Genomic DNA, 120436 nt, shown 5'->3' on the forward strand with positions numbered 1-120436 from the left:
GATTGTAAAACAGGCCCGTTTGTCACAGCGCAGGAACCCGATAACGAACCTGCACGGTTCGATACCGAATTGCGATGGTGTATGCAAATTGAACCGTTTCGTTCCTACAGCGACAACCGGGTGGCCTCTACCGGGAGACTGTGCAGCGATGATCCCGGGAAGTCTGGAGGGTCCTATTTCTCAGAACGGCTAACCCCCGGAACGGCAGGCGTGTGGCCAAAGTTGCTCCGCAAAAGATGAACAAACCTCACGTGACTTTATAACACTTTGCTCGAACACTTTGCACACTTCGGCTAGACCACAGTTTGCCAAACAACGTCGTGTTGCTTTTATGGGCCGTGTAAATTGTAGCTTCACCATAAACCATTTCTCCGCCACGTGGTTGGAAGAATGTCCTTAGCGGTAGCTATTTTTATGATACAGTGGCATAATCAAAGTATAAATCACACACCATCGTTCCACACCACAACCTTGAAATCACACAAACAAATCATAGTGGACCAAGGATTCCAAAAGTCCTACTTTCGAATTTTCTTTCCACCTAGTTTATTTGATCTTTCTTTCAACGTCTAAGCATCACAAAAACTGTCAACGGTTTTTCCTGAAATCTATATGCAACATTGTAGCGCAGAAGCGAACACTGGACAATGTAAGGCTGTGAAACATGACCCCGTCCCCATACAGATTCCGTTCGTTATCAGATTAGATTTGCATCTCCTACCCCGCTGCCGCTCACGGTCAATAAACAATGGCCGTACATAAATCAGAAGCAATTAGAATAAACTTGTTCGCTGCACCGGAGGTAAAAAGAATGTAAAAACCATCAAATTCCATCAAATCGCACGCAACCCCTCGGAATTGTGAGTCAGCTGTGTTATTGCGATTTTTATTTACGAGGAAACTGAATGAAATTTGATCGCCATGAAAAAGGAAAAACGAAGCCCAGGAAAGCTACGAATAAGCTAAGGTTGGACGACAGTTGACGAACATTTTTCGGAAGCATTCGGTCCATTAGTTTTCCCATCACGAATTCTTTATCACCGATCAGATCATGGACATTGTTTTCCCAAACCGTTCGCCCAATCGCGAGGCGAAATGGGTAAGAGAATGTTTTCACGGGTAAATTGTTAAGCTGTTATCGATATTGTAGAAAGAGTATCGAATGGTAGCAAAAATTTGTAGAAATACTGTGTGAATAATAAAAGGACCTACATTGGAGGAAAACGAAAGGGAATCAATAAAACAGTGAAACGCTGTAACAATCTGTTACGATTCGAAATGCCGGGTATTGATTCCAGTACCTCTCACATGCTAAAAAAGGCCACCATATTAGCTACACCTCCTATTGTTTAATGACACTAAACTAAACAATTAATGTTGGTTTTCGTCGATCCTAAAAAAATACTTGGAATAAATTCAACTTTGCTTAAAAATAATTCAACTGGAGTACACTTATTTAATTGAAAACGTATATTTCTTCACTGAGTGATCTTTACTGCTTGTTTATCATACATTGTTGCAAACTGATCCATGTTGGCATCGTGTAACAATCGCCCGGAAATGCAGTGGCAAGAAAATAGAAAACATCAACAAACAGCGACTAGTTCGATAGATAAGACTCTGGATAAATCCAGAAATCCGGTCCAGAAACAATCGAACCTCAAAGCATCCTTACCGTTGGTTCCCCGCTTATTTCCTTCCCTTGCGCAGTCCGTTCTACTTGTCGGACGTTTTTCTGCGCCCCTACCATCGCCCTTGGATTCCAAACTGGATAAACTAGCTCGATTGTAATCCGATATCGGTCCAATTGTTTGTTTGTCGTGCAGCGCGGCCATACCACGGCACCCCTCGATTTTGTCACCACCGAAAAAGGACCGCTTGCAGGACGAACCCGGACTAGAAAGGTGAATAGAAAGAGAGAGGGAAAATAAAACCTACTCGTAATCAGCTACTTTGAATCAAATTTATATTTATTATTGCAACATTCGGCCATGTAATCATCGCAACGGTAGTGTCAAAGGGACACACACATAAACCAGCTTCATGTTGAGCCCTAGAAGTTAGTCCCAGGACACGTTCCCCCAATGGAGGAAAAAGTTGGGAAGGAAAAATAAGAAACATGTAACCCGCGGCCCCGAACACGAACCACCTTTGGCCTGTCACTTTTCCTCGAGTGAAAATTACAAATTAATAACATTGTCACAGGACATGTGCGCATCCTTGCGTTCGGTGTCGTACTGTCACAGGCCACGGGCAAATCCGGAAGCGAATGTCGTCCGGAAGAGCTTCCTGTAGCGTAACAGTCTGTTTGAAGATGTCTCATGGCGCCGCCGTTCGGCGGTGTCGTCCTTTGCGGTCCTTTTGCGAAACGCTGGGTGAACGCTACCGACTCCGGAAAACATGAAAGCCTCTCGCCGACCAGGAACAAACCGACGACATCCGATCGCGATCAACGATGTAAAGTATCGCATTTCGTGGGGAAATTCGTTGCCGGCGGATCGGTAAGTGCAATCCGTTCCCAGTTGGAATCCGAATTTTAGAACTGATCCAGTGGAGGTTTTTCAAGAAAAAGTGTAAAAAAACCGTACGTGTTCTAGGACGAGAACTTCTTCTCAACAGATGGCAAGAATGAGCGGGTCCGGAAATAATAATTACAAGGCGGTGATACGTTAACCGATGTTTTCAATCAGAATATGCCAGATCTCTATTTATATTGCACAAGAGAAGAGGAAATATCAGAAAAAGACAGTCGACGAACTCATTCTTCGATTTACTATTTGTATTTCTTGATTCCATTGTTGTAGTGTGTTTTATACTCCCGAGTGCAATAAATTCCTTACATTCGTCAATGTTCCCCATTTCTTCGTACAAAGTTGAGCAAATTTGCCATGCAAGTGACAATCGTAAATGAAACATATAAAATCCACACAATGCTTCCGTTAAGGTATATTACAACCATGTTTATTTTCATCAGGCTTATCGTGAATGGCTGAAATTGATCTATTTATAGCACCCAATGGGCAGTAAAAGGTGAGAGTAGAGTGGAAAACAAATCTTTCTAGTTTCTATATTCTGCCATATTAACAACTGGGACTTGATGCGCCCAGGACACACTTCCCAGCACGACGTGAATCGAGGACGTGCTGTCGGGATCCTGCTGGCTTCCGGTCCCAATCCAAAATTGGACTCACAACAGGCCGTATACCAAGGATATTTTATGGTCGGGTCTCATATACATTGTCGAAATAAGCCATCATCCACCCAGCAACGGTTGGTTCGTACACCACGGAGTAAAGGAAAACAAAAATACGTCAACAATGGCAGAAAGCTTCAATCCATCCAAGAATTCCAACGTCAAGCTACAAGCACAAAAGAACCTGAGCCTTGTTGTTCTCCTCACCAGCCATATTGCACTTTATGATCGGTTTTGTCCAGCAGGAAGCCTACAGAAAGAAGTATTCTCATTATTCTCTACCGTGTGTTTCCAAATAACTCGACAGAAATGTCAAACCCGCAACTTGCTTTTGCTCAGTTGGCATGGTAATGGGATGTTGAAAAGAAGAAACAGTTAAACCACGGAGGAATGAGTGAAGCAAAAAGTGTGTCTAGACTCTATATTCTTGCCCGTTTTAACTCCGTGTAAAAAATACACTTTTCAACTTCTTTTCAATTTCACTGCATTTTTTCATGCTTTGAAACCGAGTCCACGTTCGTGCGATAATCCGTCACTTTAACAAACAAATAGACGTAAACAAAGTCGCCGAATGTCGCGAACCATTAATCCTCCTAATAATGGCGATTAGAGGCGAGTTGACGACGTGACCGTCTTGGCAACTAGCGACCCGGGTACGGTTCAACCCAACAAGATTCAGTCAGTTAAAGAAAGATTGAAGACGCTGGGTACCGTGCGTCCGACAAACATTCCATTGATCTACGTACGATTGACAAAGGGTTGAACTTTTGTAACGAAAAAAGAAGAGCCTCAATAGAATCTTAACAACACAAACATCGAGGTATGCGGCGAGTCGCGGGACAAACAGTCGAAGTCGATGGAAACTCGCGCCGAGCCACTGGCCGGAAGAAAAATGATGATTGAAACATCAAAACGCACCAATAATCGTCTCATCGTTATTTTCCAACACCCGACCGGTGGATCGAGAAATTGAAAATAAAAACGCCATATATTATGACATATCGCTATTGTTCATTTTAATATTTATGACGTGTAATTTATCTTCCCCCCCACCCCACCCGCAGCGGTTGCTCCACCAGTTTCAGATGTTGTTTCTGCTGCTTTCCTCCGGGCAGGGATTTTCTTTACCCATTCATTCCCATCTTCAGACGTGACTTTTATTGATAAGTGTACACACGTCGCCATCTTCACCGTTGTCGCTCCGGCCGTCATCGGTTTGTGGTCTTTGTTGGCCGGTGTGTGAACATTCGCCGAATGGTGTTGGTGGTGGGAAACAAACGATGTCTTCCATGGCCATGCCCCGCACCCTCCACTGCCAAGGACGAGTTGCGAAGTGTTCGTTGCCCTCAGAGTCTCCAGCACAAGCACAGCATGATTTCGTGAGATGAGAATGTGTCAGAATCAAACTCCCATCACAGCGGCAGGAAATCGCCCAATGCAACAGGTTGCCATGGAAGCGGAGTGAGAAATCGGTTCCATAAGCACACGCGCTCGGTTTGGATTTGGTTTGAACGCTGTCGAAAGCGGATTGAACTGATTTATGGCGATCGGTCGGTGGGATTGCCGTTTCCCGGGTTGAGGGAAGGATGCCGGGAGAAGACGAATGGAATTCCAGAAGCATACGATGAATAGACCGTGTCGTCGCTACCATTCGATCGTGCTATCAATATTCTTTACACCATGTAAGGGGATGTGACCCAGAAGGCACAAGAATTAGAAGGAGTATAACACGTGAGAAATTATAATTTCCACAACCAAGCTGTTAATCCTCCGATCAGAACAGTAACAATGAAATTGATATCTCGATTTCTAAAGGCTTTGCATTCATCACTCTTGATGTTCTTTTCAACGGTTTCGAATGCCTCACTTTATTTCCTTGCGTTGCAATCCTTCCACGAATTATACACATGTTCTCTGGTTTACGCATCTTCTGGTTCGCTTTTCAATCATCTTTGTCATCCGTGGCCAATGGAATATCAAACGTACCAGAAACAAACAACAAACATCAATGTACAATCCATCAACTTCCATTCCAGAAAGTGCACCAATTTGCAATGAAGCTGGCGAGCCATCCGGGGGCCATTTTGTGTTAGCATCAAATCACGACATCCCATCATCCCGTGCTCAATCATGTGTCCCAACAAATCGCGTTCCTTTCCATCCGTTTCGTCCGGCTACCTATCGAGCGATCGCGGTGCAAAAAGCACCGGTTCGGAAGCCATTTTTGCCCTTGTTCGAACCACCGTTCGGATGTAGTTTTGCATCTTTGCAAAACCCAGCGGCTCGGAAAACCGGCTCGATTATCGATTACCTTCCTCTCGTCATGGGGCTCGGTTTTCCTCGGTCGGTATTTCCCTATCTTCCCTCGGGGAGTTTGAGGCAGCACTCGCCCATCCATCTTTGCGCTGCCGGTTACAACGATGTATTAGCAAACGGAAAAGGCAAAACAAAACGATGACAACAAACTGCCCACCATCAGGGGAGGGGAATAATATTGTTATTATGATGCTAATGCAAGCCAGCACGACGGTTTCGGTGCGATGACGTATCGATCGATCTCGTTTACTCGATCTTCCATCCTCCCGTGCCTGTTGAGGTCCCCTTTGGTGACAGGAGACAACAGAATAGCAGCGAAACGTCAACGCGACCGCGTTGCATTTTGCAAAAGGATCCGTCAACTAGAACCGGACATTTTCTAGCCCCTCTAGTGAAAGAAGAAGTGCCCAAAGGGAAGAGGAAAGAAGCTACCTGCTCCATAAAGAAGCAGCTTGAAGACACTTTGCTGTCCTCTAGATGTTTTGCACGACGGAAACAATGCACGGTTGCAGCCTCCGCAGCCGTTTGACGTTAGAGCTCGAGTAAGCGATCGACGGCTGATCAGCGAACGCTAATTATCGCCCCCATTCACTTCCACCCGCACCGTGGTCTGCCACAGGACGGCTGTCAGAATGAAGATGTATCTCATATGTGCACTGGACGTCCCTTGTGTGAAGAACGCTGCTTCTCCTTGCTACATGCCACAACCGTCCGACCGTTCGGTCCGTTCCCTTCACCTCGAACTGATCTCGGTAGCAGTGAATTGTTTACCTGTCATGTCAATGCAAATTGCCAACGGTTCCGAGACGAGATGATTGAGTGCCTTCGGGTGCATTTGCGACGCAAAACGATCCCGTGACTTGCTGCTTGCAACGGTGCACGAGGCACGTCACCGGCTCTTAGCATTAACGTCTTGATTTGGCACGATCTTCCGCTTTTAGTTTTATTTTTATTTTTGTTTTGTTCGACAAATATGCACCACAACAGAAACAAATGTAAATTGAAAAATAAATCTGAAATCCGGAAAAAGAACTCCGCGTATCAAATAACAAAATTACGCAAATGAAGCGATGAAGGAAAACAGGAACAGAAATAAGTAAGCTCCACCCGGAATGAAAGATGAAGAAACAGATCGCCGCCAACAGGTATTATTTGTTGGGGCGAACCCGTTCCCACTTTCTTCCCGCTTTCTTCCTGCACCGCCCATCCCCCCCAGCACCATCAGTCGGCCTTTCATTCATGCAGACTCCACCTCGATCGATCTCGCGGGCTCCGGCTGCTTTGCCTTTGATCTTTGGCGGCACCGCTTCATTGATCGTACGCGATCGGCATTTATTTTTCGGCCACAATTGAATTACACCACACCACCAATCAGGCGCGGATGTGCGAGCGAGTTTTTCGGTGTGTTTCCATGTGCCGTGGACTCGTTTTTTGAACTTCTTAACCGTGCGTCAAAAGGTCGCCGAAATTTAAATTTGAAATATATTCTCCATTTCTTTCAATTTATTTTCCCGATAAACGGGGATCGAGGAGAGACTTTCAAATCGTCTTGTAGAAGCTTGCAAACGTAAACCACGATCAAAACGCCATCACGCCGTTCGGCAAAAACCGCGCCGCCATCGTCGGTAATTATCAATATTTTCACAACAACGTAAACCCATTCAAAAGTTCGCGTCGACTGGGGCTTTTCTTTTTCGACACGACACTTCCCCCCAAACGAACGTAGAGAGCAAACAATGGCACAAAAGGCTCCAAAAAGGTGGCGGGTGTTTTTTCTTCCGCCTCTCCGAACGCCCAAACTCGCGGGCAAACGCAAGAATGGCCCGAAAAGTGCGTTGTTCTGCCTCCTGTGTTTCGCCGGGCGAACCGCTCACTAATTTTGTGGGCCAAATGTTGGCCTCCCGAAGCCCGGCCGAAATGAACCCCTTGTGGCAGTGTACACCATCCCCATTTCACCCGAGCACCCACCCCCGCTTTCCCGGCCCGCTTCGTCGACGGGTTTTCATTCATGCCCAGCTACAATGGAGCGGCGCAATGGAGGCACACAATGCAAATGACGGTCGAGATCGCGGCAAACGGGCGCAAGAAGCGAACCGGAGCGCTGGCAGCCGATATAACAGCAAATTACAGACCGAAAGTGTTATACGCCATTTTCAAAACATTAATGCCATATAACAACAAAAAGATGCTGAAGCAAAACAACTGCAGCGAGACGGGCAACCCCCCTTGGAAGGAGGAGAAGCCGGTAGTGAACGGGTGCGCACCGTGCTGACAATCTGTAATCTGGCCCGAGCCGCCGCCAGGCCGCGATGATCTTCGCTTCGAAAGCGGTACGCCCCTTTCGGCGGGGGGAGCTGGAAGCTGGCTACCACCCGAATGCCAGGAGAAAAGGCTACCCGCCAGGGGAACAGCCCGCGCCGGAGATCTATGACCGGCAATGGCAGAGACCGTTGACCGACGGGACTCGGACGGGTCTCGGACTCCGGTTGACTATTAGACCTGCCCCGGCCCGGCGATCGAGATGGTTCATTAAGTAATGGATCTTATGATTAAGGAGCAAACCCGCATGCACGGTGCCGGTACATTGCCCGCCATCAGTTGCCAATAAGTTCACCAAACACCCACCCAACGCTTGGCCCCAGCTCCGACTCGGGACTCGAGAAGAAGTTTAAAGCGCTGTGTTGTGAAAGGAGTAGCGGCTTTGGACGATAGGACGGAGAGGAAAAACGAAAAACTCCCCCTCTAAAATCGCCATACCACGATCGGTTGCTCGATACCGTTTGATCGTAATCAACCTAACCTCACACTCGGCATGTGGCAAGCATTTGAAAGTTTGTAGTAAATGCACCCTCCCAATGTGTACTCGTACTCGAATGACCGTGTATGCGATTCGAATGTCTTTGCCCCCTTCAGGTGACTGTTTAACACGACTTTAAGTGATGCTTTTCCTCTTCGAACACTCCTCTATGCTTCCCACCCGGTTGGAGTTTGCTTTCCCCGACACCAGTGATGTACCGTTGTGCTTGCATTTTCCTAAAAATTTCATAAACATTTTCTATGGTCTAACCGATTTTTTTTCAAATCGTTTTAATGCTCTTGTTTTCATGTTTTTCCATTTTCTTCATAAATTTATAAATATGTTCTTTGTTCTAGTCGTCATTTTTGTCAAATCGTTTTAATGCTCTTGTTTTCATGTCTTTCTGTTTTCTTCATAAATTTATAAATATTTTAAACGTGCTAGTTGATGTAATTTAAAAAATCATCACCATTTTGTATTTCCTCGTGCAAAACAAAACATACACAAATGAGTTAATCACAATGAGTTATGGTTAGTATACATTGCTGATGTTGTAAGTTTTCTATTATACTTTTTGATAGCAAATGAAGTTTTTATCGAATAACATTATTGATTTGTAATCAATTTAAAATGGGCTTTATAGTTAAATCAATGCTTTGCACTATGATTAAAAGCAAGCATAATTGAAAATGCAATGTTTAAAAGAAACGCTTGTATACCTTCATAGAATGTATCATGAAGTAAACATTAACCTGATTTGATACATCACTGTCCGACACCGATACACGCATAGGTTGTCTCCAATGACCCAGGTCGAGATCTGCCTCGGGGTTTCCACCTTCGGCCGCATATCTCCATTTGGATAATTGTCGAAAGTCTGACTGCCTCAACATTGATTAGAGCAAATTCAACACCTGCCCGTGCGATGGCTAATGATAGTGAGTTACGAAACGTTTTGCTGCCAGGTGCCGGGGGAAAATGTTGTCCCCATGTTTCCAAGAAACCATCCCCTCCACATCTCACCCTTAGCGGGGTGAAGTGATTGCTCGCTCAGCTGCGATTCGTGCAATAATTATTGCCCGACAGACTTGCATAAACAGACTTCTCGCCTCAACCATTGTGCCGGCCATTAGTTTTACTCCCAGCGCGGACAATCGAATCGGTCATTTTAGATTTTCTAATTGGTTGTCCTGCCGGTTACGCTGGCGGTGGTGTTGGTGGTGGTGGGATGGTGGAAATTTATATTATTTACCGGCCATCTATTTCGACAGCCAGCTCGTCAGTGCTGACGGCGAACAAAATTGAGCACAGTTCGGTCTCGAGTCTCGTAATCGGGTCGGTTTGAACCGATTGATTGGACACCGAATGCAGAATAGTTGAGGTTAGGACATACCACCGGGCGTCCATTTGCGTCCAGCTGTCAATGGGCAATGAGCAATTACAGCAATAACGCCGTGGCCATTAACATTGTGGGACGAACAATACCTCCATCGCGAGAGAATAAATAATTTCCCAATATTGCACACAGTTTCCACCCTTTTGGGAGGGTTTTTCTACGGAACTACCAAGTCTTGATTTGACGTTGAAGTAATATCCATGTAATGCCGTATCGGGAACCACTTTCCCAATAATAATTACGATCCCAACCGAGATGCATCATGCAACGTCGGGTCCTTGACTTTTAAGTGCTCTTGCAATCGGTGAAAAATATTTCCCACGTCGATATTACCAAAAAGGGAGATCGGTTATTATCGCTTAAATGTCGTCCTCTATCGCCTAATTGTTAATCGCAAATGGTTCACTTTACAAAATATTTCTCTCACTTCATCGAAAGCAGGGTAGAAGAAAATACCACAGGATTCAAGCAGCAAACTCCCGGTACACGATTGATTTTCCCAGGAAAATACTCACCCGAGGCCACCCACCGCGCCCGTGTTGCTTCTATTAAAAACCACTTTAAATCCCAAACCGAAGGAAATGCAAACCGATCTCACCTGGCCGCGCCCTGAATTGCCTCGCGAAAGGAAAAACCCCTGCTTCCCAAAGCGTGTGTTTCCCGGCGGAAGACATTCCTATCCCCCGTGGAGTTTTTTTTTGCGCCCAAAGGCCGTAAGAACTTTCCACGGAGGGGCGCGAGCGCGAAATAGAAACGAATCTCACCGCTTTCAGGTGGCGCAGCAGGGAAACCTCTTCCTTTCCGAAGAGCGGGAGCCTTTTCGAGTGTTGACAAAACCAATTGACTTCTTTTCGTACGACATACTCCTCGAGTGGCGACGTCTAGCGCGGATCCTGCTTTAAGGCGTTCTTTAAGTTGCCTTTCCTTTGTTGTGCCTGCGAAACCAGAGCGAAAGACAGAGAGAGAGGGGCGAAGAATCGATCTTTCCAACTCCCATCAGCTTGAGACATTCTGGAGTACATCGAAGCCAATCCACTCGATCGATATGGCCGGAGAAAAAAAACCAAAGGACTGGAAGCTCAAGAATTGCATCCCTTCAAGCGAATCCTCTCGAGGCTGTCGAATCGATCAACATTTTCTGTTGTCACTTTCCGCTTTCTTCACCTTGAAGTACGCTTTACAACAAAGCGCTTTTTATATAAAATATTTTGAAAACTCCCCATTTTATTGCATCATGTCTTGCGGTATAAAATTACTTCCATTCCTTCATTATTCATTACATTGTCTCAAATTGACCCTTGCGCGACTACTTGCAATTAAACGATCAAAGTCGGAGAAAGGAGGAAACATAACTGAAACCCACCTCCAGTCGAGCAATCAGAATGAAACGGTATAATTTGCCAGTGGTAGAAAATTATTACGGACCGCGGTGCAAATCATTACATTTTTCTCGCTTCTTTCCTGTGTGTGTGTACGAGTTTTTTCCTTCACTGTCGGAGGAAAGGTGATCCTTTCTTTAAAGCAAATTCAATCTAAAGACTACCCAAAACATGTCACGTCACGTGTGTAGCTGGTAGTCGCCACTCCAGCAACACTCCCGCTCTGACTGACAGACGTTAGTGGTGGTTCTGAAGGAACTTCAGGTCAGTTCGTTGCTCCTGACCACCCCCTCGGGGTCCTCGGGGTGGCTTTCGAAAACCCGGAAGGCGGCCGCCGCTGTTCAGGAAACAATGGAAACAAACTACACACAGGCGGTTGTTTCGGAGTTTTTCCTCCGACTGAAGTTTTTCCTTTCGCGATACCACGGCACACAACAAAAGCCACTGCATCCGGCACTCGCGGTACGCTCCATCCCACCTCCTCTCCGTCGCCCACAGAAGAAGAAGCTACAAGCTGGCTTCCGAACACATTCTGGTGGCCAGAAAAAGGTGTTTATTTATGCAACCGACCGGATGACGGCGACGCCACGAACAATGGCCACGATCAGCAACATCAACAGCAGCATGACGAGAGCATACCGGGGACGCCCGGACGCAACCTCCAATGGCGTGAAGCCCCGTTCACGCGATCTCTGGGCGGAATCAATCATACGGAGGGTAATTTTTTATTTACCTTTTTTTGTGCAAAGCACTGGAAGAAAAATGTTTGGAGTCAGAAGCAGATAGAAACAAAAAGGCCAGACGTTGATCCAAGCTCCCGTGGGACTTCAAGCTCCGCTCCACCGTCCCGTCGCGATGGGCAGGGGGAGGGTCTTAGCGCCTTTTGAATCTTTTGACTTTGCGCCGTTGCTGGCCCAAGACGAGAAGAAACAAACGAAACGCGCGCCGTCATCTTGTTTAATTCGCACCTGTACTTATCTATGATTTTGCCTAAAGTTTTGTTTACCTAAACGTGTTATTAGGAAGATTTACGGTTTGTTTTTGTCAGCGGTTTTTTTTGGGGTAGTTCAAGCAACGCAGCGGTAAGCCCTTTATTTTTATGTATGCGGTTTTGCGTGGACATGAATATCCACCGATGGCCGGCCGAAGTGTTGGGGGAGGTTTCAATCATTCGGTAGCTATGGAAGAAAGAACGGAAGAGGGGAAGGGGTGGCAAAATGAATCGTAAAACAGGATCGTAATAAATATTACATCCTTTCTTTATTGATACACTAAGTTGCTGTGTACTAAGTACTTAAAGAAGAAGATGGTAAAATCCCCATTTGCCAATCATCCTAAAATACTTTATTAATGAATCCGAACTTCACACAAACATTTCATAAGTGAACTTCAACCAGGATGGATAAGAATGGTTTGGTTTAATTGAGTAAAGCAGAATATTCAAAGCTATTGACAGAAGAAAAAAGTTGACAGGATTCCCAAACTGCTGTGCTTAAATTTTAAGAACAACAATTACAGTTTGGTGGATATAATCTGAAATCTGAAGGTGAAATTACATAAAAAATATAAAACATCTATTCAGTTCCATTTCAACATACCAATCGAAACCACCCAACTCAACGTCCCATGACAATGAATTGCCAACAATATGCACCATAATCGAGGGATTACGTCAAAATAAGCTCGGATATTGACTTTATCGTGAAATTTTTATGGTCTAACTGATTTGTGCAATTGAAATGTTCAATGATGCTTGTTGGGGCATTTTCACCATCTTTTGGAGACCCTCGTTAGACGCTCGGTTTGATAGTTTTCTTCAATCTTTCGCATATCAGAAAATGTCCTCTTCCGTTGAACTGCATCACCCATACACATCTTCCTTCGTCCTGCATCGGCTCATGTTTGTCAAATGCACCGAGGGAAGAAAAACGTAAAACCAATGGTAGGCAATACCGGGAAGAGAAGCGTTACAAAATTAGAACATTATTGTGCGCCGGTCGCACATAAATCAAGTGCCATAATTCGATTAAAGTCGACCGGGCCGGGTTGTTTTCCCCCTTTGCTGGCGGTGGAAGGAAAATCGAAGCCGCCATCCGGCGTACCGATTGGTTTCGATGGCCGCATAGATGGATGGTTTTTCGAACCCTCGCCACCAGTCCGGCTTCCGGGTCGCTCCCAGTACCCGTGGCTCCGGACGTATAATTGACGGCTTCGGAAGCAACATTAGAATTAGGATGCAGCCCTGTTCACCCTTCGCGCACGACGTCGAATTCCGTCGACGTTGCGAATGGCGGACGGAAACGACACTCCTCTATTTTACACCATTTAGGGAAGGGCTACCACGCTTGCTCTACCCCGTTCCGAGGGTGACTTTGAATGCAACGCCAACCGGGGTGATTTGGCGCACCTCAGCAACCCTCGCTGCAAGGATATGCCACGGAGGGTGAGTGTGTTTTTCCGTTTTTGACAGCGACAACTTTCAATATTGATATTGAATACAATTTTTACCAGCGTCATCCAAGCGATGATCGTTCCCGCGGAATTAGATGCTGCATTGAAAATGGTGGTTCAACTAACGAACTAATTAGTTTGAATATATTTTTTAAATGTGACATTGAAAGCAACGCACTTGAAAGAATCTTTTGCTCGGCTTCGTCCTCGGTCTTGATTGACAGAGGCAAGCAACGACACATATCCGAAACTGACAGCACCGTTGCATAGGGTCGCTCGGATGACTTCCAAACGTAGAACAAACTGTCCATCATTTGTTTCATCGACAAAAATAACGAATTCCCGTTTAGTTGTTAGATCCATGCGTGTTTTACACGTGCATCATGGCGGAAGGTTTTATTTTGGTTACTGATTCGATACATTTTTTTCCTAAGCAATGGAAGGTTAGCATGATCCGATGGCGTGCTGTTGGCCAGACTTTACCAGGAGTAGGGATACAAACGACAAAAAAGGAAAGCCGAACCCAAAGGAAACTTGAAAGTGTTTCCAGTCGGAGCCTTTTTCTCACTCATCAAATCAAAAAGAATAGTGTACCCGTTCCCGGCTGTCAACCGGAACGAAAGGAGAGCACTTCAGTGCAAACAAATATTCATAAATTGTTATGAATTCAGAAAAAAGAAAAAAAAACCCTACCTGGTCCGTGTAGAACGCATCCCTTTCGGGGGAAGTTAAAAGACACGACTTTAATGCGACGCGTTTATGGGAACCTGGGGAGGGAAATAGAAATGAAGCTGCTTTCGACATTCATTACCAACGAAAACATCCACGGCACATCGTTCTCCTAGCGATTCCCTTTTTATCCTTTCGCTCCCAGGCCCATATGGGGTTTGGAGTCTACGGCTGCAAGACCCATCAACGTACGATACAAAAGAAAAACCGCATGATGTAGCGGCACACACTCGGGCTAATAAGTGTGAAAATATGTAACGCACGGTTTCACTTGCAAGGAGCTGAAAAGGTAGGAGTTTTAGGTCCGTGAGACATTTTATCCATTACCAGATTTCGTTCCTTTGGAAAGAAAAGCCATATTTGTGGTGTTGATTTTTGCATTGCAACTCCAATTGACGGTTGGAAATGTGGAAAAATTATCTTCCTTGTGCAGCGGCATTAAATGCATGACACTTCAATTTGCAGTCAAGCATGCCTTCGTGTAAACTGTGATTTCAGGTATAATGAACATCCTCGAAGGGAAAAAACGTGTCGAGTGGATTAAATTTGTGTCCATAAAGTGTGCTTGAACACTTAAATATGCTTACATTAATGATTTACACTTGAACAGCTGTTGAATAATTTACATTTCATTATCTCTTGATGGACTCTTTGAATTCGATTATTTTATTATAGAATTAAAATGGTTGTGATTTCGAAATGTTCAATCCCCATGTAACAAGAACTACTAACAGAAAATTAAACCATTGATTTGACCAGATGCAATTTTAGAATTCCTACTAAAAATAACAATAAACGATTTTAATTCTTCTATAAAACTTCTGGGAAAAAAACAATCTTGTTGAGTGTCACGTTCCTGCATTCCTTAGCAGTTTACCATAATATCGTCATCAAAACATCAACAACATAATCTTCTGTCGTTTTCTGACCATGATTTTGCACCTAAAAGTCCTGCTAGACCAAGCTCTTATATGTCTCGTTTTTTTGTTCCCAGACCCAAAAGTCATCTTCGGTGTTGTTGGCGGTTCCTTAGAAGGTGTCGCCCAAGTCGGGAAAGGAGCAAAGGAACCGGCGTGTAACAATATTAATGAAAAGTCAATAAATTATTTTCTCCTTCTGTCGGAACCCGTTTGATCTGATGCGCCCGGGAACGAAATCCTCTCCTTCGCCATGTTTTTTCCCCTTCCGAACCCAGTCGTTCGTGGTATTTCTCTTTTTACTATACCTCAATTCTAGTTAACAAATCGCATTATGGCGAGAGACATAAAAGAGCAGATCACATTGGTGTTCAAATTGATAGAAATAGAAGCAGACGAACGGAAAATGGATGAATATGTCCGATGAAAGAAAAAACCAGCCTCTGAATGTCAGGCGGTGAGAAACTTAAGGTTGACAAAAATAGTAAAAAAGAAGTCCTGTCGAGCTCACACTTCGAATATGTCTTCATAATTGCTGTACCGATTGCAGACCTGAAGTAAAGAGACATCCCGGCGACACTTCGATGTGAAGACTCGACAGCAAACAATGTGAAGAATAAAATGAGAGAAAACTATCTGGAAGAAACATCCTTTCTCACTCGGGTGAGCTGTGAGCAGTGAGAAGGATCCTCACCTGGTGAGTTCGAACATCCGGCGCTGCCGATCGATTCAGGCGGCAAAGTAAAATGCTTTCCTCAGAAGCCTTTCACTCGGATTGAGCTATCCTTTCCGTTTGATCCTGAAGCCGGTCCTCTTTAATTTCTTCTTTTTTCACGCACCGCCACTCGACCCCGAACCGAGAAAGCGGCCCACGAACGATGATTCGGACCTTTCGACACAATTCCGATTGTTCACCGGGAAATAATAGAAAACAGGGACATCACCTTCTCCTACTCCGGCTCATGATCGCTTCCATTGTTGCGCTGCTCTTCAATGCATCGATGGAAAAACCACGTAGTGAAAGATTTGCTCGGTGGAGAAAGTATGAACAAATTTCCCAAGAAGACAAAAACAAACCTGAACACTGCATTCAAGGCACGTTTAGATTTCCTTTGACGGCAACTGGCGGCAGCTTTGAGCAATGTTCAAATGTCACAAATCAGTACAATAACTCGAAGCCGAAGGCAGCAGGTCCTCCAGGCGGCTGAGAACAGAACGCAGTGCAGTGGCAGGTTTCTTGGCGGCGCACGTCAATGAAGATGTTTTTATTTGTTTAACATTAGCACATCAGGACGTGGGGTCTAAAGGGCTTACGGTGAGAAAGTGGGACAAACAAAAAAAAAAACACCGAAAGGGAAAGAGAAGAATTTTAAACTGAATGAATTAAATCAAGCATCCAGGGAAAACACAATTCACAGCCCGATCAGAGAGTCAAGGGAAAGAATCAATGACTCATCGTAAAGAACATTTCGATCAATGAAAAACTAAAAATCCGTCCACATCTTGCATGTGGTATATTTTCATGTTTATTGTTTGTCTGGAAAAATATATTTGGACCCTTTCCAAAAATCTATGAGACTGAAATTCTACAATTTATAATTCTCACGAGCTTTGTTACCAGAGGAAGGAAAAAATCAATGAATGTAATCCATTATTCAATGATCGTAAATTAAACTCATAGTAGTACAACCCACACCAAAAAGGGAAATATCCTCTATATTTGTGATAGATCCTATCTATTTGAATTCATTCATTCACTTTAGAAAGGTTCATGTTTTATGGCTTATCTTGCTAAATTTAGTGAATGTGTTTTAACAATTGGATAACACATCAGCGGTTTGATTAAACAGAATATTTAATGTTAAACCTTTTTGACCTAAATCTTAATCAGCTTTAAGAAACAATTAGTTAACTAACCAAAATGTCCTAGAAGAGATTGGTGAAAATCTCTTCAGATACGATCAATCAGAGTTGTTGCTAACAGTAATCGAACGAGGCAACCGCCTTCTTCGACACAAACGCTTCTCATTATATAAACATTAGCTCCAACTGTCATGGCCAAGCGCTTTACACGCCAACCCTCGCCAACGGTAATGAAATGGATTTTGAATGAATACTATGCAAAGTTTATCATCATCAGCACTAAGCAGAGGAGGCAAATATTGTTCCAACCTAATCCACCTCCTTTAGGGTCGTTTCTGAGGCGCTACACTTCATTTGTCATTCCCATTTTACTGTTTCTCTTTTTTAGTTTCCTCAACAGATGCATCTCATCTGCCAGGAAGGGGTTTTGGATTGGAAAATACTATCAACACACGAACAAAACTTATCACGCATCCACCGCTCATCAACAACACCCAACAACAACACAAACCAGTTGGCAAAGAAGGCCGCGACAATCCATCTCTTTCTTTTCCCCCATCCTTTGTAGCAATCTGTTGCCGAAGATGCACCAGGGCAACGATGGCTTACTTCACCGAATGCGGGATGGGAAGAGATTTGTATTTTTCGATACAACACACAGCCATTTAAATATGCAAATTTACCGTGCCGCCATTTATCGTAGTTGTCAAACAAGCGGCATAGTTTACGGCGCGAGAGGAAAACTAATGCTTGGGCTCGAGGGGCGTCCCTTTTTTCTCGCCCGATCGCGATGCCGGAGGATGCCCTGAGGAACTTGATTTCTTTATTCGGTCCTGGTGTCCTTCGAACGCTCTCGAGCGCGCCCAATCGCGCACATGTGTGCGTTTTGTGCGTGAACGTTGGGATTGGATCGGGGAAAATGAGTTGGAAAACAGCAGCGGGTACGACTTCGTAAGCACCATTCCCTCGCCCCGCTGGCCGCTGATTGATGACATCGCGCACGAATGTGTGCCAACAACGTAAAATTATGCCCAACTCGATGCATTGTTGCGTGCGAGAGAAGTGGATTATAAACGCGATCGATCCATCAAACGGCCTCGGCGCTTATTTTGGCTAATGAAATTCTAATAGATTCAATATCGATCAGAATGAGGAACAAATTAACTTAACGCGCGTAAAACTATCAGGTTACTGAACCTTACATAGTTTTGTTTGGTATGTTTGGATGATCCTCCGATAAAAATAAATAACATTAGGTAGAGTTTTCTTAAATTGTCCTGTGAAACGAAAATTTTCTCCCTTTAAATTCAATCAATGTTTCTTATCATTATAAAACAAAAGAGTTTTTGTAAAGACCATTTTCATCCCAACATTCTATAAAGTTCAAGTTATTCAAGCAGGACTATAATTATAAAATTAATAAAGTTTTATTTTACAACGAACGTAATTTTTTGAAATCATAGGATAGAATTTACTGCAAAGAATCATCTACTATTATTCCAAAAGTCACCCTACTACTAATCGATCCTGTATGCTTTCGCTCTGGCGATGATCTAGCAAATCTGTGCCATATAAACGAAAGTCTGGTAATATTTACGGATAAATTCGTTACACCCTGCCATTCGTTACATCTGCATTAGTGTCGCAAACACGAAACAAAAATATAAGGTTGCCTCATTCGTAGGCCGTGCGTTGCAGCAACTTCCTCCCTTTTCCGGATTTTCTTCATCTCACTCTCTTCCCTTTGCCTCAACTGGTTCGATATCTCGTGCGACAATTCTACTAAATCTGCAGCGCGAGACTAACCCTTCCCTCTTCGTTCCGGCGCTACCTTTGTGTCGAATTTATCGCGGCCATTAAACCAACGAAAACATCGACCCAAAACACATCCACAGGCGCACACGTAATGGAGGAAACGTTCCCTACTAGTGGCGTGCCGTTCGGTATGGGTGTGCATTTTTCCATACTTGCTTTTCCCTTCCGATCGCTCCGCAGTAAACCTTTTCATTTGCAACTAAATCTCTGTAAACTGTCAAACTTTACTCGACTTTCCGTCGTGAATCCCTCGTGAGCGCAAACCCTTTCCGAAAGGGGCGAGCTGCGAAAGATCCTGCGGATAGCGTGCCAGAAGGGTTTTCCCGGGCACCCAACTAATGAAGAGGTTCAGAGAGATTTTTTTTAATGTGTGACGCCCAGCACTGTTTTCCCCTTTAGAGTTTCTTTTTGAACAAACTAATGTAGTTCCTTGCGGAAAAACAGTGATGAACGAAAAATATTCTGCAGAACAATACTTGAAAAAATATATCGTTTTGTGTGAAATTTTGCACACATTATATTTGAAATTTCAAAACATACAAGCTAACTATCATTTAAACTTTTATGGAATTTAATTATATTTCATAAGGATATGTGTGCTGCAGTTTTGTCAACTACTGTGTCAATGTTTTACAGCAACAAACAGCGGTAGCAATGAAAACAACGCCAGTTGGTACACAATCTGTGCCGTACCGAGACGCCATGCTGCCGATAACATCATCGACGCGATAGTGCCATGCTGTCCTGCTTCGTTAGCGAGATAACGGCTGAAGGCGATGTAAACTGTGGCGAGCTGTTGAAACAGTGGACGAGGCCGAACAAAACAAAACATTGCGAGCCAAGGGAGAGCGCATGGAAAACGAAGAAAACCCCTTCTCCCTGGGCGCGCTTTTTAGAACACTGACGCACACCAAAGGGACCAATTGCACTCGTGGCCCGTGGTGCCAAACGAATGCAAACGATTACAGCGTAACTGATTCCGTTGAGAATAAACATAAATAAACAGACTGTGGCTGGGACATTTGTTTTGTTACGTTTCGTTACGATTCATTTTTTTTCACGAAATTTCCTTATTTAAAAAAAATAGTCGCTATTTGAGCTTTCCTAGCGTAAGTAATGGCCGACGAATTTAAAACCCCTGCTCGGGTGTCGACAAACATGGCGGTTGTGTGGACGATATTGAAAAGGATAGTTTATTCGACGGTTTAGATGATATGTCTAGAAAAGATAACTAAGATCTTGTTGTCAGAAAAAAAATTACAAGTACGTTAAACTATGGTTGATGCTAATTTATCATCCTGTTTATTATCCTTTTAGTCCGTGAATTTATTGTTAATAGCATGAATTAAATTATGACCACTTAGATGAAGATTGTCCAAATGTTTAATGTACAGAAATTGTATGAACTTTTTTTCTAACCTAAGAAGATAAATCTACATCTACAATGGAGTAATTTAACAAACAAATATTCTTCGTCCCTATTGATTTCTTCATCCGTTATCTAAATTGCCATAAGCCGACGTTTCCTGAATAAATACCAATTGTCCGTTGTGTCCTTGCTTTTAGCAACAAACTCGCTCAGCTGTTGCCTCCCAACCAGCAGCATCAAATGTGACCAAATAATGCCATCCCATCAGTGGACGAAAGATTAAGACTTTTGTCGAGCGACCGCTCGAGTAATTTACCTTATTTTGTTTCTTTCCTGAATAGAGTCCGGAAGTCAAACAATCGACGAAAACAATGTTCCAATTATTTGACGTCCAATTCTGGAGGCCTTCCCAGTGGCTTTGACTTCGGTTGGAGGGAGGAAAACACGCATACGGCAATGTTGGTCCGTAGGAACCCATACAGCTTCCAACCAAAATCGACTACCGATCACATTCCTCTTGACTTCCGACCCGTTTCGCCAAAAGTCCTTCGGTTTTCTGTACCACCAGGCAATGTTTTTTCCTCCTGTCGTGTTCCTTTCTTAACGAAAACAATTTCAAAGGCAAACTGCGGGCTGGTTTCCAGGGAAAGCCGCAAAAGTACGCAAATCCGATTATCGAACCGAACTATTTGTTCACCAGGCACCAGCACCAGCGTTTTGCGAAATTCTCGATCCTTCCCAGGTCTCCGGGCCTTCCATTGCCAAAACAACGCCGGAACTGCATGGTCGGGGGGAAGGCCAAAAAAAGCCGATGACAATTTTTCTCACCGGACACCGATGATCGTGACCGGCATGGATTAAGCGATCCAATACGGGGCTCAATTTCTCTCCCAACTATACACACGGACAAAGAGTGGGTTTTTCTCGTCCCGTATCATTTCCATGCATTCAAATCGTAAACGTAAACGCAGCGGTAGAAAGCGAGAAGATCAAAGACCACCGAAACCGAAACCGATCCGAAACGCTACGATTTGGACGTCACATGCGATCTGGAACGATAAATAGTACCACCTAGCCGTCATCCGCAAATAATCGAGCAATCGCGCATGCAATTTGGATGCCTCCGAGTCCGTTTGGCTGTTACTTTTGGGCGCCATTTTGTTCCCCAACTCCGCCGTCGTAGGGACGCCACAGACAAGGCGCGTAATAATGACAGTCCGGCTAGGGAAAAGTGGACGCGCGAACGTACGATCGTTAATGTGGCCCAAAGTCGACGCAACAATCGATCAACGATCGACCGGTCGGCCAATCAATGACGTTTTGTTCGATGCATTCGCACAAGGAAAAGAAAAGGAGTGCGAGAGCGAAAGAACGAAAGAAAGTGAGAAAAAAAGGTAAAGGGATCGTGATCTTAATCGCCTCTATCCGAAAAACCGATCGCTCGTAGGTTTTGCATATAAACAGCCTTAATTTCCTATCGGCTCCGATGCCGACAAACTAGCCGCCGCCATTTCTTGTTCTTCTCGACCGTTAAACACTTCATTATCCGTCGAATTGATAGCCTTTTCGAAAGACCCTAACCGGCAGCCCCCCCTCCCCTTCTCAGTTCATGCTGCCTTTAGCTCCCGGTGGAACCCTTGTCGCTGTGAAAGTAAATGTAAACCGAAGGAAGTCATCGCAAAAGAAAGCAGCTTCATTTTCGAAGCGAAAACAACAACAAAAACCTCGCGGATGATGTTTCTATAGATGTCTAATAACACGTAAATTTAAACTGCCAAATCGATGGATTATATTTAAACAAAAAAAACAGACAATAACACCCAAAGAAAGGGGAAAACACCATTGGAGTGTGCGGAATGGGGAAGAACGTTAAAATGAAATAAAGTATAATAAATGATCACCCCGGTCAGCGATCAACAGACGACGTGCGGCATGCCGATTTCCGATTGTTCTATCGTGCGGCCAGCTATCTGCATTTTTATGCGCCGCCGAATGTCGTCTAGAATGTCGTTTCGATTACCATAACACAAAAACTCGATCGACTCCGAATGGAGCGAAACCCTTCTGTCAGCCGACCCGTTTGATCTGCCCGGTCGATCGGTTGCGGCATCGTGTCGAAACAATTTGTTGCGACTTTAGGAAACGATTGTTACGATAATGAACCACCCTCCCCAAAAAAACCCCCCGCTTAACTATCGCGTTGTCTACCATTTCTTTCTTCCACCATTTTTCTCTTCCCTTTGGAGATTAGTTTGAATTTTTATTTTATTTTTGTTCGTCAATTTTGTGTTGTTATTTTTGTCGTCGCGTTGTCGGCTGGTTTGTTTGCACCAATCCGATCCGCCATTAGCTGGCGGATTATTTCGGCTCGAAACCCCCCCCCCCCCCCCCCCCCCTCGAGGCAGCTGCGTTCCGAAACTGTCGCACGCTGATGGGCATCTATTCAAAATATTTCTTCACCGTTCGCCGAAAACATAGAGAGAGTTGCGAAGAGGAAGGGAAGGGAGGGACGCCACATTGGCTGCGGTCATTGTGGAGCAAAATAGGATTAGACGACAGGGGATTAGCGATAATATTGCTTTCATGCGACTCATCAACCATGCTGTGATATCCGCATTAACGACACACGATTTGGGATTTTCTATAAGCTAGCGAGCAACGTCTTACGATCGGTGATTGCAGGAATTGAATATTTAGCCAATTGTGTTTAAATTGGCGAAATAATTTTTTTCTGTTTAAATTTCATATCCGAAGACGATTGCCAATACCGATTCGTTTTGGCTTCCTCAGAACACTCTTCGTAACTCACCAAGTAACGAACGACACAACCATTCATGTGCATCTCAATAGCTTCCAAAGAAGATAAAATATGAATTTATTATGGACAAACCATTACCGATTAATAGCTCTGTAAAATCGTTGAAGACTTTTTCGTCCAAACTTACTCCAATAAAAACACAACGACCAAACCCCGAACCCGACGGTATGTGAATCCAGCACCTGTGCGATATAAATCCTTCCTTTAGCGTTTTGCGCAAACGACTGCGCGGGACACGGTCGAAACACGCAACAAACCTCGATCATTGCGCTGGCCGTGTTAGCTCCGCCCTTTATTTTCACACCATAAGGGAAAATGAAATTAAAACCCGCAACACTATCAAACCGGTTGCGCAGCAACGCGTTCGCGTTCGATCTCACTAACACCGATGAAAGCTGTACCTGCCTAGCGTTCCCGGAGGGTTGGAATCAATATTTTTGAAAATTAATTCAGAAAACATGAATTTATCCAAAATATTTGCAAACATGTCTCAACATACCTCTTACGTCACATTTAAGCAATTTACTTCATCTTTCAAATTTGCTGACAACTTTAGTTGGCGCTCTATGTCATTTAACAATAGATATCTTCATTGGAGAATTAATTTCTTAAAATTATATTTACTTTTTCGTAATATCAATATATTTAAACAGAACCTACTTTCCTTCCGCAACCCCTTTGTGCCAGGACGGTTGCAATTCAAACTCGTTGTAACACCTGCATCATCAGTCGAAACAAACCAACACTAGAAGTGTGAGTTATTCCAACTTCCAACTCATTCCCTTGCTTCGCAGAACATAACTTCTTTCTTCTTCGCGCCAGCGTCATTGGTTTGTATGATTTTCATAACGGTTGATTAGCCAACTTCAGCAATATTCCGTATAACCTCAAGGCAAACATGAGCCTCTAGAGTGCGAAGAAAACGCGTGTTCTCGTATCATTTGCTTGCATTCGTTCGCTGCAACGAGTGCAAAGCGGTGCAACTGCACAAATACACGCGTGTAAATTATGGGCAACCTGTTTCCACATTCATTTACATTGGAATGACGCGAGCATAAACACGTACAAATTTAGTTTAAAAAAAAGTAGTATGGTGAAATATTCACCTTCAAACTGTTCAAAATGAGATTAAAGGAGAATACGAAGCAGCTACAATTCTTCTAGCTTCAGTAGGCCACTGAAAGCCAGTGGTATGAAACTGATACTCCAAGAAACAGATGTGTTGTTGCAACAGATGCAACCAGAAATGATACACGTTTTTCCTTTCGCTCGTGCCATGAACTAACGTGTTGATATTCCGCACGATTCTATATGAAAAAAAGAAACATATGAAAGTAAAAAAAAGCAACGGATTTCTTCAAAAGTCAACTGAAATGCTACCAGAAAACCAACAATCGCCTCACAACCCACATCAAACGCAATAAAAGAGCCGATCGTGGCGCATTTTGTGGTTCTGGTTGGCGCAAGATTCACGTCATGCGCATTGGCCGATCGATCTTTCCCCAGGTTAAGAAAGATGTGCCGTCTTTGAAGACACGAAAACTCCCCCAGAATAGTCGACCAAGAATGAGATTTTCGGGAAGAATGGATGAAAAAAAAGTGTCGGTAAAATCAGAATTAACGATCGACAGCTGGCCACGGAAAGTGTCGTAATCGGGGTCGCCCAACATCGATGAATAGGCCAGTGAAAAGTGCATCTCCTCCGTGCAGTGTCATCTTGGATTCGACGCAACCACCAAAGGAACTGCCACAAGCCACAAGAAGTGGGAGAAAGGTGACAGAAATCAGAGTTAACCCAAATGAAAAACCAAACGACCATAGTGACAAACCACACGAGAGGAAGCGTCTTCATCAAGGAAATTGACTTTTCTTACTGCACCCGAGCGATCGGCTAGAAAGGCAAGAAAGACATCAAAGTCACAAAGGCGAAAAGATGGTCCTTGTGGCCGGGAATGCCGCCAAAGCCAAACCACACCCCTCTGGGGATGGCTACTGGGTGCAACAATTGTCAACGACGGCACAATCTACCTTGTCGTAACTACAGATGGATTCTCCTGAAGATGCACACTTTGTTGGAGTTTCATTTTCCCTTGCCCTTCCTTCGACAATAATTCAAAGCGAATCGATAATGATTCGTGCGTTTTTCGGGAAAGAACACTGTTAGCACCTCATTGTTAGGCCTTCGTAGGCCATTGTGACGATGCGTCTGTGTTCTTCTGCCGATGGTCTACTTTCAATCTCGAAGGATGCACCCAACTGTGCACAACATTTGGCAAAGAAAAACCCAACGAGATAGCCAGACACTTCGTCACCTCGCACCAAATCGGAGCACGATCGCGAGGCTTTACCTGAATAACAGATTCATTAGATAGGACCATATTTTATTTGATTTCCACTTCTTCTACGTGAAATAAAAAAAGAAAACGCCACAACCAAACGCAACTAAATCCGGAGCAATCGGTGGAAGAAAACGTAGCCCCCTGAACGAGCGAAAACAAATCGATCGATTAATTATTATTTATGGCGATCGGGAGATTTATCAAACGTTCCCCACACAAGCGCTAGAGGAATAGAAATCGGGGCCGGTTGTGATAGATGCAATTCATAATTCAACACCTATCACGAAAGGTGATCAAATAAACTAGTGGTGTTTCCTCCGTTTAGCGCAGCATTGATTTTTATTTCAGTTTCTAACAGAAGATCAACGGTAATTTTCTACTTTGTTAAATCAGTTTTTATTGATCTCGTATGCTGTTTTTGGAACTGACAAATTTGATAGCTATTTTAAACAAAACTATGATGGTAGATTGTTCAGATGGAGTAAATTTTTCCCTTCGTATGGCAACCCTTTCGATCGCCCGGTAGTTCCCATCCTTTTTCTCCAAAAGCAGGTGGCAGCAGAAATATTTGAAAACAAACCGAAAATATTGTGATTTTGATTGTAATAACAGAGCGCTACCAACGGGACGGACAAGAGAGTGCGCCTCCTACAATCCTTTGACGAACCCTTTTCGATTTATTTAAAATCATTGCGTTGCGTGGAGAAAAGAAAAGATAACGAAAGCGACCGTGCGTTCGGGACGCTCAAAACAAGCAAAGAAGCGGCGCATTCGTTTCATCCTTGATCGGCATTGAATGGTGCTCCTCCTCGGAATACAGGAACCTACCGGAAAGCGGCGAATCATTGGAAAGCATGTACATCCCCGTTCCATTATTCAATTACGGCACAGGAAGTCGCATCCCTCGAGCCGGAGGGAAAGATTTGTGCGCACATTTTTCAAATTAACCTCCAAAATTGGAGAAATTGAACGATTCGCTGGCGAGTGTGCGTGCGGCGTGAAAGTGTCAAGTTTACCAAAGCAAAAAGCCGCCCCGAACCTTCCCATTACCCGCCATTTAACCCGTTGCGAGGTTGGGTAGCACTCCGTTTTCCTTCCATTTCCATTCTGAACCCCTTCGATTTCGTCTTTAGCGCTTAACCCTTGTCCGCGAAGATTCGAATCCCTTCCCCCGGGGGTCGATGATATTCGATAGTGTCGGAACTTTCGCTGAACGTAAACCGCCTTGAGGCAGGCACGGAAACTGGCCTCTCTATTCTTTCGCTAACCCAATTGGGCCAATACAGAACAACAAATGGATCTAAAATGTGCGTAAGTAAATCATGGTGTTAGACAACAAAAGAAGGGACCAACAAAAAGGAAATGATTTTATGTGTTCATGATATGATGATTTTTGTTTTAATCCATATAATTTTTTTGTTAAGTATAAGATGCTTTCACCTATACAGCCACAACTACTTTTAGTGATGATAATGATTTATTGGAATAAATAAATAAATATAACTGTATAGTAAATTTTCACTAGTTCACTTATAGTTAACAACTTATTTGACTAATTTTTACAAACAACGTCTCAAATGAGCTCAATGCTCATTCCTCAATGGTTACCAGTTTTGTTTTAAACTAAAGCTTAAAGTATGTAAAATCTCAAAGGAATTCGATTTGGAAATACATAGTTCCATATTCAATGAAGGAGAAAGAGAGTGCAACAACATGGTTTTAAGAGAAAAAGAGCTGACAAGAGTACGAGATCTTAATTTCCGATCCTTGCCCTTGAATTACCGTTTCGATTACCGAAATATTAGCTTTAAACAGGTGAACCGGTAACGCCGGAATGTATGCAAACCACTATTCAAACCAAGGTTTCTGTATGCATATACGAGCTACCATTTAATTACGTTGACATCCTTGTTAGCACAAGTTGGAAAAAGCAGGGAGAGTTAAATTTGTCGGTGGTTGCATAAGATACATCTGGGAACATAATGTTTATATGTTTCGTTTTTGGTTTTTGGAAGTGTAAAATAATATGCTCTGAGCACGATGCATTATTTGAAGACAACGCTCATGATGATTAATTTCGACAAAAATCAATCCCTTTTTGTCTGTTTTTGAAAATTTGTGAAACCATATATTGGTATTAACCTTTTTCACGTTGTACCTATTATTTTTACAAGAAACGACACAACAACTGTAGTTCAATGACATTATTAAAGAATAATTTATGTTAAAACATTAACTTATTGTTTAACATTTTTCAAAAATCTTTGTTTATCGTCAACAACCGTCGTTTTTACTGACAACCTTTAAAAATGGCCTGGCTGTCTCTGCAATCTGCAAGTTGACATGTTGAAAGTGTATAATAACCTTGGGTTTACCGTCTCGCCCAAGGTGGGTCCTATGAGAGGTGAGCTCACAGAATCGCTGTAGCAGTCATATTGAAATCGATTTTGACAATCGGTCTGAGTTTTTATATTAATAAAATTATCATAATACTACTGCTACTTTGAAACGGTTATTGTAAGAACATTCCACGTTACCATTACCGTCTAAAGAACAGCTGATAAACAAAAAACAGCAACCGGCATGCAATAAACCTGAAAAAAACTAAGACTAACTGTCATAAAATTTCGTTTATTTTTCTAAATGATTCAATGCGTTTTGTTCGACATGAGCTCACCTCTCTTCCTAAGGACCCACCGTGAATTCGTCGCGAAATCAATAAACGAGGAAAAGAAGTGTTTTGGTTTCCTGAGGAGAGCAATCAAATTCTCCAACAAACAGCGGCCCCGATTGCGGTCTGCACGCGTGCGGCAACTGCAAACAGCCAACGGTCGACGGGAATCGCGAAAGTGGACGAATTTACCATTCGGTAAGCTTTTGCTGCTGCTGGCGAGCTGTTGTGGCACGCGTTCTTTTCTGCACCGCGAGGGACGAGCGGAAGTTTACGCGGCCATCGTGGTTGCACAGATTCGCCCAACTCGGTTCCCTTAAATCGTGCGTGTTGGTAGCCGTTCTTATTCCGATGGATTATTAATTGTTTTGTCATGAAACTGTCCCGTTAGCGATTAGCTGTTTTCCTTCGTAGTGACTCCTTGGTTAATTTTCATTGCGCGTTTCATTTTACCCTGTGTGTTCGTGGACGCGCGTGTGTGTGGCTGTGTGACGCCGTCTCTAGCAGATCAGCAACAACAGAGCAGAAGATCGCGTCGGCAAGTGTGATAAAGCGTCTGTGCCGGTGAAGATAACAAAGTAACCCGTGTCTTAGCACTCGAATCCGATAAACCTCCATTGCAAGTGCGACCATCATCCGTCAGACAAGCGCCCGTGGAGAGGGGTACGCGATTGTCGGAAAAGTGATTTTGCTAAAAATCGCCCCGTGTGTGTTGCGTACCGTTTCGCAAAGGTAAGTAAAGCGCGAAGGTCGCACACCATTTTTATTGCCCTTTTCGTCCATTCCCTCCTTTTACCGTCTGTAGGTTTTGTTTTTTCATGGTTACTTCGCCGCGCCACCGCACATAACCTCTCCGCTGCGCTGCCGTTTGATTCTGGTCGTCCCTGCTGCGTATCGCGTATGTTGTTTGGTAGTAAAAGATTGTGTATTTTTTATGAATGAACCACCGTCCCGCTCTCATCGATGTAACGCGAGAGGCAAAAATAATCGTTTCTCTCACTTCGCGAACCGGTAATTACCGTTTAAGGCAGGTTCGTTTCACGCGCACAGAGGTTATTGAATCGGTAATAAGAGGTCAACTAGTCGCGCGCATTTTCGCGCCGTTTCTTACCGAGCACCACGTGAACTGTCAAACGCGAGCACGCGGTACAAAATTAAAAAAAAAAAAACGCGTGCTACAAAATAATGCGCCAATAAATAACTCAAACGGAGAACGGAAATTTAAAGACACAGAAACCAAGCCGGGAAAACTGTAATCCTCTTCTAACCTTCTAAACACTTTGCGGGACGTACTCTTGCCAGCGCCAAGAAACACAATTCTACGGGACCATTTTCATCTCCGCCTACACAGAAGAAGGCAAACATTTGGAATATGATCGACCGATGATCTAATCTCATTGGAATTAAATTGGTTTGGGCAGGAAGTGTCGGAAGCGGGCCATTTTTCTCCTTTGATTTTCCGACGATGTCCAACCGAAATCTTCATACTGTTTTTCCGTCGCCAACGGTGAATAGTCTAGTTTCAGGAAAGGAAAATAAAACAAACCATGAACCAACCGCTCACGATGGCCATCACGCGTAGGATGATGCCGGTTACGAGAAGAGGATTATGGAGACGTCTCTTCTTGTTTTCCTCCTCGTGCGTGCTTATGAATCATGTCTTCTCGGATGCAACAGCAGAGGCAATTATTAGCGTGGGACGTAGGGGAGATAGGGAAAGAATTTTCTTTGTGTCTTTCCGCCTCCAAAGTGTTACCCAAATGAGCGAAAAATAAAATCATCCTAAAATACGTTGCACTAAAATTACAACATGCGGGAAGATATGTGATTGCATGATTGTTAAACGGCTTGTTTTTCACCACCATAAAGCGGCTAAAAAAGTTAGTAACAGGGTGCTATTTTTATATTTGTTTGTTTATTTCTGCCTTTGTTAGTGCCTTCAAAGGGTCACTTTTCGGTTGGTTCACCGTTTGCTAACCTTGGCATCGGCGTGCGTGCGATCAGATGCACAGACAACCTAAATGCGTCGAAGGCGTAATTTACCAAGCATAGAAATCAAGTGCGATCGTTTATACCGAATCATATCCGAACTCATGAAAACCGCTCGTGCCACACGAATTGATCACTTTCCCGATGGTATACGATCTTCGAGATAGTCGAGTATATCACTTCCGATCGACATCTTTGAGATCCTTATTACTGAATGCGGATACCACGTCTCATAACATGCACCAACTACGCGGGAAGTGGTAGACTTAGCCAATGTTTTATGCAATCCTTTTTGCTATTTTAATCGCACCCCGGAATTGCCCTGTTCCTCGTCTCAGCCCCGAATTACATATCTTACTTTTTCAGGTCGTTCTTTCACCCCAAACAGACGACCCCGATTTGGGTTTTTATATTTGTTTGGTTTTTGCTCCCCTGGTGTCCTTATATATAATTCCCGGCCCTTACACTTGCTGGCCGGGTTCAACAATGTTTGTTTGAACACAAGCGAGCGCACCTTTCCTAGTGATGGTGATTTTGATAAGGGGGTGCATCGTGGAAAATCGACACCCGCTTCCTGTCGACACCAACTATATCCTGGGAGTGAAAGGGAGTGATTGGTCGCTATAGCTCCGCTTGCCGCCTTCGCTCCACCGATTGGTAGTATTTCCCGTACCAACGGCTTTCCACTCCGCAAGGAGAGTGGAAAACGTTCGCTAACACATTTTCACCCGCCGTTTTTTTTCCGTTTTCGTCTCTGCCGAATGCTCCCCCCTTTTCCTTCCCACCGCACGACCGTGTGTCTTCGGCGGTGAGTGTAGAGGGAAATGCTTTTCAAATTAGCACCGATCGCGACGTCGCCGTTAGCGCGCGCGAACGCAAACGCAACAAACGTGGCCTAGTCGGACGGGGCGGACTCTGAAGTCAGTCTCGCCGTGGTTGCCGTCGAAGTCGCAGGTCGTACCCGACGGAACAGTGTCGCTATTTTGCCCGTTTTGACAGGCAACGTCCGTCTACGAACTTCTCCATTGCAAGTTACCAGTTCCAAAGTGTAATCCTTTGAAACGGATAATTTAATTAGTGTTGAGAGTGAAAAGATCGAAAAACGTTGATAGTTCTTGTGAAGAGAAAATATCTGAAACAAATAGCAAAATATTTTCTGAAAAGCTGATTAATCAGTAATGCTCCCTAACTGAGTGTGTTTGGCTTTCCAGTGTTTTACTCAATGTATCAAGAGTACCGATGGGACATATTTTAATTACTTCACAACAATAATTCTTCCGAAAAGAATTTTAGATAAAGGTGCTAAACTGCCTAATGGTGTCCTTCTTAAAAACTGCTATCAAGTGCCCATTGAACTTGTGTTCCCATACAAAAGTGTCTCCAAAACTCGACCTTGCGTCTCATAATCGCGTTGTTTCTATTGCCGAATAAAAATTACCGTATCAGAACACCCGTAACGAAATCCCCGAAAAGCGTGAAACGATGGCTTGTCACGCAAATCTGTCCTGCGTCTGCACCTACGTGAGTATCGTTTCCTTCGCATAAAAAATCCTTTTTGTCCCGCCCTGGAACAGGTGTTTGCCCCAAGTGTGTTTTTATTGCGGATCCTTCGCGCTGGAGGAACCGTCTTTTCCGTGGGGCACGTCGAAAAAGTGTGTCCTAGAATTGCTGGCTGTTTATTTTTTGTTTTTGGTTTCGTTTAGCTTTCCATCGTCGTTGTTGTGTTGAGCCTTGCGAAAAAAAGGAAATTTCCGTCAAAACACTCAAGAGCGCATTCAAGGAAGCGGAAGGGGCGCCTTCCGAGCGTTCCACAAATTTGGGGTTATTTCTTACTTTGTGAAGTGTTTACTTCCGTGCCGAGTCGAGTCTGCTCGGGGTAAATAAGTCACCTTTTGACTGTTCCAAGACTCACCGTGGCTGTATAAGGTAATTTTATTTGCACACATTTCCAAACAAAAATCTGAAGTATTTCAATGATTTAAACAACCTAGCGCACTGCAGTGCACCAAAATCCAAACTGCTTGAGATGTCGTGACAAAGTTCGTTCGCTGATCGGTACCCCATAAATCCCACTTGATTAAATGTTCAATTCAATGTAATTGCATAGGCAACCGAACGCGATTGCAGTGTGTTACGGGGAACGTGTGTTCTTGGCGTATTTTTGGGGGAAAGGCGCAACGCCAATGTTTGCCACTGAAACATTACGCATAGAATCACCCTCATATCTCAACGACAGCCTGGAGAAGCGAACCGTGGCTCGAGTCCTTGGGTAGTCAACCATTAAACCCTGCATATGGGGGTGCAGTAAATGTGGCTATGGAATCACATGCAACCGGAACAGCAATCAGTCCTTAATGTGTGTGTATTCCCTTTTCGTTTGTTTGGACGACAATCACGATGGGCCACGGGGCCGGGGCCATGTAACAAATCGAAATTCAATGCCCGACGGAGGGGTTCCTCTTACGTTTATTTATGACTAACACTAATGATGATGCATTCAACGGGCAAAAGGTGTGTTTGTTATGCGCTCGTCCTTACCCTAGATTATGCTAAGGTTGTCAGCTTTCCACCGAACGTATTTATTTATGTAACAATGCGGACTAAATGTCTCAAACCATCTACAATCGAAGAATAAAAGATAGCAAGACATCAATGTTTATTTTCCCAATATTTTATTTGACCCAAAAATTTTCCTTTTCCATCATCATTCTCTCACTTCAAATGATCCTTCAGTTGCACTTGCCTTCATTGAATGCCATTTGCGAAGGTAAACGACCTCTGCCCGACTACCAGACTTACCATCATCGACGAACAACAAAAATCCGGCCCAGACAAAACATAGTTTAAATGTCTAACACTTCCGACAGCCCGGAAAAACGTCGCATTAATCGGTACGCCAATCATCATGAAATGTATTGAATGGGGCGGGGATTTTCCAGTTGAAAAATTGGAAAAGAGGGTTCATTAGACAAGTGGAAAAACGGCATTTAAATTCCTTTTTTTCGCCATTCATTCTAAACTCGCCCTGGTGGTGAAAGCTGAAATGAGGGGAAAATTCCTCCACATTCACCAAATAAAAGGCATCTCGTATATCCGCTGAGAGAGGGACTACACTGTAGTACTTTCGTCCCGAGGAAAGAGGTCATGCCGTGTTGTATGCCACCTGTCAATAGTGGCAGGAAAAAAAGCGAGCAAGGAAAGCTGGCATAAAGTCACACTATCGACGGTCCGTCCCGTACTCAACTGGTTTTATGTTGATGAAGGTTCCTGGTTTTTAGTGCGGGGATTTTCCGTGAAACAAAAGACGTTGATTATGTTTTTTCTGAAAGGCAATCGTGAGTTGAAATGGATACGGCAAGCAAGACAATCATAACAAGAGCGGATTTTTTTTATTCCAGCATACTGGATGGAAGCACGTGCGATAAAAAGAACATAAAGCAAGCAATACACTACCGAAAAGCCTCCTTGTTGGCAAAAGATTCGTCGTTAAAAGCGTAGTGAAAGCAATGCACTAGTTTTCTTTTGGTTCCTGCAAACTGTTCGAAAAGATCAGCAGTTTTCCCGGGCCAATAGTTTGATAGATGAAGGAAACTCCGGAACCGCAAAAAGTGTTACAACATTCACCACGTCACACGTGATTTGTTGATGTGCTCCACTCACGTTACATAAAATTTGTTTGCTCCACTTTGCTTCACGCAAAATAGGAAACCATCCTGGCTGTTTATCGACATTTTTAGTGGCTAAATTGGAGGCAAACCTGGTGCATGGAATTAGGTCGCCCACCAACAGCCCACATTTGGAAGGTGCGGAGTACGCAAGATGCTGAAGCTTCCGGCGCAACGAAGTGCGAGGAACGTCATATAATTGACAGGTGAGCCGAACTCAACCCCATGTATGGCCCTTTGGTAGTAGCCGCCTTTTGCCGTCGATGGAACGTGGACCGGAGAGAGGCTTAACGTTCGCCACTTCCGACAGCCTTCGGCCTGAAGCCATACATCGTGCACATACGAGCACGCACCCACATTACCTTTGGCTAGGTTCGCGAAGTTTGCTTCTTCACCGGAAATTTGTTCGTTTTATTTTATTTTTCATGCTGACCCTTTGAAACCTTTCCAAATGAATATAATAAGGCATGCTATTGGGTTCAGAGTTTCGATATAACCGAGCCCTACTTGCATCCATTTGAGGAATGGTAATTTGACAAGTTTCCAAAACTATAGACCGTTCGAATGGCACATAACTACCGAGAATCATTTAATCGATATTGATCGATACGAGGTATTTCACGGGTGTGGAAAGGATTATCCTGTTTCCTTAATCCATTTTCATCACTGACCCTACACGAGGATACTCAGCATTTTCCCCTCTCCCTCCTTATATGCTCCATTTTATTTAATATAATAATAAATAAAGGACTTAAGCAACCAAAAGTCATTTAGACCCAGTTCTGACGTAATGGATATTGACCTTTTTCGTGCGAGACTCGCAGTAAACTTTCTGCACTCAATTCGCGGCTGCAAACAATGCATCTTTGACACAATCAAATCAGAGCATTTTCTCTGCTTTTTTTTTTAATACACCAACACAATGTTGTATGTGGCAGCGTCGACCGCCGAGTGTAGTCTTTTTGCAGCCGAGGCCGGGCTTTTATTTGGTGCGAAAATGCATTACATGGCGCAGTGCTAAATTACTGCACATCTTCTGGGCCGGGGTGCTGCAAGACAGACGGCGGGTGTGGGGCATAGGGTAGGAAGGAGTGCACACGAGACTCGGTCGTCGTCGTTCGTGTTTGTGGCCGCGACCGCGTCACTTTCCCCCAGAACGCGCGCGCCATCAATTTGTGTTAAAAGCGTTCCGTTTTTCTCGTCCGCTGCGCTTTTCCGAGGAGGAAAGTGCTGCATTCATGGGATGCCGAGTGTTTTTCCCCACTTCTCAAACCCACACACACACACACACACGCCCATTTGATCGCTTGCCCAGTCACCCAGAGCCCTCGATTTCGTCGTAAGTGCAAAGGGAAAAGGAAGGAAATCAAACAACGTTCTTTCGGCGAACCGTTGGCACATGCGGTTTCATTCCATCAGAGGCTTCAATGCGAATGAACACTCCGGTGGAAAGGAGCGTTCATTTTCGAAGCTTTTGAGCGCCATCCATCGCGGCATGTCCTGCTGTAATCACCGAGAGGACCCCCGGCACACACAGTACACATCGCACCGTCCTGATGCCGGGAAGCACCCGATAGAAACCGGAGCGTAACGGAAGCTGCATTACGAGATACAATCGTCGGTTTCGTGGGTCGAACATCCGGTATTGTTATCGCTCAGCACTGACTCAGTAGGCAACGAAATTTAAACGATATGGACTACCATGGTGTCCTGTGCTTGTTTGTGTTTACGAGTGTGTGTGTGTGTGTTTATCACGAGGATTAATCGATTGATTTTTGGAGTACAAACATGTTCGATCGAAAGTCAACATTTTCGTCTCAGTAGTCGCTGAGCGTCCCGGTGTATCAATTGCGTACGGAAATTTGGAAAGTTGTTTATTCGCGTCTAATAAGTCCGTTTTTCTTATTTCCACTGTGTTTATTTAAAATTCTCTTCGTGATGGTGATGTCAATCGGTCGTAATTAAGGTAATAAATAAGACGTAATTAAGGTAACATCACCGATCAACAGTTTAGAAACAAATTCAACTCGTAAAAATTCTTGCAAAAAGAAACGATGGACAACACGCTAAAAAACCATTCAACCCACTCCGCACGGGGGAAATCCAATTACCCATAGTATAAACTTCACTAGCTCGACTTTATAACGAGCGGTAGTGCTTCATCTCGTCATCTTTAGCGTGCCACTTGTTTCGTCTTTGCAAAGCGAGGGTCGAAGAAACCTCGGAAAACGTGAGTGTATTTTCCGTTTGTTTTTCCATTTTTTGTTTTCGCTAAACTGCTGCATCGGTGTGGACAAACTTTCGCCGTGCGTCAATGCTCCGCTCGTCTGGGCGAGTAATTGCGAAAATGTTCTTCTCAGCCCGTAATTGATGCTAACGTGCAGGCATTTTCCATGGGAGAGCCTGCGCGAAAGCAGGTCAACAACAGTCAACGGTGGAGCATCTTCCGTTTGGTGGTTTAAGGGAAAAGGCTTCTGGGCATCGCCATCGATGCCGCTCCATTCTCCTGGTCATTCAACGCACGGTTGATTTGAGGCTTTCTTTTACGTTAGAAGATTCTAAAGTTGTAATCCCTTTCGCTCTTAACCCCAATGAGGTCAAAGTAGGCGCGCGTTTGTTTTCGTCAGGGATGGATTTATAGGTTCGTTCTTATGGTGAAATTGTTGGAAATAATACGTTTATTAAATTCTTTTTGTCAAAATATCACTTCAATCATTTTTTGTATAATTCTTCTTGGATTATAAATCTTTCGACACGTGCACGAGTGGCTTTTAAATTTGATTGCCTAGGAAGTTTCATCCCCACCCGAGTATAATAATAAAATTGGTCCCATGTTGAATTCGAGAATATTTTGTCTGTAAAAGAAACCTACGCACAAATTTCACGACCGTTCAAAGTGTGTGGAATGGTTTTCCAGTGAGACCCATGGTAGAAAATAAACACCTCCAACCGTCCGGCGGAAACCGTCGACTCAGGGGGACAACATTTCCCATCCACCAGGCGTCTCCATTAGGCGGGGGTCGAAATTATTCCTCTCCTTTCAGTAATCCACAACCCCTACCGCCCATTCCAACGCGAGCAATCGTAGATACGGACAACATTAACATTTTCTGCGCGTTAAACAAGAAACCATTTTTTCCCTCCCATCCTTTCGTGCGTGCGGAAAACTCGGGGATGAAATGATTTCCAATTAATCAACCTGCTCCTCCACAGCAGGCGATTATGGCCGTGCCATCGCAACGGAGTGCAACCGCTGCCGGGCCGTGTTTGCGTAGGTGAGACGGATTGTTTGGCTGGTTGATATAACCCTCCTTCGGGGATGGAACATTCTTGCGGCCGTCCGGCGGAAGGTGCGCCTTTAACGACATCATCCCTCACGCGCACGGCAAGGTAGTGGACGGGTGGGGTTTAATATTTTTTTTGTTTTCTCAGAAATCCGTACCAAAACAGAACCACCGAGCGTGTCACGGTTGACATAGGTGATTTTTCTTTTCCATTGGGGGTGCATATGTAGAATGTTATAGTTTCAGCCGAGCGAAATGTGTGATTGTCTTCAATTTATAATACAAAACATCATCATTTTTTTTCGGGATCAACGAGAAAAAACCAGGAACAATCCTGGTTAGTCGAGCTAAATGAGAAATATGGTTTGCGTCGCTACATTTAGCTTGATCGAATCAACATCCTACGGGTTTGGACATATTCATTTGTTTTGTAGCATTAAATCTAAGATTGGCTCTATTTACATTTCGTTAACACTAACGACTATCTTGATAGTTTGGTTGGACTGTGGCATTTACTATTCGACGATTTATGACATGTTTTCGGTATAGTTTTTGTAACTATTAACAACTTCATCAGAACCCTGATAATAGCCCTGATGGATCCTATGAACTGAGTGAAGATGATCTTTCATTTTTAATATGCTGTTCTTTTTACCATTTAACCCTAGTGTACATTTTATGTTTTTAACTTTTTAATTAAGTAACCTTTTTGTAGTAGAAAGCAGTTCAATGCTCACACATTTCACACGTCAAAAATCACCACGATGCGCTCCTGCTGCTTGCTGCTAATGATACCTAGCGGGTCATTAAAATTTAACATATTTTTTGGCCAATTCCCATCCAACGTTCAAAGTTTTTCCGTTCTTTCGTCAACTTTCACTCTCTTTTCTTCTTTAACACAAGCGCGCCGACTGGGGTTGGAATTCGAGTTCGACATTCCGCGCCCTCGCGATGTTTGGCTTTGGTTGTAACCTTGAAACGGGAACCCCACTACTTCCATGCTCCATCGAGAGAGGTACGAAGCAACGTGGATTGCAACGTCATCGCGTAGGGCAGGTGGTGTGGCATCGGGGTGTGGATCGTGTCAGCACCACAACACACCTCACCGGCCACCAACCCGGGACACCCCCCTCACGCGCAATCCGCGGACGTTCGATAGAGCATCGCGACGACAGCAAAGTGTCACCCAAACGGCGGGACAATGCGGTCAATGTCGATGGTGGCAAGTGTGAGCGTGTTGGTTTGTGCCTTTCCTGCCACACAACCTAAACGCAGACGCCGCACGTCCTCTGAATTCGATCTGCCTCACGCGGGTCTGATCTGTTCGCACGGCCGAACTCTCTGCACTCTGTGGCTTTTGACGGATCGAATGAACTCGTTTCTGTCGTACCGATCGTCCGTCGATGACACACTCTGGCCGACTTGACTGACTGGTGGCTGCTGGGGGTCGAGGGTTGATCATGAGCAAGCCAAATCTGCAAAATCCGGTCAAACGCACGGATCAACGGTGATATTCTTTGTTTGGTTTGGCCCCGAATACGGTGGATGGTGTCAATAAATTGGCTCAACTGCGTTCGGCGGGAAGAGGGAAGTAGGAAAAATGAATCATCCATTTAGGAGGAAAATATTTAATATAAATTGATTGAAAAGTGCCTATCTCAGAATCATATATTTCATAATATTTTTTGGAAGTGTTTTTTTTAATATATTCGGCATTGAGTTTTCCAGGTTTTGGAGCATGACCAAGAGTCTCTTTCACCATTCTTCTCTGATGGTCACTTTCAAACTGAATATCCAGAGTAACATAATCTGGCCTGGATTCTATATAGATTCTATATGAAAATTGGGTGAGAATTCCGTTCTGTCTAATCCGAAAAAGTTTTTTTTTGCCGTAAGAACTATTTTTCGGATACCTTAATTATTGTGGATCACGGCATCATCTTGTTGAACATCAAAATTTTCAGGCATTTCCTACCTATTTCATTTGTGCTATGTTTGATCTGAATATATTAGAAGTATATACACTTAAGAAAGCAAACAATTTGTTATAAAAATTATTCTAAAACAAGGATACAACATTGGATCGGAATTTAACGTTTTGTCTGCCCGTTCATTAAGCATATAACCACGCGGTTTGTACGTCCATGGGAAGAGGGGGTGATGCGTCACTTGGTCGGCGGGAGTCTGTGGCTGTCAATTAGAGCAGACACTAAACACGCGGTCCGCCAGAGATTCCATCGTTGCTCCCCGACCGCGACTCACGACGCGGAAAGGCTTAAAAACACGGTAGATTGCGCATCGGAGACCGCGATTGGAGATCACTTGGAGAGTGAGTGACCACGTTCGGGGCAAAACCGCGCGGTACGCCACGCACGCTCCAACTCCGAGTTCATCGGGATGGTGGCGTAAACAACCCGTTTAAGGAGTGTGTGTGTGTGTCAGTCCGCTGCTCCGCCACCATCCAGAACCGGTGTGGGGGATCGGAGATAAGCAACACACAAACCGCTAAAGCGGCTGACCGTATGGCCGCGTGTCGCGGTTTTTTTGACCGTGAGTATGTTGTTGTTATTATTCGACGAAGCCACAGGAGAGAACAGCAGGCAGAAGTAAGGCTTTTCGTGCCTCTCGCGTGCAGCCCCTTTTAAGGTGACGACGTAGTTCAAAGCATACCTATTCTCCACCGTATGCTGTACCGCTTTTACCTATGCTAACTGCGTTGTTAACCCGTCAAGACGTTACATTTCCGTGGTTCCTTCTTCCTCCATTACGCCATGCAAAGAGAAAAGTCTGTTCGGCTTGCGCGCTTGCGTTATTGTTGCTCTGCTCCCCTTTCCGACTCGATGTACTCGATCTCATCGAATCGGCCACAAAAACACTTTACGTGAGCATCCGGTCCTCTCAGGCATTGCTCTTCTAACGGCAACATTCTTAAAAATCGTAGTAAATACACGCACCATTTGACACATCCCCCCCTATTATCATGGTGAAGCATCCTCCTCCTCGTGGCCATCGGAAGCCGTTTGTAACCGGAACGTGACGTTTTCGAGAACCGCGACCGGCTAAACTCGTACCGCGTGTTGGTTGCTCCAATCCGTGCACATCATTTCTTACGTCGTCGTGTGTTGTTGTGTTGGTTGATGTGAAAGGTGCGAAATAATCTTACAATCGAGCCACCAGAACAGCCGGTATGGATCGCCACCAAAGCTCCATTGGAATAGGAATATAAATATTTTTAAAAAATTCCCAAGAGTTTGCAATCATCCTCCGCGGCGCCAAGTACGTCAGGCAGGAGAGCAACTGCGCGTCAAGTGGACCGGTCCTCTAGGAGAGCAGTAGTAATCGCGCAACAACGACTCGCGACCGCATGGTTTTACGTCGTACATCACATCCGTTCATACACCTGCGACACGAAGTGTCGATTACGAATCCGCGCGCGCGGAAGTGTGTGCATGCGAGGTCAAATTTCCACGGCGCACAGTGAGGGCAGATAGACCACCTCCACCATCACCACCACCACCACCAGCAGCATCGGTAGTGAGGCGGCTGCTGGGATTAGTCAGTCGCAGTGCACGTCTTGAACTGGCCGGCACGGAAACGGGCCGAAGTTTTGCACGGGAACAGTATGGGCGATAGCATTCTTAAAATACTCGTCACGCTGCTGTACTCGTGCTGCGGATGGTTGCTGCAAAGTGTAATATGAATGTTTTTTTTTGCTCTTCACGAAAAACTTGCACCATTAGATTTTACTGGTGAAAAATTTTTGGTAAAATTCGCAAAGTAAAAAACCTACCGAACATGTACGGTGTTTAGAGGCTTTTAGTTATTTGTATTTCTTATTCCGTTACGTTCATGCTCCGTTGATTGGCAAAACGAACGGATCGAGTTGACCCAGTGGGAGGCGAAAAATTAACGACCAACGTTATAGTTACCGCACCGCGGGCGCTTATCCTTTGTTTCATCGCTTTCCTCCGCTCTTCCCTTTCAGATAACGACCAAATTTGCCACCATAATGGACTTCAAACAAAACGGATCGCCAACCCCAACGTCGTCGTCGTCGTCACAGCAGCAAACTTCCGCCGTCGGTGGCGGCGGTTACGGTAGTGGGAATCCGGGCACGCGCCTGCAAGCCCTAAAGCAGCAGCAGTTTCCGGCCGGTGGAACGAACGGTGCGCCACCGTTACGCCGGAGGTGCCGCAGCGAAAGTCTTCCAATGGCTCCCCTCCTGTACGGTAGCGGTGTGGTGGAGCAGCAGGGAACCGGTAGTAGTAGTAGTAGTAGTAAAGCGAAAAAGATGCTTCCCCATCACTCGCAGCAGCAGCAGCAGCAGCACCATAAGCATAAGCTGTTCCCCGGTGTCGGCGGTGGCAGTACCGCCCTCCATGATCATCCTGCCTCGGCGACGGCCGCCGGTGGTTTATGCATCGAATCGTTTTCCTTGCAGCAGCAGCAGCAGCAACCTCGTAAAGTACCCACACTGCCACTAGCGAGCCATGAACTACTGCCAACGATCGGATCGAACGCTGCCTCCGGTGCCGGCCTGCTGGTGGCGAAGGAGAATGTCGCGCAGAACCACTTCAATCAGAATTATGGTGCTGCCAACCACGGGGGTGTGAACGCGAAGGACGTGTACATGAGCGAGCTGGATGGGTTCCGGAAGGACCGTCGGAATGGGGGGTACTATGTGCCAAACGAATGGCAGCTGGAGTCACGCTTTGCGCGCAACCTGGAGGCGAACTTTGCCACCCGGGCTACCATTCTCGAGCGCAGCGGAAGAAAGCTGCGCGCCCGCAGCGAATCGGAACCGCAGGAGTTTCTTTACCACAGTGCCCACACCAGCTACGTTAGTGCTGCTACTGCCAGCGGGAGCAGTAGTCTGCTGACCGGACAGCGAACAAGCATGGCGGGACAGCGCGATCGGTTTAATCGAGACGTGAGTATCGATAAAGACAGATTTATTTAAGAAATTATTGCTTATTGTTTCGTTCTTTTGGTTTTTTTTTTGTAGAATACACTTAAAAGAACTCGTGATACAATTTCACCCACACTGGAAGCTGATGAATCTCTCGCGATGATAACCGGCGGAGAGGATGGATTTAGCGATTACGGCAGTTCCTCCTCGCAGGCGACGCTTTCCTCAACCTCGCTATTAGCTGCCACTTGCCAAAAAGACTCACCACCATCGAAAATGGCCAACGCAGCGGAAGACATGGACGTTAGCCACGATCACCATCTGTCGGGCCGCACGACGACCACAACCGCCGCACGCAGCACCAAATCCTCAAAAGCCTTATCCGGTGCGGTCGGCGGCGGACAGCTCCGTTCGACCAAGTTGGCCGTGCGCGCTAACCGGCTCGCATCGAGTCGGTTAAAACCGAAACTAGCTAGTACACTGACCAGTACCGGCATCGTCGGTACACCGGTGCTATCGACCACCTCCGAAGCGCGGCGTAAATCGGCCTCTCCGCAACCGAGTCAAAAGGGAACGACGGCGGCAACCACGACGGCCATCATTGGCGCACTGCATCATCCCAATGGTAGTACCTCACCGACGCCGTCGGGCGTGTCGATCGGTACCAGTGGCGGTGAGTCGGTCCACACGCAAGACCTCGACGCGGAAACGATCGATCAGTCCGATGCCGGCGACGACGATGACGACGATCTGGACGATGAGTGTAATGGGGAGGATGACGATCTGGATGACGAGATCGCCAACTGCGGCGACGAGGTGCTGGACGATTCATTGACCGATTCCGAGGACAACTATCGCTCGTACCTGGCGGCCGCGTACCAGAAGGCAAAATCGCAATCCGGTTCACCGTCACCTTCGCTGGCGGGTGGAAAAGCGACCCCTGTTGCCACTTCCATCGGTGGCATCGTTGGTGGGTACGCCCCGGAGGGACCACTGGCTCCCAGTCTGTTTCCTTACGTTCCGCCTTATCTAACGTTTGCGGAGCACGACGAAAAAGGGCCACCGATGCCACCGTCCATTCATAAGGTGTTGAAGTGGAAGCTTACACTGATCACTCCGATCGTCGTGCGCAAGGTGCTTATCAACAGTGGGTTCCGTTTGCTAAAGAGTAAGTAGAAATTCAGTCATGCAATTTCGTACTATTTCGTTTGATGATTATTACACACAATCTCGACCTTTCCGACTTTCAGAAACAAACGATTGGGTCGGCATTTGGGGAAAGCACATGAAAAGCACCTGCTTCAAGACGCTACGGCCGTATCAAAAGTTCAACCACCTGCCAGGCAGCTTCCAAATCGGCCGGAAGGATCGCGTGTGGCGCAATCTGCAAACGCAGATGAACCGCCACGGCAAGAAAGAGTTCGGTTTCATGCCCCGTACCTACATCATCCCGCAGGACCTGAAGATGCTGCGCCAGCTGTGGCCCCGTTACAATCAGCGCAACTGCAAGTGGATCATCAAACCGCCGGCGTCAGCCCGTGGCACCGGCATCAAGGTGGTTAACCGGTGGTCTCAGATCCCCAAGCGGAAGCCACTGATCGTGCAGCGGTACATCGAGCGGCCGCTGCTGATCAATGGCAGCAAGTTCGACCTGCGCCTGTACGTACTCGTGACATCGATGAACCCGCTGCGGGTGTACATGCACACGGACGGGTTGGCCCGGTTCGCTTCGGTGAAGTACAGCGAAAAGTCGGAGACCCTCAACGATCGGTACATGCATTTAACGAACTACAGTATTAACAAGCTGTCAAACAACTACAGCCAGAACGAGGATGCGGACGCGTGCCAGGGCCACAAGTGGACCGTCAAGTCGCTCTGGTCGTACTTCACCGAGCAGGGCATCAACGTCGATCGGCTGTGGAGCGCTCTGCGCAATCTAGTCCTTCGCACGGTCCTGGCCGGCGAGGGTCCCATCCACGCTATGTCGAAGGTGAACGTCGGCAGCAAGTACAACTGCTACGAGCTGTTTGGCATTGACGTGCTGCTCGACTCGGAGCTCGTCCCGTGGTTACTTGAGGTAAACATTTCACCCTCCCTTCATTCGGCCTCGTCGCTGGATCTGCGTGTCAAGGGACCATTGGTCAAGGCGTTGCTAAATACGGTCATGTATCAGGTAAGCTCTTAATTTTGTTCTTGTTGTTGTGATAAATAGTATGACTTAAGCCATTGTCCTTTGCAGATTCCTCCCAGAATACCAATGGCGGAGCAGAAAGAAATACTAAGAGAGCAGGGTCTCGAGGGGCCGCTTTGCTTCGATAAGCGCATCTACACTACCGGCCTTTCGAAGGTGGAACGACTGAAACACACACAATTCATCCAAAAAGACATGGCACGGGAAGATGTAAGACTCGAATCTGCCAAAGAGTTTACGGAAGGGGTTAAAAAATTATGTTTTTCATCCCACCCTCACACCTTTCCAGTATCTCAGCACCATTCTGGAGGAACTGACGCCCGATGACGTGCGCTGTTTACTGCTAACCGAGGACGAACTTTCTCGTAGTGCCCCACTGGAAAGGATTTTGCCCGCTCCCAATAGCCACCGGTACATCGGCTATACCGAACATCCACGGTACTACAACCGGCTGCTGGATGCATGGGAGCACCGTTTCAGTCACAACCGCTCGGAAGGAATCGCACTGCTACGCTCCCTTTGTGAGCGTAAGGTGCACCTACAGGTCCCTCCCAGTACGCTGAAAAAGGTAAATATCGTGAGGATAAATTGTCCTAATGAAAGCTTCATGCTCCTCCCACCCCTCGCAAGAAAGTATCTGAATGGGAAAGTAGATGAAAATCATAATTAAAATTTCCGTTCCAAAATATCCAATCTGGCATCACATAATTCAGATACCATCTTGAGGTTGTACAAACATACAAATCTATAGTTATATCAGTACATACACACATCCAAACAATGTCCACAAAACGCACCACACCACATGATAGCTGCGGTTCGATTGCGCTCCAAGTATCCGTTTGAAGTTGTACGATCAAACTTGTGTAACACACAAATAAAAGCACAAACAACATTAACCAGCTCATTATCTGCAACTAGAAGCAGCACAAGCACTGAAAACTCCGGCACTTGTGACATTCACTAACACGCGCCACAGTTTCCCATGTATAGCGTTTTTTTTTCTTTTGGTCGCTAAGCAGTATCCTCTAATTGCTAGAAAGCGACCATTTAAACACTACAGTTCATAGCTGGGGTGAAATAAACTATCATACATTCGATTCGATTACTCCTGTTCATTTTGTACAGAAACAGATTTTTCAATATACAGTTCAGTTCCTCTTTTTCCCTTCTATCTCACTTTCTTGCTCTATTTATGATCTTTGTTCCTAGACTTTCGGATTTTCTTGCTATCTTTTATCTCCTATAATTACTTCACATTTAATATTACTGTTTCGATACTGTTTATCTTGTTACTCTTAAATCTTCACGGGCATCGTATGTACATACCGCAAACAACAGAAGACACACGACAAAACAACTACTTACCTGCTATTACAACGCCTACTCATTCCGCACTCTACTACCTTAAACAGACACCACACACAACCGTTTGGTTTGGAAATCTACAACAAAATTAATTACTCAACCGCTTTACTAAACTTTTCTCTTTCTCTAATCATAATTCTTTCGGTTTCTCGGGGTCTCTCTTCGCTTCATTCTCGTACACGCGGTGGTGTTCTTATGTGCGAGAATATACCCCATGCCGCATTAAAACACTCCTTGGGTGTGTGACGTGTACCACTCCTCCACCACCTACCGTTCCTAACCGTAAACTGGCCCGTTTCCGAACGGTCACCAAACCAAACGATTTGGAATTCAATACTTGACTAAACCCCCACAAACCTTTGCCGGGAAATAATGTTTACTGAACACGTTTGAATCCGCGATTCCGATCGACCGTCGAATCCTCCTCCCATGCAAAATTATGAACACACAGGACATTTGGTCAGCGTTCCGAGCTGCGTACTGGCGTTGTCGAACGATACAGGGTCGTAAGTGTGACACCAACTTTTTCTGCGTTAGTTTTGACTTTTTCGTTCGTTGGCATTTTGGGTTTTTTTAAGAAAGCGTTCGGTTGATTCGATTATGTACAAATTTTCCTCTTTTCTTTTTCATTTCTTTTGATATTTTATACGGTTTTTGTACAATTCAACGTACGATACGAAAAAGGTTCTCGGTTTAATAATCTGTTTGTTTAATGGCAGGAGATAATTTTTTAATTTTTTCTATCACTTTAATTTAATTTTTTTTTTTCATTTTAAGTTGATTGAATTTTAATTATGGTTTGGTTTATTTAAAAAAATGGATAAGTTTTTTCTACACCCATTCTTTTTTAAATCTCCCATCATACGAGGGAATATTAGTACAATGTTTAATCTATTTTTCGATTGAAATCGGACCTGCTTTAATTATACTTAGACACCCGACTTGTAACCGTAACCGACATGCTTTTATGTTTGGAGTTGCTCAGTTCATAGGGTTGGTAATGTTTTAAAGTGTTCTAAACCTTGCCGTATCGATAGAAATTCATAGGTACGAAATTAAATTTTGTACGGGATTTTTCTTAGAGAAGTATGTCGTTCAATTAGGTTTTACAAAATTATGCTAGAAGATTTTTAAAAGCAGCAGTAATTACACTTGCAACAGCAACATAGTAAATCTCGTTCGTTTGGTTCCTTAATGCTAGTTTAACGATTTTCAAGTTAAGTAGAACAATTTCTTGAACATGATAGGCATTTCTTACTACATTAAAATAGATTTAAGTATTCATTATCCTTGTTTTTCCCCATTTGTAAAGACAATTATCCAACCCAACACTGGACATTAGTCGTTCACGAACTTCACTTCCAAATGAGTCCCATGTGCGATCCGTTTGATAAGCTATATTTCTTCTTTTCTTTCACAACGCTTCTTTAAAATCCACCTTCTTAGGCAATTGAAGATATCATCGAAACGATCAATAATGGTGGTAATAATATTTGGGGTGTCGCCTATTACTAGCATTGTTGCCAACCACAGAACTCCCTGCTTCCTATTCTCTTTCCTTCACCAACCACCCTACCCAGCAGCCAGCAAGCGGTGAAAGCACCGTGCCTATAAGACCTACTCCTTGTGAAGTCATTGTGTCCAAAATACAAACGCTTCTCTCCTGTCCACAATTCCCTGAGAGTCCTTCAATCAATTTCTTCCTCGCCAAACAATCTCCCAAAAGGTAATCTTTGTCTTGTAGTTTCAAGTAAGCACAATTAATAATTTCTTCAAACAAATGGTGGATTAAATCCGTCCCGAATTGTGACCGTAGTGTTTATTTCATTTCTTAAATTGTTTTATGTTTGATGTTACATTTTCTTCGTTCTCTGGTTATCGTTCGAAAACGTTCAAAAATGTTAACGGTGTTCACAAATAGTGCATCAATCCTAGCGTAATAGACGAATAAACGAATCTACAAACCTCTTTTTCCGTAGCCAATAGCCATAGGTTGATAGCTATAGGCCCCCCCAATAGTATATCTCTGTTCCAAATCCGTAGTGGGTGTTGCGGTGATAAATAATCTTTCCTCCTTTCTATCTTATTCTTCTACTCGGAGTTACAAAACATGCTTTCTCAAATACAATCCCCAAATCGTAGTTGAAATGATGAAAAGTAACTTTCTACTAGCTCGTTCCGTAAATTCTCCTAGTAGCTGCTGAAGTGTCTATACATTGTTCTCGCTCATTGATTCTTCTATCTTTCTTCCAGCTTATTAGCATTCTTCAACAAATTATCACTTCATCCTTATCATCTTCATTCCAACAAGGCATCTATTGATCATCAACTTCATCCGTTTTAAAGTTGTGTCTCTATTCTGAGTGGTGGTGTTGCTAGTGGAAAACATTTAGTGCCTCACCCTCGCATTCTCTCTATTACCCACGCCTAAATCTAAATTATTAGAGAACTTGTAATCATCCATTAAATGATATACATGTATAAGTAAAGCCTTCTAATGCCAATTGTCTCGTCGTTGTGTGTAATTTTATGCCATTTAAAGCCGTTGCTAACTGTCAGCCCCCAACTAACCGCAACCCGTTCCGTTCCCTAGGAGGGACCACCCCATCCCTGGACGATCGTTAACGACTGGCTCACTAAACGTTGTTTATTGTTTTTACCTTTGTTTTTTGCCTCTTTACGCGCACAACCGCAGGACTGCAACAATAAGCCGGGGACGGAAAGTACAAACAGCGAAAACGGTTCGCAGGACAGCGGCATCCACACGGACCAGCAAACGAGCCTGTCCGAGATGCCGTCCCAGGAGTCGTCCTCCGTCTACCAGTCGCAGGAGTCGATCGATCAGCTACCGGAGGACACTCCCCGTCGCAAGGTGGCCAGCCACACAGACACAGCGACAAATGACGACAACGACATCCTCGTGGTCACCCCGCAGCCCATTGTTATTCGTGCCATTTATCCACCGGGCAGCGACAACCTACTCACGACGCAAACGATCGAGGTTCCGGTACCGGTGCTGCATGGCGCCGATACGGACGTGCCGCCGCTGCCCGCCGCCAGTGAACCAATGGTGACGGCCACAGTCGACGATGTCACGTCGCAAACGCCACGCTTGAGTTCGACGACGGACGATGGGGACAGCATTCGACTGGGGGACAAAATTAAACTTATCCTTGACGACGCGCTGCTGTTAAAGCAGCAAGAATGTGGGGGTGGTGATACGGAGAACACAATTATTGTGCAGGAGTAAAAGAAATACAAAGATGCTCTCAAGTACTTTAAAGTGTGTGGAGCAGCACGTTCGTAGAATCAGCGCGCGATATTTCCCTCGGCTGGGAAACTCTATTTGTTAATATTTTCTTCGCCTTCTTTTCTACTATGCTTTGTAAATGTATGGTTAGCTTCAATTGTCTCTTTACTGCCCCGGCTCCATATCACTTACACCGCGCAAATTTACGTACTGTTAATCGGTTTTTCTGCTACTTCTGATCAAAGCCACCATAGTTTATTCTTTTCTTTACTCGTATCTTATCATAGCAAACTCCATCGAGCACCTTCGTTGGGAGTTGCTAAAATTAAGTCCATAAACAGCCGTACTTTATCCTTCTCTCAATATCGAAACGAAACGTGTGCCGATTTGAGATCCCCGATTAGGATGAGATTTTTTTTCTGTGGGTTTGTTAGGTTAAGTAAATAAAAAACATTGTGAAAACCAGCGACACTGCAAAATGTGTCCAATCGAAGTAAGGATCCGCGATCGTATAGGTCTTGCGAAAGAGGGTGATCATTTCTATAGTTACTAAGAGTGGCATTCACGTACTGGCCAGATTCGTACACACACAAACACGCCCACACTTAACGGACGATAGTTTTGGTTTTTCTTCTACAACGACATTTTGTTTTCTATATAGCGATCATCGTGTGGTAGCATGGAGTTGGCAAATAATTGTTCGTTAACAAAAAAAAAAAAAGGAAAGTAGTGAAGAACTATGGAAAACAAACAAAACAATGCGAACATAAACTGTGGATTTATGTTACAAAAACAAAGCAACTGAAGAAAGCAAACACAAACATATTGAAAAAAATAGATTCTTTTTTTTATTAATCCGAAAAAGAACATCAAAAAAATTGTTTTTCGTTCAGCCGGAAAACGTCTTGAGAGTATGGCACAGGCATTTATGTTGGTAAGCATGGTAACGTTGTTGAAGAAGAATAAATTACAAAAATGAGGTAAGGTATCTTAAAATATACTAAACCTGCATTTGTTTGCCATGGTCTAGCTAGCGGATATTTTCTTTGTTGCCAGCTAGAACAGCAAGGACATTACCCGTTTGCTCCACTTTTGCAGCTGAAAGAAGCGCCGTTTCCATCATTTTCGACCGTCGATTCCGCATCCGGCACTCGTCGGCACACTTGGCCGTAATGACATTGCGGATCAGACACTCATCTACGTTGCACATCTTCGTCACGATCTCGATTACGTCCGCCACCATATTTGCCTCCAGCCGATCCTTGATTGGTTTTTCCGTATTACTGCGCAACGCAGGCGATGGTCGTCCGCTAAGCGAGTGCGTTGCCAACTTTTCCCGGCCGAACACTTCCATCAGCAGCTTCCGTGTGGCACTTTTGTAGTTCGACCAGTTGATCATCTGCAGCGCTTCCTGCTTGATGCGTGTACCTTGCGCACCGATCGACACCATTCCTTTTTGCCCCTTCGGAGAGTCGGAAGAGTCCGTAGTCGCCGGTGGTAATAGACTCTGGTCGTCGCCTGATGTATCATCCCATTCACTCTTTAGCTCATCAATCGTTTGGGAATTTTCGGTCGGTGGAAACTTTTGCGGGACTGCGGGTAACGATGACGCATCGTCGTTGTGGTTGTTAATTTTTCCGCTGTCCGACGATGATGTTTCCGTGGATACCAGTACGACGTAACCGTTGCGCTCATCGTTGCCCTCCGGTATGGTATTTCCATTCTTCTTGCGTACGTCCCCCGGGGGCATCCAGTTGTGGTCACCATTAGCATCCGTCAGGACCATCGAAGTGTCAATAAACCCATCACTATGTATATCCTGCGCCATGGGGCAACGGTCAATCAGCTCTACTTCTTCCACATATCCCGGCGTGTTATCCTCCCCAGTGTGCCGGTTTTCTTTCTCCGAGATCTTCTCTTCGATTCCCCTTAACAGAGTCTCCTGTCCGATCAGCTTCTCGTGTAGATCGAGCAGCAGCTTCCGGTCGTATTCACGCTCCATCCGTGAAGTTTTCTGCTCCGCCATCACACTTTCCAGGTACGATAGAATTTTATCCAGCTGCACCTCCGTGCCACTCCCCGCGATGCCCAAACCGACCGTTTGCGTTTGCTGATCGAACGTCATCGGAAGAACGTGATGCGAGGGCGCCATTCGATCGCTTCGTGGAGTGATCAGTCGTTCCGCGGGCGTTACCGACCTAGTGTCCGTTCCGACGGCAGTCCTCTCGATCGAACTCGGAGATATAGAAACGCGATCCGCCACGCTGGATGAAGAATCGGTGCGAAACCTCTTGATGGCTGGAAGCTAGCAAACAACAGTGGACAAATAAAATGTGTTAGGTCGGGACCGTAAAATATGCAACATTCATTTACTTACCGTTTCCTGCCTTTCCACGTGCGATTGCATCGCAACACTTTGTTTTCGTTCCGGAAACTGCGCTACCCGATCCATTTCGTTGGGTTGTTTCGTGCTATAATGCTGTTTTTGGGTCTGATCCTGATCAACGCCAAAGTTCGGTACTCTTACTGCTTGTTGCATTTTCGGGATTGCTTTTGTGGTATGCGCAGTCATATTTCGTAGCTGCCGCAGTTCTGTGTCGATGAATTTCTTGTCCTCTAAAATGAATAAAAGGATTAAAAAAAAAATATTTTAAAGAAAACTCGATACCTACACACAGACCGTTTACTCACCGGAAACCATAACGATCGTGGCGGGCAGCTCACGTTCCCCACATTGGACGTGGATGAATTTTCCCGTGTAATAATTTGAATCATTCGGCGTATCATGGCCACGGTTGCCATCATCCGGCACACGTTCGACAATCTGCGTCGACGGAATCACGGTGTAGATGTTCCGCTTTCCGTTAGGCCGCACCCACTCGATTAGCGCCCACAGCGTTGTGGCTGCCCGTGGCAATCTTGTCGTTGGAACGCCGGCGTTCGATTTTACCGGAACCTGTTGGCGCGTGTTGTAACGAGTCCGCTCCATTGCAGCTCCATCCGGCTGACTCGTGGATGTCATGCTGTCACAGCCATTATCACTACCGTTCATACTCTGCGAGGAGGTTCGATTCCTTTGCAGGGACACCCCGGCAGGGCAGGTTGACGCGGTGTTCGGTGGTGCGTTTGAATATGACACGGTTCGCATTCCGTTCCCGAAAGAAAGCGTATTGTTCGTTGCTGCACTAGCAGAACTTGCTTCCATCGTCTGTGTCAATTGCATTTCCTCCATTGCAGTCCAGTGGATGATCGACACTTCTGCTCTACCGAATAAGAATCACACCGTAATCTCACAACTCGAGCGATCGTCACAAACCCGGTTATCCCGGCACGTATCAAAATAAGACTGTTTTCCTTTCCCAATCCCTCAGTGCTTTTCTAATGTGTTTCCCGCAAACAATTAACGCACACTACTAGGCCGACCACCCGGCCGGCCGACCGTGTATGTGCGCTTGCATGCACGTGAAGGGGGAAAATCAAATGCGATCGTACCTTACGCTTACCTGCATTCTTCCCTATATTGTTTCCCCTACTGGACAAACGTTTCCTAGAAGTCCTTGCGCCTTAACGAATCCACCACAAACACACACAATCAGCGCATCTCTATGGTGGGATTTATTTTAACGGTGAGTTTCCTGTAAGAATTCATCCCTGCAAAATGCCTGCAGGGATCAGGGAAATAGAAGTAAAAAAATAAAAATAATTTCTCCAGGTATACCCGAGTATCGAGCGTGCGAAAAGTTACCCTAATTTTGGGGTAGGTAATGATTTATTACCTTATAGGACAGTAGGAAAAGGAAAAGGTGTTTTGGGCTAACGGTGTGGTCTATGTTTAACGGGAACGCCTGGAATCCAATGTGCAAATATCTTTAAAATGTATGTAATAAGGTATCTTATTGTACATAAATTCCAACGAATTTGAAACATAGACCATAGATGGGTAAGGTTTTTTAAACGTAATTGGCGCCATATAACTTACGTACGCAAAATGTATGTGTTGTTATGGCTTGTTTAGGAAATAAAATCATTTGTTGATAATTTAGGAGTTTTTATTTAGGTATGCGACAAATATTGCAGTAAATGCAGTACACGCGAAGTATGTAATCCTCGGACATATAAATTTTAAACTTATCATGATGGTGTGCTTGCATGTCCATCGAGAGGAAACACTTTGGGAGAATAAAAGAACTTTTTCAGTTTAAGCCAAATTCCTTTAGAACTTGCCAAAGGAAAGCAAAGATCGTTTTCTCTATTCCTTTTTTTGTACATTTAATATTGGTTAAACCATTGGTTAAAGTGTGGAATTGGTTACCCAGTGGGCAAGTGTAAAGTATACTCTCTTACTCTATTATTTACAGCTAGACCTTCAGCATCTAAAATGACTCCGATCGTCCCACTGGCACATCTAATATCATTTACTGTACTTGGTAACCACTTCTTTGAGTAGCTCCTGTTGGGAGGCACTCAAATCTGACCGTTGGCATAGTTCATCCCGAGTTGCTAACAACGATTCGATATCCTTTGCCTGGCAGGACACCACGAGGGATTGAAGTAGGAATACGAGATCAGGTGGAAGTGTCGCCTGCTGTCCGTAACCAGATTCTCCCACACTAGTCTGTGTTGCGCGCTGCTGGCCAACGTCGCCGATCGTTGAGTATCGTTCGATGAATTTATGATCGTATCGTACCGATGGTGGAAGCTGTAATAGACACAGCAACAACAACCGTGACACCTCGATCCGGTTCACCACATCCTGGTAGAGTGTTCCACACTTTCGCTCTGCGACATCATCATAAATTTCCGACAGCTTCTCGAACGCTCCGACGTAATCCTTCGCGGTCAAACTATCCTCGGCTGACTGTTCTAGATCCCAGATGCGATGGCAGGGAGAGCTGAAATCACTCGTAAGTTCCACGTTCGGGTAAATCTCCTTCAGCTCCCGAATGATTGCTGCCCCGATAACGGATTTATCCGGCAGTCGGGATAGGGCCTGTGTATAGCACCGGAAGGCACCTTCGTGGTACTCTGGGGAAATGGTTTGGGTTTCCATACGCGCTTGCTTATCGTGTGCCGTACGGAAGAGACGTGCCGCACGGAGCAGAGCATCGACCTCGCCGGAATCGTTGCCGATCAGCTTCTCGCATTTACTCTGTCCGATGTAGCAAAGGGCAGCATATTCCGGTTGAAACGCTTCGTTGAAGCTGTTGGCCAACGAAGCAAATTCCTCCGTTACCTCCGCTACGCTCGGTCCGAATCGTCTACAAAGAGTTTGGGTTGATTGGAAAAAAGATTTGTTTATGCTTCATCCACTATACTCACTTGATTAAAACGCGCTGTATCTTCTTTAGCTTATTGCATGTTGTCTTATACTGGTGAATTAGCTCAGAGCTGGACATTTTTCTGCTCCAAAAAATGTCGATTGACCTGGAAAAAGGCTCTTGACTCAGCCGGAGTGGGCCACTTTTGATTATTTGTGCACTTCTTCTTCTTCTTTCGATATGCGAGTCGGGGTATATCCTCCTACGCTAAGTCGAACAATTTGTTCCCTTACACGTAATCAGAGGCGTACCAACTCTGTCCGAACTCCTATGAAGGGGCTCGTCCTTTAGGACCGGCTATAATAGCCATATGTCCACCCGCCGTCCACGGGAGGGATAATTCCTTCCGTTGTCAGGACACAAGAACTCGTGGTCCGCTTGATTGTCTCAAACGGCACGAGATGTGCGGCAGCTAGGATTTGTCTGACCTGAGCTCCAGCTCGGCGTCACCACGCGGTCGTGCCGTAACCTTACTTTTCCGCTAACCCTTTCAGGAAACTTATGCACTGCTAACATCCGCTCTGATGCACTACCGAACTAGAACTGGATTATTTGTGCACCACTGGAATGATATGATGTAAACAAACGACTGTCAGCTGAAGAACATACAAAACAGCGAGACCAGAACGTGCTGGTTTCTACGAAAGTGTTTTGTTCTCGTGCGAAAATATTGAAATTAAACATGTAAGTATACAACATAGCGTGTATTTTGTGTGTTTCCAAGTGCATTTCCAAAGTGCACATTTCCGTGGCTAGTGTTTTGTTGTTGTACCTGGGGTACTTTCTACTTAATGTGCTCTTCTCATTTATGCAATCACTTGTCCGGCGCAGCCATCACCATTCGGCAGGCAGTGTTCAGCAGAATCCCAAAATGCGGCACGCAAAGTTTATCGCACGCACAGTCTTGGTGCAAAACAACAATGTTGAAGAGGCCTGCCGGGTGCTGAATCGTATTCTGGGAAAGGAGGAAATTTTCGACCAATTCCGACGCACTCGTTACTACGAAAAGCCGTTCCAGGTAAGGACAAGGATATCCCCATATGATGGCCGTGTATTGAATGCAGATCTGCTTTTCTTTTACAGACCCGACGACGCATCAACTTTGAGCGCTGTAAATCGATTTACAACGAAGATATGAACCGCAAAATTCAGTTTGTATTGAGGAAGAATCGCGTCGAACCGTTCCCTGGATGCAATTAATGTAGAAAAATAAATGTTCATGTAGTATACAAAAACTCTTCTGTACAAACAAAGGAAATAAGGAATTGTTGGGGTTTTCTGGTGGTGAAGAAATGGTGTAGCATAAAAATCGAATTACATTTATTGCACGTTTAGCTAATGTAACGTAAGCAACCAATCAAGCAGTATAGATCCATCAAACCATTCGTTACCTACTGTCAATCAAATGACACGAAGTTCGAAAAGAGGTGTGGTCAAGGCATCTATAACTTTAGCAGAGGTAGAATATTGAACATATTCGAAAATACTAAAATTGTCATTATACATACGGAAAATTAAGACGGGACTTTACCAACCAAAATTGTATACTTTGGAAGTTCAGATTGAACAAAATAGTACAGCACGTTTTTAAAATACGTTACATTCTCAGCAGAAAGTCTTACCATAGCAGGAAGTTAAAATTGAAGACAATGGTTTTGGTAGGGTGATATGAAAATCAATATTAAAATTGTTTCTAATGCTAAATTATTTCGTTGACCCGTGGACTTCCTTTATTGTGAATGATCCTTTTTGTTGTTAACGTTTGATCTGGGTTTTTCTCGTACAGTGAAATAATATTTAAGTTATCTTCGAAAAAATGACACCCTGTCAAACTTTACCTGTAGTATGTAACACCCTTGTGCCAAGAAGCACGAAATCCGAAGCAGTCGAAACGAAAACTGTGTCAGTCCCGGGTTCCGCAAGATAGTGTTTGCGTGCGCGATTTTTCCACCGTGGGGGCAAGAAAAGTAGAAAACGCTTTTCCGCAACGCACACCATCTTCGCTCCGGTGGTTCGCGTTGGTCGGTCGGTTGAATTTTTCGGTGGATTTGGTACAGCGGATCGTGAACGCGGCACGAACAAGAATCCCGTTCATTGGGGCAACGTTCTCCCTGGGAGTTTGTTTCCTGCGTGTTAATTAACGGATTGACTCGTACTCCGCATCTACCATTCACCGCCAACGCGTTGGTGACACACACGTTCTGGCCAGCTAAGCGATTCTCCTGCTTCAGCAAGTTGCCGGGTGGAAAGGAAAAACTGGGAGAAGAAATTTTTTTATCGCATCTGTAGCGCGTACTTGTGTATGTGCGGATGTGTGTGCTTTAAAAGTGCAGATACAACGGTGTGTTTCCTACTGTTCGGACAGTGGCCGCACAAAAAGTGTTTTTTCGGTTTAATTGATATCCCATAATATAAGGATCCTGGTGGTGCATCGAGCATCTGTAGCATTGGAATAAAACGGAAAGAAAACAACCTGCAGCAGTGTGAAGAGCAACCCTGGGCTGGTGACCCTGGGCAAATGTGAGATCGCAAAAGGAGTGGCGAAAACTACGACACGGACTTGCTGTTGAAGGAAACAATTCCAAAACGCAACTCAGAAACGGCGGACGTACACATTTCTACCACACGCATCCCCAATACGACTAAGCGCCGTTTGCTGGTCGAAGCAGTAAATAGTGCAAGGAGGAAAACGCCGGTCCCCTTGGATGAGCAAAAATGATTCTGCTGGAGATCAATAATCGGATCGTGGAGGAAACGCTAAGAGTCAAGTTTAAAAATGCACTCGCAGGGTGAGTAATCGCAAGCCTTCGCGTCCAAGACGAATCATTCGCTCACTCACGTCATCTTGTTGCGGTGATTCCACTGCCGTCGCCCTCGCCCCGTTTCTTTGGTTGCCTTCGCAACCACTAAACCATCCCCCCTAAGAAGCATAAACGTCAAAACGTTCCGTTTGGCACCCGGGGCCCATTTGGCCGTATGGAAATTGCATTTAAACAAATAAGTATAACCGTAGGTCGACCACCAAGAAACGGGTGGGGGGCATCGCTATCGGAACACGTTCACTCCAGCTCCCCAAAAAGGAAACCTACCCCCATGTTAGTGACATTATTGCATCGTCCTGAACATAATACAAGACAAATATGGAGCACGTCCATCAGTTTCCGCCGGGATGTCGTGTCGTTCCTGACGCTATATCTTGCAAATAATGTGACACATTTTTCTACCCCCTAACACACATGCTCTGGCCAACACCCTTCGAAGGAATTGGAAAAAAGCCTCCGAAACAGAGTTTGTTATCGGTGTTATCGGTGCGATTTTCGACCGCTTAACTTCATACACAAACACAACCCACTGAGGCCCTGTGGTACACTCGTCCCATGCGTATGTTTGGTGAACGTAGGACTGATATGGCTTATCTGGTAAATGTTTCCTTCTTTGGGTCCCCCGGATTTTTACAGCCGACCGTATGTGCACCGGAAGACGGAGTCTTGGGTGCAGTGAGGAGTATCACGATTACGGGTACAAAACTTACATCGGACAGCTTTTCTCAGATTCTCTAAATTTTCGCAGATACATGATCCCTATTTTGCAATTCTATCTGTTCCTGTTTACACGAATCAATGTTTAGATACAAACGGGAATCTGGTGTGCAAAGTTTACACCTTCTCTGCTTTCTCTTGCAACATCCCCCGTAAATCCAAATATAGAAATTACCTGAACGTAAATGGAAATGTATAAGAAAGTCTTGATTCTCCTTTGAATGCCTGGGACCTGTTTGTTCATATACCGAAGTGTGTCTTATCTGCAACAGATGATGGTGGAGCAACTTCGCAATATCCGTTATCGATGAAGTGGTCTCACCAAAATGCTTTCATTACTCTTTACTTGATATAAAAAAGCTCTCTTATCTGTACCTTCTATACGATAGGAATCGATTCACTTGATTCCACAGAAATCCCCTTTTAGATACCTTCTTCAAAAATTGTTGATGAGAATCAGGATAAAAAGTCATTTAAAAATATACTCATCAATTCTTTACTTCGTATAGGATTTTTACAATCTCAGTAAATGAGTCTTAACCCTGCCAAATCATGTATTTGCTCCAACCAATTTTTACTTGTGCTCAAAAAGGTGCTGATTTTTCGACTGACCATATTTTGCTGACCTAACGCTTAAAATAAAAATCAGAAGAAATAAAGGAAAGAATATGGAGTGGAACGTAAAAGCAAAACATCAATGCATATTTACAGCGCACCAATAGCCCGGATGCATTCTTCTTCAGGGTGGCAGAGCGTCGTCATCGGAACTCGGCCATGAAACGATGGCCGGATACTGCTGATATACAAGAAATATGCACCGCAACTGCAATGCTTTCCTCTCTGTCGGTTTGTTGGTCATGTTTATTCTTCGAACTTCGTGTCTCAAACTTTCCCATACGAAAGAGATGCCTCGTTGCATTTCGAAAACTCACTTTCTTTGTCCACAAATCAGGATGATTCATACTTACTGTTGTCTGCCTTCAGTTGTCCCACTGTTTGCAATTGAGCCGATTTTTTAAAAATATGCTTCATATTGATCGATTTCATGGCATACTATATTTTATCAGCGGCTACTTACATTGCGATACATTTATCTAGCGTTTTCTTTCCTTTTATTGCAGGATTAAGGCGGAATCAATCGATGTGACCGTGGCGGACTTCGATGGGGTGTTATTTCACATTTCCAACGTCAACGGTGACAAAACGAAAGTGCGGGTACGTACCTCGGATATTTTGGAAGAAAGCAACCAGAACAGAAGGGCGAAAATGGATCCAGAAATGGTCCATTTGTGCAATGATCGGAAAATGAGGCTCTGCGATACGCGATGCGATTATCCAATTGGTGCCACTGGAAGGACCAACTCATGTCGTTGGAAGAAAGAAGAAGCAAGCAGTACGAAGCTTATCGACAACGAAGACACCGGATGATCTAGGAACGATGCCAACCTCACACCCTTGATTCGTTATGTCCCATTTTCTTACCTCAGGGACAACGAGTCTAACCAGCAACATGCACACATTTCTTGTTTCATCCGTACACGACGCTGTACGTTGGTTGTTCCATGTTATAACTTTTTTTTCGTCGACGGTGTATGGTATCCTTTTCAGACAAGCATATCGCTGAAGTTCTACAAGCAATTGCAGGAGCATGGGGCCGATGAGCTTTTGAAGCGGGAGTACGGCGATCTGCTAACGTCGCCCGAGGATGGCTACAATGTGTCGGTGTTGATCGATCTGGAAAACATTCCGGAAAACTGGGAAGATACGGTACGAAAAATCGGCCTGCTGAAGCGTAACTGCTTCGCGTCGGTATTCGAGAAATACTTCGACTTTCAGACCCAGGGTGAAGGCGAAGGCGAAGGACAGAAGCGAGCAGTAATCAACTATCGGAACGATGAAACGATGTAAGTATTTTGCGTGGGTGGGAACAACTGTTTGTCAAACTAACGTTTCACCCTTGGTCCTTTCGTGCCAAGGGGGGGATTATGTTGCATGCTATAAAATTATAAGACCATTATAGTAAGGATCTTGCTTGTTTCCTTGTTTATGTTGTAATGGGGGAAATTAAAAGAATCTTTAATTAATATGAAATGAACGAAGTTATGAACGATGAAATAATTGATGAGTTTATAGTCGTAATAATGCAGCTGAAATATTAATGCACACCTCCCATTCGTCCTCCCGCAGGTACGTCGAAGCCAAACCGGACCGTGTGACGGTCGTGTTTAGTACGATATTTCGTGACGAGGACGACGTAGTGTTAGGCAAAGTGTTCATGCAGGAATTACGCGAGGGCCGAAGAGCGTCGCATACGGCACCACAAGTATTATTTTCCCACAGGGAACCACCGATGGAGCTGGCCAATACGGGCGCCCGCGTCGGCGAAAACATTGGTTACGTCACGTTCGGTGAGTGTGCCGCTCGCAGCTCGTGAAGAAGTCAAGCAACTACCGTTCTTAAGCTCATGTCCAATTTTCCTATCCGTTTGCAGTTCTCTTCCCAAGGCACACAGCGAAAGAAACGCGCGACAACACGATCAATTTAATTCACATGTTCCGTGATTATTTGCATTATCATATTAAGGTGAGTGTTGTGACCGGGGGCGATGGTCGGGATGGTAGAGGTTATTTGGTGACCCACAAAACAAGTAGTTTATTGTTTCCAAGCCAATTGAGACTGAGAATGTTTTTCTTCTTTCTTATGCTTTGCTTTCTTGTACAGTGTTCGAAAGCATACATTCACTCCCGGATGCGAGCAAAGACTTCGGAGTTCTTAAAGGTGCTCAATCGCGCTCGGCCGGAGCCAAAAATTACGGAAAAGAAAACAATCACGTAAGAATCAATCCTTATTTGCAGCCATATTCGATTTGAATGATTGAGTTATGCAAATCTGTGGTTTTAATTTCTATTTTTAGTGGTCGAACGTTCATCAGAAAGGAATGATTCAGTAACTCGTCGGACGTCTAGTTGTTAAATGTGTAAGTATACAAACGAAATAAATAAACAAGTGTGAGAACAAAACAAAGGCAATGATGCAACAACGGCATACCGTAAAGGATCTGGAAGCGAAAATCACCTCCAGTTCCTTAAAAATAAAATATTAAAAAGCGTTGTAGAAGGAATTTGGTGATTTAAAACCCCTAGACTAGACTCAAGCTCTCCATCCGGTCAGTCAGTATGAAGTGAATGAACCTTCGATGGATAGATCAGTCGCATGGATGCTCAGGAGATCGCAAAAAAGCCAACAAAATGCAATTAATCCTACCCCCCTTACATTGGGCAAGAGTCAAAAACCCCGTTCGGTAGTTCGGATAAATAATCACAAACGGAAAGAATAGTATTCTTTATAAAAGCAAATTACACTATAACGCCTCTATACACATTGACATCTAATAGTAAAAATTAGTATAAAAAATACACCCATTCTCTCCGTACAAGAAAACATTAGAATTGATCGGAATTTCTTAATCGAAGCGCTGCCAACGTAAATTTACTGTTGAAGCCTGGGATGGGGTGGCTAACGGAAATATAAAAACACGAAAGAAGAAAATGGCAATTGAAGAAACATCATCAACATTCAATGCAACGCTCCCTGGTGTTCGAGGGAAAGTGTTTTGAAAAGAAATAAGAAAACAGTTAGAGTATTAAGCTAAGTAAAATAAATTTTATACAAAAAAAGAACGAAAACACAGCAAAGAAAAGCATCAAAGCCTCGTGAAGGGATGATGGTTCTCTTGGAAAAATAAAATTCAAGCCACACGAAACAGGGGTGCAACAATTAAGATCATTCAACAAGAATAGAATATGTTTTAAAAAACGTGTGCTTAAAATCACGAAACACCTTCTGGGAATAGGAAATTGAAGCTTCATATGCTGCTTGGAGAATGTTTTGTAGACAAAATTATGCGCGGTCTAGGAGGGCGGAACATCGCACAAAAAATAAAAGAGGAAGGATTAAATAAAACATGTAAAAGCTCGCTACTTTGCGCATTTGCAAAGACGGAGAATATCGGGTAGCAAAGAAAACAAACGAAAATAGGCAAGGTTACTAACCAATTTACTAATCACTTCACGGAGGATCTAAAATAAGAAAACTCACTCGTACACAAGCAACACGAACAGGAAGAAAACACACACACACAGTTTGTTACAATGCCGTTCCACGACGAGAAATGCATAGAGGTTTGAAAAGGAAAGATAATATTAAGGACGCAAATGAGGAAGTATAAACAAAAAAATAGTAGGCCGAAAGAATTCACGAAGAAAACAATTGCAGATAGTAATGAATGCAATACTAACAAAAAAGGGATATGAAGCATCGCGTTAAGCTCACTCGGTGCAATTATGCCCCGCAGGAGACGTTCTGGGTGACGCTTAACGCACACTGTTTTCATCATCCAATTTTACCAAACTACAGAAGAAACGTTGTTTACTAGTACACTACTAATACTATTATTACTAGTAGCCTGTAGGAAGACGAGTGTGAGCTTGGACAAACATGACTAGAAAGAAGAAGAAAAATATTAATCTTAGTACCCAGGATCGCAAAAGGAAAGCTAGTTAAGGTATGGAATCGTGGCGCAATTGTTGTACGCTCGGTGTCGAATGTACATTTACCAATTTCTTAACATCCTCGAGGTTACGGGCCGACGCGTCGGTGATCCGCAGAGGAGGGACTATTCTTCCATTGTTTGTAGTGCTGCTGAGAGTAAAGGAAAAAAGAGCGGGGAATTAGGTAGACTAACCTAGCTGGTTCTGCCTGGGGCGAAGAATCGGAGATGAAAGCTGTTATCGGAATCGGTATGATGGTACACGTTACGCTGAACCGGATTGTACTTGAAAAACTAAGAGTGAAAGCTGATGTGCATTTATTAACTGGCAAGACACCTCCACCTCCTATTCCTGCAAGTGGCAAGTGCTTCATGGTTCTCCGTTGATCCAGAGTGGCAAAATAATAGGAAAAAGACGTTTAATATTTCCCTTGTAGCTAGCGAGTCACAAAAATGTAGAGAAACGGGGCGTTTACATCGTTTAAACGTCGCTTTGCTTCGGTATCTCTCTCCCGGGACCCGTCATAAAAGATGCCACGAAGTTAAAGTATTAAAAACCATGATCAGTTACATCGGATCTCGTTTGTGAACGTTTGTCATAAGAAAAAAGATTGCCTAATTCATGTTTCCTCTGAAAAACAAAACATCCATGAAACCTACTCTGGATTGGGAAAGAATATTATGAACGTGTCGCTGTAAAATTTGATCCAAGAGAAATATGATATGTGCTCCAGAGTTAATTCAAGTGAATTACACATGCGGAAAGATAAGAAAAAAACCTTCAATAAAACCAACCTACCCCGGCCAATAAAACTGGAGGGAATAGAAAATGTAAAAAAATTGCTTTTTTTTGTTTTACGCGTTACGAAATATAGTTTGGTCATCACAACAAATTCTTGTTTTAAGTTTGGAAAACAGCCCCCACCTTTATCACACTTTCATGACACACTATGACCCGGTTGAAAAACGGCGAATGAATAAGATTATGAGCTCGATGGTATTTATTACGGTATTGCTATTGGGTAAAATGGTTCTCTCAATTTTATGTTTCATGTCATTGTTTTTACATTTTCTTCACTGCAGACAAACGAAGACAGAAAAAATGAAACCGATCAGTGCGAGTAAAGGCAAACCGTCGTCCTATCGTGACAAGAATCTTCGTCGAAAAAGAAAAGAGGCGTACTGTTGGCGTTTGTAATAAAACAAGCAGCAGGTGGGGCACTCCTTAATTTCGTGTCGTTGAGTCACAACCTCTTTGCGGAAGGGACACACCCTGTCGGGGAGGGGTTTGATGGAAAAGGCATGAATGGGCTGAAATGGATGAGCAACGCGAACGGCGACCACGTACGTCCGTTCACACCCACATCTATAAATAAAAAAAAGTTGAAAAGGATTCAACAGGATCCTGCTTGCCAGCAGTAGCTCTTTTTGCAGGCGAAACAGTTGCAGGCGTGATCCCGACCTGGGCTAGCATATTTCAGACTGTCCTCCTAATCCTTCGACGATTTCGTTTGACTGAAGCCAGAAGCGGTCCCGTTAGTGTCACGGATTTGGACATTTGTGAACTGTTGTAGTAACCTTTCCAGGACTTGCGATGGGTGATGAAATGAGCGTCGAGCAGGAAGCGGAAGCGATTCTCGAGGCGGAAACAAGCTTCGGGATGCGTGTGTGGCATCTGCTTTTCCTATGCTGCGGTTCCGTGCTCGGTGTCGTCATCATACTCTGCTGCTGCATACGCTTTCGGATACCGCGCACTAAACAGGACATTGAGGCGGATTACCATCGGAAGAAGCTGACTCGGAAGTTCCGTGAGCGATTGGATTGCATGAACAACGCCGATATCGATGAGATGGATCTCATGAAAGCCCTCGAGCGTGTTCGGGAAAACTATGTAGCGGATCAAGAAAAACTCACCAGCAAAGAGGCGGCCGAAAACAAGGATAATCAAGCGATTGTAACCGTTTGCGATAAGGTCTGAAAAGGTAGAGGGCAGGGGTGAAAATGATATTTCTTCTTACATTCGAGGCGGTTGCAGTTGGAATAGTATTTATCGTATAATTAATCGTCCTGTTCTCAATTTTTTTGAGATACACGAACTACGTGCATCATAATATCATTTACATCTGACGTATGTTTGTGCAAGTTGACAGACAATTTGTAGATTTTATTTTAAATCCTGTGAGCAATAAAGAAGAAAATTTGCTGTACACAATGTTTTGGATAGCTATTTAATATTTGCTATTGTATTCTAAGAAGTTTCGAAATAATAAAGATTAAATTTTAAACCATTTTGATATCTTTGAACTCAATGAAATGTAAATAAAAGCTGTGATTTTCGATGAATGTCAAAAGAAACATTCAAACCGTCACTTCAAACCCCAATCCGTCAAATGGGACTCAATCCTTTAGAATCCATCAAGGGATCGAGTCTTCGGGTCTTCCGAATCTTGATTCTGCCAACACTAGTTCAGTTTGCTACGAGCCAGCGGACAATAAAAACATAAAATTTTCGTACGTCCTCCATCTTGGTGGTGCTTCTGTACAATATCTATACCCAGTAAACAGTGTAAGCGCTTTGGAGTAGTTTCCAACATCCAAATAGCTCTCTCGCTCGATTGGTCGTTTCAAGAATTTCACAACAGTTTGTGCATTTACAGGGGTTTCACTTCGTGAAAGTTTAGAAATAGTGACGGACACAGTCCACTTTCAAGTGCTACACTTTCCCGAACGAGAGACGAAAAAATGACCATCATTACGAAACCGTCGGCCAAGAAGGCGGAGAAGTCTATTCTGCCGCTGGTTCGTCCGGATGCCAGCCCAAGTGCGCCAGCTGTAAGTAAACGCCCTCGCCGTACGCCCTTTTCTTTGAAAAGCGAGGCGTAAATGTAGCATGTTGAAAAATTACACTCCGCATTATCTTCCGCTATCCATGTCCCCGCAACGCATTGCAGTACAGTTTTCTTGTTGTGTCCGTCTGCTCAATGATATGTCTTGAAATATGGCCAAAATTCAATATCATAGTGCATGTTGGTGTTGGAAAAATCAATCCTTTTTCATGTTTTCCACCTGCTGTGCTAAAATATGTTTATGCCATCAAACCATCCCGACATCGTGATTCTGCGGTTGGCGATCGATATAAAATCGGATGTGTAAACATTTCACCTTTTTTTGCAATAAGAAGACATTTTTCTCCCCGCCCTATGCAACCAGCTGGAATTATGACTCAACGATGGATTTTATCAGTATACAGCGATGTGATTAAAAAAAAAGAATGATAAAACATGCTTCACCAACACGATAGAAGTTCATCTACGACGCAGTTGAGTTATTAGTAGAAAAAAAATGCTCACATGAATGGTGATAATTGTGCAAATTAGCACAGTACATCGCAATGTGTAATGTGCTAGGGTCATATTATGGAAAATTGTTTTCAATTTTAGGTTCCATACAGATGAAAAATGAAGAAAAAACAAACGAAACGAAATACCATAAAGAATGTGCCTCACGCAACCCTGCACTTCACACTATAACCGAAGGGCACACTTTCGGCGAAGATAGTCCTCGCTCGGTACGTGCCGGCAGCGTCCACCACGCACCCCATCCCCTGTCTTAAGATGCTCCCTTCCGTAGGACTGAAGGTTTGCGTGACTCTCGCAAAGGTTTCCTTGTTTTTCTTGCCTTCTATTATTTTCCCGCCATGTGTTTGAACACGCATAAGCTCGCTCGACCGTCTCGATGTCCGCGGAAAAGTACAATACTTTAAAACTCCCCTGTAGCATGTAGATGGTAACACTGGAGGGAATGGTTCGTTTGGGAAGCGAACTGGCAGTGCAATTGTGCGGAAGATTCCACGTAAAGCTGCTTTCACACTTTCAGTTGAATAAATAGAATCATCTTATGGTCCGGGGACTTTACGTTGCTGTGTCTGGCCTATTCACCCGGTTAGCGATATCTCATTAGATAAGGAAGAGTCGGTTGCCTGTTTGTTTGACTCACCGACCTTATCTTCCATTCTAACCCCCCGGTGTGAAGTTAACTCGGCCACCACGGACAATCACATTTCGCAATTCGGGAGATTGTGGTTCCCTCCTTTATAGTATTTTCTTTTCCGTCAACATGACGCTTATTTCGAGTTTTCACTTGTTTAAGCGAGTTTCGTTTTGTGGTGCAAAGATTTTTGTTTTGTAGAATCGGTTGAATAACCACCAATCCTCGCCCACACATCGCGGGGTGCTTATCTTGCGCTTGTTCAGCCCCCCCTGATACATGCCATCGCAACGAATGTGTAGGACAAAAATGCTCACGTTTTCAAGGTTTCCGATTTCAGAAGCGAACGGAAAAAAGAATCCTGCATGCAGTCAAGCGTGATTCTTTGGAATGGACCGTCTTCTACCTTAACCTGCGGTAAAATGTTAAATCGAAAGGAGGAAAACGGAGCAAACGGTGTTAGGCGGTGATATGTCTCCGCGCCTAACGTTACATAAAACCTGTTGATATTTGGAACGGTTCGAAATTCACGGAAACACAAATTCAACACATTTCAAATCTGCTATGCTCCTGCGTTAAACTGTATTTTCCTGAAATATGGTGTTGATAAGGCAGCCAAGTGTTATGCATTCAATTTCATGTTACACATATTTTTTCCAACTTTCAAATGAATCACTTTAATCACTGCTTAACCATGATTTCATAAATTTAATTTAAAAAAACCCAGAGTCTATAACGCCTTACACATGGTGATAACTGCATTATAATACAGAACAAGCTGTGCAGTGTAACGAAATTTCTGTTTACTATCTTGATCCGTTTGGGGATTGTTTATTCTAAGAAAAATTAAGTAATTTGTTTAAAAAAATCCCTATTTTGCTAAAATGACACTATCCAACATGGGACATAGTTCGGATATACTGCTCATAAACGCACCACTCAAACCCCAAAGGTCTCTTGCGTCATCCCTGTTGCAATCGTTAACGTATAAATAAAACTATTCTGTTCTCTGCACACCACACCCCGGCCGAGCGACTCGCAAGGGACTTTTCCATTAGCTGACCTCGCACTTCATCATCAAGCTTGGACCGACGAGTGGTCAGGGTTGACCTTCGACCGGCAATGTTTCGTTTCCTCTCGTTACCGGCAAACATGGAAAATGCATAAGCGCATAGCTAATGGGGCGACCCAGTGTCGTAGAAACTTTGCAATATGATTCAATTAGTTTTTATTGTCGTATATCGTTTGTATGTCGCATCGAACTCCTTTCTAGTGGGAGTGTCGTACTGGGTTTTGTTACTCGAACATGGCCGATAGCGTTCCTATTCTGGTGGGGCTGGTGAAGACGACGTATTAGTAATAGAATTGTTTCTCCCTTGACGTCTCTCATGTGGCGCAATCTGGCGCAACATCACGTCGATGGCAATGGGTTACTTCTTCGTGGGTTAAACACCACGGTTGTTGGATTGATCGAAGCAGACGCATTCCTCCTTGTTTCTTAGCCCGCTCTCAAGGCCGCCGGTTTGGTCGCCGTAACGGTGACAGTATCCATGTAGATGTAGCTGGTCAGCGTAGGCGTTACGGTGACGAGCTTGGTAACGCGCTGGTCGAAGGCTATCACCGATTTCGTACGCGTCGCTGCTGACGTGGCATCCGCAGCTCCACGCTGGGTCGCCTTGGTAACCGTATGCTCCTTGGTCGTCGTCAATGTGACGGGTTCGAGAGTCTTCGTAACTGTCACCGAGATGGTCGTCTGCTGCGAAGAGTCTCCTTGTGTCGGTCTCTTCGGTGGCTGAAGAAGGTCCTCCGGAAGGACAAAGTTGCTTCGCAGCCGCTGTTCGGCCGCTAGGTGTTGGCCCCGGGCTGCCGGCGGCAAGTAATCGTTGGTCGGTTCTGCCACCGGTAGGTACTCGTTGTTGAGCGGCGGTGGGGCGCAGGTCTCCGTAACGGTGGCCGTTTGTGTGAGGGTCCGTGTGGAGCGGACAGTCTCAGTGAGGGTTTTGTACACCGGCGTTGTAGTCGTTTCGACACGGACGAGTGTACTAAGCTGGGTCGACGTGAGGGTACGGAAGGATGTCTCCGTGAGGTAACTGGTGTCGGTCAGCGGAGGAGCGTAGCTGGTCGAAATGTAGGTGCTGTAGTAGGTCGTTGCGAAGAGCTCCGTCACGGTGCAGGTGGATGTCTGCGTGACCGTGTCGGTGCGATACTCGACCACCGGGTAGCGTTCGGTTACGTGCTCCACCCGGACGACCGGACTGGTTACCGTTTCCACCCGGGCGATGGTACTCGTCTTGGTGGAAGTCCTCGTGACGGCGGGGAGGCTGACTGTGGCGGTATGCGTCGTCGTCTGGACGTTGGTTCGAGTCTCCACCAACCGCTGCACCTCGGTCGATGTCGTTGGGACGATCAGCGTCGTCGTGACGGTGGTTGGCACCTTCAGGAACGTGACAATCGTCTCCGTAACGTTCACCTTCACTGGCACCGTTAGGATCGTTGCCGAAGCCGTGCACGGTGGAGGCTCGTCCAGGAGTGGACAGCTTGGTGTGCGGTAATCGTATCCCGTGAAGGAAGGTGTCGGTGTCGGCGTTGGATAAACATATCCATCAAAGGACGAACCCGAAACGGAAAGGAAGCAGAACGAAAAGGCAACGATACGCGAAAAGAAGGCACCTGGACGGCAGCATTTTTGGGAGTTGTTTACTCCGAAAACCGCCATAATGCGCCGATTTAAAGAGTCTAACGGTTGGGAAGAAGCTTTTTACATTCCACTTCACTTGAACAACACTTGTATGTGTACACTCGTCCACTGTTTTTGACGAATAAAATGCCGGGATTTTCTCTGATTACTTTCGGTCAGGCCTTTTCCGGTGAAACACTCGGTGCTAATGGAACATTTCATCTGGTAGAATTTTCTTTCAAGTGCCGCACTTTTCACCTCACCGAATTTTAACACTTTTTCCCCCAAAATGGTTTCGCGTTCGTTTGGGTAACTCTGTTCGGAAGCTTCGATGTTTGGGACTCCTCTTGAACTGTCTCTCCTTCCCGTGGTATATCTCGTGGTCGACTAATCGAGCGCGCGCCAGCATGAACTCGTTTTATGGAATGTCCTCCCCACACTGGGCGACCGTCGGGCTTTTTTTGCGGTCGGGGACAGGACGGCACTTTGTGGAGCTCGAAGAAGATTCGCATTGACGACGCAGACAGCAGACGACGTCGGCGTGAGGTGTTTGCGTCCACATCCCACACGTCCAACTATTGGTCTTACCAAATACGGGGACACGATCCAGCCATCCCACAAACAGATTCCGTTCGTGGTGCGGCTTAGGGGGCATCCTCGCCGATGTGAGGTGTGAAACAGTCCACGGGTATTGGCCCCACGAGTAAACGAACGAAATCGTCATCTAAAACATGCCGACCAACTACCTGCCTCCAGGGAACAAACACACACACACACACCGAAGACGCAGCAGGGTTAAAGTGATCATAACTTCCGGACCAGATTTGGACGCTTGGAGCTTGGACCACGCAGCTTCGTGGGGGTGTTGTGCTTATCGTTGCCCAGGAGCGGCCACTTTGGCAGACCATCACCCTATCGCTTTGGAGGCGTATTGGGGAACCGGCCAAGATCAAGTTCAGCACGGAAATCAACCCTGGTCACTGCTTGCTCTACCTCCGGTGTCCGGCTCCTTCCATATCATATCTCACAACCACAACACTTTCCACACAGCTGTGCCCCCTAACCTGAGGCCTTATTTAGTCGGACAGGTTTTCTGGTCATTGGCATCATCATCGGGGCTTTCTGTGCACTAATTAATTATGCGCATCGGTCTTCTTCCTACCTTCTTGAAGAGATTTGTGTACGACTCGAGAATGACACGTTTTTTTTTGTGAGGGGGTGGCATGTGGGACGTCTGGATGATGCGATTTCGTCGGCGACGGACTTGCGATGGATTCTTTCAGTTGTATTTGATAATCTTTTCGGTTCATCCATTCAGACGCGAGTCTTCAGGTTTTGTCGTATGAATAGTCAATAGCAGAAATAAATATTTGGCTATTTGCATTCATGAATCATCGTTTAAGTGCCATAGAAAATAATCGATTTAAACCGACGTTTTCAACGATTTTAAATCGTATCTTGTTAAGTTGATGTTATGCTGTGAGGTAATCATGCAGCGGAATGATTTGTTTTGAACCTTTGCAGCAATATGGTTGAGCAATTGTTGAACTTGTGATGCTTAGCTAAGCTTGCCATGATTTTTACAAATTTGTTATGACTAACTTAGCCTGCTGTGTTCAGAAGGGGCAAGTTCATAATTTAAAAAATGCAAAATTAGTCTGCCAACCAAATTATCTCACTCTTATTCATAATAAATACTATTTGTTTTCAAAATAAGTGCCATACTTTTTATACGTTTGAAACCGTTATATTATAATTAGCTAGCATTAGGTCATCATGGTTGATGTTTTGCATCATGGCACGAGGCCACGCGATTGTTTAGTAGAACCAACAAACGTACCGCGCGGTGTTATCGATTTCTGGACCTTTTAACGCGTTGGCTACGAATTATGAATTTAAAATTTGAATGCAAATGATTCAGCGTGCAAGATCATTTGATAACGGTCACATTTGCATTCCCCTGCAGCGGTCGAAAGATATATGCCACATGTTGGAACATTTTAGAAATTTCGCTCTTTATTGAAGCATTTTATTTTTGGTGATTTCTTTGCTTTCCCCGTTAAATGACATTCCCTCCTTCCTAGCGTTAGTTATATGCTTTTGTAAGGATCTAAACATTTTTAACTAATCAATCCCTCTTCAATCATTTTATTCATTTTTCATTGTAGGACGATGGAAATTCGACGGCATCGAATATTATTCTGCTGCGCCGCGCTCGCCAGCTGTCCCCGGCAAATGTTGCCCTACTGCTGATGGTGGCCCTGCTTGGTATCTCGATCGGTACGATCGGTGGCCTGTACTGCTACCGTCAGTACATGGCGTCGCGAAACAACCACATGCGCTACACGGGCTACTGCAGGATCCCGTACGACGCCAGCAACTACGAGTCGCTGTACCGCCCGGTGAACGCCAACCACGACGATATCCTACGCATGTTCCAGATGCACGCCAACGCCCTCGACTCCGGCATGCCCGAGGAGGTTTCCCGCGCGCTCAAGAATAGCGACGAAAGCGACAACAGCAACGACAACAACGACGGAGACAACATGGCCGACCAGTTCTTCCGCGAGGAGTTCGAGCTGGGACTGTCGGACGAGGAGAACTACTCAAAGATCGATGTGCCGCTGTTCCGTGGCCAGCGTCCGGCTCGCTTCCTGCACGATTTCAAGTTCAACCAGTCCGGCATCATCGATAGCGCGGCCAAACGGTGCTTCGTAATGGCGCTTGACCGTGAGACGATTCTGCCGCCGCAGTCGCTCCGCGACCTCATCCAGAAGATGCAGATCGGCTACTACAATATCGACACGAGCGTGGTGAAGAAGACGATGCGCGTCGTGCAGCCGGAACTGACCGATTACACCGACGTGTCGCCCCGCATCACCAAGGAGTGCTTCGACATGAAGATCTACCAGCTGGAGAAGATCATCAGCGGTGGTATGTTTCCTCGACAGCTTCAAATAAAGTACTGGTTCGCTATTGATACATTTCTTTCCATTTTTTTTGCTGGGTACACAGTCTACAAACGTTCGACCGACATCCAGGAGCGCTCGAAGTACGCCGAATTCGGTGGCAAACACATTGCGCTCATCGATATCACGAACCTCGAAGAGCTGAACTAGGACAGCACCGACTAGAAGGGGGAGCCTAAAGATGTCGGAAAACCGACAAGGAATCGAGGTGGCGTTGAGAGAGAACCTGTTTTTATGGCCGAGAAGCAAAAGCGACACCCAAAAACCACCACACCGTCGCAACCAGCTGAAAAGGAAAAATATTCACGTCATTTTATAAGCATCCTATAGGAAAACATCCGCATGTAGAAGAGCAGCACCACAAGAAACCAACCAAGTCCGAACCGAATTGCGTTCGCTTTGTCTCCAGGGCCCAGCTAGTCGCTGTGTCGGCAAAGGAGAAAGCGAAGCAAAACAACTGCAGCAACAAGAATGCTCTTAGCAGGAAAACTAAACGAAAAGAAAAGCATTGAACAGACCACAAGAGTTCGATTTAGAAGCAAATAACTACTATCTTACACCACTTTATACCTACCTACCCTCCCTTCTCTAAAGTGTTCCCTTTTGCCCCGTGCTCGGAACGGGCTCTCGAATCGTTACAGGAGTTTTCGTTACGTTTACCATACCATTTCGTGGATTTTTCGGTCCATGGATAAAAAATAAGTTAGTACGTTCCTGCATCCGGGTAATTGTGAAACCGTGTATTATCTATCATTCACCGTACCGTTCGGTATCGGTTTAATGCAAATTCCTAACATTACTTCTCCCGTTTTCAAGCGCATAACACAACAAAGAACCCTTTTTAAATGGCCGCAAGTGCTGTATTTTGTTTGTTAAATGAAATGATAAACAACGAACAAAAAAAAATTAATTTAAAAATTTGAAATTCGATGTTACTGAACGTAAATTGTATTGATGATGTGAAAGATGAATATTACATAGATAAATTTTGGGTGCTCTTTTCCTCGAGCTCTGGTGTTTGCTTGCTTTCATAAAATATCAGTGTGGCCTCTTTAGAACGTCTTGTACGACGACACACTACTGTTAACGTGTTAACGGTTCCCTTCAGCTGTCCCTGTTAGAGTAATGGCTCCGATGGTCGTTTGTGCCCTCGTGCAATCGTGGTATTCAAATTGTGTTTTTTTTAAGTTTATATAATATGCACAACCAAATGTGATTATTTGTCTTCTTTGATTTGCATTGGCACCATCTTCACACCATAGTTTGTTTAGTTTGCAATAGTTGAGGCAAGTTTCATTCAAGGTTTAAGGTGTGCTGCACCACACATACACATTCCTGGTGAAGAATGTTATTGCTCTTCTTCGCCCGAGCTGTTCTTTCTGAAACAAATTAAAAAACAACAAAAAAACAGATACAATTTCTCAATCCTTCGGGCACTGGAATAGTGTTCTCTAAAAAGTTCACAAAACCGATAGATTACACAGAAATAATGACACCTTTAAGAGTAACTACAATTATTAATACCTGCGGAAGGAGTGGAAGGGTAAAGGGCGAGAGGGGCGGAAAAGGAAACAGGCAAAAGGGAAGAACAACATTTAAACAAAATAATGCCGCAACAATTATGTTTATGTGAATTGTAAAGAATAAAGACAAACTATTAGTAAATACGTGGTGGTTTCCGTTTGTGTGTGTTTTCTTAAATTAAACTAATAAGACATCATTTAATGAATGAATAGCACGCTGCATTTGAAATCATTTTTGCTTTATTCATATGCCAGTACGAGTGGTCAATAATATTTTTTATACATATTTCGCTCAATTAGGTATGTAAATCTTTTAAATTTCATCCTCAAAACGTGTGCCATATTCACACGAGACGATTTCCCATCCGGGGAAAACTAGTATCGTTCAACTCCTGAGCCTTTGGGGTTTACGGGAACAGTAGTGGTAAATTTGGGCTAGCTAAAACCGAGAACCATTTCCCAGCGGACTGAGAAACATTCCTACCGCCAGGTTCAACGTATCCTCCAGCTTTCACTAGCATTTTCACTTACAGTCTAATCAGTCTTTTTAAACGTGAAAACTTTCGGAACACCCAGCCCTCCGTCGCGTCGCCCATTCGTCTGGTTTTTTAAAACAATTTTTGGAGGTCTCAAAGGTCAAAGTTTGTCCTGGTTTGTCTGCTAGTTGAAAATCTCAACCGGTCTTCGATCGTTATTTGCACCAACAAAATAAAAACCTTCTAAAATAAAAAAAAATCCCAATAAAGGTACGGCAGCACAAGTTTTTCTATGGTATGTTTTGGCAGTTGTCGTGGGGAGGTGTAATAAAACAAAACTATTAACCTGTACTGTAATAGTGGCAAATTAACTTAACTCGGATTTGCTTCCTGAAAAGTTCCTGAATTTCCTTCTCCCACTGGCGCCCCCAATAGTGATCGCACCCTATCCCGATGTTTATTCCTACTCTATTAGTAGTCTACCAATAACAAAGAGGTACTTTGGACTTGCTATATTGGTCTTGCAGATTTTTAACGTATTTTTCGTTTGTCAAACTTCCCAATTATGCAGATAAGATTTGCTTTCTCTAGTTTCCCCATTTTTATAACATTTCTTATGCTTCCTTTGGTTCATCATGATTTTTCCCCGCCTTGTAGGGTCGAGTTTTCTTTTAAATTCCTCGTGGTCGCGTTTCACTTACAATAATGTTGCCTCATTGTGGGGGTTAGTATACTTCGGCTGCACAGTAATGATGAATGCTATTCGAAGTCATCCGCACACCTCACATTGGAATGCGATGGAAACTTCTTTGCATCTTTGCCCAACTTACGTTTAATGCGCCATGCGTTCAACAGTTATTTCATTATATCAGATTCCTTTACAAACAGATCCTACTTGGATCGAACCGTTAGATCCGTGCTCATTTGGCTATTCCATGTTCGCGCGAGGCCTGCTAAGACGTACGATTTAGTGAAGAAAAATTTGGCTATCGTGCGCGTTAGTTATAGGGTAGCATAGGCTTTTTAGTGGAGTAAAAGTGGAGCTAGGAACAACGCGCATTAAGATGATTGATGCAAATCAAGCATCGATTGGCTAACACCACAATTCCCGTACATTTGTTGGATTCACTTCTATCGGTTGATACGAAGCGACGAATGTTCCAGACCAAACAGTTTGATTGCGCTATAAATAATAACCCGTGTTTTTTCCCATTCGTCTTCGTTTAGCTATCGATAATGCCCCCTTTTTTTCATTCGCTATCCTTAAACCTATTATCATGGTTAATGAGTTTGCCCCGACCCAACGGAGGAAGTTTGGTTAAATAATTACCATTCCGACACGCCGGAACCATCGATCCCTCCGAAAATCTCACTCCTTGAGAAAGGTGGACAAATGATCCGATGTGTTTTTATGTGGGTTTTGACAAATCCCTTTTGCCGATCAGCTGGACGGTATGCATAATTTGTACTGTAGAGATTATGGTCGATGTGCCAAAGTTCATTTCTTTAAATGCATGATGCAGATGCTTTGGTGCCTATTCTATTGATTTGTCTTTTACCGGTTGTTTATATTGATTCTATTGCACATTCCTCTTCATTTGTTATTTTAAAACCATTAGACTATGCCTACTTGCCGGAAGGATAGTAAAGTATTGCCTCAAAAAGACAAACGGATGCACATTCGAACGAAGGCACCGTCGCAGAGTTGTACGATTAAAAACCCATACCCATACGGAACATAACTAAAGTGCCCACCGATTTTAGACGGACAGTTTAAACTGTAGTGCAATGATTTGCCTTCGCGTTTGATCTTGACCTTTCTGAAATTGTCTGTGAAGAGAAAACCACCGATTGATTCTTTACCAGATACAAAGTTAAACAAAAAACAAGTAGGCTGGTAACAATGTAAAGTATGTCAAGAAAAAGTCCCGTTGCGTGAAGGCAAAACATTGCACAAACTATTTGATATCCAAATTTCCACGGTTTTGCTACCGTAGGTGTCCTTTAGTGCTGTGGGTAAACTGATCAAACCAAATCGTTTGCCGTATATTGCTACTTAATTCTTGTTTAATGAAATTCATGATATACTCGTAGTTCACGGACTGCCGTAGTTCATCGTCGTTCGGACAGACACTTTTTCCCATCGTGTCTTCTTGAAGGAACTGATTTGTGGCGTGCACAATTCTTAAAACTAAACATTACATTTGGTGTTTGCTGCTGGTTGCGGCGCCGGTCGGTTCTGGTCGGGAATGTTTGGCGGGCGCTATAAAACCGTCGTGCTGGTGCTGCGCGCATTTACGATCATCGTGCCCCCGCTCATGCCCAGCACCGACCCGGTCGGAGACTGCGGTGAGTTTGGCCCACTTCCCATCGCCGTACTCTGCGTGGTGGTACAGTGAAGGGCACCGAGCGTTGCGGACGGAGGCGCCGTCGTCCCGGTGACGATCGTGGTGCCACCTCCGCCGATCGTAATCGTCTTGCTCTTGCCGAACCCGAACATGGGCACGTACCGGAGTAGGCTGCTGTTGCTCTTGGTTACTTCCGTGTCGCGCTGCAGCAACGGTTCGATGGGATTGTACGCGTTTCCACCGGAGGTATTGCCACCGGCCGATCCCGACGTGCCGTGCACATGCCGGTGATGACAGGTCCGGTCGTGCTCGTGCTCCTCGTCCATCGGGGACAGCGGGTTGACGGTGGTAAAGTCCGTCGCGACGTTCAGATCGTTCAGGTTGATGGCACGCTGACGCTGGTTCGGATGGTGCTGCCGCTGGCCGTTGGCCCCACCCGTCGACATGATGCTAACGTTGTTGTAGCCGTTCAGATCGTTGAGTTGTTGCGTGCCGACGAGCAGATCGGCCGTCGGTTGGCCACCCACCCCGTCATCCTTGTACTTGCGCAACCCGGGCAGCAGCTCGAACTGGTCACTGCCGTTGTCGATCATCTCGACTGATGCGAGCGGCACGTCCAGGCAGGGATTCAACAGGCGCGGATAGTTCGAGATGAAATCGGACACCTCCGAGGCGGACGGACGCTTCTTGTAGTCCTGGTTCCAGCACGCGTTGATGAGTCCCTCGAGCTGCGGCTTCACGCCGGCCGGAATGGTGAGCGTCTGGCCGTTCTTAAGCTGCTCCAGCACCTGGTTGTTGGTGAGCCCCTGAAACGGGAACGAACCGAACGTGATGATCTCGTACAGCAGCACACCGTACGACCAGACGTCCGAGGCGGGCGTGAAGATGCCGAGCGCGAGCGACTCCGGTGCCATCCAGCGCACCGGAAGCATGCCCTTCCGGTTGAAGCGGTAGTAATCGTTCTCGAAGGTTGGTCGCGCCATGCCAAAGTCGCCAAGTTTGACGACACGCTGTGCGTTGACCATACAGTTGCGGCAGGCCACATCCCGATGGACGTACTTCTGCTCGGCGAGGTACGACAGGGCTCTTGACACGTCCAGCGCCATCATCGTGAGCCGCTTGTTCGAGATGTCCGAGTCCTCCGATTGCTTACTGTTGACCAGGTGCCGTCGAGCCAGCAGGTACGTCTTCAGGTCGCCGTACAGCATGAACTCCATGACCGTGTAGACCGGTTCGGACTGCAGACACACGCCGAGCAGGCGCACGATGTTGTTGTGATCGAACCGCTTCATCGCTTCCGCCTCGGACAGGAAGTCCACCTTGTCCTCGGTGTTCGAGCCGATTTTGAGCGTCTTCACGGCGACCGCCGTCCAGCCCTCGTCGCCGATTTGCGCCTCGCCACCGTACACCGTGCCGAAGGCACCCTCGCCAAGCCGCCGGTTAATCACCACCTGGTCCTTCGGAATCTCCCACTTGTCGAGCGTGTTGAACGGGATGGCGGACGGCGAAAGCAGGTCGATGCCGAGCTTCTGCAGATACTTGGCGGACGTCTTCATCTTCCGGTCGTAGCGCACCTTCCAGAACAGGAACGAAGCGATCGAGAGCACGGCGATGCAGAGGACGCAGAACACGGTCGTCACGGCCGTCGTCGCCTGCTCGCAGCTGATCCGGAACAGCCCTGCAAACCCGGCGAACATACACACCAGCGTACCATCGTCCGGCGGGTGACCATCCCGCGTCATCCACACGATCGCAGACTCGTTCAGCACCAGCCGTCCACCGACCAGCTCGTAGTCGCGACTCTCCGAAATGTTCGGCGTGAAATGGCCGACGATGTTGGCCGTCCCGTTCACAAACTGCACCACGTTAATGATGGTAAAGCGCGACCCAGCCTCACCGAACTTGATGCGGCCCGAGGCTCCCCGGAAGTCGGTCGCGCGGATCAGCTGCATCAACCGGTTCGTTGCCTGCTCCGAGTGGAGGTCGCTGAAGTAGGACGGATCCTCGCGCAACAACTTGTCGAGTGCGAGCGCGTACACCCATACGGCATCGTACGCAAAGCCGGCATAGTCGGACGGCAGGTAGCGCTCCCGGGCAAGCGCGGCCTTGTATCGCCGCTTCCACTCGCGCACCGTCGTCCCATCCACGTCCAGCGTGCTGTCGTCGTCGGCGAACGGGGCGTGCGAAAGCGAGAAGTGGCCGTTCATAGCTCGCAGCAGTTCGGCGATCGAACAGCCCGGTCCGGCCCCGTCAGCGTCCGTGTGGTTTTCCGCGCTCATGTTCCACATGTTCGACAGCCAGATCGGCAGGAACCAAATGTATCCGTTTTCTGCCGTCATCTGCAAGGGGGCGCAAAGAAAACGGAGGAATTATTCATCGGAAAGCTTGTATTCAGTTCAGTGCATTATTCCTATTTAGGACTTTGATTAAACCATAATATTGATTTTTCTAATTTTTAAATCACACAAGTGCTAAACATCAGAAAATTAAAAATGAATGGTTCGTTATTTTGAGTTTACAATAATTTTTCTAAATGCACCAGTAAATGCCTAATGTCACAACTACAATTTGGAACTTGTCCTCAATTCAACACAAAAACTTATTAAAACCCATAGGCTCCTTGGATAACGGTAGTGAAAACGTCAACGCTCTCGTTGCTAATCGCTATATATGACGTGGGAGCACGTCGTGCTCCAAACGTCCGTTAACAATGCAAAATTGTCACGAGGGCTAATCGATATTGTACATTCGCCGTGACCCATTTCTGGCTGTCCCATGTCGGGATCGAGTGCATTCTTGCAGCGCATGTCGTCCAACGGATGGGGCCGTTGTTAGCCGTCGTGGCCTACCATGTTTAACCAACGGCATCCAGAACGGTACATTTGCAACCGGCTGCGCACTGGCAAACGGCCCGTTTTCCCCCAAACACAGACGTGAAGACAAGTGGAAGTGCAGTCGAGTGAATGTCGAGGTAATTAGTGTGTCTATATGTGAAGATAAACATTTCTTGAGCTTTATTTTACATATAAGCACGTCGCAAAGACCTAGTTAGTCGTCCATAGATCTGTCTATTTATTCTGTCTAAAGCAGTCCCGGGTTATTATTAGATAAAATATAACAGACTAGTCATCCGAAGGTTAAAACAGAGTGGATGTTGTAACAGAGAGTGTCCAAATCTACGAACCGTAAAAATGATTCTTAAACAACACCTGTGTATACAACGTCGATTCTATTCCATTTGAAAGATAGCAATTCAACAGGTAAAAAATAAATGTAATAGGATTGTCGCAAAGAGCATTTTTTATCTCTGAATTCCGGTTGGAAACGAACCGAAAAATTGTGGTTAGTGAAACATATTTTTTAAAGAAGGTTCATTGTAAGGCGAAGGCCTAGCCTTATCGGGAGCCCTCGACTATCACAGTGAATGATGAGAAAAACTTTACTACTGAAGGTTCACCGATAATGGGACAAAGGAGAAAAAAAACCTTCGTGGATTTTGCCTTTTATTTTTTGTTACTCACAAAACCGAGAGACGAATGTTGCTGGTCTTCTTCTACAAGACCTGACACCATAACCGATTTTATCATGTGTCTCTTAGTTGATGTAGCATTCCACTTTTATTCAATTTTTCAATACTTTGTTGATCCTTTGGGTCGCAGCTTGTGAGTGAAAAGAAATCACACAAAAGCCCGTCGTCTGAAGGTTAGTTTTACCGGTCGAGATCGTTTGTGCATCGTCATGCATGTTGCATACGAAGGTCATTCCGCGTCAAACCGTTGAAGAAATTGGATATCTGAAGATCTGATATCGTAGGTAGACCATACGTTATTGAGTGGGGACAGTTCCAAAGGTATGTGACACAGATGTTTAAACTTTTACTCACACTTCCTGAATTACTTCCTGGATGGTCTTACACGTATATTCCGTCACCTGAAGTGGTTCACCAGCACCCCCCGCGCGACGGTGTTGGCTCGTGTTGTGTAGGTGGACCACTTACCCGCTCTCAGACATGTTTACCCAACCGACCCCGCCTAAATGCGCGCCAAGCAACAAGCCTCAGACCTGACCTTTCCCGACACCCGGTATGCATAGGTTAGAATCCTGTCCTTCGGGGGAGTTAGAAGGAGGTGAAGTCTCATAGAGATGGGAATGAGGCAGAGTGTCCCCATCAATTGACAACATTGTACGTAACGATTGAGGTTCCGTGTCTTCCTCCTGGGGCGCTATTTGTTCATATGTTGTTCTGTCGCATTGCGTCGACGCCTATCGAACGGAAGTCCCAATACCAGTCCGCTCTTTCCCACCCCGACGGCATCACAAGGGGCTCAGGTGACGACATGGTACGTGGTTCGTCAGACAACAGAGTCAGCTAACCGGAGCGACGCGATCCGATTCCACACAGAACACGGAACAAGGGCTTTTGCTTGGTCGCGCTGGCGCCAGCCAGAGAACACCAACAGACACACATACAAATAGATCCCTCGCTGGACTTCTGGCTCACCTCAATATCGCAATACGATTACGACAGCAATGACACGGATCGTACGTACGTACTTCGGTACTCCAACTTCAGAGCTTCAACTCTGATATTTTATTTTATTTACACCTTACCTCGTGTAGGGGTTTCAATAAAACAGCTTGCACAAAACCACTCTCGTTCACATTTTAATGACATAATGCTGGGTTGTTAATTTTTTTATACCTCATCCCGACGGCGCTACCTCGAAGTTGATCAAGTGGATCCAATGGCAAGCGCAGCAAGCGGCGATAAAGTCATCATCGTCCGTAACCGTGTCGCCAGCATTGAATTTCAACCCCCAAGGGGTGAGGAAAACGAGAGGTGCTACCGTAAATGCACTGCGGGACTCATAAAAATGGCTTGTGTTGCATTTTATGCCATGCACACACGTTAGGCTGCAGTTCGTGGTGTGACTTCTTTTGCTGCGTGGCTCGGCTTCCGGTTGTTGTGAGAACCCGAACCCACCGAACCGATGGATGGGTATCAGAAGTCGTAAACAGAAAGTGCCCGTCATCGAGGTCCACCCTGAAGCTTAGCATGCAGATTTTGGCGTTGATATTATAATTATTTTCCCCCTCACCTTCCTCACAAATCGGTGAAGTTCAACCATTCCGAACCTGGCGCAATCAACCAGTGTGGCTTTCATATTTTGTCGATGATTTGCAGTTTTGGTAGCGAATCGTTGGCAAAACAGGCAGAAGCAAGAACGGCCCACCATCGCCATTCATCCACTTTGTCGTAAGGGAAGCGTACGGCCACACTTTGGAGCGCCACTTTGGTGCGGAGGGGGGTTGTAAACAACTGTGGGAAGACGATCCAACAGGTTTCCGATTGACGAATTTGAGCCCGCCGTCGTTATGCTTTTATTTACGTTTTGTTTTGCCTTCCCGGCTTCACGGTTCGCGTCATGCGGGGAGTCAAATTGACATGATTAACCACAGCATTAACCCCCCGTAGATTGGGGTAGAGTCCTTTTACAACGTTCATTCCACGTTCAATTTGGTGAAAATGGGGGGAAATTACTTTAAATAAGTAGCAATTGTGCTATTATAAAGATGAGATGTGTTATTGAGACTAAATCTTGAAAACAAATTATATAAATCTTGCTATGAAGGGGATGAACTTAATATAATAGCTTAAATTCATTCGAATCAGTTCTCAAAGCACAGAAGTAACAAGTACAAGGGATAGCATCCTGTCGTTTTTCGTTAGAAGGGCACACTTCTGTGTAAGCCGTTGTCGAACAAGTTGTTCTTGATAACCTCTCCAACCGACTTGCAGGAAAGTATCGTCGTTTTTATCTTTTATTTTGCCCAGATAAGGAAGGTACGTAGAAAAGAGAAGGGCACGCAAGATGAATATTCAAACATCTTCAATCATCGTCAATTTTCCTTCCACTCAAAATAAAAAAAAACAGTTGCGAGAAAACTACCTTAAGGGCACCCTGAAAAGGGTCAACGATGGAACAATTGAATATTGAACGAGCCGAACAGAGTTTGGGTTTGGGGAAGATTGAACGCCGGCTAGGTGGTCATTTCGTTTCCCCGCTATACACTTTTGCGATGCCCGATGTCAGATGTTGTTTTGGGGGGATGTTTCGGTTTTGTTTTGGTACATGGTCCCCTGGACTTACCTCCAGCTTGGATGCCTCGCACATAATCACCTGGGACACTTTATCGTCTACGTCGGCGATAATGATTTTCGCATTTTTCGCCTTAAGATCTTGCAGGTACTGCGTGTGTAGAAGATAAAATAAGACACATGAATAAGAGGGATTACTCTTTGAAGGCTGTCCGTATATCTCTTAGGCTGAACTTACCCGATTCATTTCACCACCCGTCCGATCACGGGGGAATTTCTTGTTGGAGATCAGCTCGATCGAGTGCTCCTTTAGCAGCGCTTCCATGTAGGAGATGTACTCGGTCGACTTTTGACCGTCCTCGGTGAGGGCGGCCACCCGGTGCCAGTTCAAGCGCGGCAGCAGCTGCGCGTAGACGTACTCGTACTGGCGGTTTTCGCCGATCGTCCGGAAGAAGTAGGGATACGTCTCGCGATCGGACAGCGATGCCCCTTCGGCCGAGTAAGAGATGACGGCCATACGAAAGTGTTTCGAAACTCCTGGAAAACAAAACAAAAATAAGGGATTAGGTTGTTTGGTGTCCAAAGAGCAATCCACCGAGTTCGCCTTTCACTTACCGGCGATCGGTTCAACCGTTTCACTGCAAGCCGGCCCGAGAATGCCAAGCATATTGTTCTGCTGGATGTAGTGACTGATGAAAGACTTCATCACCGTGTCCGCCCGGCATTGGCCGTCGTGCTTGACCACGGTCAGCTGATGGTTCGGTAGAATGGCACTGTTGTTGTTTATTTCTGAAGCAGCCATGATGGCGGCCGGAGCTATCCCAAGATACGACGGTGCCAATCCGGTGAGGGGGAATATCCCTCCGATATAAACCTGCTGCTTCGTTGGCCCTTCCGGTTTCCACTTGGACCAGGAGACCTCGTGAGCCCGCACCCAGTCGCAGGCAATCTGGTTGTAGTAACGTGCGACGCCCTGCTGGACAAAGTCCGTGTTTGTCTCTTCCCGAGCCTCCAGTATCCGGTCCTCGTACTGATCGTACAGATCGATCAGGTCCTGTATCTCCGGATCGTGGAAGTGAACCTTCAGGAACGAGTAGACGGCCGGCTCGGTGAAGTGGAACTGCTTGGCGTAGTACTTGAGCCGCGGCGTCATCTCGTACTTGCAGCCGGTATCGTTGCTCGCGACCATCTCCTCGCACCGTGGCATCGTCACCGGCATGTACGTCGTATTGCGACTGTTAATCACCTCCGACGGTGTCCAGTGGAAGACCAGAAACTTTTTGCCGCCCTTCCGTTCTCCGCCGTACGCGGTCATCAGCTGCCGGATGCCCCGCTTCAGCCGATCCCCAAGCCACAGCACCTTCATCTGGAAATCCATCTCGGTAATGTGCTTAATGAGGAAGCCAGTGTCCTCGTAGTGCGGGGCCAGCACCAGCGCACACTTGCGCCCCTCGGTGCACTGTTCCGGCACGAACATACCGTGCTCGTCGCAGTCCTCGCCGCACTTCCGCTCGGCATACCGTCGGATCGATTCGAGCATCGCCTCGGAGACATCGAACTTTTTGATGAAATCGTAGTACCGGCGATCGTTGACGTCCTCCTGGAAGTACGTGTACGGCAGCACCTTCGGGTAGCCGTCCTCCTTTTTGATCAGATCCTTCGGAATGAACAGCCCGAACCGGCCCGGATTCGCAATGGCGCCCGCCTCCTGTACCCTCGGCGGAATGATGTGATAGTCCGAGAGTAGCCACACCTCGAGATCGATCGTCGGATCGGGCCATATGAAGTCCGGGCTGAAAAGAAGCGTAAAAGGAAAATCCATTAGCGTCATCGCTTTAAAGACACAATCGTAAGGATAAAAATAGGGTCCGTTTCGGACAAAAAGACGTTAAACAACTCCCAAGCAGATAAATTCACACGTAATTTTCCTTTACCAAACAATTATTTACTCAACAGCGGCACGCGCGATGTTGTTGTCCGCGCCAGGCAGAGACAAAGGTGAACCACTCAGATGTGGCGATGTTGTTGTTGTTGATATAAAAACATCTTGGTTCGCAAATCAACCTCCTCCCCCCCACACCCTTCCCCTTCTTCTCCCGTGCGTGCGTGCCAGACAACAAATGTACTTTTTTATTTTGAGGACTATATTTTTGCATCCTTCAAATCCAAGAATCGGACGGAGCGTGTTTAAACAACTCCGGGCCCCAAATCTGGTACCCCCAGCCACGCGTCTGATTCGTGCGTTGTTGCGCAGGAACGAAGTCTAAGATACCCTCTCAAAAATGTTAGTTCAACAGATTCGGAACTACGGCGACGACGGTCGTCTATTGACACAGGTGGGCGGAACGGCGATAGCGGGGCAATCGAGGACATGTTTGTGTGTACGGATCGAACCGAATCCCTCCTCCCGCAGGGTGTCTTGAAGGGTAAACCAATGACATTGTTATTGCTTCAACATCTTGTCCATTGCTTCGGGTGTTGAAACCTTGAAAGTTTAGGATCTCTTTATGGCCCTTGAAAAATCAATTTCAATCCTGTCCTATATGTACACGCCTAAGGCCATCCATCGTCGATGGACTATAGAATTTGAAGCATAGGGTGGGGCAGTGTAAGTAAGACAACTACTCTCAGCGGGAAGAACTTGTTTGCGATTATCTGTCGAGTGAAATATGATCCTGTTTTCCGTTAGAATGTCTTAGCGGATTGAATGAAACAGTCCTCTGTCGTGGTTAAGATCTCAGGTTCAACGACGTAAAAGCTCCGACACGGACGTTTAAAAACGAATATCGCCCATTCATCGACACAAACAACCGCATACCCCATTTCAGTAATACTTTGTTTTAGTCGCCGTATCCGTGACAGCTTGAACGATGTGCCGGCGCGGTTTAAATTGCACCGGAGTCCGGCACTCCGGTGGTGGTTCGGAAACTACTTCCCGAAAGCTGACACGCGAGGGGACGTGATCGGCATTTGTCAATCGCCTCGGGTCTCGGGGCGAGGCCTGTGGGGTGCAGGCTGCTTTTTGGCTGGGTTTCCTGCATCGGATTACTTTTTGGCGATTTCGGCAATGTTGTCCGCGAGAGATTGGGTTGGGTTTGTTACTTGCTGGTGGCCTTTGTTTTGCAAGATAAATAACATTTCAGCACAGCGGAAAGCGGTAGTATTACAGTTCTTAAAAATTGAGTTTCTCAGTTAAAAGATGTTGATCGACAAAAATCTGATGTTTCGTGAAAACCACACGGGAGGAAGGGATTCACAACACGTGCAGGGAGTTGTGACTTTTAATTCTGGAATGAACTTCACTTTATTTCAGTCTCATATGTTTTCTATTCGATACTAGGGATCCAAAAATCAGTCCTTTTTGAAAAAGACCTCGTCAAAAACCAGAGATCGAGCATTGCTCCCTTCAGTTTTCAAGCTCTTCTGGACGGCAGGTGTCTTCCAATCGCTGCCAGGCAGATTATTTGGCACTTTAATGCTGATTAAATTAAGCCCCGCTCATACACGGCCAGCTCGGGCCGTGGTATCACTTAAACTTCTGCTTTAATTAGACACTATCCGATCGAACCGATCGGCTTAATACTTCAGCTCGCGGACAGGTTAATGGAACCTGCTCGGGCAGGTTAAAGCAAGCCGTGGGGTGTATCTGATTATTGTAATTAAACATTAACCATAATTTGGCTCGTTTGCCACTACCGTGCTGCGCTAGAGGCCACGCTTCAAAACCACAACCATTTCGGGTTTGTGAAAACGAGCAGCGACACTAATCTGGCCTCACGCTAAGCCTGGCGATTGGTGTATTCCGTGGCGAGATTCAGCGAATTTCGCACTGCAGATCCGTACGTTAATGGGCTCCGGCGGTTTGTGGAGGATTTATTAACCAGTCTGGTCACTTTGGTCACGCTCCGGTGCGCCAAAGTGAGCGTAGAGCCATGGCGTAAGGCTGGTGTAGAAGAAGCTGAATTATTTATCATCCTTTTTATTTGATCCCGGCAAGTAATTGCTCCGTTAGCTGTGGTATTTTCTTGCGCCGTCAAGACACTCACTCGAGGCGCTGTCCTAATATCGTCAAGTAGTGGATGTTAGGAATATATATCTAGCGATTTTTCGCAATACCTACAGGTTCCACTTCGAGTGCCTTCTTTTTATACAGAATGTATTATTCCATCACTTTTCACTAACCCGTTTCAGGCAACATTTTTAAGCTTATCTCTACGTCGCCACCGGCTGCATTAGGGGTTTGCTGCATTGGAGGGCTGTTTACCTGCACGGGTCTCGCATCCATGTCATTCATCATGTCATTCTCGTCTGGGATTACCTTCCAATTCGCGCGAAGAGGAACACGAATAGGAACTAACCATGCAGTTACCAAACGACAAGGTTTTAATCATTCGACCGGTGTTAGTCAACAGCTCGAAAGTAGGGTAATCATAAAATTCCACTCGAAAAAAAAAAAAACACAACCCATGTCTGAGAATGCGTTCCATTAATCAGCAGCTTGTGGCGGCATTCAAAGTCTACCGCATCGGTCCCAGACTCGGAGGTCAACTCGGAACAGTTTGCCCTCCACTGTTTCGCCGACTGAACCGGACCGCGGGACACACGGAAAAGCGGTTCTGAGGCATCGCGGGAGCAGGCATTGAACATGACCGAGTGCTTCGAATTTTATGACAGGCCGTTTGGCGTCGTCCCATATTGTGAATTTGGCCCCGGAGGTATTGCGTCTTACGATGTCTTCCAACCGACTACCGATTTTACAATCGACGGCCGAGGAGTTGCGTGTGCTCGATTAACGTCTTCGTCCGCGTGTCAGTGACCTGTTTGCACAAACTATAGGGAAACAACGAAAACTACCATATCCCTAAGGAAGGGGACCCGAAGTTTATTGCCGTATCGTTTCTAAAAATATGCCTAATTAACTATTGGGTGAACAAGTAAGTTCATCACATTTCAATAGAATTAAAAAATTGTGCAAAATATTTCGCATAAAAAACAGACGCGTAAATAACGGAATCATCCAAAAAATCATTCACTATCATGGACATTCTATTCGGGAAACCAAAAATTATGAGCCACTTTAATTCAATTTAGCAATTTCAATAGATAATACGGTGGTAGATTATGACCAGGCATAAACGTAATATCCTTTTTATAAATAACGTGCACAAATTTCCATCCATTTGCAACAACTCAGAAAAATAAAATTAAGAAAATTAAGGTTAGTTACATTAAGAAAAACTCATTGAAACTGGTTCGAAAAGTAGTAAATTTGTTTCACATTGAACAAAGCAGCACGATAAAAAAAATCGTTGCTTAATTGTACACCTAATCAAATCACCGATCCGTAAAATACAATTTGAAACGGTTCCAGAAGATAATGGACACATTAATGGAATCAGTTCAAATGTTGCCTCAGTGTTGAACTGTTTGTTGCTAATTGGCCAGCGAGGAAGCGAACGACACCTTCAACACTCACCTTTCGAGACGCTCCAGGGACAGAAACATACGGATGCGCTCCGCTTCCACCATCGGCATGTGTTCGTCGCGGTACTCGACCAGCTTCACGCTGCGATAGCCCAGGACTTCGCGGAGGTAGATCGCGTAGATGCGTGACACGATCTGGTGCGTGTAGCGGCGCGTCACCTGGATCGAGATCGAGTCGTTCTGGTTCGACGACGCAAACCGGGGAGCCAGATTCGCTGCAAGTAGAATAGAAAACAAGGGAGCGAAGGGTGGTAATTAGATGGCTGACGTTAAACGATAAAAAGTGCAAACATACTAGCAGAACGAGCGTCTGACTGAAGGAACGACAAATTTAGCCCCCCGACCTTGGCGTGTTATGTGCATGTCACCACATTATCCCCATTCGCTCTCCATCTTTTAACACTGCGTTTGACGGCGAGATTATTTTGCACCCACCTTTTGGCGAGCACCGGCTGTCCGCGCAAAACAAAACTGCATACAGTGCATCTTTTTTCCGCACTTCATCGCCCCAATCCCTCGATAAACAGGTTTACCATCGGTTTATGTTTATCTTTACATGTTTTTCGGGCATGTGGCGCGGTGCGTTTTGTTTTGCTTCTCGAAGATAAACCGCCCGGGCGGCCTACCGCGGCGACCACCCGACCAACCGGACGACAGTTTGTCCAATTTGTTAGGCTAATCATTAGCCCTCGCGACACAGCGAGATGGCCACCATGGTTTGCATATTTTCGTCACGCAGCGCCGACGATAAAGATGACAATGTTGAGCGTTATACACCGTACACGTAGTCACAAAACGGTAAAGTTCGGCGCAGAAGGGTCGACATGAAGATTGTTTTTTATTCTCTTAATTGTTGTTTCTATTTTTTATGTTTGCAAAACCGTCTATATGAATGGGTTTTGCCTTTCTTATCCGCACAGTTTGCGACGAACATAATATTTAACCTATTTGTTATCATATTGGTGCGTTAACGTTTACGCGACAGACTCTTTCGCGACGTTTTTTGAACGTTTTATTTTAATGGCGAACATACAAAAAACTTTTACGTTATTTTTTACTGTTTTTCTTTGCTGTGCCACATATAAGTACACTTTCCAGAACAATCTTAGAAAAGGTTTTTTCAACCATATAAAAATTGGTTGTGACAAAAACTCAATCGACTTACTAAGCACAGTCACGGCCTTAGCTCAAAACTTCAAGATGTTTTATTATATCGTTGACATACAAAATTATTCTTTGCATGCTTTTTTTTTCAAATTTACACACATTTGAAGCCCTTTAGATGCCATTCGAAAGATTAATTCAACAAAAAACCGGTCTGACCAGAAAAAGTGAAAAGGAAAACACACTCCTTAGCAATAAAAACCGCGAAAAAGGAAAACAAGTATCAAGTACGCCAGAGAAAGAGAGGGGCAAAGCAAAAAAGAACCCGTGTTAACTTTTGAGTTGGTTGGATTTTTGGGGCAGAAACCGTCTCTTTCGTCTGAGAGAAAAAAAAAGATACCCCAAAAAAGATCAGATCATCTTAGAGCACGATTTATGTCACGAAATATCGTCTTTGAGAAAAAAATAATCCCACGACAGTTTTCAATTTGTCGCGAGCGTTGGGAAAACGAAACGCAACCGAAAGGCAACGGAACACAGCATTTCTCTTCGAGCGAGCTTCCTTTTCGGTGGGAAGTGGGCAAGCAAAGCAGGAAAAAACGGAAAGAAAAAGATACATATTTTTCTTCAACAAAACAGATCAAAGCGAAGAAACTCCGGACCATAGTTCTCGCACGGGATTGACCGAGAAGCATCGGATGGTGTCGTTTCCGTAGGACATTTGTTGGACATTTCTGGTGTGAACAAGACTTTAATGGGTTATGGTGAGTAAGACATCGGAAGTAAACCATAACCGTGTTCGATGATCTTAAATCTTACATCTGGACGAAGTATCCGACGAAAGTGTGGTCGAGAAAATGGATCTACTAGACAGATAGAACAAAAACATCAGCATCCAACGATTTCCAAATCCAACTCCGATCGCAAACATGCACAGACGTTACTACGGGCAAATCGCGCCATCAGGCAGTGCGCGTGGTCAGCTTGAAGCAATAAATAAACACCCCTTCGTGTGCAGATCGGCTCGCCATGTGATCACACTCACTCCCAGCCAGGACTTCTCGGGGGACGATCGGTGTAGCCGGACGAACCTCGATCGGACGAACGCCGCGGGAAGAGGCTGTTGAATTACTCAAATTGCTTGATAAGAGCACGGACAGGCGAAAAACAAACCGCAGCGCCGGCGGACACCATTTTTGCGTACCTTGTATTTTCGTTTTTGGGTTTTGTGTTTCAATTCTTTTCCTTCCTCCCGCGAGGCTTCATCAAAAACGACAAGATCCGAATTTTGCAAACACGACAAAAATAGAGTGTGAGATCTCTCTCTCTCCACACACTACGGCGGATCCTCCAAAAGTCGAAGAGGGAAGATAATTTTATCGTGCAATGAACTCCTTTGACTCGTCTTGCCGCCGGTAACACGCGCGACGGGTTGTCCACCGGCGAGCGGGACCGGGATGGGAGGAAAGCTAGCAACATAATAATCATTCGTTCCGCGCCACCTGAGACTCTGTTACCCCTCGGGTTTTCAACACAAAACCGCAACGTCCGCCCGTCCGCCCGTCCGGGCCTACCGCCTACGGCCTGCCAAACGATTAGGCTGTCAACTGAAGCGCTCCCATCCAACCGTGGCGTCTGGGTTTCCAAGTTTTCCTGGGTTTTCATTTTTTAGTTCGCATTCGATTTGGACCCTGCCGGATGATCGCCCGGCGATCGGCGTGCTAATTTCGCACCGCCCGACGATCGAAACATGCCCCCCCCCCCCCGGGGTGAGATTCTCGTCCTCGACTGGCAAAAATACCGGTAAACGGAACAAGGGTGGCCCCGGGGGCGGGGGTCCGTAGAGGCGATGATGGCGGATAAAAGGTTCGTAAAGATCGACCCACTAGAACGTTTCGGCACCCTGAAGGGTCCATAAAAGGAAGGTATCAAAACAACGCAAGAGAAGAAGAAATCTATTCGAGATCGAGGAAGTCAATAATATTATTATTAAATCCCAGAGATCGCACGAATGGTTCCCTTCTTGGTAATTTATTCGAAGCTACATCAAAGCATAACGTGCAACGGAAAAGAGAGCATTCTATTCTTTTCTTTAACACTAGAACTACCGTGATTTATTTTAAATATTAAATAGAAAATTTTATTTTTTTAACATATAAAAATTAACATTCCATTGGATGTGTAAAAGTCATGCATTAACATTTGGTAGAATTGTTTAACATTAAGTAATAAATGTGATTAAAAAAGTTCAATGGACTTGCCCGGTAGTTCTAGTGTTTAAAACGTTTTCTCACGTGCGATCGATATAAAAACCGGAAAAGTGTATTTCTTTTTCTTTTTCCTCTTTAGTTAAAGTGAAGAGTCGAAGGCTAGAGACAACAAGTTCAAGTATACCCCAAACTAAGGTTTTATTTTGAGTGGATATCAGATATTTGATCAGTTTTCGTTCGTCGAAGAAATGATACTTTTTTTTAACCTGCAAAGAAGTTTTTCAGATCTTGTGTAATTTTTTGAAATGTTGATGTACTATTTTTTTTTGGGTTTCATAATTGATTTCTTTAATTGGGTTGCATAATTGCTTTAATTGGTTTGCATAATTGATTTTCTACTTTTATAATATATTTTGCGAAACATTCAAGTTTAAGATGAAAAATGCTCAACTTAGTATTAAGTTAAGAAACAACATACAAATTGAATATGAATCGGGAGCAGAATTTGACTCACATATCCAATCGTTACACAATTTCACTTAATCGCCTAATCTGGCCAATGAGTGTAAATGTTTCAAAACATTGCAGCACATTTATATGATCGATGTGGGGGTCTACCCGGACTCACTCAAAGCCCCACGGTACGTTAATCCAAAATTCTGGCCATGAGTCCCGCACCGGAAGCACCGTCGGAAGCGCCAAATGAGCAGGTGGAATAAATTTAGTGGTAAATTGGCGCGTTTCGTAACACCCCCCTGAGAAACCTGAGCGATGTGAGAACGAACGCCTGGCCCGGCGTAAGATTGCGTAGAGATTCCGCTGGCCAAGGTTCACGGAGTTCCCGGTGCGTTGTATTCCCAAACCGATTTTATGACCATTTTCCTCTCTATTGACCACCGATCGGGCGACCAGCACGGGGTTGAACGGCCGGGGGTTGTGTATCACTAAATTATACCGCACGTATGATGGACGATGGTAATCGAAACCGTGCGCTTCGAGGTGTAACATGCTGTCGGTCCACCAGACCATGGCCGGCGGTTTGGCGGTTTTGGCGCCGAAGCACGCCAAAGGGTTGGCGTCGGAACGGGGGTCGTTTTTCCTGGGGGGATACGAATCGATGCATACGGTTATCTACGGGTAAAACGTGCACCGCCCGAGAACGCATGCAAATGCTCGGGTGAAGTTACGGTAAACGAAGCGCCGGGCGAAATAAAACTGTGCACCGGGTAAGTACCTTCCTAACGGACGATTTTGTCTGGGTGGGTCGCGGGTTAAGTGACCGTGGAAATTGCTATAGAATGACTGTTTGACTCACCACGTCATCGCTATGCTATTTAAAGGAGCAACAATCAAACGCTCCCCCCAGCAACAGACTCCACTCTCACCCGGGTTCCATGTACATCAACATCGTCCCCTAACGGGAGCATCTTTCGGCAAGGGTTTCTTCCCCGTTGGTCGGTCGCGACCGGCGAGGACTTGTTCGAACCGAAATCGGCCACGGTTCATCGAGCGAAAGGGGAAAGAGGAGCCGCGGTCCGCGGCGGAGCAAACACGCAAGAAGGTGGATTAATTTAACACATTTTAGAAAGGAAAGTCTGGCCACCGCCGTTGTTGTTTATCTCGGTTTCGTTTTGTTTTATTTTTGTCACACACTCAACTCAACGGGAAATAATAAACCTCGAAATACGTAATGCCAAAGCAAAACAAAAAAAAACAAATTCGAAAAAGAGTAAGTGGAAAAGGCGAGATAGAATGTGGATCAGCGACACTCGTAGGAAGTGAAATCACATCGCCGAAATACTGTCACCGTGGAATGAAGAGAGGAAAAATGAAAGCCGTCGATGTCTACGTCGCCGTGGCATTTTCGGCGTTGTGGTGAATCCTTTTGAGCGTTGATTTTATCACTCGCATCGTGCACAAACGGACGTCACGGTAGCACCAGGGCGGGTCTGCTTTTCCGACTGCAAATACGTTCGTGAGGTTTTCCAAACGAGATCACGCCAAACGACGCAAATCAAAGTTTAATGAAATTTAACAAAAACCTCATCCCTACAAGAGAGGGGGGGGATTGGGGGGCGACGAGGGGCGGGCGGCCGTCGCCCAATTATTTATGCCGTCTGGCTGTCGGTGGCTGTGATTAACATAATTTTTTTATGATCACAGCTAATTCGGTTCGCCACTTTTTGTACCCATTGCATCTTGCCTATCCTCGAATTGAAGGCCGACCGAAGGAAGGGTAGACTGAAGAGTAGCTTAGACCAACGGAATAATAACAATCAAAAAGAGGCAGAAAATAAAACACTTTTTTGAGTTCAGTGTGATGTTTATGCTAGTGAAATAGTGCGCAGTTTAGTAAGAGATCGAAAAGAAAACAATCAAAGAAATAATGAAACGAAAAATGCGCCACTCACTTTCACCATTTCCGGTGCGCTAAATTATTTTGACATAAAGCATTTAAAAACGCAAACCCAAACGCTTAAATGATGGCGAAAAGAAAGCAACAAGCCCTCGGTTCACAGGTGTTATGATGGCGAAACCTATAGACTTCAAGGTGGTGCACCCCAGTATCGAATTTCTTTTCCCAATTTTTTGTTTATCTTATCTCCCAAGCGTCGACCACGCACGCTTCCCACGGTGAGCAAAATAAAAAAAAACCAGGCCTCTCTAGAGCGGCACCAATGAGTCCCGTAATCGGCGGATCGAATCGATCTTTGAACGGCCACTTTCGCAGCTCGTACGCCGGCGGCGGCGGCGGCACCGCCATTAGCAAATTAGCATTCCGTCGAATGGACAGATTGTCACCGAACAGGGGGGGCAACATCAAGTCGTTGTCGAAAACGGAAACAAACAAACCAGGCGGGCACGAGTCGGGCGGGCGAGAAAAATAAATAAAAATGGCAAAAATCCAAATACCACGACATCGATGGCGTTGGGATATGGCGTTGGAATGGAAGATCCGATACACAGGAAGCACCTGTGCGGGAATCCCGTAAGGAAGAAAGGCACGACAGATCCCAAGTTTTACGACCATACAGACATCCGTGTCAGGAAATATGTGGGATCCATCGGCGCATGTTTGTTGGTACCTTGTGTTGATGTTATGACTCTTCACAAAATTCCCCCAAATGACCTACCGCACGGCAGTGAACGTTGGCGTGGCCATCCATCGCCATTTGGAAGACTCCGTAGGATCACCTCTAGCCCTTACGAACATGTTTCAAACTCCAACCCCTTGACGAGATCATGCCACGAGATTACAGCGACCGAAGGCGTCTTTATCGGCTAACGACATCAGTGTCCGTTCTGTTAACTCGGTTTGTCAAAAAGGGAAAAAGGGAAGAAACAATGGCGACCTCACACATTTACCAACTACCTCCCCAACCGCCTTTGCCATTTTGAGACTTCCACAACGAAAAACCCACCCTCCGCCAAAAGAAAAAAAAAAGACCATTCACAAAAGGGACGCGGCGCTGCGTAAACAAACGAACGCCACGCCGATTCAGCTCCATCCGTCGAATGCCGGTCGAAGAACGCATTAATTGAACGGGCCGCTTCCGCCAAAATGGACACAGCCCGGGGCGGGCCCGAGTCGTAAACTGGCCGAGGAAAAACAAAAAACAAAAACAAAACCATGGCCGGACCAACCGAGGGGAGACAAATTAATTGTTTCCTAATTTGAAACCCAACGTGTTTTTCTCACCCGCTGCGATTTCGTAGGTCCTTAAGTTTCTCTTGTTGGTTTTTATTTGTTTTTTTTCTCTCTCTATTTTTTCGTATTTGTATCTTTGGTCTCATGCTCGTTTCGTATGATAGTCATTTATTCGTACGAGGCAAGAGGGGTGCAAGGAATTCCATTCGGTACATTTGACTGTTTAATTACTGTTTACCACTTCTTGGAGTCTTTTTCTGGCTCGGCCCCTCGAGCATATATTCACACATACATACACACAAACCTTCGAGCTAGGGCGAAGATTTTGTTAAGAGTGCGTTGGAGCTATTTGTGTTTTTGATAGTAGCTGCTAATTCGAAGCGTTAATCTTTCCTATGAAAAGATTTTGTTTATTTGTTTGTCAGCGCGCGTTTACGATGGTTTTATGTCTAGTGTATATTTGTTTTCCCGTTTTGTCTTTTTACTATTTTTTCCATACGCACGATTTATAAAAGACTTGAGGTTTATTTGCGCAGTACAATTTCAACAAGGGATATCTTTAAAATATTTTAGAACACAGGTTTCATGTTTCAGATATAGTATATGAAACTTTTTTCCATGCATTGGTTTTAATTCAAATTCTTCAAACCTTGCCAATTCTACAATTAATTGAAGTAACCCGGGCTAATCTTTCCGCATGGCCTATTCGAAAAACGAACGCGAAGCTAACGAGCCATACCATAACTCATATTTACTCGGTGGAAGTAGCGTGCGCAGTGTAAGTTAGCATAAGTTAGCCATCAGTTACACCAGTTACAATTTGCCTCCCGATTGGGCAATGCTACATAACCCTGCACGGACATCTTTATCACCCGGCACGGATTCGGCAGCCCCCCAAAAAAAAACTCCACACTCTCGGGGCGGGGAAAACCCTCCTTGTGTTCCTGCCAACGGATTCATTACTGTTGGGCCGTAAATCGTAGTTCAATTTATGACCACGCCGTTGCCATACCGCAGCCGAATGACAAATCGCGACCCTTCTCCTTCGCATACGTTATAGGCGAGGCTGTTGGCGCTTGGCTGCGCTCCAAATACTACCCGCCATCTGTCGGTAGCGAACGACGGCTTTTCTCCATTTTCCGTAGAAGAAGTTCATTGCCTCTTTCTCCGCGACCCGGAGAACCACCCGGAGTGTGGAAAACGGAAACGATACGTTTCGTTCCGATTGCTTTGTCAGTGAAAGAAAAAAAAGGAGACATCATCCTGGCGCCTTCATGTGGATGCGCGTGAAACCATTTCCATATCCATTTAAATGTAGCCACATTCGCAAATCTGAAAGATGGCGCGTGGAGAACACTGAAATGTTTTCTCCTGCAATCTGTTTTCTTTCCTAATTCTTGCTTGTAAAGTGCCAACTCTTACCGAAGTGTCGGGGGGTGAAATGAAGGTGCAATAGGTTTACAAACAAAGTAGAACCGATTTTTCACACACATATAGTCACCACGTGCAAAAGCACGCACGTTTTTTTTATTTTACTGTCTACCAAACAAGCAAACTTCATCAAACACTTAATACATTTCACATGGATTCAAAATTAGCTGAGCATTCCTAACCACATGTAATTATTTCAACATGGAAAAATATCACCCGTGGAGCTTATGGGAGACGAGTGCCAACCAACCACATTCCATCCCATTCTACGCACCACCTCTCTTGCAATGCGTGAGGTAATTGAAAAAGAGCGCACCAAAGCAACTCAACATAAATTATTTCATTACCATCGTAAAATATCCGACGCTTCTTATTCTTAGTTCCCGGCAAGTTGGACATGGTTCACTGCCCCGTGGCAAGGAAAGGGTGGGGGGGAAGGGGGAAGGGAGAGTTTTCCGTGGCGCGTGTCCACGAGAGGGCTTATTTTTCTTTATCCGGTCGTTATGGTTCCGTTGGTCTGGTGGTTCGATGTTTGGCCATCGGCGAAAGCGATCAAGTGGAAGAGCCACTCGTAAGTAGCACCGGAAAAGGGCTCGAATGCCCGTTGGAAGCGAACCTGGAGTTTTGTTCTTGTGATGCAACCTTCACATTGGGCCTGAAGGGAAAAATCACAACAACAACAAAAAACCCCACAGGAACGCCGGTTAAAACATCCTTCTTCAATGCCGCCCGAGTGGATGCGCAAAGCATTCGGGAAAGCCAAGAAAGGGATCGAAAAGCAATGACCTTGAACGGGCCGGATCGATCGAGGTGAGTCCGAGAAGAAGGCGGTTTTCCTCAACGCACTCAAGTGGATAAAGTGGAAGTTATGGGCATTAAAAAGCTTTTCCTGGTGGTATTCTAAAACATGTCTTTAAATTTCACCTTCCTTACCATTTTCAATCGATATACATATTTACACAGATCATCGTTTCAAAATGGAAAAACGTACGATGAAAAAAAAACTGGAAAAGCGGGAAAACTGGTAGCCAACACAAAACCGGAAAACCGTTCCAAACCCGCGACGCAATAGACTCGCCAAGAAAGAGGAAAAAAAAGTCTCCCGGCAAAGAACCGTACCTGGAGAGGCTCAGTCTTTAGCTGTTATTATTTTTCTCTTCACTTTTCCGCCCCATCGCCACACACACACACACACATACACACACACGCACCGCACACAGGACAATCGAGTGAAAGTGAAAATGACCGTCTCGGGTCGGGAGCATCAGAAGGCGCTGCGATGAAACGTGAAAGCACTACCGAAGGCATGCGTAACTGATGGTGCGCAGTGGAGCCACCGCAGGCTGCGGAGGAAAACCGGAGAAAAGTGATAAGGAAAATGGGGCAAGGCTGGTGCCACAAATGGGAACCACAGCGAACGAGCGGCCGAGCGAAGGACGAAGCCACCTTGGGGCGTAAAAAAAAAAGAAAAGTGAAAGCTTCCAATTTCCTTCGCTTGCCAGCTTCCAGCTTGGTCGTGAAAATTTTCCTCTCGCCGTTTCTTTGGGAAACTTTTTCCCCGGCCACGAACGCACAGTAGCGCCGCCAACACGTGACAGCTGGTTGGCAAACACGAGGATGCGAAGCGATTTCGGTTTTGCGTCGCCAATTTTTCCTTCAATGCCGGTGGAGTCTGCCTCCGATGTGCGTGTGTCTGTGTGTGCCTGTGCATGTTTCAAGCCAACCAGAAGTTTTTCCGTCACCGGAAAGTACCAAAAAGGATCGCTTAAAAACGTACCCCAAAATATACATCAAATAAACGTGAACTCGGGCGTAAAAGAATAAACAAATTTCGGCGCAACAAAACGGACACTGAAGGCGACCGGTGGAGTATTCGACATTGACCTTTACCCACCCCTTCCGCCTCGGGGGAGGTCAACCGGCATGTAATTTTCGTAACTTTCCTACGTCTTTCGCTCAGTGTTTCTTCTGCCGAAAAAACCAAGACTGCTCGCACGCAGTCGAGGCTGATCGATCGACGCAAGGACGCCAGTTGATACGAAGGTTGCCTTTTTATAGTTCGCCCCGAGCCAACGGCGTAGGTTGGCTGTAGGTTTTCCTTTGATTTTCTTCTGACCCTTTTCGATTTTTTTTTGAAAACAACCTCCACAAGCATGCAGCTGATGTTGCCGTCTTGCCTTCAGCCGTTTGTGTTGTTTCGTCGGAGAATTCCACCAATCCGCATTGTATTATTTGTCGGTTGACAAAAACTTTTCCACCGCTCCGGCCGAGCGTGGATTCCAGCCGTTCTCGGAAAAACAGTAGTGTATACGAATCTCGTTTTATTTCAATATGAAAAATTACTTTTCCCACGGGGTGCCGCTGGTAGGCGCGTGGTTACGCGAGTTGCGCGCCCACCAGCGTCCTATGCAAACATGCTTTTTTATTTAGTTTTATTTGACCATTTTTTGGGAAAATCAAATCGCGGGCTCACGCAACGGGAAACCGCACTCCATCGCGACGGTTTATCAAAACGGATACGAAAGTCAACATATCCCCCCTTTGGATCCGTAGTCTATACCTTGGCGAAAATGAATGTTCTTTTTTCCGGAAAATGGGGTCACCCAATGTAATATGCATATCACACACACACTCGCTCCGTCGGCGGCGGTTTATCGTCGAGATGGTCGTCGTGACGAAATGAGAAATAACTTTGCCGTGCGTGCGGCGTGAGGACCGTTTTTTTTTGTTCCCGCTCCTTATCAGAAAGCCAGAATCACATCTTGCCCGGAGTGTCGGCGTGCCGTTGGTTGAAAGGTTGCAACCCCCCATTTTCCGCCCGCTTACAAAGGTTGCTTGCGGCGAGTGCTTTCTTTTATCGCATTTTAGCCCAACAGCCTCCTCCGGCGTTATGGATCTTTTTTTATATATTTTTGGGATCGTTATTTCCTCTTCATGCTCTACCCCACCTTCGTGCAGAAAAGGGGGGCTTTTCCGCGAAGCCCCGAGACGGTGGAAAGCATAGAATCGGATACGAGTAAATATTGGCATTCTTCCGTCGAATGTTACGGGTATCAATCTAAACCAGCTTCAAATTAGCTGCCCCATTTATCGTTGTGCTGTCGATAACGCACGAAAGATTTATATTCAAAAAGGAAATGCCACATCCGAAGTGGGACTTATTTGAAAAGCTAAGCTTCCTCCCATTTCTCAAACACCTTCATTGAAAGGCTACGGACAAGCATCGATGAAAATACGTTTACCAAAGATATGAAGTGACACATTTACTCAATTTCTATCCAGTTCATGGCGCTTTTGAACTGCAGCTTATATCGCATCCAGTTCAGCATTTATTGTTTAATTTGCTCCACCCTGGCACCGGAAAGATCGAGTGGCAAGTGATTCGCTTTCCGATCGAGACACCGTCTGGCCGTCGTTACGATGGGCAAATTGCTCGCAAAAGATAAATTACAATCAGATCGTATCGTTAATCCGTTTCCATTACACAAACGTACCTAAAGAAAATCAAACACAATGCTGAAGAAAGAAGTACATCCGGAGATGTTTTATTGCTGCTCATCACCTTCATGTTATCACTTTGCTACAATCACCAAACTCGTTACTCATTGGGGCCGGTTTTGGCGTGAAATCTTCTTCGAGTGATTGCTCTCTGCGCCGGAGATGTTTCATTTGATTTTTGCCGTTTAAATTTCCTTTCTTTCCCCGGTCGGAATTTATTTGCATCGTTAGCGTGTCGCGATTGATTAATCGCAAAAATCGCGCGTTTTCCATTCTCGGACTCGATCGCCAAGCGGATGAAACTTGTTCCCGATCAGGTCGGTTCCCGTAAACGATGAGCGAAAACGGTCAGACTTCACGATCGACTAACGAGGTGTCGATTGACGATGGTGATTCCATTGGCCAACAGGACTTAGCATGCTTCGTGCCTTCCAGCATGAGCATCTTCGTTGACACATTCACCGATGGAGCTGTCAAAATATACTCGCAAGATGCGGCAGTATCGTTAACCGGTTGAACGATTTCGAACGCATCAGATGGATAATGGAAATGTTAACCTCGACAGGGCAAAAAAAACGGTGGAGGTGTGGCCGATTGATGATACTTTCCCCTCTCCAAAAAAAAACACCCGACACTTTTTTCGGACTCTGCCTCGATCGGGAAACGATATAGCGGCTCATAAAAAAGCCATTTTTCACGCGCAAAACTTCAGCGCTATACGAACGGGCTTCAGGTCAAAAGCAAAACAGCCGACAAGGCCGAGGCGTCATCTTGCCTGTCAACTGTCACACACTCTGGTGCCTCCGACACCGGCAACTGTTGATTGATGGCCGCTCTAGCAGCGCGAGACGCGGCGTTAGACACGATGTCGGCAAACATTTGGCCAAACGAGGAACCATTCCGGCCCCGGCCGGGAATCAGTTAGCTGCGCATGTTTATGGACTACATCGTGTCAAACACTGATAGCTACGGGCGAGGAGATGTTTGCACGTGTGTGGCTTGAAAGCAACAGACAGACTGCGAGATAAATTATATTTCCGACGGCGTGATACTTCACTCCAGCCGATCCGTTGGGAGGGGTCCTTACAAAGGTTTCGTTTTGTTCAAATTATAGGCACTTAGGTACTGCCAAGAAAGGTAATAAAAATCAAGGACATTAGAGTCGCTAGATCGGGCAGAGGCAACCGGGATTCAAGCGTTCAATAAAATAAGAAAACTAATCGAGTGAAACCCGGCGCCAACTGGAATTGGAACCAACGCCCACGCGCATCGTCGGTCACGTCCTATCGATGAACGCACGATCCGCGTTGGTGAGAAAATTGACATTAAATTGTGCCACCATAAATCATCGAGTGTCGTTGTTATGAACCGGTGAACTGGCGGCGACATCAATCGGATTTACTCCGAACGCTGGCAGGCTCCTCCGAAAAGGTCCTTATCGGTGCCGTTTTTCCGTCACCCGGTGGGTGGTGTGTGTGGGTGGCACGCCATTGAGCGTCTACTATTTATTGGCATTCGATAGTGGCAAAGTAAAACGACACTTTCCTATTATTTCTCGTTATATGATTGTCGTTTTTATCCCGTGGACGTGTATGCAATTTGCTTGCGTTTTATGTTTTCCACGCGAAAGTGTTTATGTTACATCGTTTTACTCCTTCATCGGTTTATTATTCCGGGTGCAATAAATTTTCAATTACATAGTTCATTTTGTTGCGAGCATAAACTTTCGACATTTCGACTTGGCATTCTACTTGACGAATCTTGCGAAATTCGGCAAAATTGGGTCTTTGATTTTGCTATAATTTTCTATAATTTAACCTACTTTTTAAAATATATTTCAATACAGTTTCATTTATTTCGAGCGACAACAAGTTTCATTTTGATTTAGTATAGCTAAAATCAACAAATTTAAAGACATAAAACTTTAAAAAATAATTATAAAAAATACTAATATGCCTCCCTGTGGTTGGAAAATGCAAACCACCCACAACAAAACTCCCGAAACCCTAATAATAACCGATGGACCATCTTTCCCCTTTTACCAATGACGCCAATGGTCCGGAAACGATACAAAGGGGTGCATCTGTTTGGTAAGCAAACAGTTTATCTAGCACGTGCAGTCCCAAGTGCCAACAAAGAAAAACAATTGCACTCCGAGGATGCCAGGACGGCAACAGTTCGTGCAACAGGTCCGTATGCGGTGCTATCGGAAACTCTCCGGGACGGTGGAAAATACGGCCCGTCAGTGTCGGTTTGAAATACGATCGCTCGACCGATGCCAAATGGTAAGTTCCGTGTGCTACGAGGATGACGCGAGGCACAACATTGTCGCCCAACGAGGGAGACAATGAGTGTGGCATGCGAAAGACATTCTACGAAAAAGCAACGCCGGAATGGCGGAATATAAAACCGTTCCCCCCAACCAAATGGAATTCACTTAAATCGAACGGAAACGTAACAGCTTCCAATTTAAATCCTTCATCACCGCGTCATAAAGCGGGCCCAACGAAAATTGGCAACAAATACTGGGACGCGCAAACGGACCAGTTGACCGTGAGCTATATTGTTTTTCCAAATACCGCACCAATGATCCGCTTCGATCGCCCATCGCCGTTTGCCGTTGGCAAAAATAGAAGCGTTGGCCTCGCGATCACTCATGCGAATAATTATTGATGAAAACTCGAACGCCCCCGCGCGTTCTGGACCGATCTTTCGTGCCGTCTTCAAACCGTTGGCGGGATTTTTCCCCAACTCGAAAATTTATTACCTCCCTCTAGACGCATTTCTGCGCGCGAAACGATGAAAGAGTGTAAATAAAACGGAAGCCTGGACGGAAGGGTGGTCAAACCCGGCGGGAGGGGTTGGATTTGCGTGCTGCGTCCGAGAAGGAAATGAGAATGGCTTCGAGCGTGTTTACTTCCGTGCAACAAAGTTGCGCCAAACTTGGCCCACCCGTTTGCCCAAGGGAAACCCCCTATACCCTGGGCAGGATGGGATCGAAAACGATGGCCAGCGGGTCTTCCTACCTTTCCTACCAAACCGCTGATACCACACCAGACAACGCTTTTACCCTTTACGACGCACGACCCACTTTCCGACCGGCAGCAGGCCATTCGCAACATTCCTCGCCACCTTATTTGGTCTTTGTTTTTGTGTTTCCAAATTTTGCCCCAGGTTGGGAAAGGTTTTGCGCCTCAAGTTTGGTCTCCGAAACGAACCCCCACCCCCGGTCCAAGTGTTTCTGCTCGTGAATGAATTTCGTGAGCGTCCGGGCACTTTGGCATTCATGCTTCCTCCCGCGGCAACTGATAAATTTATCCAATTAATGTCAACAAATATTATTGCCCCGCGTTCGGTACGATTTCCTCCAAGCCCGAGGAAATGTTTGGAGAAATGTTGTAATCTATCAGCGCTCATTACCATCTATCTTTCGAGCCGGCACTAATTAACCCAAAGTTGCCTTCTTGCCACGGTGTCTCGTGGTGATGATGCTAATTTCAGCCCCTCCAATCTGCGTTTTGCCGCCCCATTAGCATATTTCCCTCCCACGCTCGCATCGGCCTCTCGGAGGCAAAATGATTTCAATCGACGGCCAAATTTGATCCATCCTCCTGCGTACTGCGCGGTGGTGTTGTTTACTGGTTGGTGGCTTCCTGCAATCGCTCGATCATTATCATCGTCATCATCATCATCATTATCAGCCCGCAGCATCATCCGGGCGGCACGTCGAACGTGAATTTATATGCATACGAAATAGGAGTTCCAATCGATTCGAAGAAAGGACGCCCAGATAGGCCAAACCGGAGCGCTGACTGAAGCGCCATTCAGGACACCGAAGAGGGACGGTGAGGAATATCTATTTTCAAAAATAGACCTCCTTCCTGCTCCGCCTCAGCCGCTTGGAGTTTTCCGAGTGGGGCCGAAGAAAAGAGAGAGAGAGAGGTGCCGATTACAAAATCATTCACAGTTGGCTTCTGGTTCCCCGTTTGGTGAAGGAAAGAGGGGCAGGGTGGAGGAATAGCTGGGGGTCCACGCTAGCCCAGGTGAGACAGGTGATGCTTTTGGGAGGCCGATGAATTATGCAAACGGTGTCAATGACATTTTTGCGTTTGCATAAATATGTTTTGGCTTTAGCGTTCGCTCTCCTCGAACGCCGACTTTTCTACGCAGCCGCTCGTTGCCTCGCGGTGAGCCGGGCTTCCCGGCCATTCAATAAATTATCGGGCAACGTATGCGATAGTATGCGTGTTTTGATGTCGCTTCTCTGTCGTTTATCCCAAATTAATCCCCCCCCCTTAGCGTCCGCAAAGTAGGCTGCGAAAAGCTAGCGCATTCGAGCGAAGTTGGCAGAGAGAATTCCATTCGAATCCATTCCCGGCCCGGATTAGCGTATCCGGATCGTGGTATCCGCCGTCTGGGCATTCCACTAATCGTACCTTACGACCCCGCACCATCAGGGAAAGGTCATAGTATCGTTCGCGGTTCTAGCAACGGCAGAAAACTTACCTTCGACGGGCATGCATTCGTACTCGAACTGTTCCGTCGATCGGAAGCCGGATTTCAGATGCTGGTAGGTGGAACCGGGGGCGATGCAGAGGAACAGGAGCACCAGCACACCGACAGCCCCCATCAGTGTCGGTGTCATCTTTGGAGGAAATATTCTAAGATGCTTCATCAGCGCCTTCATCTTCGTTCGCCTCAGTTGACCGCTGGAAAGGAAGCAACAAGAAAGCAAAAAGAGATTAGTATAGATCAAGCGAAAGTTTCCCATCGGATAAATAATCCTCCGCGACGATGTGACGCGACCACTCAGTTCGTGGAAATCGGAGAGCACTCTTGGATTAGGGGTTGCAAAACCCAAAAAGCATAAACGGAGCTCTTGTTTAATAGAACCATCAAAGTAGACTACGGGGATAGCAATCATCGAATCGAAAAGTCCCACGACGAAGTCGAAGTTGGCGAGAAAGTTGCGTAAGTTGAAATTGGTCTTGTGATTGGTGATTGATCTTTTTTTTTTCGCACCGACCATTACGACTTCCATCTATTTTGATGCCGTTTTTCCCGTGTGCCTGGATTTAAAAAAAAAAAACCCTGGTACGTAATTGTAAAAAGATTTTCATCACGCTGAATGGTGAAGAGAGGAAAAGCAACGGGGACGTTATCGTTTTCGAGTGCTACTCGATCGATCGGACCCGATATCGCTCGGCCGTTTGTATGGTTTTAATGGTACGCTTCTTTTAGGGGTGGCGGACAAACGCAAACCCCCCTTGGGGTCGATGTTTTGATTGGGTGATATTTAAAAAGCTAAAGAAAGGGGTAGAATTGAAGCCGGCTTGGTAGCTGGCCTAAATATCGATATGGTGCGGTGTAGAAAGTCGAGGTTGCCGCAGGAGGACACCACTTACTACCGAAAACCATCGGTTTGATTTACATTTGTGAATTTTCCCCTGGGGCTGGATTTCTAAAGTGGAACATAAAATGCGTAATAAAACTATTTAAGATGGAGCTAGCCTAGGAGAAATGCGCAGTAAAAGTATTAATATGTATCCAATCGAAAAACTTTTACCCCTCATTACGGAGTGTTCAACAATAAACTGTGGAATGTTCATTGGAAAAACCCAACCCACTTGATATGGGCCGCATCGTAAAGCATCGATTTCCTTAAATCACGTGCCCCCGCAAAGGCATTGACGTAGTTTCCTACCGCTTCCGGCATGTGATTAGGCTCGCTCTTTTACCACCCACCCTAACAAACGCTCCGTATGCAAATGCGTCAGATTCGGTCTCGATCGAAGAGAAAGCCGTGTTCCGCGCAGTGCTTTGTTCTGCAGCTCAATCTCGTCCATCTCACCCGATAAGGCTGTGGTTTTTCCTGGCTCCCACTTTTCTGGAGCACCCGCACCATGTGGTATTCCATGGACGCGACTTTCAAACAACCGACCGTTCTAACCATCCCAACCGTTTGCTTCCCTGTTGCTGGTTCGCTCACTCGCACCAACGATTTCTTGTGTTTCTTTGCCAGCCAACCCTTGTCACATGCCCTCGACAGTGGGCGGCACGACAATGATTAGAAACGACGCACATTTGTAGGCCGCAACCATCACCCAGCCTTGCGAGATTAGATGAAACCATGTTGGTTTCGCGCTTTTGTTCGATTCTTTCCCCGTTCTCGTTGCGTGATATCAAGTTCCATTGGCGGATGTTTTCAGACGGATGTCGCTCGGGCGGACTGGAAGGTAATTCGAATCGCATAACTCCATACCGATGGAGACGCCAGGTCAATTACTCAAGCAGGAAAACATTTGAGGAATTGAATAGGACTGATGCCGGAATGCGACGTCACGAGGTTGTGTTCACGTTTCGTAAGTATCCTGTTTTCCCCATTTCTCAGCCTCACTTTACATCTCCCTTGGGGTGTTGAAAACAATCCGGTTCGAACGGAGCATCCAACACGCCATCTTAACAACGTACGTATATCATCGTAAGCCACGCGTGCGGTCAACGGGGCGACAAATTCGGCGACGAAAAATAACCCAAACAAAGACCCCCAGCGACACATTTCCCTAATTAAGACAATTTCAACTCTACTCTACCGCAAATGGTTTGGGGGAACGTAGGAAATGAATATGTATGAATGGTGGAGTGCGGCCTGGGTGAGAGGGAGTGGAGGACTTGGTGGAGGACTGACCCCCCCCCTCCTCCACCCCTTACAGACGAGGGTGCGCGCGGTCGGTCGTTCGGTCAAATTATAATCAGATCGCCATTCGCTTTTAATTAACCACCGCATCAAGGCAATCGCCTTGTTTTCCCTAATGCGACGCGATCGACGCTTTCCGTGAGGCAGCACGATTTGCTACGACGACATCGGGCGTCCACCGATGGACAAAGGGCGCAAAAGAAGCCGATACGTTTGCGTGGCCGTTCTTGACCCTTGGAGTAGGTATAGGACTAAGGGAATAGAATTCTGATACGTTGGCGTTGACGCGTTTCGACAAGCCAAAGATAGATCTTCTTTGGGCTCATCACGGATCGAAAAGTTCATTCCTAGAATGGACATATTATGTCATTTCTCGCGCTATGTTGCTTTGTTATCAAATCAATCAGTTAAACGAAGAAAGTAGTATTCGGCATAAAAACTATCTGCCAAACATAATAAACATGCATTAAATTATTCCTACATGTTTCGGCTTGAAACAAGAAATGCGAGTTATTTTTTAAATAAAAAGTAATCATTGATACTGAATCTATTTGCCACGAGTAGAATAGACATTTCAAACAGCTTTCATATATGTTTTGAATGCGCTAAAATTTATTAGGAGAATATTAAAATTCTCGGTAAAATAATTTTGAATCAAATCGCAAAATCAAATAGCAAATATAGTTTTGAAAAATAGAAATTATTCGTGTAGATTTGCCCATTACAAACATTAACTTGATCACAGAAGATAATACGAAAAGTTTAAAAAATAGAAATTATTCGTGTAAATTTGCTAATTAAAAGCATTAAGTTGATCACAGAAGAAAATACGAAAATAAAAAAGAGAATATTAGACTTTAAGTAAATCGGTTATCATTTTGAAAAATAGAAATTGTTCGTGTCGACTTACTCATTACAAACATTAACTTGCTCACAGAAGAAATTACGAAAATAAAAAAGGTTTGCAAATATTTTAACAAGATGAGTTTGACAAAGTGATTATCCTCATCCTATCATAGGTTTAAAATTTTGAATTTATATCAAGGATCAGGAACTAAATTTCACCAAATAGCTCCACTGCTATTTGCTACACATCCACACAATTTCCGCCACCGAAGGCGGTTAATATTTATCTACGTACGTGTTCCGGTGCAAAAAATGGCTTCAATTTTAGAGATATCATAAAAAAGAATATGCCATCGACTAACGAAAAGCTTAAGCAACCCACTTAGTACTGACTTCGGGCCACCAGCGAAAGATGGTGGCTGTAAACGATTATAAATAACCCTCCCCTCGGAGCCAGCCTCGCGACCTCGGGTCGATGAAAATAAACCCGATATTTATCCGGTGCAAAATATGTCCCCTGAAAGACTGCATCGTTTGCTGCTTCGGGGTTCGAAAAGGGGCGGACGGGAATTTGTTGTATAATACAATTTTTCTCTGCTGGGAAAACCTCAACCTATCGTTGAAAATTTTTACTGTGTGGTTGTGAGAGTGTGTGCGTTCAATGAATAGAATTTTTATGATTTCCAGTCACGATCAGGTGCCCCGGGCCATCGTGCTGGTGTGCATCCATAAACAACGCTTTGGCGAGTCGACCAAAAAGGACGCTCAGAGTTACGGGCGCTCTGCCGAAACAAAAAAAAAGGTACACCGGGTACCTTCCGAAAACCCGGAAAATGAATGATATAGCAGCACTCGTGCACCTGAAACGATAAGGACTCAACGTGCACGTGCCAGCGGAGAGCGTACCGAAAATTTCCCAACGAAATGCTTTCCAGCTCGTGCCGGAAATGGTCATGAATTTTTCACACCAAGACGAACCAGCGATCCTTTCAGCCGTCTTATGCTACATTATGGCGTCGAGTGGTTGGCATTTTATTGAGCAAAAATAACCTTCAACAAGGATGCTTATACGCCGTGGGCGGATGACGGTGCGATTAGAGTGATGAGGTCGTTAAGAATTGTTTTAAAAGCAATCAATCTGCACCGCACTTACCCTCTTCCCCGGATGACGTTGCAATTGTTTGTGAGCAAATGTTTTGAATCCGTACGGTCGGTAGATACGATTCGTAGAAAATCAGAACCTAAAACAACTTGCTGCCCTTCAAAGCATAGAGGGCTGCCACTTTACATGGGCATGATCAAAGGACATGATCAAACCACAACAACAACAACAACAACATTTATTTTCTACCTCGAACTTACCGCAATCACAACCACGGAAATCACTCAAAACAAATAGCTTACTACAACTAAATGAATATCTTCTCGATATAGTGACTCCTAATTAACTACTGTTTGCTTATCACCGTCTGTTGACTTATCGCTGCGATACGCAACCACAACACACGCAACGCTGGTTTTGGTGCGGCCAGATAAGGAAAGTGTCAATCACAAGCCGTGTTCGTGTTCGGTGCGGGAGATAAATAGATAAGTACGTGTTGTTGATTGCGAGCTAGAAAGGCGCAATAAATCGAGCTGCCCGTACGCGTTATAGCGCTATAGAAAGTAGGACTATTTTTGTAACGGATTTTGCAATGTTGCGGTACTTTAAAAAAAGATCTAAGGAATTTTTAATGTAAAGAAAAGCATCATGAAATAATGGAAACCAGCTTAATTTTGCAAGAAGAAAAATGTATGCATTAGAATAATGTTCTATCTGCTAACACCAAATATAAGGCTCAAGAAGAACCGAAAACTTCTAAATTAAATAAAATGATCATGGAAGGAAAGTTTCACATTTCTGCTCCTGGAGTTAACCCCGTGCAAACGAGCAAATTATGCAATCAAACGACGCCGACAAGTGACGGAGGTGTGCGCAGATTTTTTTTCGTGCCGAATCGATCCTCAATTAACATGACCTTAGCCCGAACCGCTCATACAGTCACCTACGTTAACCGACCCATGCAGTGGTACCGTGAGATGCCAAAAACAGTCCAAGGAAGTCGAAGGAAGTCAACAACTGGACGAAAGTGGGCGATCGTCATATCGTAGCATTCCAGTGGCAGCATTCAACGTTCGGAAGGCTTTTCGGGCCTTCGATTCCGAAGTACCGTTTGACATCCGTTTGACCCCGCTAACTCAATCAGCGGACCCGAGAGCGAGTGGAGTTGGATGCGTACTGCGGCAATCTTACTTCGGCGCGCAATTCTGGTCTCCAGCTCGGAATGGGCTGATGGGCATGATTTGTCGATTCCGTCGTTCTGCGTCGTACTCATTCAAGGGAAGTCGCAAACGGGAACAAGCTGAAAACATTATACAACCTTGCAACTTGTTCAATGCACCCTATTAACCTCTAAACCATTTGTGTACGCATGCCTTATCACCACGGACGAGGGCACGGAAATGGCGAGATAATGTGAATAATAATGAGGGAGGGCGATATTCACCGGGCAACCCGGAGAGGAGCACTGGCGAGCGAAATCATAGCCTTACATGTGCCAACCATTAGTCATTTTGTGGTTCGCCCCGCTCGGTCCGGGGAGGTTGGCCCAACCAGGGGGGAAAGAATCCGAAAGCGAGCGAGGAAGTGGAAAATAAATTTTAATCAAACTTAAATAACCATCATTACCAAAATTGTGCGCCCGTTCGGTGGGTTAGGCGATCGGAGCGGATCCACCACAAGGGGTCAATTAAGCAGGATGTGACGTGACAAGTGGCGATTCTTCCGCCGAAGGCCGTGGCGACCCACCATCGGGAAACCATTCGGAACATTAAAATCGAATCATTGCCGGACGACGGCATGCGGGTGGAAGGTGATGCAACCGTTTCGGGATGCCGTGGTATGGCGATTCCCACGAGCCATTTCTGCCGTGTTGGGCGACCTTGTGAAAAGCCCCGGAAAAGCAGCCAACCACCACAGCAGCAGTGCTTTCCCAAACGGTACACTTGTTCATTAGTCAGATCGAGGTCTGACAAATGCAGCGATCGAGCTGTCTTCAGCTCTCCATCTTCCACACTCTCGGAATCGAGCCTCAAAGAGCATTCAGTGGAATGGATACACCGTCTATATAGCGCGTTTGGTGCAATAAAACGGAAAACGGATGGTTTTGTTCGTTGCAACATTTTGTTTATTTTTAATTGCACCAATGGCGGATGGGAACTCGGTAGGAGAGCGGACCCACACCTTCACCAAGGAACAACACTAACCGGCTGTGAAACCAGACACCGAAGCATCCGCCCAGTCGTCCGATCGAGGGTGGATGGTTTTATTATACGCCAAGTACACGGCGCAATATTGGTTCCGGTTCGCCGCAGGCACGGGGATCATATATTTCATTGAACAACACGCTCTAAAGGTTGTAACTGTATTTTATTAATTACAGTAGCCACTTTAGTTTTCAAGTTCTGTTTTGCTTTGGGCATTATTTCAAAGTACAGCAGAACTATTGGGGGAAAAGTGTGTTGTTGAATCGAACAATAAAACTGTAAAAATGGCACACATTCTTGTAGTTTCTTCATTTGACAGATTTTTCACTCATTTTCAACATGAACCATATGATTCGATGGCTAAAATCTAAACAAACACTTTATTTCAAGCTTGATTTATTATGCTCCAACCTAAACCTCCAACCTATATTTCTATTATTTTGAAATAAGTGTTTTAATTGCGTTTTAACAGAATACAACATAATTTTATACAAAACCTTCCAGAAAATTCTAATGTGTTATACGTCTTAAATTTTAGGAGAAGTTGATTTAAGTAAAGTATATTTTTAATTCCTTTTTTAAGTTTGCTCTATACTTGTGCTATGATTTATCTCATTAAGTTTGAAAAGTTTCATTTACATGTTTATTGAAATGCTTCGTTTAAAAGTAACTTGTTTTTCATAATGAAACGTGAAACAAACATCAAACTTCTTCGTGGCTTTATTTCTTCAAGCACTGTAACGGAAAATGAAACCTACCGACAACCAAGCAAGTAAGGTGTAAAAAACGTCAACATTTATTGAACCAGCGTCCAATCTCTCCGTTACCGCCCGCCTCCCATTTAACCTCTCAACAGGTAATCTTTTAAACTGTACTCAGCAAAGATGCTCGGTAAGTAAAAGTAGGTGATTCAAGCCAGTGAAAGGTTTGTGGTTTCTCCACACTGACTCATGCGCCCCCCGTCGAGAGCAGTAAACATGTTATCAAACCGAATCAAACCACAGGAGAAAAAAACAACAAACCAACCACCTCGCTTTCCATGCCAACATGAAAGCGGCCGCTTCAGTACTCGCTCACTTGATCTTGTTTTAATTTTGTTTCATTTTGTACATCTCTCTTCACTTGGCGTGATAATCAGTATCAGTTTCGTGGGTACGCATTAGTAAACGCTCCGACGCAATTACCGAGCGAACATGCGACGTTTCCCTCCTTCGAGCGAGACCGGTTCATTATGTACGAGCTTCATTCATGTGGCATTTTACGGCCCATTCAATCCACGCACCCACCCGCCCTGTACGTTTCACCTGGCTCTCCCTGCCCTGAGGCGGTGAGACTGGTGGTTGAATTTTAGTATAAAATTGTCCCATATTTTCCACCGACCCCACTCAGCGTGTTTTTGGTAGCCACGCGTAGTTTTTGCTGTTGTTTTGGTTGGCTCTGGGAATTTGCGTAGGTTATCATTTTTTTTGTGTGTGTTTTTTTTGCCCCGACGACAATGTCGATCCACTGTCCCAAGTTGCTTTTTGTGTTTTTGTTTTCGGTTTCTCCCAAACGGATGACGGTAGCCAAATTCTGTAATCAACTTTCCCAAACCAAACAAACACACCCTCAACGCAAGACAATCGAGTGGCAAAGTCGAGGTTTAGGAGGAAGGCTGCGCACGCAACGTGAAGGCTGGCGTGTGAATGTGTGTATTTTGATTCGCCCACTTTTATGACCGTACCCCCGGGCCACCACTCGCAACCCCAACCTCAGGCCCGGGTCTTTTAAGATCCGGCAGAAGAAAAAAACAGTAAGCACGAAATAACGAAACATATTTAAACCGCAAGTCCCAAAGGTAGGAATATTTTGCCCTTTAAATATGTAAATTGTTGCACAGTCAGCATGAGGATTAGGCAGCTTCAAGCGGTACGCCTGGCATGATAAACGAGTTTGGGAGAAGAAAAAAAAGAAGCATTTTAACTTGTACGCCTTTATTGCTCCACGTCGTGCGTATTCCGATAGGCACACACATGCTCTTCAAAAAACCCCGTAAATCTGATCCCTTAAGCCTTTTTCCGGCAAGCCGCCCGAAAACGGGGAAGCACCCAACTGACTTTCAAGTCGTACACTTCCGTCCGAAATCCCGCAAAGCCTCATCAGCTAAACGAAAAGGTTGAACGAACGAGCGGACGAAACCCGTCGAGGGGAAAAAAAAACAAAAGTTCAGCAACCATAACAACAACACAGTACGACAACTCTTCGCCTCTAAGGGTGAGCGAGGACGATGCGAAGACGAAAGTGAATAACACTTATGACCTTGATAAGCGAATCGATACTCCGTTGGCGAAGATTTCGTACTTTTGCTCCTGAACCACCACCCTCCATTCCCCCCGCGCCCCATTCCCGTGCGTTATCGGCGGTTACGAAACGTTACGTGCGAGAGCAAATGGCGTAGCGCCACCACCGGCCACCAATGTTTTGGCTTTGGATTCGGCAGGAAATCGCTCCCCCCCGTCCAAAAAAAAAAAACAAGAAACAAGTCGAGCGGTTGCGCCGTTGCCGGAACATCGCTCTCGCTGAGCATGAGCGGGACCGACTGCAACATCGGTCTCGCGAAGACAAAGTGAGATAACATGACAACAAACAACGCGAGAAGCGCGCTCGACACGCAATGATCCGCGGAGTCCGGGTCCAAGGAGGCTGCGCGCGGGGGGACGCACGACGCACGCTAAAAGTCGGCCAGCGAAGATAGAATTTTATTTCTGTCACACACATTTCCGTTCTGTTTTCCGCCCTTGGGGTGGGAAGGGGGTGGGGAGGAGGTGGGGAGGAGGTCGAGCATCAACACATTCTTTGGAGTGGTGTGTGCGTGAGGGTGTTTGTCGTGGTGGGGGTGCGGAATAGGGGTTGGAAATTGTGCGTACATCAAAAGTGATTCTTGGACCGTGGACAGGGGCGGGAAATATCTGGCGGAAGAGTGTGTGTGTGGAGAGGGCGGTTCCCTCATGTTGATGTTTATGCGCGGGACGGCGAGAAGTGGGAACGAGCTCGAATCACGGCGCGCTTTGTTGATGATGATCCGCTTCCCGAAGGGCGGAAGGAAGATAAATAATGAGCCGTAGACGAACAGTTGTTTGAGCATGCAGTAGTAATGTTTACAGTGAGTATTTTAACTTGTTTTGAGCCGATTTTCTCGCAAGAAGGTATCCCTTACTTTCCTGTTGTTTCAATAATTCAAACAACAAATATGATGATGATTAGACCGACTAAAGATGTTACTACACCGATTCATGGTTTAGAAAAGCGATTCTCATTATATCACGTTACTATGTTGTATTATTTTTATTTATTTTTTTTTTAAATCACAAAACATTACAATAAACCATCAAAAAATCTCTTTCGCTAGCTGTTGTGAGTTATAAATAAATAGTTTTATAATATTTTTATTTGAAATAACAAATTGTCTTAAAAAATAATAATCAAACTCCTTAGCAATGAACATAGCATAATATTAAAAAGTTTTTATATTTAACCACATTAAAAGTAGATAAAATCGCCCAACTATTATTTACATTTAATGAAAAGAAATTCGTAAGAAATTTTTAAAATGCATGTTTATACTGAACCTTTTTTTCTTATTTAAGCATAAAAATAGCTTTTATTAATACGCTACTTGACTTAGGAGTTAATAAGTTGACTTTAGAAATGTCATCATGGTCAGAATGTTCATCATTCATCATCAAAACGAACAAATGAATAGAGAAACCCTTTTCGTACAATAAAAACATTGCAATGATGTAACTTAAGACGAAAATGTCGCACCGAAAAATAAACTATTGGGTTAAAGAAAGTGCTTTGACAGAATGGCTAGCAACATTTTGCATCTTCCAGTGTAATCCGGTGTTCAAAATCACTGCAGTGCTCACATTATGCTCCACCGGGCGATCATTAGTTGCAAACCATAACAGTAAACCCGCAAGACGCGCAAGGTATAAACGAAACAAACAACACGAAGCTGGTGCTTCTTACTGCGTCGTTAATATTCGTAGGTCGCACGAATATTATACCACCCTTAGGGGCGAAACGGACGGAAGGTCTGTCGGCTATTAGAGACTAGATGGAGCGAAAGTAAGAACAGCTTTGGTGTAACAGGATCGTTTAATCGTGTCGTTCCCTTACGGCCCGTGGTTTCGGGCTTCCCAGCGGAGCACGTGAAACACAAGGCGCCTCCATCGTGGAAACACGTGGCGTAGCGTAATTTGCGGGAAAGCGTGCAGACAAACAGCCACAACGGCCTGCGGCGATGAGGGAAATATGTGGCACAGGCAATTGCTCGATGGAGGGGAGGCGCTTTTCCGACCCGGTGAACCCAAAACCTGAACCCCCGAGAACATGACGCGAGAAGGAATTTTGGGTTGACCGGGAGACCTCAAACGAGCCGCCGCAAGCAATCGACGTACGGAAGGCGCGATGATTTCTCGGCTCGAGATAAATAGTTCCGGTAGCGCTTGGAGGAACCTTTTAAGGTTGACTGAAGTAGAAAAAGGTAACCGCACAACTTCGCATCAGAACACATGTATCCATATCAACATTCAACACTCAACCAGGAGCCTTGTTATCTCATCTAGAACCTAGTGTGGGGCAACTCCCTTATGAGAATTCGTTGAAAGCATTGATTACACCTCCAATCATGGGCATATTCTTTCCCTCCGTCGGGTTATTAGGACCCCAATCTGTCTCCTTCCCCGGAAAAGAGGATCCCCATCAGGGGACGGGGCAATAATCCCCGTGGTTTTCCCGAGCAAATTGGTCACCAAAGCGACGTACACACGAGACTGATGAAATTTAGCATACAACACAACGGTACCGCATCGTATCGTTGCCATGTTTTCCATGTTGGCCCGAAGCCACACGAGCGTAGCCTTTCGAGGGCCTAGTTGCCTCTCGACGAACGCCGGCTGTTCTGCACCCGATGGTGAGAACATTTGGTGTATTTTATCACGTCTCATCCCGGCGATAGCATCTTCTTTGCTTATTTATTTATCTCTTCATGCAGCTCGTTCACCCTTGCTCAGACTTGCGTCCTACGGTTGGGTGGGTGTTTGTATTTGACATTATTTTTACAACATAACCGCTCTTGCACTTTCTTGCGTCTGTCAATAACGATAGCGACGGTACCAGGGTCTCGCCCCCTTTTTCGCGAGCACAGTGCGGGAAGGTGGTATGACAAAGCCATGAAGATAAATAAATGAACCGACACACTGTTGTTTCGCGGCGAGCAAATTGAAATTCGAGCTACCGATGCGCATCCCATCCCTATCTCCCTTGGGTGGTTGGAGTGGAAAATTGGTCACGTACGCACCCTTCCTTTCAGGATGCCAAGGATGCGGACGTTCGAGCCCACAAACATACGCAAAACCCTCTCGTTAAGTTGCTTCAATTCTCTACGGCGTAAAAGCGCTCGAACGGGGCATTCGAAGGAGTGTGTTTGTTTAGGTGCAAACATCGCCTCAAAACGTCGCCCTTTTCCAAGAATACAGCGTTCATGTAAGGCTGTTCGATTGGTTTGTTGTTCGACACAGATTTACAGCCGCCATCGCAAGCGGGTTATCGCCGTTTGTTTTGATATGACGCTGGTGTTGTCGCAATATGACGAAATCGAAAACAATTGTTTACCACCCGACGGAGTTGAAGTTTGTTTGCCATATGTCTTTTTTTCAGTAGTCGAGAGCTTGTATTTTTTTTTTGGTAATAGAACAACATCTAAACCTGCAAAAAGTGGATCTGTCTCATTGAGGCCAAAAGCTTTCATTAAAATGGATAGAAATGATGCAAACTTTTGTAACATATACACTTGTTTATTTAACAGATGAATAAAAAACATTTCTAGAGAAATCTTTTTACCATTCAAATTTTTGTAAAAATTTTAAATAACAGTTTTTCAACCAGTTTTAAGAGATTTTGAACAACCTAACGGATATTTCAACGGAGCTGAACATTGCTTGGAATTCTCTCTTATCTCAAATAATTTTTTTTAAAGTGAAATAGAAAAAGACTCTGGCCATTAATTTAGATTTTGATTAATAAAACACAGAAATGAAATAGCTATAATATTTCGCCAGGAAAAAAAGTACACGTATTTTTATGCCAGTGGTGAGATTTTGATAAGCTGCTTCCAGAATAGCATCATAATGTAAAATCAATGAGATAAGCCCACCATCCTCTTCGAAACATCGAACCTCGCGAACGAAGGCTCCCTGATGTAACATAATTGAAGTGCTTTTAATTCTCTCGGCTTCGGCAGGCGCCTGCTTGCCACCGGAAATGATACGTCCCTTTCCTCCCCCTTTCTCACCCCCACCAGGGCAAGAGAAAGCGACAAGCAAGATCGCTGTCATTTGATAGCCTGCGACGCGAGCTTCGGTAATTTGGCCCAGCCGTAAAAAAAGGGCATCAAATCAAGCCAAACTAATCGATTCGATTATGGTCATTATCACTCTATGGGGCGGGAGAGCGAACGATAAAAAATAAGTAAACGTCCAACAATCGATCGTTACTTTCGTTCCATCGGTTCCAGCTCATCGCAAATCCATATGTTCAAAAACGTGAATCAATTAGGGACAGTATGGTGGGTCCTAAAAATCGTTATACAGTTATACTTAACGGTTTCATTCGAATGTGTACAAAAAGGTCGGTGTAATTTTCCACTCGCATCTGCAGAAAGGACTATTAAACACCCATTAGTGTGTAAGACGTAGGCCAGGAAAAGAAACGAAGATTGCTGTACAGTGATTACTGCATTAATGCTCGGGGAAACTTCCCGTTACCGACCAGCGGCTTCCATCATCGAACCGATAAAACATATTTTATCAACAATAGGATCCAACCATATCAACGAGACAACTACCGTGCATCGGACGTACGTACCGTCGCGATCGCAATCCAGAGATAGAATGCCCCCTCCAAATGACACGAATTCCAATCAAATGTCCTCACCACCTTCAGCGGGAGCCTCGGTATGCGGGTAGGCATTTGTTTCCATTAACAACATCAACACATTCCATAAATAAATTACAATTCAAGTCCCGGCGTGGACGTGTCCCGGTGGTGGTGGTAAAAACCTCCAATCTCTTATCCGGAACCATTTCGGAGTTCTTTCCTCGCTTATTAGCATAAATGGCGAAGGTGAAGGAAACTCGAACCCTTTTGGCGCTAAAATCACGTCCCAGCGATGCAAAAGTTACCCGTTTGCGTTGCGGGCCAACTCCTCAAGCTCGCCCAGTCGTGCACTTGCTATCTTTCACTTTTAACATGGTGGTTGTTTTATTTTATTCTCCGTTGCTAACTCTGCAATTCCTTGTCTCGTGTTTGCACGGGTTTCCTTTCACTTCTTCTCCGAAAGGGATGGTTCTGGTGGGGTTGTCTTTCCCGTTGTCTTTCTTCGTTCGTGGTGATGCCATTTTTGCTGTCAGTTTTGTAATGCTCCAACGAAATCAATCATGCAGTGTTCACTGCAGCGACACATGGGACCAAGGTGCCGAATGCCGCTATGCTGCGGTAAAATCATGCGCCTCGTGTAACGTGACACTCGTTCCAAACGCTTCTTTCCATTTCAGCTCGATCTCGACGCACTTGCTGTTGGTTTAAGCATCCCATCCGTGCCTAAAGATCGACCGATGCTCAATAAACAGTTGAAGGCTCCAAAATTCTTGCTCCTTTGGGATGGGATCCGAAACCACGCTGAAAGGATGTTGGATGGTGCTGTTTGTTTTGCTATCCTTTTGATCTGTACAATTAATTTAATCCAGGTTGCCGGTAACAGCGAGTCCCGGACCATACTGCAAGTTCACCGTTTGTTTGCTTCCTTACTCTGCGCTTTGTGGTGTCTGTTTGTTTACCCTTCGAAAGCGCGCGGCTATTTTCTTCTCGTGGCCGTGGGACGAAACTCGAACCTCACCACGGGAAGACGCAAAAATAAACTACAAACCAAACCGAACCGAACCGAACCGAAAGGGAATGACCGGCAATGGCTTGCTGCGCCGTCAGCTGCTAAGTGGCGCAGAGATCGGTGGTCGCTTGTTCGCCTGATTGGGGCTTACAAGCGTGTGTATGTGAAGGAGACGTCATGTCCGCTGCACATGAGCATAATATTGAATCGTATCCGTTTTGGCAAGAAAAAAAAGGAAGGAAAACAAGCAAAATGCCCCAAACATGTTCGAAGAGGCCGTTTTTTCTTCAAAACGAGCATACACACCGCTTAAGCATAACGAAATGAAACTGTGCTCATTCCGTTCGAAAACAAAAATAAACGAACCGAGTTCTCAACCATGATGTTAAAGTGCTCTCTTTTTGATTAATGATAAACTATTAAACATATTATGACTGCATTTTTTTTTTCAACAATTGCGATAACCATACTATACATACTAGTATTCAAACACAGTTGTAATGTAAACGGATACAGCGTTTCTTTTCCATATAACGATTCCATACGTTATTATCCAATCTAATTTTTGTAATAATATACGAGTTGAAATTCAATTACGTACTGGAATTCATTGTATTCTTATTTTGCTTCTTATTGGCATAACGCCAACAAGGTCGTTGAGGGCTTACGAGACTTTTTTCCCTATGTATACGGGGATAGTCAGTCCTCCCGTAAGGGGAGGGTCCGGTCACGGTTGAGATTCGACGTCTATGTAATGTATTCTAAACCGTCTAAAATTAAAACGGAATGGTTGGAGTTTAATGAGAAATATTTGAAAGCAAATTAATACAAACAAAATTTTGTAATTTTAATTATACCAAAATCAAACCCCTTGGATTCAGCTTTCCTATTGCACAACCAAATTCCAGAATACGTTCCGTGAAATGCGGTAGAACGCTGGTCCCTGCCAGGAAAGGAAGTCGTTTAAAATGGCAGTTGGCAGACGGGATGTGCACCGGTTGGAGGGGCAAAAAAAACACACACACACCCATTCACAGGCGCCCACGGACATTCTCTCCTCCCCTCCCCTACCTTCCTCTCTCCCTCCTTAGCACGTTGCTGATGTCAGCATCGAATTCCCGGAGTTAAAGATGAGCTACGGCAAAAGTTCAATCGCGCCACAAGGTTAAGGCACTTACCGTCTTTCCGCAACGGGCCAAGCAAAACTGGTTTCTTCGGTTCGCAACGCTGCCCGAACAAAAGAGCAGAGCCCTTTTCGGCTGTGGCCAATTGGATTAATTTTTATTTTTCCTGCCTGCTCCGTTTTTTTCCGTGCTACTCGCGTTCGATTTGTGTTATGTTTCGGGTGGTTCCCTTGCCTTTCACCACGTGCACTTGGTGCCGCTCTAGAAATGGCCAAAATAGTTATCTTCTCGATTCGCCCTTCCGATGCAGCGTAAACTATGGCTGCGAATTATAATCTGCCGTTTTGTACGAAGGCCGAAAGGTTCGTCACTTTGGTACATTAATTTTCCTTCTTTCGCTTGACACCAGGGTAAGTTTTCAGTGAACGCTTTTCGCCGCGAATAATGTCAAGCCCTTGAACCTTCCATTTATGTGTCGCGCTATATTATACTTTTTTATTTTTTTTTTTTTTGTTTTCTTTACTGGGAACGGTAACGGGATTCGTTGGCGCCGTATTATCCGATATACGGTTTCCTCTTACGACACACGAGCGAGCGTAACATAAGCCGCCGTAACTTTCATCAGGGCGGCCTTTTGTGATGGAAAAATTTCCGTGTCACCTTACTCTCATCCACTGGGCGCGGGAGGCGACTATTTTCTTTTTTCCTTTTTTTTTGTTTACCACCAATTTAAGACCGAGACCTTCACACGGCGTTAGAATAAATCATAAGATCACTTTCACTTTCAAATATGGTTGGCTTTCCTTCACACCGGCATTCTCACTTACACATCTGCGTGTGCATCTTTTCTCTTGCTTCTATCTTTTTTTATTTTGACGCACTAACGCTATTATTTTTCTACACACGATTTAAACAGGATCAGGCGATCAAGTTTAACGCCTGCTTTCACACACCATCACCAT

General features: G+C 45.2%; 8 protein-coding genes across 8 annotated transcripts; 5 read left to right on the plus strand and 3 right to left on the minus strand.

Annotated features, from left to right (window-relative positions):
- Nucleotides 1-40613: 40613 nt before the first annotated feature.
- Nucleotides 40614-48987, plus strand: LOC131282464 (uncharacterized). The gene is made up of 7 exons (XM_058311938.1): nt 40614-40682; nt 40977-41921; nt 41997-43068; nt 43151-44073; nt 44140-44301; nt 44381-44659; nt 48155-48987. The coding sequence occupies exons 1-7, from the start codon at nt 40614-40616 to the stop codon at nt 48707-48709; spliced, it is 4005 nt and encodes a 1334-aa protein (XP_058167921.1). The 3' UTR covers nt 48710-48987.
- A 661-nt stretch (nt 48988-49648) lies between these two features.
- Nucleotides 49649-51761, minus strand: LOC131293032 (uncharacterized). The gene is made up of 3 exons (XM_058321111.1): nt 51401-51761; nt 51087-51325; nt 49649-51014 (listed from the first exon to the last, which is right to left on the minus strand). The coding sequence occupies exons 1-3, from the start codon at nt 51759-51761 to the stop codon at nt 49740-49742; spliced, it is 1875 nt and encodes a 624-aa protein (XP_058177094.1). The 3' UTR covers nt 49649-49739.
- Nucleotides 51762-52977: 1216 nt separating this feature from the next.
- Nucleotides 52978-54176, minus strand: LOC131281005 (40-kDa huntingtin-associated protein). The gene is made up of 2 exons (XM_058310258.1): nt 54029-54176; nt 52978-53967 (listed from the first exon to the last, which is right to left on the minus strand). Exons 1-2 carry the CDS (start codon nt 54103-54105, stop codon nt 53121-53123), a joined length of 924 nt encoding a protein of 307 aa, XP_058166241.1. The 5' UTR covers nt 54106-54176; the 3' UTR covers nt 52978-53120.
- Nucleotides 54177-54861: 685 nt separating this feature from the next.
- Nucleotides 54862-55253, plus strand: LOC131281535 (small ribosomal subunit protein bS21m). Its single transcript, XM_058310873.1, has 2 exons — nt 54862-55045; nt 55111-55253. The coding sequence occupies exons 1-2, from the start codon at nt 54899-54901 to the stop codon at nt 55225-55227; spliced, it is 264 nt and encodes an 87-aa protein (XP_058166856.1). The 5' UTR covers nt 54862-54898; the 3' UTR covers nt 55228-55253.
- A 1191-nt stretch (nt 55254-56444) lies between these two features.
- Nucleotides 56445-60658, plus strand: LOC131283824 (probable actin-related protein 2/3 complex subunit 2). Its single transcript, XM_058312798.1, has 7 exons — nt 56445-56816; nt 58688-58781; nt 59175-59470; nt 59754-59974; nt 60058-60149; nt 60288-60397; nt 60481-60658. Exons 1-7 carry the CDS (start codon nt 56743-56745, stop codon nt 60506-60508), a joined length of 915 nt encoding a protein of 304 aa, XP_058168781.1. The 5' UTR covers nt 56445-56742; the 3' UTR covers nt 60509-60658.
- Nucleotides 60659-63709: 3051 nt separating this feature from the next.
- Nucleotides 63710-64093, plus strand: LOC131282012 (uncharacterized). Its single transcript, XM_058311394.1, has one exon. It carries the CDS (start codon nt 63710-63712, stop codon nt 64091-64093), a length of 384 nt encoding a protein of 127 aa, XP_058167377.1.
- Nucleotides 64094-64686: 593 nt separating this feature from the next.
- Nucleotides 64687-72134, plus strand: LOC131289502 (uncharacterized). Its single transcript, XM_058318780.1, has 3 exons — nt 64687-64947; nt 70948-71713; nt 71795-72134. Exons 1-3 carry the CDS (start codon nt 64858-64860, stop codon nt 71896-71898), a joined length of 960 nt encoding a protein of 319 aa, XP_058174763.1. The 5' UTR covers nt 64687-64857; the 3' UTR covers nt 71899-72134.
- A 3825-nt stretch (nt 72135-75959) lies between these two features.
- On the minus strand, nt 75960-105417 carry LOC131293033 (uncharacterized). The gene is made up of 7 exons (XM_058321112.1): nt 105317-105417; nt 104078-104280; nt 87672-87894; nt 82811-83988; nt 82434-82732; nt 82248-82346; nt 75960-78434 (listed from the first exon to the last, which is right to left on the minus strand). Exons 1-7 carry the CDS (start codon nt 105415-105417, stop codon nt 76011-76013), a joined length of 4527 nt encoding a protein of 1508 aa, XP_058177095.1. The 3' UTR covers nt 75960-76010.
- Nucleotides 105418-120436: the final 15019 nt, after the last annotated feature.

Source organism: Anopheles ziemanni, chromosome 2 (assembly GCF_943734765.1).
Source record: "Anopheles ziemanni chromosome 2, idAnoZiCoDA_A2_x.2, whole genome shotgun sequence".
Lineage (NCBI taxonomy): Eukaryota > Metazoa > Arthropoda > Insecta > Diptera > Culicidae > Anopheles > Anopheles ziemanni.

Coding starts and splice junctions, on each gene's coding strand:
- LOC131281005 (XM_058310258.1), bottom strand. CDS start 54,105: ATGTCCAGCTCTGAGCTAATTCACCAGTATAAGACAACATGCAATAAG. Junction 53,968..54,028: donor ATACAGCGCGTTTTAATCAA/GTGAGTATAGTG, acceptor AACTCTTTGTAG/ACGATTCGGACCGAGCGTAG.
- LOC131281535 (XM_058310873.1), top strand. CDS start 54,899: ATGCGGCACGCAAAGTTTATCGCACGCACAGTCTTGGTGCAAAACAAC. Junction 55,046..55,110: donor ACTACGAAAAGCCGTTCCAG/GTAAGGACAAGG, acceptor TTTCTTTTACAG/ACCCGACGACGCATCAACTT.
- LOC131293033 (XM_058321112.1), bottom strand. CDS start 105,417: ATGGACGAGATTGAGCTGCAGAACAAAGCACTGCGCGGAACACGGCTT. Junction 83,989..87,671: donor TCCCTGGAGCGTCTCGAAAG/GTGAGTGTTGAA, acceptor GCTTCTTTTCAG/CCCGGACTTCATATGGCCCG. Junction 82,733..82,810: donor AACGGTTGAACCGATCGCCG/GTAAGTGAAAGG, acceptor TTTGTTTTCCAG/GAGTTTCGAAACACTTTCGT.
- LOC131282464 (XM_058311938.1), top strand. CDS start 40,614: ATGGGCGATAGCATTCTTAAAATACTCGTCACGCTGCTGTACTCGTGC. Junction 43,069..43,150: donor TGGGTTCCGTTTGCTAAAGA/GTAAGTAGAAAT, acceptor TCCGACTTTCAG/AAACAAACGATTGGGTCGGC. Junction 44,074..44,139: donor TAAATACGGTCATGTATCAG/GTAAGCTCTTAA, acceptor TGTCCTTTGCAG/ATTCCTCCCAGAATACCAAT.
- LOC131282012 (XM_058311394.1), top strand. CDS start 63,710: ATGGGTGATGAAATGAGCGTCGAGCAGGAAGCGGAAGCGATTCTCGAG.
- LOC131289502 (XM_058318780.1), top strand. CDS start 64,858: ATGACCATCATTACGAAACCGTCGGCCAAGAAGGCGGAGAAGTCTATT. Junction 64,948..70,947: donor CCAGCCCAAGTGCGCCAGCT/GTAAGTAAACGC, acceptor TTTTCATTGTAG/GACGATGGAAATTCGACGGC. Junction 71,714..71,794: donor GGAGAAGATCATCAGCGGTG/GTATGTTTCCTC, acceptor CTGGGTACACAG/TCTACAAACGTTCGACCGAC.
- LOC131293032 (XM_058321111.1), bottom strand. CDS start 51,761: ATGAACGGTAGTGATAATGGCTGTGACAGCATGACATCCACGAGTCAG. Junction 51,326..51,400: donor CACGATCGTTATGGTTTCCG/GTGAGTAAACGG, acceptor TATTCATTTTAG/AGGACAAGAAATTCATCGAC. Junction 51,015..51,086: donor ACGTGGAAAGGCAGGAAACG/GTAAGTAAATGA, acceptor GTTGTTTGCTAG/CTTCCAGCCATCAAGAGGTT.
- LOC131283824 (XM_058312798.1), top strand. CDS start 56,743: ATGATTCTGCTGGAGATCAATAATCGGATCGTGGAGGAAACGCTAAGA. Junction 59,471..59,753: donor TATCGGAACGATGAAACGAT/GTAAGTATTTTG, acceptor GTCCTCCCGCAG/GTACGTCGAAGCCAAACCGG. Junction 60,398..60,480: donor ACGGAAAAGAAAACAATCAC/GTAAGAATCAAT, acceptor TTCTATTTTTAG/TGGTCGAACGTTCATCAGAA.